The sequence below is a fragment of the Scomber japonicus genome, chromosome 2, assembly GCF_027409825.1.
Source record: "Scomber japonicus isolate fScoJap1 chromosome 2, fScoJap1.pri, whole genome shotgun sequence".
Lineage (NCBI taxonomy): Eukaryota > Metazoa > Chordata > Actinopteri > Scombriformes > Scombridae > Scomber > Scomber japonicus.
In genome coordinates this window covers 24,198,924-24,343,102 of record NC_070579.1, presented here as the reverse complement: position 1 = coordinate 24,343,102, position 144,179 = coordinate 24,198,924, and the positions used below count along the sequence as shown (strand labels likewise).

At 41.1% G+C, this 144,179-nt stretch overlaps 1 protein-coding gene and 2 long non-coding RNA genes across 5 annotated transcripts; 2 read left to right on the top strand and 1 right to left on the bottom strand.

The window, feature by feature from the left end:
- Positions 1–38,561: 38,561 nt before the first annotated feature.
- LOC128374168 (uncharacterized) lies at positions 38,562–39,639 on the bottom strand. Its single transcript, XR_008322967.1, has 3 exons — positions 39,574–39,639; positions 39,285–39,349; positions 38,562–39,124 (listed from the first exon to the last, which is right to left on the bottom strand). It is a non-coding gene; the product is annotated as an uncharacterized LOC128374168 (long non-coding RNA).
- A 9,603-nt stretch (positions 39,640–49,242) lies between these two features.
- On the top strand, positions 49,243–51,226 carry LOC128370226 (uncharacterized). The gene is made up of 2 exons (XR_008322342.1): positions 49,243–49,385; positions 50,308–51,226. It is a non-coding gene; the product is annotated as an uncharacterized LOC128370226 (long non-coding RNA).
- Positions 51,227–69,133: 17,907 nt separating this feature from the next.
- Positions 69,134–129,723, top strand: septin9b (septin 9b). Of its 3 annotated transcripts, XM_053330949.1 has the most exons (11): positions 69,134–69,240; positions 86,134–86,817; positions 111,789–111,974; positions 116,268–116,396; positions 116,516–116,597; positions 117,035–117,172; positions 120,784–120,901; positions 124,045–124,140; positions 124,445–124,541; positions 126,947–126,998; positions 127,400–129,723. In XM_053330949.1, the coding sequence occupies exons 1-11, from the start codon at positions 69,219–69,221 to the stop codon at positions 127,614–127,616; spliced, it is 1,821 nt and encodes a 606-aa protein (XP_053186924.1). In that variant the 5' UTR covers positions 69,134–69,218; the 3' UTR covers positions 127,617–129,723. The 3 variants fall into 3 exon arrangements, with proteins under 3 accessions (XP_053186924.1, XP_053186926.1, XP_053186925.1); XM_053330951.1 differs by lacking the exons at positions 69,134–69,240; positions 86,134–86,817 and adding an exon at positions 99,907–99,927; XM_053330950.1 differs by lacking the exons at positions 69,134–69,240; positions 86,134–86,817 and adding an exon at positions 111,055–111,125.
- Positions 129,724–144,179: the final 14,456 nt, after the last annotated feature.

Below are 144,179 nucleotides of genomic sequence, written 5' to 3'. Positions count from 1 at the left end.
CGAAAAAGTCAAAAATGGGAAGGGTGGGGGATTGTCCCAAAACTTGCTACAAGGGGCCAGAGGGGCGGCCTGAATGAAAAATGTGTAAAATCAAGCACCGTGAGGGCATTGTGTGAAAATTGTGAAGGATTTTCCAAAGCGGGCAAAAATTGAAAAAAATGACAGGGTCGGTAGTGTCGAAAAAGTCAAAAATGGGAAGGGTGGGGGATTGTCCCAAAACTTGCTACAAGGGGCCAGAGGGGCGGCCTGAATGAAAAATGTGTAAAATCAAGCACCGTGAAGGCATTGTGTGAAAATTGTCAAGGATTTTCCTAAGCGGGCAAAAATTGAAAAAAATGACAGGGCCGGTAGTGTCGAAAAAGTCAAAAATGGGAAGGGTGGGGGATTGTCCCAAAACTTGCTACAAGGGGCCAGAGGGGCGGCCTGAATGAAAAATGTGTAAAATCAAGCACCGTGAAGGCATTGTGTGAAAATTGTCAAGGATTTTCCAAAGCGGGCAAAAATTGAAAAAAATGACAGGGTCGGTAGTGTCGAAAAAGTCAAAAATGGGAAGGGTGGGGGATTGTCCCAAAACTTGCTACAAGGGGCCAGAGGGGCGGCCTGAATGAAAAATGTGTAAAATCAAGCACCGTGAAGGCATTGTGTGAAAATTGTCAAGGATTTTCCTAAGCGGGCAAAAATTGAAAAAAATGACAGGGCCGGTAGTGTCGAAAAAGTCAAAAATAGGAAGGGTGGGGGATTGGCCCAAAACTTGCTACAAGGGGCCAGAGGGGCGGCCTGAATGAAAAATGTGTAAAATCAAGCACCGTGAGGGCATTCTGTGAAAATTGTGAAGGATTTTCCTAAGCGGCCAAAAATTGAAAAAAATGACAGGGCCGGTAGTGTCGAAAAAGTCAAAAATGGGAAGGGTGGGGGATTGTCCCAAAACTTGCTACAAGGGGCCAGAGGGGCGGCCTGAATGAAAAATGTGTAAAATCAAGCTCCGTGAGGGCATTGTGTGAAAATTGTGAAGGATTTTCCTAAGCGGGCAAAAATGGAAAAAAATGACAGGGCCGGTAGTGTCGAAAAAGTCAAAAATGGGAAGGGTGGGGGATTGTCCCAAAACTTGCTACAAGGGGCCAGAGGGGCGGCCTGAATGAAAAATGTGTAAAATCAAGCACCGAGAAGACATTGTGTGAAAATTGTGAAGGATTTTCCATAGGGGGCAAAAATTGAAAAAAATGACAGGGCCGGTAGTGTCGAAAAAGTCAAAAATGGGAAGGGTGGGGGATTGTCCCAAAACTTGCTACAAGGGGCCAGAGGGGCGGCCTGAATGAAAAATGTGTAAAATCAAGCTCCGTGAGGGCATTGTGTGAAAATTGTGAAGGATTTTCCTAAGCGGGCAAAAATTGAAAAAAATGACAGGGCCGGTAGTGTCGAAAAAGTCAAAAATGGGAAGGGTGGGGGATTGTCCCAAAACTTGCTACAAGGGGCCAGAGGGGCGGCCTGAATGAAAAATGTGTAAAATCAAGCACCGAGAAGACATTGTGTGAAAATTGTGAAGGATTTTCCATAGGGGGCAAAAATTGAAAAAAATGACAGGGCCGGTAGTGTCGAAAAAGTCAAAAATGGGAAGGGTGGGGGATTGTCCCAAAACTTGCTACAAGGGGCCAGAGGGCCGACCTGAATGAAAAATGTGTAAAATCAAGCACTGTGAAGGCATTGTGTGAAAATTGTCAAGGATTTTCCAAAGCGGCCAAAAATTGAAAAAAATGACAGGGCCGGTAGTGTCGAAAAAGTAAAAAATGGGAAGGGTGGGGGATTGTCCCAAAACTTGCTACAAGGGGCCAGAGGGGCGGCCTGAATGAAAAATGTGTAAAATCACGCACCGTGAGAGCATTCTGTGAAAATTGTGAAGGATTTTCCAAAGCGGCCAAAAATTGAAAAAAATGACAGGGCCGGTAGTGTCGAAAAAGTCAAAAATGGGAAGGGTGGGGGATTGTCCCAAAACTTGCTACAAGGGGCCAGAGGGGCGGCCTGAATGAAAAATGTGTAAAATCAAGCACCGAGAAGACATTGTGTGAAAATTGTGAAGGATTTTCCATAGGGGGCAAAAATTGAAAAAAATGACAGGGCCGGTAGTGTCGAAAAAGTCAAAAATGGGAAGGGTGGGGGATTGTCCCAAAACTTGCTACAAGGGGCCAGAGGGGCGGCCTGAATGAAAAATGTGTAAAATCAAGCTCCGTGAGGGCATTGTGTGAAAATTGTGAAGGATTTTCCTAAGCGGGCAAAAATTGAAAAAAATGACAGGGCCGGTAGTGTCGAAAAAGTCAAAAATGGGAAGGGTGGGGGATTGTCCCAAAACTTGCTACAAGGGGCCAGAGGGGCGGCCTGAATGAAAAATGTGTAAAATCAAGCACCGAGAAGACATTGTGTGAAAATTGTGAAGGATTTTCCATAGGGGGCAAAAATTGAAAAAAATGACAGGGCCGGTAGTGTCGAAAAAGTCAAAAATGGGAAGGGTGGGGGATTGTCCCAAAACTTGCTACAAGGGGCCAGAGGGGCGGCCTGAATGAAAAATGTGTAAAATCACGCACCGTGAGAGCATTCTGTGAAAATTGTGAAGGATTTTCCAAAGCGGCCAAAAATTGAAAAAAATGACAGGGCCGGTAGTGTCGAAAAAGTCAAAAATGGGAAGGGTGGGGGATTGTCCCAAAACTTGCTACAAGGGGCCAGAGGGGCGGCCTGAATGAAAAATGTGTAAAATCAAGCACCGAGAAGACATTGTGTGAAAATTGTGAAGGATTTTCCATAGGGGGCAAAAATTGAAAAAAATGACAGGGCCGGTAGTGTCGAAAAAGTCAAAAATGGGAAGGGTGGGGGATTGTCCCAAAACTTGCTACAAGGGGCCAGAGGGGCGGCCTGAATGAAAAATGTGTAAAATCAAGCACCGTGAGGGCATTGTGTGAAAATTGTGAAGGATTTTCCAAAGCGGGCAAAAATTGAAAAAAATGACAGGGTCGGTAGTGTCGAAAAAGTCAAAAATGGGAAGGGTGGGGGATTGTCCCAAAACTTGCTACAAGGGGCCAGAGGGGCGGCCTGAATGAAAAATGTGTAAAATCAAGCACCGTGAAGGCATTGTGTGAAAATTGTCAAGGATTTTCCTAAGCGGGCAAAAATTGAAAAAAATGACAGGGCCGGTAGTGTCGAAAAAGTCAAAAATGGGAAAGGTGGGGGATTGTCCCAAAACTTGCTACAAGGGGCCAGAGGGCCGACCTGAATGAAAAATGTGTAAAATCAAGCACTGTGAAGGCATTGTGTGAAAATTGTCAAGGATTTTCCAAAGCGGCCAAAAATTGAAAAAAATGACAGGGCCGGTAGTGTCGAAAAAGTCAAAAATGGGAAGGGTGGGGGATTGTCCCAAAACTTGCTACAAGGGGCCAGAGGGGCGGCCTGAATGAAAAATGTGTAAAATCAAGCACCGTGAGGGCATTGTGTGAAAATTGTGAAGGATTTTCCAAAGCGGGCAAAAATTGAAAAAAATGACAGGGTCGGTAGTGTCGAAAAAGTCAAAAATGGGAAGGGTGGGGGATTGTCCCAAAACTTGCTACAAGGGGCCACAGGGGCGGCCTGAATGAAAAATGTGTAAAATCAAGCACCGTGAGGGCATTGTGTGAAAATTGTGAAGGATTTTCCAAAGCGGCCAAAAATGGAAAAAAATGACAGGGCCGGTAGTGTCGAAAAAGTCAAAAATGGGAAGGGTGGGGGATTGTCCCAAAACTTGCTACAAGGGGCCAGAGGGGCGGCCTGAATGAAAAATGTGTAAAATCAAGCTCCGTGAGGGCATTGTGTGAAAATTGTGAAGGATTTTCCTAAGCGGGCAAAAATTGAAAAAAATGACAGGGCCGGTAGTGTCGAAAAAGTCAAAAATGGGAAGGGTGGGGGATTGTCCCAAAACTTGCTACAAGGGGCCAGAGGGGCGGCCTGAATGAAAAATGTGTAAAATCAAGCACCGTGAAGGCATTGTGTGAAAATTGTCAAGGATTTTCCAAAGCGGCCAAAAATTGAAAAAAATGACAGGACCGGTAGTGTCGAAAAAGTCAAAAATGGGAAGGGTGGGGGATTGTCCCAAAACTTGCTACAAGGGGCCAGAGGGGCGGCCTGAATTAAAGATGTGTAAAATCAAGCACTGTGAAGGCATTGTGTGAAAATTGTCAAGGATTTTCCAAAGCGGCCAAAAATTGAAAAAAATGACAGGGCCGGTAGTGTCGAAAAAGTCAAAAATGGGAAGGGTGGGGGATTGTCCCAAAACTTGCTACAAGGGGCCAGAGGGGCGGCCTGAATGAAAAATGTGTAAAATCAAGCACCGTGAAGGCATTGTGTGAAAATTGTCAAGGATTTTCCAAAGCGGGCAAAAATTGAAAAAAATGACAGGGTCGGTAGTGTCGAAAAAGTCAAAAATGGGAAGGGTGGGGGATTGTCCCAAAACTTGCTACAAGGGGCCAGAGGGGCGGCCTGAATGAAAAATGTCTAAAATCAAGCACCGTGAAGGCATTGTGTGAAAATTGTCAAGGATTTTCCAAAGCGGGCAAAAATTGAAAAAAATGACAGGGTCGGTAGTGTCGAAAAAGTCAAAAATGGGAAGGGTGGGGGATTGTCCCAAAACTTGCTACAAGGGGCCAGAGGGGCGGCCTGAATGAAAAATGTGTAAAATCAAGCACCGTGAAGGCATTGTGTGAAAATTGTCAAGGATTTTCCTAAGCGGGCAAAAATTGAAAAAAATGACAGGGCCGGTAGTGTCGAAAAAGTCAAAAATAGGAAGGGTGGGGGATTGGCCCAAAACTTGCTACAAGGGGCCAGAGGGGCGGCCTGAATGAAAAATGTGTAAAATCAAGCACCGTGAAGGCATTGTATGAAAATTGTCAAGGATTTTCCAAAGCGGCCAAAAATGGAAAAAAATGACAGGGCCGGTAGTGTCGAAAAAGTCAAAAATGGGAAGGGTGGGGGATTGTCCCAAAACTTGCTACAAGGGGCCAGAGGGGCGGCCTGAATGAAAAATGTGTAAAATCAAGCACCGTGAGGGCATTCTGTGAAAATTGTGAAGGATTTTCCTAAGCGGCCAAAAATTGAAAAAAATGACAGGGCCGGTAGTGTCGAAAAAGTCAAAAATGGGAAGGGTGGGGGATTGTCCCAAAACTTGCTACAAGGGGCCAGAGGGGCGGCCTGAATGAAAAATGTGTAAAATCAAGCTCCGTGAGGGCATTGTGTGAAAATTGTGAAGGATTTTCCTAAGCGGGCAAAAATGGAAAAAAATGACAGGGCCGGTAGTGTCGAAAAAGTCAAAAATGGGAAGGGTGGGGGATTGTCCCAAAACTTGCTACAAGGGGCCAGAGGGGCGGCCTGAATGAAAAATGTGTAAAATCAAGCACCGAGAAGACATTGTGTGAAAATTGTGAAGGATTTTCCATAGGGGGCAAAAATTGAAAAAAATGACAGGGCCGGTAGTGTCGAAAAAGTCAAAAATGGGAAGGGTGGGGGATTGTCCCAAAACTTGCTACAAGGGGCCAGAGGGGCGGCCTGAATGAAAAATGTGTAAAATCAAGCTCCGTGAGGGCATTGTGTGAAAATTGTGAAGGATTTTCCTAAGCGGGCAAAAATTGAAAAAAATGACAGGGCCGGTAGTGTCGAAAAAGTCAAAAATGGGAAGGGTGGGGGATTGTCCCAAAACTTGCTACAAGGGGCCAGAGGGGCGGCCTGAATGAAAAATGTGTAAAATCAAGCACCGAGAAGACATTGTGTGAAAATTGTGAAGGATTTTCCATAGGGGGCAAAAATTGAAAAAAATGACAGGGCCGGTAGTGTCGAAAAAGTCAAAAATGGGAAGGGTGGGGGATTGTCCCAAAACTTGCTACAAGGGGCCAGAGGGCCGACCTGAATGAAAAATGTGTAAAATCAAGCACTGTGAAGGCATTGTGTGAAAATTGTCAAGGATTTTCCAAAGCGGCCAAAAATTGAAAAAAATGACAGGGCCGGTAGTGTCGAAAAAGTCAAAAATGGGAAGGGTGGGGGATTGTCCCAAAACTTGCTACAAGGGGCCAGAGGGGCGGCCTGAATGAAAAATGTGTAAAATCACGCACCGTGAGAGCATTCTGTGAAAATTGTGAAGGATTTTCCAAAGCGGCCAAAAATTGAAAAAAATGACAGGGCCGGTAGTGTCGAAAAAGTCAAAAATGGGAAGGGTGGGGGATTGTCCCAAAACTTGCTACAAGGGGCCAGAGGGGCGGCCTGAATGAAAAATGTGTAAAATCAAGCACCGAGAAGACATTGTGTGAAAATTGTGAAGGATTTTCCATAGGGGGCAAAAATTGAAAAAAATGACAGGGCCGGTAGTGTCGAAAAAGTCAAAAATGGGAAGGGTGGGGGATTGTCCCAAAACTTGCTACAAGGGGCCAGAGGGGCGGCCTGAATGAAAAATGTGTAAAATCAAGCACCGAGAAGACATTGTGTGAAAATTGTGAAGGATTTTCCATAGGGGGCAAAAATTGAAAAAAATGACAGGGCCGGTAGTGTCGAAAAAGTCAAAAATGGGAAGGGTGGGGGATTGTCCCAAAACTTGCTACAAGGGGCCAGAGGGGCGGCCTGAATGAAAAATGTGTAAAATCAAGCTCCGTGAGGGCATTGTGTGAAAATTGTGAAGGATTTTCCTAAGCGGGCAAAAATTGAAAAAAATGACAGGGCCGGTAGTGTCGAAAAAGTCAAAAATGGGAAGGGTGGGGGATTGTCCCAAAACTTGCTACAAGGGGCCAGAGGGGCGGCCTGAATGAAAAATGTGTAAAATCAAGCACCGAGAAGACATTGTGTGAAAATTGTGAAGGATTTTCCATAGGGGGCAAAAATTGAAAAAAATGACAGGGCCGGTAGTGTCGAAAAAGTCAAAAATGGGAAGGGTGGGGGATTGTCCCAAAACTTGCTACAAGGGGCCAGAGGGCCGACCTGAATGAAAAATGTGTAAAATCAAGCACTGTGAAGGCATTGTGTGAAAATTGTCAAGGATTTTCCAAAGCGGCCAAAAATTGAAAAAAATGACAGGGCCGGTAGTGTCGAAAAAGTCAAAAATGGGAAGGGTGGGGGATTGTCCCAAAACTTGCTACAAGGGGCCAGAGGGGCGGCCTGAATGAAAAATGTGTAAAATCAAGCACCGTGAAGGCATTGTGTGAAAATTGTCAAGGATTTTCCAAAGCGGGCAAAAATTGAAAAAAATGACAGGGCCGGTAGTGTCGAAAAAGTCAAAAATGGGAAGGGTGGGGGATTGTCCCAAAACTTGCTACAAGGGGCCAGAGGGGCGGCCTGAATGAAAAATGTGTAAAATCAAGCTCCGTGAGGGCATTGTGTGAAAATTGTGAAGGATTTTCCTAAGCGGGCAAAAATTGAAAAAAATGACAGGGCCGGTAGTGTCGAAAAAGTCAAAAATGGGAAGGGTGGGGGATTGTCCCAAAACTTGCTACAAGGGGCCAGAGGGGCGGCCTGAATGAAAAATGTGTAAAATCAAGCACCGTGAAGACATTGTGTGAAAATTGTGAAGGATTTTCCATAGGGGGCAAAAATTTAAAAAAATGACAGGGCCGGTAGTGTCGAAAAAGGCAAAAATGGGAAGGGTGGGGGATTGTCCCAAAACTTGCTACAAGGGGCCAGAGGGGCGGCCTGAATTAAAGATGTGTAAAATCAAGCACTGTGAAGGCATTGTGTGAAAATTGTCAAGGATTTTCCAAAGTGGCCAAAAATTGAAAAAAATGACAGGGCCGGTAGTGTCGAAAAAGTCAAAAATGGGAAGGGTGGGGGATTGTCCCAAAACTTGCTACAAGGGGCCAGAGGGGCGGCCTGAATGAAAAATGTGTAAAATCAAGCACCGTGAAGGCATTGTGTGAAAATTGTCAAGGATTTTCCAAAGCGGGCAAAAATTGAAAAAAATGACAGGGTCGGTAGTGTCGAAAAAGTCAAAAATGGGAAGGGTGGGGGATTGTCCCAAAACTTGCTACAAGGGGCCAGAGGGGCGGCCTGAATGAAAAATGTGTAAAATCAAGCACCGTGAAGGCATTGTGTGAAAATTGTCAAGGATTTTCCAAAGCGGGCAAAAATTGAAAAAAATGACAGGGTCGGTAGTGTCGAAAAAGTCAAAAATGGGAAGGGTGGGGGATTGTCCCAAAACTTGCTACAAGGGGCCAGAGGGGCGGCCTGAATGAAAAATGTGTAAAATCAAGCACCGTGAAGGCATTGTGTGAAAATTGTCAAGGATTTTCCTAAGCGGGCAAAAATTGAAAAAAATGACAGGGCCGGTAGTGTCGAAAAAGTCAAAAATGGGAAGGGTGGGGGATTGTCCCAAAACTTGCTACAAGGGGCCAGAGGGGCGGCCTGAATGAAAAACGTGTAAAATCAAGCACTGTGAAGGCATTGTGTGAAAATTGTCAAGGATTTTCCAAAGCGGCCAAAAATTGAAAAAAATGACAGGACCGGTAGTGTCGAAAAAGTCAAAAATGGGAAGGGTGGGGGATTGTCCCAAAACTTGCTACAAGGGGCCAGAGGGGCGGCCTGAATTAAAGATGTGTAAAATCAAGCACTGTGAAGGCATTGTGTGAAAATTGTCAAGGATTTTCCAAAGCGGCCAAAAATTGAAAAAAATGACAGGGCCGGTAGTGTTGAAAAAATCAAAAATGGGAAGGGTGGGGGATTGTCCCAAAACTTGCTACAAGGGGCCAGAGGGGCGGCCTGAATGAAAAATGTGTAAAATCAAGCACCGTGAAGGCATTGTGTGAAAATTGACAAGGATTTTCCAAAGCGGGCAAAAATTGAAAAAAATGACAGGGTCGGTAGTGTCGAAAAAGTCAAAAATGGGAAGGGTGGGGGATTGTCCCAAAACTTGCTACAAGGGGCCAGAGGGGCGGCCTGAATGAAAAATGTGTAAAATCAAGCACCGTGAGGGCATTGTGTGAAAATTGTGAAGGATTTTCCAAAGCGGGCAAAAATTGAAAAAAATGACAGGGTCGGTAGTGTCGAAAAAGTCAAAAATGGGAAGGGTGGGGGATTGTCCCAAAACTTGCTACAAGGGGCCAGAGGGGCGGCCTGAATGAAAAATGTGTAAAATCAAGCACCGTGAAGGCATTGTGTGAAAATTGTCAAGGATTTTCCTAAGCGGGCAAAAATTGAAAAAAATGACAGGGCCAGTAGTGTCGAAAAAGTCAAAAATGGGAAAGGTGGGGGATTGTCCCAAAACTTGCTACAAGGGGCCAGAGGGCCGACCTGAATGAAAAATGTGTAAAATCAAGCACTGTGAAGGCATTGTGTGAAAATTGTCAAGGATTTTCCAAAGCGGCCAAAAATTGAAAAAAATGACAGGGCCGGTAGTGTCGAAAAAGTCAAAAATGGGAAGGGTGGGGGATTGTCCCAAAACTTGCTACAAGGGGCCAGAGGGGCGGCCTGAATGAAAAATGTGTAAAATCAAGCACCGTGAGGGCATTGTGTGAAAATTGTGAAGGATTTTCCTAAGCGGGCAAAAATTGAAAAAAATGACAGGGCCGGTAGTGTCGAAAAAGTCAAAAATGGGAAGGGTGGGGGATTGTCCCAAAACTTGCTACAAGGGGCCAGAGGGGCGGCCTGAATGAAAAATGTGTAAAATCAAGCACCGTGAAGACATTGTGTGAAAATTGTGAAGGATTTTCCATAGGGGGCAAAAATTTAAAAAAATGACAGGGCCGGTAGTGTCGAAAAAGGCAAAAATGGGAAGGGTGGGGGATTGTCCCAAAACTTGCTACAAGGGGCCAGAGGGGCGGCCTGAATTAAAGATGTGTAAAATCAAGCACTGTGAAGGCATTGTGTGAAAATTGTCAAGGATTTTCCAAAGTGGCCAAAAATTGAAAAAAATGACAGGGCCGGTAGTGTCGAAAAAGTCAAAAATGGGAAGGGTGGGGGATTGTCCCAAAACTTGCTACAAGGGGCCAGAGGGGCGGCCTGAATGAAAAATGTGTAAAATCAAGCACCGTGAAGGCATTGTGTGAAAATTGTCAAGGATTTTCCAAAGCGGGCAAAAATTGAAAAAAATGACAGGGTCGGTAGTGTCGAAAAAGTCAAAAATGGGAAGGGTGGGGGATTGTCCCAAAACTTGCTACAAGGGGCCAGAGGGGCGGCCTGAATGAAAAATGTGTAAAATCAAGCACCGTGAAGGCATTGTGTGAAAATTGTCAAGGATTTTCCAAAGCGGGCAAAAATTGAAAAAAATGACAGGGTCGGTAGTGTCGAAAAAGTCAAAAATGGGAAGGGTGGGGGATTGTCCCAAAACTTGCTACAAGGGGCCAGAGGGGCGGCCTGAATGAAAAATGTGTAAAATCAAGCACCGTGAAGGCATTGTGTGAAAATTGTCAAGGATTTTCCTAAGCGGCCAAAAATTGAAAAAAATGACAGGGCCGGTAGTGTCGAAAAAGTCAAAAATGGGAAGGGTGGGGGATTGTCCCAAAACTTGCTACAAGGGGCCAGAGGGGCGGCCTGAATTAAAGATGTGTAAAATCAAGCACTGTGAAGGCATTGTGTGAAAATTGTCAAGGATTTTCCAAAGCGGCCAAAAATTGAAAAAAATGACAGGGCCGGTAGTGTTGAAAAAATCAAAAATGGGAAGGGTGGGGGATTGTCCCAAAACTTGCTACAAGGGGCCAGAGGGGCGGCCTGAATGAAAAATGTGTAAAATCAAGCACCGTGAAGGCATTGTGTGAAAATTGACAAGGATTTTCCAAAGCGGGCAAAAATTGAAAAAAATGACAGGGTCGGTAGTGTCGAAAAAGTCAAAAATGGGAAGGGTGGGGGATTGTCCCAAAACTTGCTACAAGGGGCCAGAGGGGCGGCCTGAATGAAAAATGTGTAAAATCAAGCACCGTGAGGGCATTGTGTGAAAATTGTGAAGGATTTTCCAAAGCGGGCAAAAATTGAAAAAAATGACAGGGTCGGTAGTGTCGAAAAAGTCAAAAATGGGAAGGGTGGGGGATTGTCCCAAAACTTGCTACAAGGGGCCAGAGGGGCGGCCTGAATGAAAAATGTGTAAAATCAAGCACCGTGAAGGCATTGTGTGAAAATTGTCAAGGATTTTCCTAAGCGGGCAAAAATTGAAAAAAATGACAGGGCCAGTAGTGTCGAAAAAGTCAAAAATGGGAAAGGTGGGGGATTGTCCCAAAACTTGCTACAAGGGGCCAGAGGGCCGACCTGAATGAAAAATGTGTAAAATCAAGCACTGTGAAGGCATTGTGTGAAAATTGTCAAGGATTTTCCAAAGCGGCCAAAAATTGAAAAAAATGACAGGGCCGGTAGTGTCGAAAAAGTCAAAAATGGGAAGGGTGGGGGATTGTCCCAAAACTTGCTACAAGGGGCCAGAGGGGCGGCCTGAATGAAAAATGTGTAAAATCAAGCACCGTGAGGGCATTGTGTGAAAATTGTGAAGGATTTTCCAAAGCGGGCAAAAATTGAAAAAAATGACAGGGTCGGTAGTGTCGAAAAAGTCAAAAATGGGAAGGGTGGGGGATTGTCCCAAAACTTGCTACAAGGGGCCACAGGGGCGGCCTGAATGAAAAATGTGTAAAATCAAGCACCGTGAGGGCATTGTGTGAAAATTGTGAAGGATTTTCCAAAGCGGCCAAAAATGGAAAAAAATGACAGGACCGGTAGTGTCGAAAAAGTCAAAAATGGGAAGGGTGGGGGATTGTCCCAAAACTTGCTACAAGGGGCCAGAGGGGCGGCCTGAATTAAAGATGTGTAAAATCAAGCACTGTGAAGGCATTGTGTGAAAATTGTCAAGGATTTTCCAAAGCGGCCAAAAATTGAAAAAAATGACAGGGCCGGTAGTGTCGAAAAAGTCAAAAATGGGAAGGGTGGGGGATTGTCCCAAAACTTGCTACAAGGGGCCAGAGGGGCGGCCTGAATGAAAAATGTGTAAAATCAAGCACCGTGAAGGCATTGTGTGAAAATTGTCAAGGATTTTCCAAAGCGGGCAAAAATTGAAAAAAATGACAGGGTCGGTAGTGTCGAAAAAGTCAAAAATGGGAAGGGTGGGGGATTGTCCCAAAACTTGCTACAAGGGGCCAGAGGGGCGGCCTGAATGAAAAATGTGTAAAATCAAGCACCGTGAAGGCATTGTGTGAAAATTGTCAAGGATTTTCCAAAGCGGGCAAAAATTGAAAAAAATGACAGGGTCGGTAGTGTCGAAAAAGTCAAAAATGGGAAGGGTGGGGGATTGTCCCAAAACTTGCTACAAGGGGCCAGAGGGGCGGCCTGAATGAAAAATGTGTAAAATCAAGCACCGTGAAGGCATTGTGTGAAAATTGTCAAGGATTTTCCTAAGCGGGCAAAAATTGAAAAAAATGACAGGGCCGGTAGTGTCGAAAAAGTCAAAAATGGGAAGGGTGGGGGATTGTCCCAAAACTTGCTACAAGGGGCCAGAGGGGCGGCCTGAATGAAAAACGTGTAAAATCAAGCACTGTGAAGGCATTGTGTGAAAATTGTCAAGGATTTTCCAAAGCGGCCAAAAATTTAAAAAAATGACAGGACCGGTAGTGTCGAAAAAGTCAAAAATGGGAAGGGTGGGGGATTGTCCCAAAACTTGCTACAAGGGGCCAGAGGGGCGGCCTGAATGAAAAATGTGTAAAATCAAGCACTGTGAAGGCATTGTGTGAAAATTGTCAAGGATTTTCCAAAGCGGCCAAAAATTGAAAAAAATGACAGGGCCGGTAGTGTCGAAAAAGTCAAAAATGGGAAGGGTGGGGGATTGTCCCAAAACTTGCTACAAGGGGCCAGAGGGGCGGCCTGAATGAAAAATGTGTAAAATCAAGCACTGTGAAGGCATTGTGTGAAAATTGTCAAGGATTTTCCAAAGCGGGCAAAAATTGAAAAAAAATGACAGGGCCGGTAGTGTTGAAAAAGTCAAAAATGGGAAGGGTGGGGGATTGTCCCAAAACTTGCTACAAGGGGCCAGAGGGGCGGCCTGAATGAAAAATGTGTAAAATCAAGCACCGTGAAGGCATTGTGTGAAAATTGACAAGGATTTTCCAAAGCGGGCAAAAATTGAAAAAAATGACAGGGTCGGTAGTGTCGAAAAAGTCAAAAATGGGAAGGGTGGGGGATTGTCCCAAAACTTGCTACAAGGGGCCAGAGGGGCGGCCTGAATGAAAAATGTGTAAAATCAAGCACCGTGAAGGCATTGTGTGAAAATTGTCAAGGATTTTCCAAAGCGGCCAAAAATTGAAAAAAATGACAGGACCGGTAGTGTCGAAAAAGTCAAAAATGGGAAGGGTGGGGGATTGTCCCAAAACTTGCTACAAGGGGCCAGAGGGGCGGCCTGAATTAAAGATGTGTAAAATCAAGCACTGTGAAGGCATTGTGTGAAAATTGTCAAGGATTTTCCAAAGCGGGCAAAAATTGAAAAAAATGACAGGGCCGGTAGTGTTGAAAAAGTCAAAAATGGGAAGGGTGGGGGATTGTCCCAAAACTTGCTACAAGGGGCCAGAGGGGCGGCCTGAATGAAAAATGTGTAAAATCAAGCACCGTGAAGGCATTGTGTGAAAATTGTCAAGGATTTTCCAAAGCGGGCAAAAATTGAAAAAAATGACAGGGTCGGTAGTGTCGAAAAAGTCAAAAATGGGAAGGGTGGGGGATTGTCCCAAAACTTGCTACAAGGGGCCAGAGGGGCGGCCTGAATGAAAAATGTGTAAAATCAAGCACCGTGAAGGCATTGTGTGAAAATTGTCAAGGATTTTCCTAAGCGGGCAAAAATTGAAAAAAATGACAGGGCCGGTAGTGTCGAAAAAGTCAAAAATGGGAAGGGTGGGGGATTGTCCCAAAACTTGCTACAAGGGGCCAGAGGGCCGACCTGAATGCAAAATGTGTTAAATCAAGCACTGTGAAGGCATTGTGTGAAAATTGTCAAGGATTTTCCAAAGCGGCCAAAAATTGAAAAAAATGACAGGGCCGGTAGTGTCGAAAAAGTCAAAAATGGGAAGGGTGGGGGATTGTCCCAAAACTTGCTACAAGGGGCCAGAGGGGCGGCCTGAATGAAAAATGTGTAAAATCAAGCACCGTGAGGGCATTGTGTGAAAATTGTGAAGGATTTTCCAAAGCGGGCAAAAATTGAAAAAAATGACAGGGTCGGTAGTGTCGAAAAAGTCAAAAATGGGAAGGGTGGGGGATTGTCCCAAAACTTGCTACAAGGGGCCACAGGGGCGGCCTGAATGAAAAATGTGTAAAATCAAGCACCGTGAGGGCATTGTGTGAAAATTGTGAAGGATTTTCCAAAGCGGCCAAAAATGGAAAAAAATGACAGGGCCGGTAGTGTCGAAAAAGTCAAAAATGGGAAGGGTGGGGGATTGTCCCAAAACTTGCTACAAGGGGCCAGAGGGGCGGCCTGAATGAAAAATGTGTAAAATCAAGCTCCGTGAGGGCATTGTGTGAAAATTGTGAAGGATTTTCCTAAGCGGGCAAAAATTGAAAAAAATGACAGGGCCGGTAGTGTCGAAAAAGTCAAAAATGGGAAGGGTGGGGGATTGTCCCAAAACTTGCTACAAGGGGCCAGAGGGGCGGCCTGAATTAAAGATGTGTAAAATCAAGCACTGTGAAGGCATTGTGTGAAAATTGTCAAGGATTTTCCAAAGCGGCCAAAAATTGAAAAAAATGACAGGGCCGGTGGTGTCGAAAAAGTCAAAAATGGGAAGGGTGGGGGATTGTCCCAAAACTTGCTACAAGGGGCCAGAGGGGCGGCCTGAATGAAAAATGTGTAAAATCAAGCACTGTGAAGGCATTGTGTGAAAATTGTCAAGGATTTTCCAAAGCGGGCAAAAATTGAAAAAAATGACAGGGTCGGTAGTGTCGAAAAAGTCAAAAATGGGAAGGGTGGGGGATTGTCCCAAAACTTGCTACAAGGGGCCAGAGGGGCGGCCTAAATGAAAAATGTGTAAAATCAAGCACTGTGAAGGCATTGTGTGAAAATTGTCAAGGTTTTTCCATAGGGGGCAAAAATTGAAAAAAATGACAGGGCCGGTAGTGTCGAAAAAGTCAAAAATAGGAAGGGTGGGGGATTGTCCCAAAACTTGCTACAAGGGGCCAGAGGGGCGGCCTGAATGAAAAATGTGTAAAATCAAGCACCGTGAGGGCATTGTGTGAAAATTGTCAAGGATTTTCCAAAGCGGGCAAAAATTGAAAAAAATGACAGGGCCAGTAGTGTCGAAAAAGTCAAAAATGGGAAGGGTGGGGGATTGTCCCAAAACTTGCTACAAGGGGCCAGAGGGGCGGCCTGAATGAAAAATGTGTAAAATCAAGCACCGTGAAGGCATTGTGTGAAAATTGTCAAGGATTTTCCAAAGCGGCCAAAAATTGAAAAAAATGACAGGACCGGTAGTGTCGAAAAAGTCAAACATGGGAAGGGTGGGGGATTGTCCCAAAACTTGCTACAAGGGGCCAGAGGGGCGGCCTGAATTAAAGATGTGTAAAATCAAGCACTGTGAAGGCATTGTGTGAAAATTGTCCAGGATTTTCCAAAGCGGGCAAAAATTGAAAAAAATTACAGGGCCGGTAGTGTTGAAAAAGTCAAAAATGGGAAGGGTGGGGGATTGTCCCAAAACTTGCTACAAGGGGCCAGAGGGGCGGCCTGAATGAAAAATGTGTAAAATCAAGCACCGTGAAGGCATTGTGTGAAAATTGTCAAGGATTTTCCAAAGCGGGCAAAAATTGAAAAAAATGACAGGGTCGGTAGTGTCGAAAAAGTCAAAAATGGGAAGGGTGGGGGATTGTCCCAAAACTTGCTACAAGGGGCCAGAGGGGCGGCCTGAATTAAAGATGTGTAAAATCAAGCACTGTGAAGGCATTGTGTGAAAATTGTCAAGGATTTTCCAAAGCGGCCAAAAATTGAAAAAAATGACAGGGCCGGTAGTGTCGAAAAAGTCAAAAATGGGAAGGGTGGGGGATTGTCCCAAAACTTGCTACAAGGGGCCAGAGGGCCGACCTGAATGAAAAATGTGTAAAATCAAGCACTGTGAAGGCATTGTGTGAAAATTGTCAAGGATTTTCCAAAGCGGCCAAAAATTGAAAAAAATGACAGGGCCGGTAGTGTCGAAAAAGTCAAAAATGGGAAGGGTGGGGGATTGTCCCAAAACTTGCTACAAGGGGCCAGAGGGGCGGCCTGAATGAAAAATGTGTAAAATCAAGCACCGTGAGGGCATTGTGTGAAAATTGTGAAGGATTTTCCAAAGCGGGCAAAAATTGAAAAAAACGACAGGGCCGGTAGTGTCGAAAAAGTCAAAAATGGGAAGGGTGGGGGATTGTCCCAAAACTTGCTACAAGGGGCCAGAGGGGCGGCCTGAATGAAAAATGTGTAAAATCAAGCACCGTGAAGGCATTGTGTGAAAATTTGTGAAGGATTTTCCAAAGCGGGCAAAAATTGAAAAAAATGACAGGGCCGGTAGTGTTGAAAAAGTCAAAAATGGGAAGGGTGGGGGATTGTCCCAAAACTTGCTACAAGGGGCCAGAGGGGCGGCCTGAATGAAAAACGTGTAAAATCAAGCACTGTGAAGGCATTGTGTGAAAATTGTCAAGGATTTTCCAAAGCGGCCAAAAATTTAAAAAAATGACAGGACCGGTAGTGTCGAAAAAGTCAAAAATGGGAAGGGTGGGGGATTGTCCCAAAACTTGCTACAAGGGGCCAGAGGGGCGGCCTGAATGAAAAATGTGTAAAATCAAGCACTGTGAAGGCATTGTGTGAAAATTGTCAAGGATTTTCCAAAGCGGCCAAAAATTGAAAAAAATGACAGGGCCGGTAGTGTCGAAAAAGTCAAAAATGGGAAGGGTGGGGGATTGTCCCAAAACTTGCTACAAGGGGCCAGAGGGGCGGCCTGAATGAAAAATGTGTAAAATCAAGCACTGTGAAGGCATTGTGTGAAAATTGTCAAGGATTTTCCAAAGCGGGCAAAAATTGAAAAAAAATGACAGGGCCGGTAGTGTTGAAAAAGTCAAAAATGGGAAGGGTGGGGGATTGTCCCAAAACTTGCTACAAGGGGCCAGAGGGGCGGCCTGAATGAAAAATGTGTAAAATCAAGCACCGTGAAGGCATTGTGTGAAAATTGACAAGGATTTTCCAAAGCGGGCAAAAATTGAAAAAAATGACAGGGTCGGTAGTGTCGAAAAAGTCAAAAATGGGAAGGGTGGGGGATTGTCCCAAAACTTGCTACAAGGGGCCAGAGGGGCGGCCTGAATGAAAAATGTGTAAAATCAAGCACCGTGAAGGCATTGTGTGAAAATTGTCAAGGATTTTCCAAAGCGGCCAAAAATTGAAAAAAATGACAGGACCGGTAGTGTCGAAAAAGTCAAAAATGGGAAGGGTGGGGGATTGTCCCAAAACTTGCTACAAGGGGCCAGAGGGGCGGCCTGAATTAAAGATGTGTAAAATCAAGCACTGTGAAGGCATTGTGTGAAAATTGTCAAGGATTTTCCAAAGCGGGCAAAAATTGAAAAAAATGACAGGGCCGGTAGTGTTGAAAAAGTCAAAAATGGGAAGGGTGGGGGATTGTCCCAAAACTTGCTACAAGGGGCCAGAGGGGCGGCCTGAATGAAAAATGTGTAAAATCAAGCACCGTGAAGGCATTGTGTGAAAATTGTCAAGGATTTTCCAAAGCGGGCAAAAATTGAAAAAAATGACAGGGTCGGTAGTGTCGAAAAAGTCAAAAATGGGAAGGGTGGGGGATTGTCCCAAAACTTGCTACAAGGGGCCAGAGGGGCGGCCTGAATGAAAAATGTGTAAAATCAAGCACCGTGAAGGCATTGTGTGAAAATTGTCAAGGATTTTCCTAAGCGGGCAAAAATTGAAAAAAATGACAGGGCCGGTAGTGTCGAAAAAGTCAAAAATGGGAAGGGTGGGGGATTGTCCCAAAACTTGCTACAAGGGGCCAGAGGGCCGACCTGAATGCAAAATGTGTTAAATCAAGCACTGTGAAGGCATTGTGTGAAAATTGTCAAGGATTTTCCAAAGCGGCCAAAAATTGAAAAAAATGACAGGGCCGGTAGTGTCGAAAAAGTCAAAAATGGGAAGGGTGGGGGATTGTCCCAAAACTTGCTACAAGGGGCCAGAGGGGCGGCCTGAATGAAAAATGTGTAAAATCAAGCACCGTGAGGGCATTGTGTGAAAATTGTGAAGGATTTTCCAAAGCGGGCAAAAATTGAAAAAAATGACAGGGTCGGTAGTGTCGAAAAAGTCAAAAATGGGAAGGGTGGGGGATTGTCCCAAAACTTGCTACAAGGGGCCACAGGGGCGGCCTGAATGAAAAATGTGTAAAATCAAGCACCGTGAGGGCATTGTGTGAAAATTGTGAAGGATTTTCCAAAGCGGCCAAAAATGGAAAAAAATGACAGGGCCGGTAGTGTCGAAAAAGTCAAAAATGGGAAGGGTGGGGGATTGTCCCAAAACTTGCTACAAGGGGCCAGAGGGGCGGCCTGAATGAAAAATGTGTAAAATCAAGCTCCGTGAGGGCATTGTGTGAAAATTGTGAAGGATTTTCCTAAGCGGGCAAAAATTGAAAAAAATGACAGGGCCGGTAGTGTCGAAAAAGTCAAAAATGGGAAGGGTGGGGGATTGTCCCAAAACTTGCTACAAGGGGCCAGAGGGGCGGCCTGAATTAAAGATGTGTAAAATCAAGCACTGTGAAGGCATTGTGTGAAAATTGTCAAGGATTTTCCAAAGCGGCCAAAAATTGAAAAAAATGACAGGGCCGGTGGTGTCGAAAAAGTCAAAAATGGGAAGGGTGGGGGATTGTCCCAAAACTTGCTACAAGGGGCCAGAGGGGCGGCCTGAATGAAAAATGTGTAAAATCAAGCACTGTGAAGGCATTGTGTGAAAATTGTCAAGGATTTTCCAAAGCGGGCAAAAATTGAAAAAAATGACAGGGTCGGTAGTGTCGAAAAAGTCAAAAATGGGAAGGGTGGGGGATTGTCCCAAAACTTGCTACAAGGGGCCAGAGGGGCGGCCTAAATGAAAAATGTGTAAAATCAAGCACTGTGAAGGCATTGTGTGAAAATTGTCAAGGTTTTTCCATAGGGGGCAAAAATTGAAAAAAATGACAGGGCCGGTAGTGTCGAAAAAGTCAAAAATAGGAAGGGTGGGGGATTGTCCCAAAACTTGCTACAAGGGGCCAGAGGGGCGGCCTGAATGAAAAATGTGTAAAATCAAGCACCGTGAGGGCATTGTGTGAAAATTGTCAAGGATTTTCCAAAGCGGGCAAAAATTGAAAAAAATGACAGGGCCAGTAGTGTCGAAAAAGTCAAAAATGGGAAGGGTGGGGGATTGTCCCAAAACTTGCTACAAGGGGCCAGAGGGGCGGCCTGAATGAAAAATGTGTAAAATCAAGCACCGTGAAGGCATTGTGTGAAAATTGTCAAGGATTTTCCAAAGCGGCCAAAAATTGAAAAAAATGACAGGACCGGTAGTGTCGAAAAAGTCAAACATGGGAAGGGTGGGGGATTGTCCCAAAACTTGCTACAAGGGGCCAGAGGGGCGGCCTGAATTAAAGATGTGTAAAATCAAGCACTGTGAAGGCATTGTGTGAAAATTGTCCAGGATTTTCCAAAGCGGGCAAAAATTGAAAAAAATTACAGGGCCGGTAGTGTTGAAAAAGTCAAAAATGGGAAGGGTGGGGGATTGTCCCAAAACTTGCTACAAGGGGCCAGAGGGGCGGCCTGAATGAAAAATGTGTAAAATCAAGCACCGTGAAGGCATTGTGTGAAAATTGTCAAGGATTTTCCAAAGCGGGCAAAAATTGAAAAAAATGACAGGGTCGGTAGTGTCGAAAAAGTCAAAAATGGGAAGGGTGGGGGATTGTCCCAAAACTTGCTACAAGGGGCCAGAGGGGCGGCCTGAATTAAAGATGTGTAAAATCAAGCACTGTGAAGGCATTGTGTGAAAATTGTCAAGGATTTTCCAAAGCGGCCAAAAATTGAAAAAAATGACAGGGCCGGTAGTGTCGAAAAAGTCAAAAATGGGAAGGGTGGGGGATTGTCCCAAAACTTGCTACAAGGGGCCAGAGGGCCGACCTGAATGAAAAATGTGTAAAATCAAGCACTGTGAAGGCATTGTGTGAAAATTGTCAAGGATTTTCCAAAGCGGCCAAAAATTGAAAAAAATGACAGGGCCGGTAGTGTCGAAAAAGTCAAAAATGGGAAGGGTGGGGGATTGTCCCAAAACTTGCTACAAGGGGCCAGAGGGGCGGCCTGAATGAAAAATGTGTAAAATCAAGCACCGTGAGGGCATTGTGTGAAAATTGTGAAGGATTTTCCAAAGCGGGCAAAAATTGAAAAAAACGACAGGGCCGGTAGTGTCGAAAAAGTCAAAAATGGGAAGGGTGGGGGATTGTCCCAAAACTTGCTACAAGGGGCCAGAGGGGCGGCCTGAATGAAAAATGTGTAAAATCAAGCACCGTGAAGGCATTGTGTGAAAATTTGTGAAGGATTTTCCAAAGCGGGCAAAAATTGAAAAAAATGACAGGGCCGGTAGTGTTGAAAAAGTCAAAAATGGGAAGGGTGGGGGATTGTCCCAAAACTTGCTACAAGGGGCCACAGGGGCGGCCTGAATGAAAAATGTGTAAAATCAAGCACCGTGAGGGCATTGTGTGAAAATTGTGAAGGATTTTCCAAAGCGGCCAAAAATGGAAAAAAATGACAGGGCCGGTAGTGTCGAAAAAGTCAAAAATGGGAAGGGTGGGGGATTGTCCCAAAACTTGCTACAAGGGGCCAGAGGGGCGGCCTGAATGAAAAATGTGTAAAATCAAGCACCGTGAAGGCATTGTGTGAAAATTGTCAAGGATTTTCCAAAGCGGCCAAAAATTGAAAAAAATGACAGGACCGGTAGTGTCGAAAAAGTCAAAAATGGGAGGGGTGGGGGATTGTCCCAAAACTTGCTACAAGGGGCCAGAGGGGCGGCCTGAATTAAAGATGTGTAAAATCAAGCACTGTGAAGGCATTGTGTGAAAATTGTCAAGGATTTTCCAAAGCGGCCAAAAATTGAAAAAAATGACAGGGCCGGTAGTGTCGAAAAAGTCAAAAATGGGAAGGGTGGGGGATTGTCCCAAAAATTGCTACAAGGGGCCAGAGGGGCGGCCTGAATGAAAAATGTGTAAAATCAAGCACCGTGAAGGCATTGTGTGAAAATTGTCAAGGATTTTCCAAAGCGGGCAAAAATTGAAAAAAATGACAGGGTCGGTAGTGTCGAAAAAGTCAAACATGGGAAGGGTGGGGGATTGTCCCAAAACTTGCTACAAGGGGCCAGAGGGGCGGCCTGAATGAAAAATGTGTAAAATCAAGCACCGTGAAGGCATTGTGTGAAAATTGTCCAGGATTTTCCAAAGCGGGCAAAAATTGAAAAAAATTACAGGGCCGGTAGTGTTGAAAAAGTCAAAAATGGGAAGGGTGGGGGATTGTCCCAAAACTTGCTACAAGGGGCCAGAGGGGCGGCCTGAATGAAAAATGTGTAAAATCAAGCACTGTGAAGGCATTGTGTGAAAATTGTCAAGGATTTTCCAAAGCGGCCAAAAATTGAAAAAAATGACAGGGCCGGTAGTGTCGAAAAAGTCAAAAATGGGAAGGGTGGGGGATTGTCCCAAAACTTGCTACAAGGGGCCAGAGGGGCGGCCTGAATGAAAAATGTGTAAAATCAAGCACCGTGAAGGCATTGTGTGAAAATTGTCAAGGATTTTCCAAAGCGGGCAAAAATTGAAAAAAATGACAGGGTCGGTAGTGTCGAAAAAGTCAAAAATGGGAAGGGTGGGGGATTGTCCCAAAACTTGCTACAAGGGGCCAGAGGGGCGGCCTGAATGAAAAATGTGTAAAATCAAGCACCGTGAAGGCATTGTGTGAAAATTGTCAAGGATTTTCCAAAGCGGGCAAAAATTGAAAAAAATGACAGGGTCGGTAGTGTCGAAAAAGTCAAAAATGGGAAGGGTGGGGGATTGTCCCAAAACTTGCTACAAGGGGCCAGAGGGGCGGCCTGAATGAAAAATGTGTAAAATCAAGCACCGTGAAGGCATTGTGTGAAAATTGTCAAGGATTTTCCTAAGCGGGCAAAAATTGAAAAAAATGACAGGGCCGGTAGTGTCGAAAAAGTCAAAAATGGGAAGGGTGGGGGATTGTCCCAAAACTTGCTACAAGGGGCCAGAGGGGCGGCCTGAATGAAAAACGTGTAAAATCAAGCACTGTGAAGGCATTGTGTGAAAATTGTCAAGGATTTTCCAAAGCGGCCAAAAATTGAAAAAAATGACAGGACCGGTAGTGTCGAAAAAGTCAAAAATCGGAAGGGTGGGGGATTGTCCCAAAACTTGCTACAAGGGGCCAGAGGGGCGGCCTGAATTAAAGATGTGTAAAATCAAGCACTGTGAAGGCATTGTGTGAAAATTGTCAAGGATTTTCCAAAGCGGCCAAAAATTGAAAAAAATGACAGGGTCGGTAGTGTCGAAAAAGTCAAAAATGGGAAGGGTGGGGGATTGTCCCAAAACTTGCTACAAGGGGCCAGAGGGGCGGCCTGAATTAAAGATGTGTAAAATCAAGCACTGTGAAGGCATTGTGTGAAAATTGTCAAGGATTTTCCAAAGCGGGCAAAAATTGAAAAAAATGACAGGGCCGGTAGTGTTGAAAAAGTCAAAAATGGGAAGGGTGGGGGATTGTCCCAAAACTTGCTACAAGGGGCCAGAGGGGCGGCCTGAATGAAAAATGTGTAAAATCAAGCACCGTGAAGGCATTGTGTGAAAATTGTCAAGGATTTTCCAAAGCGGGCAAAAATTGAAAAAAATGACAGGGTCGGTAGTGTCGAAAAAGTCAAAAATGGGAAGGGTGGGGGATTGTCCCAAAACTTGCTACAAGGGGCCAGAGGGGCGGCCTGAATGAAAAATGTGTAAAATCAAGCACCGTGAAGGCATTGTGTGAAAATTGTCAAGGATTTTCCTAAGCGGGCAAAAATTGAAAAAAATGACAGGGCCGGTAGTGTCGAAAAAGTCAAACATGGGAAGGGTGGGGGATTGTCCCAAAACTTGCTACAAGGGGCCAGAGGGCCGACCTGAATGAAAAATGTGTAAAATCAAGCACTGTGAAGGCATTGTGTGAAAATTGTCAAGGATTTTCCAAAGCGGCCAAAAATTGAAAAAAATGACAGGGCCGGTAGTGTCGAAAAAGTCAAAAATGGGAAGGGTGGGGGATTGTCCCAAAACTTGCTACAAGGGGCCAGAGGGGCAGCCTGAATGAAAAATGTGTAAAATCAAGCACCGTGAAGGCATTGTGTGAAAATTGTCAAGGATTTTCCAAAGCGGGCAAAAATTGAAAAAAATGACAGGGCCGGTAGTGTCGAAAAAGTCAAAAATGGGAAGGGTGGGGGATTGTCCCAAAACTTGCTACAAGGGGCCAGAGGGGCAGCCTGAATGAAAAATGTGTAAAATCAAGCTCCGTGAGGGCATTGTGTGAAAATTGTGAAGGATTTTCCTAAGCGGGTGTGGCATACAGACCAATATCCCTACATTATTATTATTATTTACATGGTTAATATAATTTACATACAGGACAGCTCATGTTCAGAGTGTGTTAATAATTGTCTGTGTGTTTATGGTGAGAAAAGAGTGGTTTATTGTCTGAAAAATGTAGTTCCCTAGGAATGTGCAGTACTAACTCCGACCAGCAGAGGGCGCGTTCGCTACACGATGTGTTCAGGAATAAAGAAGTCACGCGGGAATCTGTTCAGTGAATGAGAACACACACTTCAGTCGGAAGTTAAGATGTGTGTGTGTGGCGAACTGTGATATAAAATACATATTTTTGCTCTTTGCAGGTAAGAAGGGAGCGTTAGAGATGTGTAACGAGTGGGTGAATGTGTTATGTGCTGGTTTGTTATCCCGTTCGGACGTCATGTATTGTGTTTATAGACGTTACTCAGCCAATGTACCGTACCGAAAACGGCTAGCCTGTAGTTAGCACTGGTTGCCTAGTTACCGCGAGCAACCGGGAAAACTATGAGCCGGTCAGCCCGGACTGCTCGTGTAGTTCAGAGATAAATACATAAATAGGTTAAAATAGATACATGATTAATTTGACAATGTTTAGACGTGATTGATACTGTGTGTTTGCTAAATAAGTTGATATATTGAATGTACATGATGAAACTGGCCGAGACTAGAGATACAACAGTCACATGATTTATTGTTTTGATGTTGGTACAGATGTTCATGATGTTTCTGTTAAAACAGTGAATCTGTTCAGTGAATGAGAACACACACTTCAGTCGGAAGTTAAGATGTGTGTGTGTGGCGAACTGTGATATAAAATACATATTTTTGCTCTTTGCAGAACAAAAATAAAGACATTCAAATTAAATGTGTAGTGGAAGGTAGCTTCACTCTGCACCACGCTACATATTTTGGTAGCAGAGGATGGTTGATTCAGCCCACGGCCCAGTCGCATAGGAGCATAGACGGACGTAGCAGAGGAGGACCATGGAGAAAGAAAGGGACGAAGTAAGCAGGATACTGCTGACGCTGGAGGAGAAGGAGCTCATTACCCTGTGTGAGCATCTGAAGTGTAACACACCTGTTGGGGGGTTTGCCAGCAAAACAAGACGCTCCCTCATCAGGTTGGTGGAGACGACGTTAGATGAAATCGAGGAGGGTGAAGAATCCGAGTCGTATCAGCAGTGTCTGCAGAATATACTGTCCTACCTGGTCCCTCTGAAGCCGGCACCGGAGGAAACTGAGGCTGAGATTGTAGTTCCAGAGACAAGTGAGTTAGAGAAGTTGAAAATACAGTACCAGAAGTTACGGCAGCAGATGGCAGAGGAAATCGGGGCATTGGAGGAAAAGATCCATCGGAAGACACAAGCAGCAGGAGGAGACACTGCGCCTGCCATCGCGACTGCAAAGGACGAGGACACAAGGACTGCCACCACAGCACCAACCAGACTGCCCGAGGTGACGCTGAGGCGGGAGTTCCGGATCATTGGACAGATTGGTGAAGTTGGGCAAAAAGAAAAATTGTCCTACACAAGCCTCATCAACCAGATCGAGTCTGGACAGCGGAAAGGACATGGAGAAGTGGAGATCATTGAAGCAGTCACACGTGCAGTGAGTCCAGGTCTTCATCTGCGGGAGATGTTGGAAATAAAGCGAGAGCTGACGCTGCACACCCTCAAGACCATACTCAAGGGTCACTACAAAGTGGACTCCTCCTCTGACTTACTGCATCGCCTGATGAACATGACACAAGATCCAAAAGAGTCAGCACAGAATTTCTTATTCAGAGCAATAGAACTGAAAGAGAAGTTAATGAGAAAATCTAGTGATGAGGATGCAGGTGAGGAAGGTGAGCAGTTTAGTTCAGAGCTAATTCAGAGAAAATTCCTCCGCTCCATAGAAACTGGTCTTTACAGTGATGCGGTTAAGTTTCAGCTCAAGCCGTATCTCAGTAACCGTACTGTCACAGATGAGGTGTTAATTGAGCGAATCAGTGAGGCTGCAAACTTAGAACAGGAGAGACAGCAAAAACTGAGAAAGACAGTCATAAACAAGCCCCCGAAAGTCAGTGAAGTGCAGGCGGAGGTGTATCCACCTGACGCCTCAGCGACAGCAGTTGACACTGTTACTTACCGTGAAGCAGGGGGAAAGAGTAAGAAAAGTCAGGGACCCAAAACAGAGACAGACCCTATAGAAGCGCTCAAAGCTGAGGTTCTAGAAATTAAAAAGTTGATGTTACAGACAGTGGAGGCCACACAAGCTAGAGCGACAGAGAAAACGTTCACACCCAGCCGTAGTCGGCCCAGGGGTTGTAGGGCGTGCCAGGAAGCTCAGATAGGTGACTCCTGTAGACATTGCTTTAAGTGTGGGCAAGAGGGGCATCTCTCCAGAGGATGTCGACGGACCAGAGAGCAGCAGGGAAACGGGACCGGGCTGCCGAGCCGGGACCCTCGGTAGCCCGTGAATCATCCAGTCTCAACATGCAGCAACCTGTCCCCCCTCCAGCACCGCCTCACATCTCATCAGTCAACTACCTCCCACCACGACGCAAGGAAAGACTCATCAAGTTGATCGCAAAGAGACACACTGTCCATTGCACACTGGACACGGTTCCAGTAGTAGCATTATGGGACTCAGGCGCTCAGGCGACCATCATTAATGAAGAGTGGAGAAAGCTGCACTTACCACACAGCACAGTGCGACCTCTCAGTGAACTGTTAGGCTCAGACATTTTATTGGGAGTGGCAGCCAACCAGACTGAGATCCCCTTCATGGGCTGGGTGGAGGTAGAGTTTAGACTAGGGAAAGAATCTGCTCTGACAAAGCCACTTCTCGTCCCTATTTTAGTGTCAAGTGACCCACACGTAGCAGCAGAGCCCATAATTGGCTACAATGTGATAGAAGAAATAACGGGAGAGGGTAGTCAGACAACAAAGACAGAGACCATCCATACTGTGTGTCAAGCCTTCCAGATAACAGTCAAGACAGCACAAGCAGTACTTCAGCTTATCCATGCCCCTGTTAGTGAGGAAGATGTAGGAATTATACACACAGGAAAAAGAACACTTACCCTAGGCGCTGAACAGGTCACCACAGTGTATGTTAACGTCAACACTGGGGCTCAGTATCAGGGCCAAGACCTGCTTCTAGTCCCAAGTGAAGAGCCGACATTGCCAGAGGGGGTAGTGATAGAGGAGGGTCTAGTCAGAGTCCCCAGTAACAGGTCAGGTTATGTGCCAGTCCCCATCGCCAACACAAACAAACACAGTGTAACCCTGGCCCAGCGCACTGTTTTTGGTCACCTGCAAACAGTCAAAACTGCCTATGCAGCCAGTGTGGAGCAGATGAACAGAGGAGAGGGATTAAAGCCACCAACTAATACAGCATCATCCCCAGGCGGTGACAACTCAAAGAAACAGAAACCTGCCTGGTGGGACCCTCCGGTCGACCTCAGTCATCTGAACGAGGAGCAAAGGAGGATCACAAAGCAGCTGCTGAGAGAGGAGTGTCACGCGTTCGCGTACGATGATGATGACATCGGCTCAATCCCCTCACTGAAACTCCACATCACCCTGCATGACACTACTCCAGTAAGAAAAACATACATGGCAGTCCCAAAACCATTACACCAGGAGGTGAAAGAGTATATCCAGGACCTGTTGAATCGGGGCTGGATTACTCCTTCACGCTCTCCGTACGCCTCACCGGTCGTGTGCGTGCGAAAGAAGGACGGGACTTTAAGACTGTGTTGTGACTACAGAGAGCTGAACAAAAAGTCAGTCCCTGATCGTCACCCCATACCCAGAATCCAGGACATGCTGGACTCCCTCACTGGCAGCTCCTGGTTCTCCGTCCTGGACCAGGGAAAGGCTTATCACCAGGGGTTCCTGGACAAGGAAAGCCAGCCCCTGACCGCTTTCATAACCCCCTGGGGCCTGTACCAGTGGCTCCGAATCCCGTTCGGGTTGAGTGCAGCGCCCGCAGAATTTCAGAGGAATATGGAAGACTGTTTACGTGGTTTGAGAGATGTCATGTGTCAACCGTATCTGGACGACAATCTGGTCCATAGCCCAAGCTTTGAGGACCACATTGAGCACCTGAGAACTGTGTTGCAGAGATATCAGGAGCACGGGGTTAAGCTCAGCCCCCGTAAGTGTGAGGTGTTGAAGAGGAAGGTGAGATTTCTGGGACGGCTGGTGTCGGGACAAGGCTACACTATGGACCCATCTGAGGTGGCCCCAGTCCAGGCCTTAAAGGAGAAAGCGCCTACAACAGTGGGAGAGCTGAGAAGAGTAATGGGATTCCTCTCATACTACCGAACATACATCCCAAACTTCTCCAGAATAGCCCAGCCTCTCTACCAGCTGCTCTCAACACCACCTGATCAAATGAAAAGAGAGAAGGTCAGGACCACAACCAGGAAGAAAGGTAACCTCCCACCTAACACTCCTATACAGTGGACAGATAACCACCAAAAGACATTGAACTCTCTCATAGACAAGCTGATAGAGCCCCCCCTGCTGGGATACCCAGAGATGACCCAACCGTTCGTCCTCCACACAGACGCATCCCAGGAGGGATTGGGAGCCGTGCTCTATCAGAGACAGGATGGCAAGATGGTAGTTATAGGCTATGGGTCCAGGACTCTAACACCACCTGAGAAGAACTATCACATGCACTCGGGAAAATTAGAGTTTTTAGCACTAAAATGGGCGATATGTGAACGTTTTCGGGATTATCTTTATCATGCCCCACACTTTGTGGTATATACAGATAACAATCCCTTAACCTATATCCTCTCAACAGCTAAGCTTAACGCTACGGGTCATAGGTGGGTGGGTGAGCTATCCGAGTTTGACTTTTCCATTAAGTATAGGCCGGGAAAAAACAACGCAGATGCGGATGGCCTATCCCGCATGCCATTAGACATAAATGCGTTCATGACACAGTGTACAGAGGAGGTGGGTCAGGAAGTGTTCAGTGCAGCAGTGCAGGGAGTCGGTGTGCAGGGAGACACTCCCCCAGTCTGGGTAGCAACAGTCCCCATAGAAACACTAGACTTAGTGAGAGATGCGAGTGCACACCCACGAACCAAGTCCCTGACACCAGAACAGATACGAGACAGTCAGAAAAGAGATCCGGTCATAGGCCAAGTTCTGCATTATAAGAGGAACAATCAGCACCCATCCAGGAGAGCTCTTAAAGCAGAACCGGCGGACGTCAGAGTATTAATGAGACAATGGGCAAAGTTGTATGTCAATGAGGATGGAATTCTCTTTAGGAAAGCAGGAGATAAACAACAGCTTGTCCTCCCAAAAGAGCATCACCAAACAGTCTTCCACGAGCTTCACAGAGAAATGGGACATCTCGGGGTCGAGAGAACTTTGAACCTGATTCAAGATCGATTCTATTGGGCCCGTATGTACTCTGACATAGAACACTTTGTCACACAAGAGTGTGAGTGTCTCAAGGCAAAGCGACCTCACAAAGCAACCAGGGCTCCCATGACAACCATTGTCACAACACGCCCAGGTGAGCTCGTATGCATTGACTTTTTACACTTAGAGACATGCAAACAGGGGTTTGAGTACATTCTTATTGTGATCGATCATTTCACTGGTTTCGCCCAAGCCTACGCCACGAAAAATAAGTCTGCCAAAACTGTTGTTGACAAACTATTCAATGACTTTGCACTCCGCGTCGGATTCCCAGAGAGAATTCACCACGACATGGGGCGAGAGTTTGACAACCAGCTGATGGACCAACTACAGAGGAGCTGTGACGTACGGGGATCCCACACAACATGTTACCACCCCCAAGGCAACGGGAAGTGTGAGCGATTCAATAGAACTATTTTATCAATGCTCCGCACCCTCACAAGTGAACAGAAGGCTGATTGGAAGAGCTCATTGACAAAACTGGTGCACGCGTACAACTGCACCCGCAGTGGGGTCACAGGGTTCTCTCCCTACTATTTGCTCTACGGAAGATCACCTCGCTTGCCTGTAGATCTGCTTTTCAACCTACAGCCCAGAGAGGCAAAAGAGACTTACACTGAGTATGTACAGAACTGGCAAAACCGAATGCGACAAGCCTATGAGATCGCCTCCAAAACAGCGGCCCGAGAAGCTCTACGAGGAAAGAAAGGCTACGACAAAAGAGCACATGGAGCCGAGCTACAGCCTGGTGGACGGGTGCTTGTGCGTAACCTGTCAGAGAGGGGCGGCCCTGGCAAGCTGCGGTCCTATTGGGAAACTAAAGTGCATGTGGTGGTGAAGAGAAGAAGCAGTGACAGCCCGGTGTATGAAGTAGCACCAGAGGGAGGAGGTAAGAGCCGCGTGTTGCACAGAAACCTTCTCCTCCCATGTGACAGTCTGCCCTTAGGGAAACCGGAACCTGCCCCTGCCACACAAGAGAGGAAAATACGGACACGGACAAGAACAAGACAACGACAAATCAACGAATCAGAGGAGAACTCAGACAGTGAAAGCAGTGATGAAGTGGAGCTGGTGTGCCGTTTCCCAGACGACCAAGAACTAAGCCAGAGAGCTGCAGACTTGAATCCAGAGGCAGAGCCATTTGCACCAGCTCTGATGATGCAAGACGGAGCACCAGATCTGGAAGATGCGACGGTTGCTCAAGAGGAGACAGAGACTGACGACAGAGGTATCACAGCTGATGGAGACGGTGAGAACGACGCAGAGCCTGGGGAAGGTCTACAAGAGTCATCAGAGGAAGATGATCCTGATCCTCCTCCAGTGACCAGCTACCCGCAGCGACACAGGCACCGTCCCCGAATGCTGACCTACAATACCTTGGGTGAGCCGACGTGGGTGGAAGCAGATGCCGAGAGCCTGCATGTCGGGAGTATATCCCCAGCCTGCAACCCACCGGTCATGTGGCGACCGTGGGCATCACTAGACATTGAGGTAACGGGTTGAACTCACATTACACAAACATGACTCTAACTCAGAGAAAATGGACTCTGAAAAGTAGAATGGTGAAATTCCATGGACTGTGAAGAAGAGACAATTCCGGGAGAACATATTGAACTGATACTGTACAAACGAAGAGACTGGTGACAGACTAAAAGAATTGAGGCCGATATGAGTTCTGTTACATTTGAGAGTTGATCTGATTTTGGGGTCCAGAGTACAGTAACTGATGTTTAGTGGTATAGATCTAAATGGGTCAGATACTTTTGATAAATGGGTACTAATTGAATTGAATGTCAAGTGCCACTTTAAAATAAGTAATACCATGTTTCAGTGAGAAAATTCAATGTGTGGTGAAAAGGTACACTTTGGGTATCTGAAATGTCTGGAGACATTTATTATTGGGGGGGAGAGTGTGGCATACAGACCAATATCCCTACATTATTATTATTATTTACATGGTTAATATAATTTACATACAGGACAGCTCATGTTCAGAGTGTGTTAATAATTGTCTGTGTGTTTATGGTGAGAAAAGAGTGGTTTATTGTCTGAAAAATGTAGTTCCCTAGGAATGTGCAGTACTAACTCCGACCAGCAGAGGGCGCGTTCGCTACACGATGTGTTCAGGAATAAAGAAGTCACGCGGGAATCTGTTCAGTGAATGAGAACACACACTTCAGTCGGAAGTTAAGATGTGTGTGTGTGGCGAACTGTGATATAAAATACATATTTTTGCTCTTTGCAGGTAAGAAGGGAGCGTTAGAGATGTGTAACGAGTGGGTGAATGTGTTATGTGCTGGTTTGTTATCCCGTTCGGACGTCATGTATTGTGTTTATAGACGTTACTCAGCCAATGTACCGTACCGAAAACGGCTAGCCTGTAGTTAGCACTGGTTGCCTAGTTACCGCGAGCAACCGGGAAAACTATGAGCCGGTCAGCCCGGACTGCTCGTGTAGTTCAGAGATAAATACATAAATAGGTTAAAATAGATACATGATTAATTTGACAATGTTTAGACGTGATTGATACTGTGTGTTTGCTAAATAAGTTGATATATTGAATGTACATGATGAAACTGGCCGAGACTAGAGATACAACAGTCACATGATTTATTGTTTTGATGTTGGTACAGATGTTCATGATGTTTCTGTTAAAACAGTGAATCTGTTCAGTGAATGAGAACACACACTTCAGTCGGAAGTTAAGATGTGTGTGTGTGGCGAACTGTGATATAAAATACATATTTTTGCTCTTTGCAGAACAAAAATAAAGACATTCAAATTAAATGTGTAGTGGAAGGTAGCTTCACTCTGCACCACGCTACACGGGCAAAAATTGAAAAAAATGACAGGGCCGGTAGTGTCGAAAAAGTCAAAAATGGGAAGGGTGGGGGATTGTCCCAAAACTTGCTACAAGGGGCCAGAGGGGCAGCCTGAATGAAAAATGTGTAAAATCAAGCTCCGTGAGGGCATTGTGTGAAAATTGTGAAGGATTTTCCTAAGCGGGCAAAAATTGAAAAAAATGACAGGGCCGGTAGTGTCGAAAAAGTCAAAAATGGGAAGGGTGGGGGATTGTCCCAAAACTTGCTACAAGGGGCCAGAGGGGCGGCCTGAATGAAAAATGTGTAAAATCAAGCACCGTGAAGGCATTGTGTGAAAATTGTCAAGGATTTTCCAAAGCGGCCAAAAATTGAAAAAAATGACAGGACCGGTAGTGTCGAAAAAGTCAAAAATGGGAAGGGTGGGGGATTGTCCCAAAACTTGCTACAAGGGGCCAGAGGGGCGGCCTGAATTAAAGATGTGTAAAATCAAGCACTGTGAAGGCATTGTGTGAAAATTGTCAAGGATTTTCCAAAGCGGCCAAAAATTGAAAAAAATGACAGGGCCGGTAGTGTCGAAAAAGTCAAAAATGGGAAGGGTGGGGGATTGTCCCAAAACTTGCTACAAGGGGCCAGAGGGGCGGCCTGAATGAAAAATGTGTAAAATCAAGCACTGTGAAGGCATTGTGTGAAAATTGTCAAGGATTTTCCAAAGCGGGCAAAAATTGAAAAAAATGACAGGGTCGGTAGTGTCGAAAAAGTCAAAAATGGGAAGGGTGGGGGATTGTCCCAAAACTTGCTACAAGGGGCCAGAGGGGCGGCCTGAATGAAAAATGTGTAAAATCAAGCACCGTGAAGGCATTGTGTGAAAATTGTCAAGGATTTTCCAAAGCGGGCAAAAATTGAAAAAAATGACAGGGCCGGTAGTGTTGCAAAAGTAAAAAATGGGAAGGGTGGGGGATTGTCCCAAAACTTGCTACAAGGGGCCAGAGGGGCGGCCTAAATGAAAAATGTGTAAAATCAAGCACTGTGAAGGCATTGTGTGAAAATTGTCAAGGTTTTTCCATAGGGTGCAAAAATTGAAAAAAATGACAGGGCCGGTAGTGTCGAAAAAGTCAAAAATAGGAAGGGTGGGGGATTGTCCCAAAACTTGCTACAAGGGGCCAGAGGGGCGGCCTGAATGAAAAATGTGTAAAATCAAGCACCGTGAGGGCATTGTGTGAAAATTGTCAAGGATTTTCCAAAGCGGGCAAAAATTGAAAAAAATGACAGGGCCAGTAGTGTCGAAAAAGTCAAAAATGGGAAGGGTGGGGGATTGTCCCAAAACTTGCTACAAGGGGCCAGAGGGGCGGCCTGAATGAAAAATGTGTAAAATCAAGCACCGTGAAGGCATTGTGTGAAAATTGTCAAGGATTTTCCAAAGCGGCCAAAAATAGAAAAAAATGACAGGGCCGGTAGTGTTGAAAAAGTCAAAAATGGGAAGGGTGGGGGATTGTCCCAAAACTTGCTACAAGGGGCCAGAGGGGCGGCCTGAATGAAAAATGTGTAAAATCAAGCACCGTGAAGGCATTGTGTGAAAATTGTCAAGGATTTTCCAAAGCGGGCAAAAATTGAAAAAAATGACAGGGTCGGTAGTGTCGAAAAAGTCAAAAATGGGAAGGGTGGGGGATTGTCCCAAAACTTGCTACAAGGGGCCAGAGGGGCGGCCTGAATGAAAAATGTGTAAAATCAAGCACCGTGAAGGCATTGTGTGAAAATTGTCAAGGATTTTCCAAAGCGGGCAAAAATTGAAAAAAATGACAGGGCCGGTAGTGTCGAAAAAGTCAAAAATGGGAAGGGTGGGGGATTGTCCCAAAACTTGCTACAAGGGGCCAGAGGGCCGACCTGAATGAAAAATGTGTAAAATCAAGCACTGTGAAGGCATTGTGTGAAAATTGTCAAGGATTTTCCAAAGCGGCCAAAAATTGAAAAAAATGACAGGGCCGGTAGTGTCGAAAAAGTCAAAAATGGGAAGGGTGGGGGATTGTCCCAAAACTTGCTACAAGGGGCCAGAGGGGCGGCCTGAATGAAAAATGTGTAAAATCAAGCACCGTGAGGGCATTGTGTGAAAATTGTGAAGGATTTTCCAAAGCGGGCAAAAATTGAAAAAAATGACAGGGTCGGTAGTGTCGAAAAAGTCAAAAATGGGAAGGGTGGGGGATTGTCCCAAAACTTGCTACAAGGGGCCACAGGGGCGGCCTGAATGAAAAATGTGTAAAATCAAGCACCGTGAGGGCATTGTGTGAAAATTGTGAAGGATTTTCCAAAGCGGCCAAAAATGGAAAAAAATGACAGGGCCGGTAGTGTCGAAAAAGTCAAAAATGGGAAGGGTGGGGGATTGTCCCAAAACTTGCTACAAGGGGCCAGAGGGGCGGCCTGAATGAAAAATGTGTAAAATCAAGCACCGTGAAGGCATTGTGTGAAAATTGTCAAGGATTTTCCAAAGCGGCCAAAAATTGAAAAAAATGACAGGACCGGTAGTGTCGAAAAAGTCAAAAATGGGAAGGGTGGGGGATTGTCCCAAAACTTGCTACAAGGGGCCAGAGGGGCGGCCTGAATTAAAGATGTGTAAAATCAAGCACTGTGAAGGCATTGTGTGAAAATTGTCAAGGATTTTCCAAAGCGGCCAAAAATTGAAAAAAATGACAGGGCCGGTAGTGTCGAAAAAGTCAAAAATGGGAAGGGTGGGGGATTGTCCCAAAAATTGCTACAAGGGGCCAGAGGGGCGGCCTGAATGAAAAATGTGTAAAATCAAGCACCGTGAAGGCATTGTGTGAAAATTGTCAAGGATTTTCCAAAGCGGGCAAAAATTGAAAAAAATGACAGGGTCGGTAGTGTCGAAAAAGTCAAACATGGGAAGGGTGGGGGATTGTCCCAAAACTTGCTACAAGGGGCCAGAGGGGCGGCCTGAATGAAAAATGTGTAAAATCAAGCACCGTGAAGGCATTGTGTGAAAATTGTCCAGGATTTTCCAAAGCGGGCAAAAATTGAAAAAAATTACAGGGCCGGTAGTGTTGAAAAAGTCAAAAATGGGAAGGGTGGGGGATTGTCCCAAAACTTGCTACAAGGGGCCAGAGGGGCGGCCTGAATTAAAGATGTGTAAAATCAAGCACTGTGAAGGCATTGTGTGAAAATTGTCAAGGATTTTCCAAAGCGGCCAAAAATTTAAAAAAATGACAGGGCCGGTAGTGTCGAAAAAGTCAAAAATGGGAAGGGTGGGGGATTGTCCCAAAAATTGCTACAAGGGGCCAGAGGGGCGGCCTGAATGAAAAATGTGTAAAATCAAGCACCGTGAAGGCATTGTGTGAAAATTGTCAAGGATTTTCCAAAGCGGGCAAAAATTGAAAATAATGACAGGGTCGGTAGTGTCGAAAAAGTCAAACATGGGAAGGGTGGGGGATTGTCCCAAAACTTGCTACAAGGGGCCAGAGGGGCGGCCTGAATGAAAAATGTGTAAAATCAAGCACCGTGAAGGCATTGTGTGAAAATTGTCCAGGATTTTCCAAAGCGGGCAAAAATTGAAAAAAATTACAGGGCCGGTAGTGTTGAAAAAGTCAAAAATGGGAAGGGTGGGGGATTGTCCCAAAACTTGCTACAAGGGGCCAGAGGGCCGACCTGAATGAAAAATGTGTAAAATCAAGCACTGTGAAGGCATTGTGTGAAAATTGTCAAGGATTTTCCAAAGCGGCCAAAAATTGAAAAAAATGACAGGGTCAGTAGTGTCGAAAAAGTCAAAAATGGGAAGGGTGGGGGATTGTCCCAAAACTTGCTACAAGGGGCCAGAGGGGCGGCCTGAATGAAAAATGTGTAAAATCAAGTACCGTGAGGGCATTGTGTGAAAATTGTCAAGGATTTTCCAAAGCGGCCAAAAATTGAAAAAAATGACAGGACCGGTAGTGTCGAAAAAGTAAAAAATGGGAAGGGTGGGGGATTGTCCCAAAACTTGCTACAAGGGGCCAGAGGGGCGGCCTGAATGAAAAATGTGTAAAATCAAGCACCGTGAGGGCATTGTGTGAAAATTGTGAAGGATTTTCCAAAGCGGGCAAAAATTGAAAAATATGACAGGGTCGGTAGTGTCGAAAAAGTCAAAAATGGGAAGGGTGGGGGATTGTCCCAAAACTTGCTACAAGGGGCCAGAGGGGCGGCCTGAATTAAAGATGTGTAAAATCAAGCACTGTGAAGGCATTGTGTGAAAATTGTCAAGGATTTTCCAAAGCGGGCAAAAATTGAAAAAAATGACAGGGCCAGTAGTGTCGAAAAAGTCAAAAATGGGAAGGGTGGGGGATTGTCCCAAAACTTGCTACAAGGGGCCAGAGGGGCGGCCTGAATTAAAGATGTGTAAAATCAAGCACTGTGAAGGCATTGTGTGAAAATTGTCAAGGATTTTCCAAAGCGGGCAAAAATTGAAAAAAATGACAGGGCCGGTAGTGTCGAAAAAGTCAAAAATGGGAAGGGTGGGGGATTGTCCCAAAACTTGCTACAAGGGGCCAGAGGGGCGGCCTGAATGAAAAATGTGTAAAATCAAGCACCGTGAAGGCATTGTGTGAAAATTGTCAAGGATTTTCCAAAGCGGGCAAAAATTGAAAAAAATGACAGGGTCGGTAGTGTCGAAAAAGTCAAAAATGGGGAGGGTGGGGGATTGTCCCAAAACTTGCTACAAGGGGCCAGAGGGGCGGCCTGAATGAAAAATGTGTAAAATCAAGCACCGTGAAGGCATTGTGTGAAAATTGTCAAGGATTTTCCAAAGCGGGCAAAAATTGAAAAAAATGACAGGGCCGGTAGTGTTGAAAAAGTAAAAAATGGGAAGGGTGGGGGATTGTCCCAAAACTTGCTACAAGGGGCCAGAGGGGCGGCCTGAATGAAAAATGTGTAAAATCAAGCACCGTGAAGGCATTGTGTGAAAATTGTCAAGGATTTTCCATAGGGGGCAAAAATTGAAAAAAACGACAGGGCCGGTAGTGTTGAAAAAGTAAAAAATGGGAAGGGTGGGGGATTGTCCCAAAACTTGCTACAAGGGGCCAGAGGGGCGGCCTGAATTAAAAATGTGTAAAATCAAGCACCGTGAAGGCATTGTGTTCCGCCTACGGGACGGGTCGGAGGTTGGGAGGTAGCGACAAGTTCTTCTGAATTGTTTAAACACCAACCCTTAAACATATATATTGTTGTATACATTGTTAGAAAGCTTAGATTGCCCTGATTCATTCAAGACCACTCACGACTTATATGGTTGCTCACAGCCGTAATAGTATTAGCGATTAGCTCGGCTAGCCACTCAGCTAAAGTAAGAAAAGCTATAATGCTACATACCTTCAATGTCTTCCCTTTATCCACAACGATCATCTTATGACTCAGGACTTTCTGTACAGCTCGCCAAGTATCCATTCTGGTGAAATATGAAATCCGTTTCCGTTTCCGTTTCTTTTTCTTTTTCTCCTTGTCACTACCCGATGTGAGTCGCCTACCCGATGTGAGTCTGACATGCGCAGTAGCGTTTTCGATCGTCCGCCATCTTGGACGGTCATGTACGGCAACTCCGCTTGGAAAAAATGCCCCCAGACTCAAAACGCGATACGCGAAATAAATCAGTTGTATAAACATATAAATATAAATAAAATAAATCAATCGTATGAATGTATAAATATGAATAAATATAAATAGTTTGGTTGTAAATAGTTGTCAGAGGTTAAGAGTAAGTATACATATCATGGAAATATCTGGAAATCAGACATGTATAAATATAAATAAAATAAATCAATAGTATAAATACATAAATATGAATGAATATAAATAGTTTGTTTATAAATAGTTGTCAGAGGTTAAGAGTAAGTATACATATCATGGAACTATCTGGAAATCAGACATGGAAATAAAATAATACAAAGTAATAGTAATAATAATTATATCTATCTATCCACTATCTTATCTATCTATCTATATTTTTATTGATATATTTATATTGTATTATTATTTTATTGTATACATATATAAAATAGATAGATAAGATAGTATATATATACAATATATAATTATATATAGATATATACACACTATCTTATGTATCTATCTTTTTATTTATATATTATTTTATTATATATATGTACATATAGATGTATTGTACTATAAACATATTATATATTTTATATTTTTTCAATTGAGAATGGTATAAACTAACTGAAGTTTTTAACATTACATTACATCCATTTTACATTCATAGAGCTTTGATTTTGGAACAGTTTTGTTAACAAAAAAGAGGCCAAGATTTATCTGATGTGTGATGTGCACTCTTTTATACTTTGTTATAGACACAGGTACCACCCTCTCTAGTTCTGTCACAGCTCCTCCACTCACCTGATGGACTTCCTCAGCTGTTGTTTTGATGCAGACAGATATTTAAACTGTGGTATGCATGCCTCTGTTTGACACACTATTACAAGACCATTTCAAATGAATGAATGCTCAAGCCAATACTGAAAGTTTGTTAACTTTTAGTTTATAACTTTGAAGGACCAAAGGATTCCATTTTGAACATGAACCAAACATTTTAATCTAAAGATACAAAAATGTGTTTCCATCAAATTGATGTCAGAGATGGAAAAACAAAAGACAGAGCTTAAACAGTATTGTCAAAGAATTTAAATCTTGAATTTTAACCACATGCTTTAAAAATTTAATATAAACAATGGAAGAAACAAAAGACACATGTATGTACATAGCTATATGAAAGATTGTGCATATATTCAAGTAAAGACAATTTTATGTAATCACATAAGAAGTTCCAGATGAGGTGGTTCGGGCATCTAATCAGGATGCCTCCCGGACGCCTCCCTGGTGAGGCGTTCAGGGCATGTCCCACCGGTAGGAGACCCCGGGGAAGACCCAGGACACGCTGGAGAGACTATGTCTCTCGGCTGGCGTGGGAACACCTCGGGATCCCCCGGGAAGAGCTGGACGAAGTGGCTGGGGAGAGGGAAGTCTGGGCTTCCCTGCTTAGGCTGCTGCCCCCGCGACCCGACCCCGGATAAGCGGAAGAAGATGGATGGATGGACATAAGTTATGACTGTACTCTTTAATTTAAAGAGACCCAACATTCCCCCCATGAGCAAGCACTTGGCGACTCCGTAACGGGAAGAAACCTCAGGCAGAACCAGGCTCTAGGTGGGCGGCCATCTGCCTTGACCGGTTGGGGTTGATAGAGAAAGAGAGAGAGAAAGACTGAAGCAATCTGAATCTGGAGCATACAGGTATGTAGGTGCTTAAGGCAGAAGGATGATTGTCAACAGTGCAGTCTCCCGATCATCTTCATCTTTTCCTGAAATTGCACAAAAATAAAGATATTAGTACAACAGATATTATAGTAAACTTGAAACTATATGGCACTGTCTTTTAAACATGTGTCAACACACTCAGTAGATATTACAGTTAATAAAACAAATTAAGCAGCAGTTCTACCTCATACTAGTTAACTTTACCTCAGTGTCTTGTGTTGGGATGCTGCACTCTCCTCTCAAGAGCTTCCTTCCCTGGAACTGCACCTCTTGTCATTGATGCCGTCAGTGTTGAAAGAAAAGAAATGTTAGAAAAATGGTTGTTGAATACAAGGTGAAATGTTACTTCAAGCTTTGTGTTCAAATGTTAATTCTTGTATCATTCTCACTTGGGTAGTTGTTATTTGTTGGAAGTAGTAGAAGTTTTTTGAAGAAATTGAAGTTAGGCATTGATCCCACAGACAAAGTACAAACTACCAAATCAGCTTCTTACCGAGAGTGGAGACTGGAACGATGTCATTTAAACACAATTGACGTAGATGTCCAGCTCAGATTTGATCACTCTCTCCTAGACAGTCCTTTAGACTGTTAATCTGAAATAAGACAACAAGAAATTGAAAATAAGATAAGTTAGGCATTGATCCCACAGAGAAAGTACAAACTACCTAATCAGCTTCTTACCGAGAACAGGTGTCATTTAAACACAATTGGCTTTATTGTGTTTGCCATAGATGTCCAGCTCAGACTTGATCACTCTCTCCTAGTCTTTTAGACTGTCAATCTGAATTAAGACAACAAGAAGATGGAAATAAGTGAAGTATTGTGTTGATCCTACAGACAAAGTACAAACTACTGACATCAGGCTCTTACCGAGAGTGGAGACTGAAAGGGTGTCGTAGATGGGGAGGCAGGTACTTGAGGAGGATGATGAGGATGACTTTACTGTATTTGGCGTAGATGTCCAGCTCAGATTTGATCACTCTCTCCTAGACAGTCCTCTAGACTGTCAATCTGAAGTAAGACAAGAAATTGAAGTTGGGCATTGATCCCATAGACAAAGTACAAACTACCAAATCAGGTTGTTACCAAGAGTGGAGAATGGAACAATGGCCACACCAACAGTTTAGCAGTATACTGAAAACACTTACGTTTCTGTCTGTAGTACGGCCTCAGGCGATTGATATTCACCTTCTGCAAGGACCCAGTGTTCTTTTGGATGGTGGCCACGCCATTTTCTGACATATCAAGGACTTTGTAGGGGCCTTGATGCATATGTTTCAGGCCATGCCTGAAAAGGAGAATGTCATCACCTGTGTTAATTTCTACTGTTTTGCAGCGCTTCCTTTTGCGTGCTACGTAACAGCTCTTTTGCTTCTCCTGGGCCTTTTCTATGTTGGCAAGAAGCTATTGGCCAAAGCCACAAATAAAGTAAATAACATGAAACACAAAAATACAACAACTTCAATACATGAGCTTTGTGCCTCACTACCTTTTCATTGAGGTCTGTGATTGTCCTCATCCTCGCTTCCAGGTCGTTCCAGCCGAGAGACATAGTCTCTCCAGCGTGTCCGGGGTCTTCCTCGGGGTCTCCTTCCGGTGGACGTCCGGGAGGCATCCTGATTAGATGCCCGAGCCTCCTCATCTGGCTCCTCTCAACACAGAGGAGCAGCGGGTCTACTCCGAGCTCCCTCCGGATAACTGAGCTTCTCACCCTATCTCTAAGGGAGAGCCCAGCCAGCCTACGGAGGAAGCTCATTTCAGCCGCTTGTACCTGCGATCTTGTTCTTTCAGTCACTACCCAAAGCTCATGACCAGAGGTGAGGGTAGGAACCAAGACCGACTGGTAAATCCAGAGCTTTGCCTTTCGGCTCAGCTCTCTCTTCACCACGACGGATCTGTGCAGAGTCCACATTACTGCAGACGCCGCACCGATCCGCCTGTCGATCTCACGCTCCATCCTTCCCTCACTGTGAACAAGACCCCGAGGTACTTGAACTCCTCCACTTGGGGCAGGATCTCATCCCCGACCCGGAGAGTGCACTCCACCCTTTTCTGGTTGAGGACCATGGACTCAGATTTGGAGGTGCTGATTCCCATCCCGGCCGCTTCACACTTGGCTGCGAACCGAGGAGGTCACGGTCTGATGAAGCCAACAGGACCACATCATCATGTTTAGCAGTGTGTAGATCTCTTTGTTGAGCTGTAAATATGTATACAAGAGCAATACAACAAAGTCTGTAAGCATCGACTGAATAGAAAAACAATACATGAATGATCTGCAGCTATGAAGATGATCACGGTTTATCTAATATTGTATTTATCATACCTCATTCACAAACTCCCTCCCCTGGTCAGTTATGATTTTGCTGACCATGCCAAACATGTAAAACTTGGCAGTTACTGCAGCGGAAATCTCCACAGCTGACTTTGACTGTAGCGGTTCAGCAACAACAAACTTGCTGAATAAATCAGTCATTGTCAGAATGTATTTGTTCTTGCGTGCAGTCTCCTTTAATGGGCCAATTAGATCCATTCCAAGCACACTCCAATTTTCTTTCACCTGCAAATATAAATGTCGATAGTTTATCACAGAGTCATCTGACACATGTTGAAAAGAACATTATATATTGGTGTTCAACACTACCTTGATGGAGTGTAGCACTGGTGCCACTGTTTTTATTGGATCATTTAACTGGCATTGGTGACAGCGCGTGACCTGAAACAGAGGTCAATGTACTTGAATAGATATCTCATGTTAGTTAGTTTTTCTTGAAATAAAAATATAGTTGGAAGTTCTATCGTCCAGATAACAAACTTTGCCTTACCCAGTCAGTAACATCCTCCGTGATGGTGGGCCAGTAGTATCCTGCCACCAAACGGTTTCTGGTGCCTCTGACACCATTGTGGTTGCCTGTGCCTTGCTGGTTGTGGCACTCTTTGAGAGCAGCGCTCTTTTCCTCCTCAGACATAACCACCAGCCGCATGTACAGTTTGTTTGGGCCAGTGTAGAACAGTCTGCCATCTGTGTAGAAAACAATTCTTTAATTACAATTGTGTGTGTGTCTGTCTCTGTGTGTGTCTGTCTGTCTCTCTCTGTGTGTGTCTGTCTGTCTCTCTGTCTGTCTGTCTCTCTCTGCGTGTGCCTGTCTGTGTGTGTGTCTCTCTCTCTCTGTGTGTCTCTGTGTGTGTCTGTGTCTATCTGTGTGTGTCTGTCTGTATGTCTCTCTGTGTGTCTGTCTGTCTCTCTCTCTGTGTGTCTGTCTGTCTCTCTGTGTGTGTGTCTGTCTCTGTGTGTGTGTGTGTGTGTCTGTCTGTCTCTCTCTCTGTGTCTGTCTCTGTGTGTGTGTGTGTCTGTCTCTCTCTGTGTGTGTCTGTCTGTGTCTTCTATCTGTCTTGCAATATATACTCATGTTTTTCATTAAAATAATGTTGATTACAAAATGTATTGATTTATGACAACCTCTTGAAACAGACATATTTTGTCACTAATGAGCCATGTGTAACACTTTTTAAAACATTTTTTCGTGAAGAGATTAAAAATAAAATTTATGATTAATATGAAAAAAAAATATTGGAAAATAGGAAATGTTGTGCTAAAATATTTTCATTATTTTATTATTATAATTCAAATGATTACCATGATTATCATTATCAAATTACCATGCTAGCTAGCCAAATTACCTTTCAAGATGTAATTACTCTGAGAACGAGTAATCTTCCACTTCACAGCTTTTCCACAACTGGGATTAAACTGTCCCGATTGCAGGTAAGCATGGAGTTGACTGAAATATTCAAAATCGCTCATTTTAATCAATCCGCTGAAATTGACGGTGCAAGATTGAAAAGTGGCGCATGCGCGACTCACATCGGGTAGTGACAGAAACCACCGAGGTACATTACATTGTAACGCCAGTGGGAGTATTTTAACATGGGGCTCAATGGGAAATTGCTCACTTCTGGTACCAGCCCCCAGAGGCCGCGGGGGGAACTGCAGCTTTTTGAACGCGGAAGTGGTCCTCACTCGGAGAACCCACAACTCCCCCCTTGGTACTGCCTAATCCTAAGCATCGATTGGCTTGTGTGTGGTGTCGTCAGAAGCAGAAGAGGCTTGTCACTACATCTAGTCACGTGTACTCTGAGATGGACGCGCAGGTCAGGAAATGACGTAAACGGACCGTATATGGTTTGTTATTTGTGTTATTACGTTACGTGTTGGACTAAATACATGGACATATTGAGGAAAGTATTCCGGTTTTATGGAAAACGGATTTCATATTTCACAAGAATGGATACTTGGCGAGCTGTACAGAAAGTGCTGAGTCATAAGATGATCGTTGTGGATAAAGGGAAGACTTTGAAGGTATGTAGCATTATAGCTTTTCTCACTTAGCTGAGTGGCTAGCCAAGCTAATCGCTAATACTATTACGGCTGTGAGCAACCATATAAGTCGTGAGTGGTCTTGAATGAATCAGAACAATCTAAGCTTTCCAACAATGTACGGCATGAGTATATATGTTTAAGGGTTGGTGTTTAAAACATTCAGAAGACCGTGTGGCTACCTCCTAACATCCGTCCTGTCCCGTGAACGGAACAGCGTGCGTTAAGAGGTTAATGATCAAATATCAAAATCCGAATAGCGTCAGAAAGTCAACCCACTCTCCACATTTCCATTGCTACCGTTTTGATACTTCATGGTACACAAACAAATAGCATCTCATATGAAAGCTAAGACCCTGGCGAGTTCAACAGTACCACTATTATTGCGCTTAAAACTCAGTGAACCAGCAGCCAAAGAATACAAAGTTAAACAACCACTTATTTACAGCGACTAACAGATATTCTGTCTTACCTTCGAAGTTTTGTGATGAAAAGTTGTACTTGAGAGCAAAAAACGCTGGTTTTAGTAAGTCCAACACGGCTCTACTTGTTTACAACTCCATTTCACCCAGTGCCTGCCTACAGTAGCTGCACCGGAACAACAGACAACCCTGGCAACCCGCAATTCCGGCCGCTAATTTTATGGAAAAGCAATACTTTCATTCTGTACCCCTCAAAACGCCCCGTGGCTGTATTATTTAAAAAAAAATATAGCTTTTAATAAATATTCTACATATTCAACCTTTAAATGTTCAATAAATTAAAACCTCCAGACCCTGACTCTTTAATGGGAGTCTCCTGTCCATATTGCCGCTTCAACCAGTATACAGTATAAAGTGCAGAAGAGCTGCTACAGATGTTGTATGTTAGATTATGCAAAATAAAAATACCTTTCAAGCAGAAACTCTGCGATCATTTCATCCCTTTTTAGCTCTGGATGAAGCTTCATCAGACTCCTCCATCGCTCGAAAGCAGAGCGAATGTTGATTGTTGTTTTAGCTCTTGTTGCATCAAGCTTTTTTCTCCAGTGTTTCCAGACAATCAGAGACTCAGGTGACTTTGATCCAACCACTGTGAGAGAGGCAGGGGGCTTTGTGAGAATGCTAGAGGAAGAAGATTTCTGCTTTCTCCTGGCATTGTTTCACAAGATCATGCCACATGTGGACATGCTGTTCAACCAGCTGCAGAAGAGGAACATTGACTCTGTTTGCATCACAAAAGTCATCCAGAGCTTGCAAAAGATCAGGTAAATAATTGTTTATCATTATTGTGATGAAATTCTCCAGTGTGTTAGTTTCTGAAACAGTGATTGTTGATGGTAACTTATGTCTGATTAGGGACTCCATTCCTTCTCTGAGTGAGGAATACAGCGCATCTGTGCAGCAGCAGCCCACAAAGAAACGGAGGACATTTGGACAGGGAGAACAGCAGCTGGGTACAGAGGTAAGCTGTAACATTACATTTCTGTGTACAAGACACTCAGTAAGATGCATTTACCTTTTATCTTGTAAGAGGATACTGACTACATTATTTACTATGAAAATGTTTACTATGTGTACTTACTTGTTGTTATTTTTTTAAATTCATCATATCATAGGTAGTATATGATACCATCCTGAGCCATTCAAAAGAGCGGTTCTCTTTTACCAAGCACCTCATCAGTGCCACTCTGCTACCAGGCGACTTATTTGTGCAACACGCTGCACAGTTCCCAGATGCCTTGTTGTCTCAGAGCAATTGCCCCTGCAGTGGAGTTATTGATTAATATTGAAGTTATTAATGATTAGTAGTAGTATGACCATGAGGAGACTGCTGATGTGTGTAGTGATTGTGGAGTCTCTATAATGTATAACAGTGGAGTTATTGATCATTAATTGCAATAAAAATGAACCAAAATTATGAAAAAGTATATTTTTCCAAAACTGCTGTTATAGTATGACCATGAGAAGACCGTTGATGCATGTAGTGATTTTGGAGTCATTATATTGTATACTAGAGCAGTTATTGATTTTTGTTTGCAGCATCGTCCTCTGGTATTGCAACTTGCGCACGGTCCCTGCGCACAGTATTGCTGCCAGCTGCGCATAGAGATCAATGTTATCCGTCCAGATCGAAGGACGGCTTGTTTTTGTAAAAACCGAGTTTTTGGTCCCTTCGTCGTAGTCTAGGCTATTAGGGTGTGGAAATGCATCGTTTATGTTTAAAGAGCGCTTCGCCTGTGACTTGTTGATCCCGAAAGTTCGAATGTGTGAATATCTTTCCAACTTTACCGAACTCGGATAGACTATGGCTCTGGATGTTGCAGAAGGAGCTCTACCACCATCCTCCGGTGATGAAGTACAGAGTCGAGGGCGTTTGTCAGAAGGAGAGCTCTAGAGCTGGAGTTGCTGCACGGAGATCTGCGCCTTTTGGAAATAACGCTTGGTGTAACTTTTCCGTCAGCGTTTTCCATCAGCACAGTCCACATTCAGCAGCAGTGAAGACGACTGTAGAAGAAGTCACACAGCTCCAAATCTGTGGAATCATCCTGGGAGTCAGAGAGGAAGGGACAGTCTTTTCTTGCCCTTAACTACTGAGGCCCAGGTGGAACAGCCAGGAGATGAGTCAACTGTGTCAAGGCGATTTACCTTCACCGGTAAACTGCTGGACTCGGGAAGCTCCAGCTTGGCTAGCCGGGAGCCGAGGTCAGTCTGTCGCTAGAGAAGGACAGAGATGAGCTGCTCGATGCAGGCCAGTTCACCCTTGATCTCGGAGATAAACAAGGAGATGACCATGCTTTTGTCAACGTCCTCTTTGATGGCCTGGCACGGCACCGGTACAGTTTTGTTAGAGTCTGGCATTTTGACAAAGCAGTGCAGACATTTCCTACCACAAGACCTCATGCATTAAATGTACATTGCATGCCATCAGATATGAAATTTGTGGTGGCAGATACAGTACACTTACAAGAATGTTACCACGTATAGCTACTGTAGTAATGGGGTGAGCAGAACAACAGCTACTCAGTCCCAGAGTCAAACAAAGCATATATTCTCTGTTCTATCCAGTGGAAAAACAACTAAGTTAGTTTTTTTATCTTCAGATCTGTGCTCATATTGTATGTCTCGGCCACGTCTGTGCGCTTTTGCACCTCGCGCTTCAACATCTGCTGCTGTCAGTCGGGTCAGTTTGGTCTGTAAATACTGAAACACATTGAATCATAACCCCCCGGTGAACCCTCCTGCTTTTATTTTTTATGTTTCTGTACAACATACAGCAGTAACGGGTCATCAACCATAGACTAGGCTATCTATTTTAATAAGCTGCAGACACAGCTGTTTATAGGACGTTATACTTCATACGTGTGGACGCTCACATCGTTATCATTCTTAGCGTGGACGGCCTATGATCATATCCAGATCCAACCTCTGTATTTTACTGGTGAATATAGGATACACCGGTGTTCAATGGTGTGTCTTTTACAACGGGTTTACGGTAAATAGGAAATACATTCATTTTGGATCAAGAAAGTTTTGTCCCGATGTCTATTGCTATTTTATTATTATGTTACTATTACCATATATTCCAAATAACAATTGCAATTATAATAATATAAATGTGTAAGTATTGTGTTATACATTTCACTAAATATAAGTTGGATTCGTAGTCTTGCTTTCAATAAAAGGATGCTTTTAGAGAACATTTTGATTTTATGGTAATTTCCTCATGCATTGTAGCAATATGCCAAGAATTGAATAACTATCCCCCTTTGATAATAATAATTAGTAATAATTCATGCAATTAACTTTCAGCAGCCATTGTGTACGAAAGGTGCTGTGCAAATAAAACTGACTTGACTTAAGCATCATACCAGCAAAAGACAAACAATCAAGCAAAATACAAGCTAAAGATCATATTGCTATCTAGGTCACGTGAGTAAATGACTTCTGCCTCACACTTTGCACATCACTGCCCACATCAAACTGTACAGGAAGCACTGTTGCCTTGCTGTCTCAAAGTTAGAAACTTCAACATAGTCAGTGCTACTCGAGTCGAGGACAATGCTACTCTATTGGTCCATGTTGTTGCTCTGTTTCTCTGCCAATGCAGGTATGTCCATTTACTACTTCTTATACATTTTTAAGAACATTTTGTTGTAGTTATATCTGTCTGCAACAATATTCACTGCTGAGAGATTTACCTTTGAATGGTGCCATATTAGTTAAGTTCTTAGAAGTTTCATCCACTGATGTGTTTACAGATTCCTTACTTATCTGTAATTAATGTGTAATGAGTGACAATTGAGCTCCTGCTACTCTCCGAAATAATGTTATCCAGTCAATTTTGAAATAATGTAGATGTCTGTGTCCTGTGGCATGTTTTTAGGCCGTCTAATCACACAGCTTATCTCTTCTACAACAGAGAACATTATATACCGAGAGCCTGGTCAGAACGTCACCTTGAAGTGTTCTTCTGCAGGATGTCTCAACAACGGCATTGAAAAATATGTAGGGATGTATCTCTATAAAGGGTTTGAGAAGGAAAAAGTGATTTACTATCACCCTAATCCCAATTCAGAGGACAAAATCACCCCAGGCAAAAGATACAAAAATAGGATTCAGACGAAAGGGTCTCTGGGGAACCACACCATCACCATCAGCAGTCTGAATTTGAATGACTCTGGTTCATACATCTGTGAGTACAGAATGTTTCCCAAAGGTGAAGACCAGTGTAATAAATACACAGTTGATGTAAAAGGTACGTTTTGAATGTATAAATACATCAGTTTTGTTAATTCCACACTGCACTTCAGTACATTTAATAGGGAAAATTGTACATCGCATATGTATGGTGATCTTAAAGATACACAATAGTATATAAAACTGTGGAAAAACTCCACTTCAACCAGATATAATATTAAAATTCTGCTTATATGATAATGCAGCATGATCAAATCATACTTGTATTATCACTAAAGTAGAATCACGTTTATTAATGATACTTAACCTTTCTGTTTTATTGACACGGACATTACTTCTTCAGTGTTTGGGGTACAACACACCCCACTACAGTGTAAAAGTAATATTTCTAAATTTTCTTTTTTTTCTTCTTCCTCTGATTTTATTAAAACCTAATGCATAGGGAAGCCCCTCTCTTTTTCCAGAAACATATGGATTTTATAAAAGTGACATTACTTACTGTATGTTTGGGGTCAGTTAAACTCCGAAGAGGTGTTACTAGCTTTTATGCGTCTTATGAGCAATTATGTTGGAAAATTTCAAAAGACTTAGAAATCCTTATAGACTTACGTGGGACTTGAGAGCGGTAGTGCTGTATAAAATTCTCTGCTACCACCAATCACAGATGCTATCATTTTAGAGTCATGTTTAAAAGTATGAGGTATCAATTGGATAGAACAATGGTGACTTGTTAAATATTGAACTGTGAAAATATTGAACTGTTAAAGAGGGCCCAGGGACTCCAAGACCCCAAACAGAACATTAGCGTCAAGTTCCTACATTTTGCTGATAAAATTCATAGTTTCACCTCAGTAAAAATGAATGCAGTATTTTTTTTAATTGTCTAAATACTACTTTTAATTAAAGGATCTGAATAATTCATTCACTCCTGGTGGCCCATGCCCTCTACTTATTGTGGACTGTTTTCTATGTGGTTTATGTGTTGTTATGTTTGCAGTATGTATTAAGTTGGAAAAAATGCTGTTGCAATGAAAAGAGTGCATTTTTTTGGTGTAGCCCATTTTTGCCTTTTCCTCAGTTCCACAGTACTCCACAGTGTCACCAAGTCACATTCCTCATAAAGCTGACTCTATAAACTATAACACAACATGTGAGAACCCAGATTGTCCATTCCTGTGGATCATCATCCCTACGGCCGCCATCAGCATGCTGGTAACAACAATCTTCACCCTGCTGATCATCCCGAGGGTGAGTTCAGACCTATCTACATACTATTTTGTGTTAACTGAAGTAGCATTAGTTACCACCAGTTACTGCAGAGTTTATTTGCTGTTCGTGTGTTATCAGTCAACTATACTGCATCCCACCAAAACCACATCATTTCTGTAAACAGGTGGTCAAAACTCTTAACAACGTCAGTTTTTCTCATAACAAAAAACCACTGAATGCTATGCCTGCATCTGTGCGGATGTGGACACAGCTACTTTCACAAGGTTTTTTCCATTCTGTCTTAATATAAATAGCCTTTACCTATGGTAGGAAACTTTAATGTTTTAAAACACTTGAAATAGATTTTTTTGTATTATATGGTAGCACACGTGTTAGTATTTCTTTACCTATGTTAGGAAACTTCAACGTTTTAAAACACTTGAAATAGTTTTTTTTGTATTATACGGTAGCACACGTGTTAGTATCAAAACATGCTCTGCATATACGTCTCAAAGTGACATTACAAATGTCAAGCCCCAAAAGTAAAACATTTTAATGTACAAGACCTTAAAGGATGGGCTCACAATTTTTCAAGTCTGTCTTAGAACAATAATCAAGTGCCCATATGAACACTGAAAGTTTTGTCACACTGTAATCATTCCTCCTGTTTACACTGACCATTAGAGGATCAACTTTAAATCTACTTACATTGTAAGAGATAGGAGAAAAAACAGTCAGCAATGTATTTAAAAGGTTATCTGATGGTAATATGAGGCTAGGCCTGTCTGAGTTTATCAAATGAACCTGATCTGTGTATCCTTATATTGACATGCTACAATAGATGACTTTACCTATTTTACATGCCTACAGAGAGAACTCCAAAGTAATCCAGCACTTACTGTACCTCTACAGATAAATCTTGATCCTGTCAATCTCTACAGTGATATTTCATTGCCAACAGGTGAAACACTGGATTTGCAGCAGAATGACAGGAAGCAGAATGACAGGAAGCACCCTGCAGGCGTCCGGTGAATATGTGTATGAAACTATGACCAAGAACGGAGTACAACGTCCAGCAGTTGCAGAGCAGTCATTGGATAGCCCATATGGTATAGTTGCTTAGAAAAGCAGATCAGACATGTTTCCTTGGTAACCATTTTCGTCTTTTTTATTGAGTGTTTTCTGCTTTAACTTTTCAAAGTAATTCAATCCACATTTTGCATAAGACAAAAACGTTAAAACTGTTGTGAAAGTAATATTAGTTTCAGTGATTAACATTTGAACGCATTTGTTTGTAATGGTCTTGTTTTGACTGTGTTTGACTGCTTAATTAATTTGTGCTTTCACAAAGTGCTTGGTGGTCTCAACTCATATCCAAAGTAGTTAATTATCATTAACACATTGAAAGGATTTAGGTGTTACTGGAAATTATTTGCTTGGCTCTTTAACAATTTATGCTGTACAATCACAATAAGCAAGACACACAGCAGAGAAAATCAAAACTGTGCTCTAAAACTATACAAATGTAAATAAGCATCATTATAAAGAAGATGGATGGATTAGATGGATAATTTGCGTATGTCCTCATATAGTTCTAAATAAAATCTAATATAACTCATACATTAATAATAGTGTTATTAGGCTGAGCACAAATATGGAAAATGGTAAACATAAAAATGAAAAGGTATGATGATGATGATGATGATGATGATGGTTATTGTTGTAGTAGTAGTAGTCATTTGTTCATTGGGACTATGTACTGTGTGAAACATAAATGTTACCATTTGATGTAGGTCACCTTATAGCTAATTTTCATTTGCAGTCCCTTCAGTAGGTTCATATTAAAACATATAACAACACAATAACTAACAGTACAAAGCTGAATTGCATATGCTCATGTCATCAAGTAGGGCGTTCCACTGAGTTGTGGCTTTCACAGTGAATGCCACAAGAATTTGGAGTGGAGTTTTTAGCTTTGTTTTGGTTTGTGTATGTGTACACACAAACAGTGTCATATACATACATTTGCAGATAAATATGAAGACCCATGTCAGTGCTCTGGATGAGAAATTAAATTCAGTTTTGATATTAAAACAATTATTTTAATGTTAATAATTGTATCATTTTAAAAGAAAGGTAATCACAAATAATATGTTTTTTTTCTGTGGTTATTCTTATGTTTCGCTTTTGCCTGCTAAACAAAGCTGCCGACATTGATGCATTTAATGCAACTTTTGTGCTGTTGAATCAAACTTAATATTGATATTTGTAAAGTGGTTACAGATCTGTTTCTTAAAAAAGAGCTTTGAAATTGTTTCTCTGCAATAACTAAACTTTTATCTCCATCACTGGTGTCCTAACGTATGCAGCTTTACTATACAAACAAATTGATTTAAAAAATGTATATTCAATAAATGCAACACAGATGAAAAGACAACTCAGTTTTATAATGTTTTATAATAATCTCACTTTAACCCTACCAGCAACACTATAATTGTGTATCATCATTCGTAGCTGTGTTTTTCATTATGTGTTTTATTCACAGAAGAGACACCTGTTTAGACAGGAAGTATATACTAAACTAAACCACAGCAGTGGTTTAAATGTGGGTTTATGCTCTAAACTATTTTTCTTAAAACTTATACTTATAATACTTATAATACTTGCTCTAAATTAGAGAGCACATCCCCTGTACATATGCATGCACATGACATTTGTGTCCATACTGTGGCCTTTGCATCTTCTCAACCAGTCAACCAATGTTACTGTTAGTATGTGGGGGGAATTTGTGTGTGACTGAGTGTGGGTCCTGAGAGGATGCATGCTAAATGTCACAGTCACAGCTGAATAACACTTCTGAACTTAACTTACCACAGTGTAAAACCACCATGTTTTCAATCTTCCTGTAGGGTGTTTTTCTCAAGCAGCTAGAAGCTGAACCAGTCTGGTCTGACTAGACTGGAACATCATGTGTATTTTTATTCATGTGTGAAGGCTCCAAATACACTGAAGCTGAATGTACCAGTGTAAGATATACTTTGGTATTCTACCAGTAAATGCATGCGCCAGTTTCTCCTTAACCCCAGTAAGAAGACATTTAACGCCATTCCCTACCAGACTGTTGGCTTGACTTTTCAGTCTTGTCCTTGTTATACTTGCTTGTGTTCTCACTGCACTAGTTGGATAAAACAGACACAGAAATATACAAAAGCAGGCTTATTTCCACGGGTATCCACATATGTACAACAGAAAATAATAACCCCAGATAAATATCCATAACAAGGCTGACATGTTTCAACGGCTCTTAAAAAAAATATAAATAAATACATATAAGACAAATATCCAGGAAACCATTACTACAAGTAGAGTTGCAGTGGTTAGTATCGACAGAAGGTTAACCACTAACCATTTTGGTAATCAACTAATTGTTTTGATTCATTTTTTAAAGAAGACGATTCTCCAGTTCCGGCTTTTTAAATGTAAATACTTTCTTGTTTTTTTCAGTCTTCTATGATAGGTAAACTGATTTTTTTGTGGACTGTTGGTTGGGATAAAACAAACATTTAGGTTGTATCTTTAGAAAACAATGATAGATATTTTTCACAATTTTCAGACATTTTAAAGACCAAACAACTGATTGATTAATCAAGAAAAAAATAAAAAGCAGTTTACTCTTGCTACTCTCTGACGTGGTCAGCTTTATATTTCTTAGAAATATTATTTCATTGTAGTACAACCGAATAAAGATTTTTTTTACAACAATGAATGCTTAAAATGAAAAAGTATGTGGTAAAGCTTTGAGTGTCTACAATTAATAAAATAAAAATGCATGTGTGAAAAATCTCCTCCCATTTTAACCTTTACTACCTAGTCATTGAAATAGTAATATTCCTGAAACCAGATTATCCTAAGGAGGTATCAGTATTTCTCAAAGTCAATATTCTGCAGCACATTAACAAAAACAACTTAACATCACTGACCTTCTTTGGGGCTGCTCTGAAGTTAAACATTCTAAAATGGTCATTTGTGACATGGTTTCAAAATGAGTCATCAATTTGCTTTAAGCCTTCTGTAGCATACATTTAAAGAGCTAAGATACTCCTTCACAGTCGGGGGAGGTGGCGTGGTGGGTCTGTTCTGAAGATCAGACACAAAAAAAATACAGAGATGACCTATCTACAAATATAACATCCATACAAAAATATATACACAGCTCATAGAGCATCATTATAAACGCATCTGATGTTCACACCTGTAACCAGCAGAGGGCAGCACCGGGCAGTGATTTCGCTGCAGCCTGCTTCAACGTGTCAGCTGTGGTCACTAATCACGAAGAACAACAAACGCTTCCAGAAGTAAAAACAAGCAGATTTATATATATTTATAACAAGCCAATATACGACATCAGTTGAGGTGTCTGTGAGAAGAAAGCTGTTAATTCGTGTGGTATGTGTTGGCCAATATCTACAGCACAAGTTAACATGTGATCGTCTGATAGAGAATCAGCACCAAAGTAAAGTTTAACTCAGCTGTGTAATAACAATGAAGTGGTGTTGTTTTACTGAAAGCCCACGAGTGAGAGAGATATTTTTTCCCCTTCTGACAAGAATCCAAGACTGGATATACGGTCTCCAATGGTAATCCGTGCGTAAAAGGCGCGTAACAGGGATCCCCACCCGCCCCCTTCGTGCGTTTACGTTCCCTTTACTACGGTCGTGTGGTTACGAGACTCAGCATCCCACTAAAAGTCAACATCATCGAGCTCTGTGGATCACACGACACATCTACATCTGCGCTGCCTGGAGACACACGCTGTCATCACGCACCGAGAGCGAGCTCCACAAGAACAAGTGCAAGGAAACTGAGACAACGTCGACTCCAGCGAGAGAGCCACATAGTCCCGGGTTTCCATTTGAGGAGTGAAGCGCAGGTTTTACTGACGACTGAAGTGGCCCATCAGCAAACAGAGTATGAGGAAGACTCCCAATTCAGGTACAGAGTGCAATTCATTGTCCAAACTATTGCAAAGAATAATTATCATTTTAGACAATGTAAAATTGTGATCTACTTTTGGCGCAGATCACATGTGAAATAATTGTTATATTTTTGCATAATATGGTTATACGTAAATATAGTATTCATGAATCAGTGTACAGTTCAAACACATTTCTGTAGGGTTTTGTGCTTAAGTTGTGTCACATGATATATTCTCTATTATCGAAGGTTCTTTATAATTCTGTGGAAAAACAACACAACTCCACTGTTTGTTTGTTTTATTTCGTTATAAGTTCATTTCCAGTTGTCTTTTTTCTGTCCCAACCTGTCTAACTCTTTCATTTAGTCTATACTCCCTCAGTTTGTTTTGCAGTTGAGTGTACAGCACCAAGGGGAGCACCTCAGGGTCCCATGGTTATTAAAGTCTAATGTGCATCATCATCTGTCCTTTCTCAGCCTGACCTTCTGTATGGATGCACTGAACCCTTTAGGCTGTGCTCTCTTGTAGACTCATAGTGCTCCAGATGTGTGTGTGTGTGTGCTAGTGTGTTTAGTTGTAACACACACTTTAGATGTTTTCTTGCTTATTTTGTTAGTGTACATGCTTTTGTCTGCATGCTTGCGTCATTGTTATACAACTCCTCTCTGGCTTTGCTCAGGCCCCATCTGCGTGTTCCCCGTCTCCCATCATTTAGGAACACAGGGTGGACTCTGGGGAGAAAAATAAAGCGTTCTAGATTAAAGGGAATCAGAAATGTGTCACAAGCTGATAATGCTGAGGCTTGTGTTGAAAACAGAAAAATATTTAACACTGGGCTTGAAGAAAAAACTTGTCATGTTCAGTCATACCATAAAAGACACAGCTATTAAATGCCTATGTCTGTTTCTATGCCTGTGTGTGTTTGAGCTGTCATTACACATTATTTAAATCTTTCTCACAGAATGATTTTCCTCATGAATATATCGGAAAACCCAGATTATAAAAGTACTGACCATGCGCATAGCAACTTTATCACAAACACAGCAGTAGTCCGGAGCCTAAAGGAATGAGTGCTTGAGCTTTCATGGAATAGAAATGTGGGAAAGGTTGTGCTTGGAGGTGATGGACTGGTCTGTTTAAAGAGACTTATCACTGACTGTCAGCTTCGGTATCTGGAGATCCTCACCACTACACCTGCATTGACGCAGCACAGCTCTATACAAACACCCTCAAACTTTCTGTGTTGCCTTTAGTCTGTGGTGGATTGATTGCTTAGTAGGTGGTCAGACTTCTGAGGAGGCTGTCTGTGGATACAGTTTACAGGTTTGGTGTCATTTTCTTCTATACTAAATATTTACATTTTCTCTCACTGATTACTGAGTAAAGATGAGTTTTTATCTCTGAGCTTTTTCTGCACTTAATGCATAATTAGGTTGACTGGTAGTCTCATCTCTCTCTAGGCAAAAACAAACCATGAGACCCAGGCAGCCCCACCAGGGCCAGAGTGGGACTCATTTTCAACCCTGGAGTTTCATGCCTCAGACCGGCCCACTTTATATGGATGTGGATTATGTATGTATATCCTGTGACTGAGGGCGAGCAAAGTAGTCAGAACTATCAACAGACTCATCTTCATCTGTCTTATTCCTAACTTGTGGTTCAGGGTTCTGCTGCTGAGCTGCTGCCTCTGTAATCAGTCCCTGAGTAGACTCTGCTCTCCTTTTCACACTTCCTCCAGTTTCCCTAGTTTCCCTGCACATGTATCACAATAAAAAACAATAATCTGCAAGTCTATTTGACATGGTAAACACATTTTGGCTGAACCAATTAAGATTTTTTCAGTGGCAAAATAAGCAGGCTTATTCCATTCCATATTACTTCCATCCTATTCACTTTCAATTGTGTGCTTTGTTTACTATCTTACTTTTAATGATACAAAGTATATCGGGCCACTACTATCATTTGGGCATAGAAAGTGGTTATATTGGAACTGATGCTTGCTTGTTCACACACTAGCTCACCTGTTCCTTCCATGACAGCAGCTATCCCCTCCTCACCACAGACTCCTGGCTCTGCCTGACAAATGGTCACAATTCTCAACACAAATCTCCCCTTTTACAAAGCCGTCTGATCAATTCAAGTCAGTTTCATTATTGTAGTGCTGAATCATCTATCATCATTAATTATCTCAGGGCATTTTTCATATAGAGCAGGTCTACAACATACTCTTCCATATAATAATTCTAATAATTTTCACTCAATGAGCAATCCTACCTGCCCACTCTGGACCTGTGGTGGGCTCATGGCTGGTGCTTAGTGCTGCATCTTGCTTCTGAGGGACTACAAGACAAAGTTTCCCAGTTATGTGGCATCCCATCATAATATTATTTAAATTATGTAACGTTAGATTAGGCAGGCTACGTATATGTTACAACGCCACGCAATTCATTGACTTGATAGTCTAATTAATTAACTTGAACGGTGCAGGTTACATTTTGTTCAACATCATGTCTTACCCGTTTCATCATCATCATTTGCTGTTTCAGACCGCAAGCTTGTTTTACTGAAAAATTAGTTCTTGCCTTTTCTGCGCCACCCTTGCACTTTTTATTTTCCATATTACAAACACTATAGCGTGGCTTGCACTTCTGTGGCTGGAGCCAGGCGACAAACACCACTGACAGTGTGCGGTGTGCATGGACATGTTACATCAGGCTGCGTCTGCAAAAAAAAAGAAGAGCTGCCCAGGGACAGCGGTAACAACATACACGTACCACTCAGTGCCATGACTGAACACCGGCCCAAAATAAAATAATAAATAAAAAACATTTGGCCCAAACATCAGACCTGACCTGACCCCCACTCTCTCCTCCTCAGCTTAAAGGTTATTAAGGTTCCAACTTTTTTTTCTATTGAGCATTTTGACCTTAAGGTGTAAAATTATCCGTCAGGCAAATTATATGTGAGGCATTAAATGGATGAACTGAAAAATAACCCAATTAGCAGTACATTTTTCTTAATGGAGATGCATATAATAGGAAGGCTTTTTAATATTTTCCATTTTCCTATTCCTTTTTTTATTTTTTTAACATTCTTTTTGGGAAGAGTGCATCAGATCTCTGTTTTCATCAACCATTCATATGTAATTTTGTTATCCAAATGGGAGCATTTTGTTGTCTCTTAGGTCACCAACAAAAATATGTTGACTCCCATTAAGGAAAAAACAGCGAGAGCCGGAGCCTGTTGAGGTGTAATGAGCTGGATGTTGTTTTGTAGTTTCAAAGAACGTGACCCTGAATAAACAGGAAGACCCAGTGGAGTAGATGCACTGTTTTTTTCCCTCCCTTTTTTTTCTCTCCATCTTCCTACGCTTGAGAGATCCCAGTCAGCTGTGCTTTATATTCTCTTGGTTGGGTCATTTTTGAAAACAGACCTGTGCTCAGTATGAATAGACTCACTTGTGATGGACATTTGCTGGGGGCTGACTATGTGGATGTGTGAGACTTTTTATCTTTGATAGAAGAGTTGATTTAAAAAAAAAAAAAAAAAATCCTCTGCAATTCTTTCTTGATGTTGACATGTACTGTAGATGGAAACTCAGGACACTGACAGATATGGTGCCAGTGAAAATTACTTTTATATTTTCTTATGAGTGTTTTTTAAATCAATAAACATCCATAAACTAAATCATATCTCTGTGTGACTATTACTACGGTTATACTTTTGGGTCACCACTTTAGAATTACAGACTCTAATACTGACTACCACAACTCTGGATATTTGGGGAGACTTTCATTTCCGCCAACATTACAAGAAGATGACTAATTATTACAGTTACTCAACATCTTAAGGCTGTTCAACACACAGGACAGGAAGCCTGCTGGATTCGATGACGTGCAGACTTTGGCCCCACACTGCAATACTTGACTTTGCTGAATTTTGTCAGGCTGTGCTGGATGGTGAATGTGCTCAGTTCCAATCTGCATAAAAAGAACACAACACAAATTATTTCTGTTTCCAGTGAGGCAGCCCGATGAATCAATATTTGAGTTTATTGACTTTCCTTGGATTTGTATCATGATAATATGACCATGTTATAGCATTGTTAAACACAATTATGTTGATTAATTACATTAAAGATAAATTAGATAGATTTAATCAATTTTGCACACATTTGCCATATGATGATATATACCAATATCTGATTCATTTTCTCCCTATTATTATTGATTACAACTGTATTGCACAGCGCTAATATGTAAATATCCCAAGCAGTCACTTGTTTCCCAAATCATCACTATGTTTTATGTTCCATCTTTGTCACCATTAAGTTAGCACTTCTAGTAGAGCTCCAATTGATTATTTGTTTTTAGTGATTATTCTATTGATTACTTTTAGAACAATTCTTCAGTAGTTTCATCTTAGAATAAGGGAACACAAGAAGTTTCCAGAAGCCAAGTGATGTCCTAAAATTGCTTTATAAGCAACCAGTTGACACTGATAAAAAACAGAGAAAGGCAGAAAATTCATTAGAGAAGTTCTGCTTAAATTAAATATTTAAATAATATATGATCAATTCTCAAAACTTTGGTTAATTAGTATTTAGTCCATTAACTAATTAATTTCACAATTTCAGCACTGAACTCATGCATGTAATAAGAATAACATTACTTATCTGTGGCCTTCGAGTCCCATTATTTTAAAGTTTATGACAACTAAAGACTGAAATCCAAACAGATCAGTACACTTAAGTGTGAAATCAAGCCCAGATGATTTGGGGTGACTGGCCACAGCACCGTTGGGTCTAACTGGCGTATTGAAAATGCCATGGCACACATTAACATCTATCATGTCCTCCATCCTCCCACTAAACTACTCCAGCAGGTCCCATAGAGAACCAGCAGATGAGGAGTGTCAATACAGCCATTTATTGCTCTTTAACAATGGTTCTTCAGTGACAGCTGAGCTAGATTCCCTTCAGTCTGAGTCATGTATTGGCCTATAAAGCCACCACATTCACTATTACTCCCTGTGATAATAAAGCTGTCTTTAGAGACTTCGATATTCATCAGTGAGCGTCTTTTTCACTAAGCGTCAAGCTGCCAAGCTCTCCGCTTCATATAAACCTTATCACATTAAAACCTCCTGCTTGAAAGCCTCCATGAGTATTAGACTACCATTATCAGTCCTCTTTCATAGGTACCAAGTACAAAAGCCCACCATCTCAGACCCTAAGGGCTGCCTTAGATACGGGTTATTCAACAAAAGTTTCTCTCATTGAAACTTTTCCCCCCTTAGATAAACTTCCCCTCAGCTATTAGCCTAATCCTTTCCCTCCCACTACAGGAAGTGCTTTTTTTTCTTGCTCTGTCTCATGCTTTTATCTCCATCTTTCTACACAGCTGTAATTCCTATCTGATTAAAATTAGCTCCGTAATGCTGACCCATGATTTAACAATGCAGACGTACAAGAAGGAGACCTCTCTCCCTGATGAATAGTTCCATATAGTCTCAGATCTGAGTGCACATGTACACACAGATGCAAGTATGACATCATTTGCCTCTGTGTCAGTGTTTGGCTATAAATAGAGATGGTCGATGATGACGTTTCAGCTCAACAAACCCCCCCCCTGTGAATAGCATAAGGATGAAAATGGGCCATGTCAGTGCTGCTTATCATGATGAGCAGCCAGCCAGTCATGAATGATTTGGCTGCATGTTCATTAAAGAAACACCTGATGTTACAAGCAGATGCCATTTAGTAGATCATCGGCTGATCGTAATGAGAGCTTCACTGTTTGCATTTGTGCTTCTGAACATTTACATTTTACTTGTATGAGATACACCTTCTTGTCAGTGTGTGTCCATGTATAGGAATGTAAAGGTTTCAAAATAAAAAGGTGATTCTTTGTCTTATTTTATAATATTTTATTATATGTGCATAATGTGAGTACTTTCTCTATTCTACTAATACCACTAAAACCCCTTATACTTTAACAGAGATTTAAATTCTTGAAATTTATTTAGTACTTTATGTATATAAACTCACTAAACTACACAACAATAAACACCACTAAGAAAAAGAGCTAGATCACAAATATATTGTATTGGCAACAATGACATTGCCAGTAGTAACACAGTTTGTCCACTAGAAAGGGTAATTTTTCAACTGTAAAATGCCCCATTAAGTTCATATGTTGGTCACAGTTCTTAAAAAAGTAATTTAAGGGATATGTTTAAGTTAAGCATTTACATAAAAAACTACAGTATGAGCCTAATGTGTCAGCTGTTTGTCAAATGTCTCAATCTGATGGGCACCATCTTATAATTTAACATTTTAGTCATCTAATCACAAAATCAGAAATCTTAGATGCTAATGACTATGAATGAATTATGTGTGGCTCCATACTAGTCTACATAGATATTGTCTCCGTGCATTTATTTGGGGTGTGCTCCGTAGCCAACCTCAACATGAATGGAGCTCATGTGTCAGGAGCTCGCGGTGTGTGTGCTTGTGTTTGCATCCACATGTGTGTGTAAGTGCGTGTGTATACATGTGTATGTGTGTAGAGTAAGTGTAGACTGTCTGGGTCCGAGTTGTGGATTTAGACATCAGGAGCTTGGCATGCTGATTACAGAGGTCTGAAGCCACAGGGAACCACAGGAACTCTCTTTTCGTTCTTTCTTCTTTTCCTCTTTCCAACATCATCCCTCCATCAGTTCAGGCTAATTTGCAGAGATGGAGGTGAAACCAGCAGGCCTCGGGCTGATGTTTCTGGGTCCTTTGCCTTATGATAATCAGCCAAATCACATAGCTATGCTCCACTCATCCATGCTCTGTCTAACCTTACCTTTACTCGATTACTTAATGCGTAGTTAAGCAGTACGAAGCACAATGAGGTATATTACATACTGTAGCAAACACTAAGCACTGCTGACAGGCTGTTATTGTTCCAGCTTAACAAATTTCACATGGATTTGTGAAGGCAATATTTCAGGCTGTTTTAATTGTAGCGTCAGTGCCACTTAAAACCCCAAAATGAGTTCTTATAAAAATCCCACAGAATGGATGAAAGCCACCAGGACTTCTGCAGTAGCTTCTACTGTATCTATAATATACATGGATATTACTGTCTGTAATATCCATATATTTATTGTCAACAGACTCCGTCTTTCTTACAAGTTATTTGGAAGTTTGAGGATATCCTATTTTACGTAGTCTGTTGCCAGCTTCCTCTCACATCTAATGATTACCTTATGGTGAGGAGGAAATAGTCAGCAGTGTTACCACAGCCATGCTGGGATGGACAGACTCACAGACTGCTCTACTAGCACTTTTACAGCCTCCGACAGTCCAAATGACCTGAAAGTGGGATTTAAATTGTCAGCGAACTGGAAAAGAGGAGCCCATGTGAGTTATAGCTTAAAGGAATGAGGTTTCCTGTGAACTTGGTTAGACTACACTGACTGTGTGAGAGTACGTCTCTGTGTATCTGTGTGTCAAGAGTAACAAGGTCATGTATATTGGTTATTGTTACTTATAATTTTTTTTTCTGGTTTTCACAATATGCTCATTGCATTTTAGTGCTGACTTGAAAATCGAGCCAGTTGCTGACTGAACATCAGTAATTATTTGGCCATTAGTTCTGCACTTTGTTTTGACTACCGATTTCATGAGCTGTGAAACATCTTCAGTGGTTGAGCGATTGTGATGGACTGTTAGAAATTATAGTGGTTAGTGTTTCCTTGTGGACTTTGTTGTATTTTTAGCTATGATAGTGGCATGGCCCTAGGGATGGTGATGTCACTCTGTCAGTCGACCACTATGGTCCAATTTGAAATATCTCAGACGTTGTACAGGCATTCATTGTCCCCAAAGGACGAATCTTATAGACTTTGTTGATTCCCCTGACTTTTCCTCTAGCGCCACCAGCATATCAAATTTTTGGTTGGCTTATGACCAAATAACTACAAAACTAATCACATTCCCATCAGCCTCAGCTATACTGTGTGTTTAGTAGTGATTAGTGAATGTTTGTATGCTGACGTGCTAAACTAAAACGGTGAAGATAGTAAACATTATACTTACTAAACATTGGCATGTTAACATTGTCATTGTCCGCATTTTGCCATTTTTGGCATGTTAACATTGTCATTGTTCACATTTTGGCATCATAGACTGTAATATAAAAATGGATGTAGGTGTGATGTATGGTTTGCATTGGATCTTCGAAATAAGGAGCTGACACTACCTTGAGCTAATGTTAGCTACTTGAGTTAATTTATGCTAAGGGTTCAGGTATTGTTATCAAGTAACTTCAAACTTACTGAAATATTGCCACAATAGTCCGACTCCGGAGAGAACAGGTGATAAGGGTTGCCAACTTTGGGTACCTGGCTGATGCCATGAACTTAATCACGTGTGTGCACTAAATCACGGGCACATATCAATTAAAACAACTCAATTCACCATCATGATTTTAAAAAGTTTATAGCTGCTAACACGATTTTGGGTCTAAGATTTAAGGATGTAGCCTGACTACGCCACCCTGGGACTTCCACCTAGGGAATTGCTCACAATTTCACAATATTAGACATACACTAACCCAATAAAGGGCACAAAGTTTAATTCACTAATGAAAGTCAAAGATGTAGCAAAAACAAAATGACACAAGAACCTATCCGACTTCAGATGCATAGCCAATACATAAAAAACACACAAACAAATCTACACATGCCTGCACTTACTCTGTCAAATATATACATGAACACACATTCTTTCACTCATACACTCTTTCACTCACACACAGCCACACACACACACACACACAAAATTAACTTTTTTTGCCTACTTAAGATTCATTCCTGAAGTGCCTCAGTGGCTATTTGATTTTGAGTTTATTTATTTATTTTTCTTCATTTTAAAATTTTTATTTTCAAGTTAAGTACAAATCGTCACTACACTCCTGCTACATTGTTTTCAATGTAGTCAGTCAGACTGAAAAAATATATTAAATTAAAATTACTAGAGAACAGTTGATGCTAGTTAAATGGGAGTCAATTGGAGCCAGCATCTAGTGGCCATCTGTGGAATTGCACTTTAGATCCCTCCACGTTGGTTTCAGCCTCAAGCAGTGGGAGTTGTTGCTTGGTTGCTAGCCTTTAGCGCAAAACATCGCTACATTTATGCATGTCCTCACAGACCTGCTAGCATAGCTGTAGTATTCTTTTTAGTCCTGTTTATTATTCATAGCTCATTTTTATATGGCTTTATATGTAAGACATCAGAAGTGTTCTCCTTGTTTTTACTCTGTTATTCGGCTATAAAGTATTGCATTTTTTATTGCTATCTGTCTTCTGTGTGGAACCAAGGAAATACTGTACTAATTTCTAATGAGAATTACAACATAAACATGAACACAAAATTGTTGTAATGGGTAATTATTTTTCATAATTTTGATAACATTAGGTAAAATATTCCAGTGGGGAACCATCAAAGTCAAACAAGATTTTCCATGGGTTTTCCCAATTTCCCAACAAAAATATGTGTTTATAATACTCAGACAGTCACTCATACCTTTTTATTAATTCCAGACTCTCTTTCTTCACTTAACCCAAGATGTCAGCCATACTCAATCTGCACGGAAATTCCACACTAGTGAATAGAAAGCAGACTAAGTGATAGGCCACAGCTTGCATTCATACCTTAAAAGCATCATTCTAAAACATATTTGATGCAATGTAAAAGGGAAAAAACATGTCAAGTGACTGAGTTTATATTAGAGGACCCAGTTCTCTCTCTGACGCTTAATCAGATTCAGTGGGAATCTTTTGTCAGGCCATTTTGCTGCCATCAAGTCAGGCTGGGGAATCTGATTGGAAAATAGAGATACAAACAGACCTTATTCCCAGATTGCTGTAATGATGTGTATTTACTGTCTAACAGTTACTGAATAACTCCTGAGCATATTCTGGATGGTACATTGTGTTTAAGAAGATTGCTTGTCAAGAACAAATCCCAGATTCCATATCTAACCTCACAGCTGTAGAACATTTCTGGGAGACATCATCTGGGTGATCTGGTGCAAGAGCCACAGTGATTTAGAAAATGGGTTGCTGACTTTTTGGCATTTCCTTAATTTTCTAGAATAGCTACTTACAATTGAAATGTGAAATCTGTCTGGAGCAAAGATGGGAACTTTTTGTGTTTAAAAATGTTTCTCATGGTGAGAACATTGGGTCCAGTTCTAAATTTGGCTTGTGTAGATGAGTGATGTGAAGAGTTGTGTCGTCCCTGTACATGCCCCAGGTTGGATGTATAGGCTTGAGCAGCAGCAGGGGACGCAACGCAAATGAGGAGGACAGTCTCCCTCTCTCTCTCTCTCTCTCTTCTCTCTCTCTCTCTCTCTCTCTCTCTCTCTCTCTCTCTCTCTCTCTCTCTCTCTCTCTCTCTCTCTCTCTCTCTCTCTCTGTGTCTCTCTCTCTCTGCATGTGTGTGGGTATGATGTGGGAGGAGGCAGGGGGAAGATGAGTGCTGCGTAGCGCTCTGGTGAGGTCATCAGAGTGCGGCTAGCAGCACCACATCACACTGCTTTCTGTTTTTCGCTCTCCACCATCCCACATTTTAGGATCCTTGAACTTCTGCTGTTATGTTAATAAGAAAGTTTTTTGCGGCCTTTAAGGAATAAAGAAAGTGTGGTGTTTGTATGTGTGTGTAGTTGAGCATGTCTTTGTGTCTGTTATGTGTGGCTATACAGTATGTGTCTACATCATGAGGGTTAGTGGTGTGATGTTTTTGGGTGTGTTTTCATAGGTGCATGCCTATATACTTTAAGCTAGATTTATACTCTTGTATTACCACATGGCAATGGAGTTTATGCATCTAGACTTCGGCTGTGTGGTGGTCGGCAACTCAGTAGCTGACATGCACCTTCTCAACATACAACTACACATCTGGGCTAAGGCAGCTATACATGCCATGTGGAAAATGCTGTTTTCTCTTAAAGGTTTCTGATGCTGGTAGAGATTGTTGATAGTGAAGGCAACATTAAGCAAGTTGAAGAAGGTAACATAAATCTTGCAATTTCATGTCCACAGCAAATTTTCTGCTTTCTGTGATATTCACTATATCACAGCGAATGAAAGAACGTAAGCATGATTAAAATCACATATATAACTAAAGAATGATAACGATAGTGTACAATTCAGCTGGTGTTGCAGTAGTGTTATCACTGGTGGAAATTCAATTCTGAAATCCAAGTCAGGTATGCAGAAGGGGCATCATGATGAGCAAGTATAATTCCACCTTAAGAGAGTATGTGTTTGAGACTGCTTTTACATGTGTTTTTCACCCCTAAGGATACAAGAAAGTTACAGCCCCCCCCCCCCCCCCGTCACCTTATCTTCTTTTCCCCTCCATTTACCTCTGTCACTACTTCCTCCTGCTTGTTCCTCCTCTTCCCCTTTTATCTTTTATCTTCTTCTTCCCACTGTTCTTTCTTCTTCATCGTGCATCGCTGCCCTGGAGGCATCCCTTTAGTGTTGGCTGGCATGCTGGTTAGTTTTTGCTCGACCGTTATATAACTAAATTTAGTATGTTTGAGTCACGCGTTTGGCCATAGGTCGTGCTCTGAAGTGACAGCTTACATTAATGTGCACCCTGAGGCCCACTATCCACTCTTAGTCAATGTGTGATACACAGTTGTTTTTTTTTGTCTCGCATGAGTGCACAAGCACACGTGCCTGTGCCTTATGACCATCTGCCTCCTCGGATGCAAGTATAGTCTATATCTTTGTTGAATGTGTATGTAAGTCAAAGAAAAATAGACTGTGTGTGTGTGTTTACAGGATATTATGTCATGCAAGAGGAATATGCTTTGATAACCCTTTTCATTTGTGTATGTCTATCTCTGTTTTTAAGTGGATGTTCGAGTGTGCAATTCTCAGAGTTTTAGTGGTTACATATATGTGTGTGTATGCGTGTGTGTTGTGTGTAGTGGGAGGGTCTGGCTGTATCTTGCCAGCAGGTTGGGATGATGTAGAGTGGAGGTGGTGAAAGGTATGAGTGAGGGAGGCCCATTCAGTCTGTTGTCTCTCTGTCAGGTTTTTCTGAATTATGTCTTCTTAAACATGCTTGAGCAACCTCATTTACTGTAAAACCATACTGAATGATGTCTTCTTGAACCAGGAAATTCTGAAAGAAAATGGGTAAAACAGTACAGTTAGTAATGAGCATTATTAAGTAAAGTAAAGCTGAATCCTACTGTACATATCAGAAGTGGATTAATACGTGGTTGCAAAACCAAAATAGGGCAAAAAGTAAACATGTCTGCATCAGCTGTAGTGAGTAAATGGTGTAGTTTTTTGTTCTGTTTTTGGCTGTTAAATAATACAGTATTTGATAAATTAAATAGAAACGTCAGTGTCACTCAGATTATTCGAAAAAATGATAATAATTAAATGAAGGAAGGAAATACAATGTTATGAAGCTCTATGCTCAAAGAGCAGAGTAGCACACTACTTGGTGAACCTGGGGTGTTGGGTTGAGTGTGTGGCAGTGACAGGGCAGTATCCAAAAGGGCAAACAAATAATAACTGACTTAAATAAACCATGCAGTAGTAGTAGTAGTGCTTCATATGTACACAAACACATTGGAAGCTCCTTTTGTATCCATGTGTGTATGTGTACGTTGGAACATGTTTTTGTATGTTATGAATATGAAAGTGAGTCAACAAACACATAAACATATGTTGTGTTTCATGTGTTTTTTTTTACCTTTACCCTGTTATTAGCTGCAGCTTTTTAAGTCTGGAGAATGATCACACAGCATGCACAGCTTTTGGCCAAAAAGACACATGTCTCTATTTTTTTTGTCACAGCACCAGTCTCTTAATGTCCACATCTTTTCTGCACTGAAAAGCTCCTATTTTAGAATTTCTGGGATTGGGAACAGGGATTTTAATGTTGGTCTATTTGTACATCTGTTTGTGTGCTATAGCTGCAGGCTTGCACAAAATATACAGTGCTCACAAAATAAATATGGATCTAACAACTAACACTGACACTACAATGGCACTTAACTTGCACAACTGAATATTTTATGGGATATAATATCCATACAGCTACTGAATGCTTAAGTTGCCATTCAAAAAAAAGTCAAAGGATGAATCACATCACAATCACAAGTTGATATAAACAATGTTTTCACTCTGATCTTTAGAACTAATCAGAGGGCCTTACTGTGGTTATTTCTACTCAAATTCTCACAGCGCAGATACACTTGAATATCCCTAATCTGCCTCCCCTGTTCTGTTTCTCCTCACTTCTCTATTGCGGATGTCAAAAAAAGGCCCCGGGACTGCAGGGGAGTACGAGCTAACTGTGGCTTGGTGTATGTGTGCATTGTATCTTTCTATCTCTGTGCTCTGTGCCCCTTGTTGCCTTATTTTTTATCTGCCTTGTTTGGTTTTATTTGTTCTGTAAAGTACTTTGTAACATTGCTAAGAAAATGGTAAAGGTAATAATAATAAAGTTTATTATTGTTCTTATTTTATTATTATTATTATTATTATTTAATATTATTATTACTATTTCAGGATGCTGCACCCATCAGCCATTTATGTCCCTATTATGCATACATATAAACTCATATCTACTGTACAGAGTGATATTCAGTTTTAAAGACACAAACCCTAACACTGAGGAACAGACACAAGCATTTACTTGCAGCTTAGTGTAAACTCCCTGTATCAGTGCAGGCCAGATAGATAAAGCCCTTGTCATCACTGCATGCCTGGAGAAACACCGCCAGGTCATATCACTGTGTTATCCTAGCACTGGCCTCAGCCTCACCCAAGATTGGATCCCATTGGCTCAAATTATATGTGTGTGTTTCTGTCCTCTGTGGGTCATACTCATGATTCTTGCTTAGTTTAGTGTTGTTGCCATGACATGGGCTGAGGCGGGATGTTCCCTGTAAGAAAGAGGAAGAGGAAGCGAGCTGTCATTTGCTGGGCTGTGTCTCTTTCTTCTCTCCCTGAACACAAAAACAAAGATGTGTGTGTATGTGAGTGTGTGAATGTTGTATTTCTTTTGGGAGTTTCTCACCACGATGATGGCTGGCTAAGTGGCCCTTGACCTTTAACAAGCTCCAAGTTTAGGGTCAGAGAACAGAGTCTAAGCATGACTTGTGCTGCTTTAGTAACAGCTATAACGGTCGCCACAGACATTAATCCTCTCAGACTATCAATGCAACAACAAAGACAAAGACTCTAGATGTCCTCGTATTATTCTTATTATTTCTTATTCTTATTCTGGACTGAGTTTATTTTGAGATGACGACCTTTGGTCAAATGAGCAGAGGCTCCATTTCAAAGACACAATATAGTGTCATGGGAGCACGTGTTTGTGCGTGTGTGTGTATGTGTGTGTGTGTGTGTGTGTATGTAAGTGAGAGGTCAGAGGGAGGCCGCCTCAGTATCAAGGGAATAATAGAAAATATTGGACAAAGAGAATGGAGAAAATGCCATGAAAAAAGTGTCATTTTGTGTGTCTCTGGGATTAAAGCCTGCATCTTATGGGTCTGTAAGGAGAGAGAGTTATGAGAGAAAACAAAAAAAAGCAAAATGAGGGACTCCATATGACTAGCACATGGCTTCGGACGACTGCTCTGCTCACTTGTTATACTGACAGACTGAAGACATTAAAACTGGGAGGAAATAAGAGCAAGGGAGACAGAGGGAGGAAAGGGAGGGAGGAGAGAGGGAGGGTTGAAAGAGGGGCACAGGGTGACTAAGTCAGGAGAAAGGGGAAGTCTTCATGAAGAAAAAGGGAGGGAGGGAAAAAGAGGAGAGAAAAAGGAGAGGTTGATGTGGCTATTTGAGGTAGCCGTTTAGTTATGGAGCGAGACAGAATAGCCGGTAAGTTGTGGCTCTTTTCTAACTTATTTCAGTTAACACTGAGACATTTTCCCTCCAGAGGGGAGTTTATTTTCTTTTCTCTTTGTTAGTGTTGATAGGAAGCAGCTTCTTAGTTGTGGCAGCAGTCAGTATATAGAAGCCACCCTGGTTGTGTTTGCTTTACTTGGTCAGTTGGGGTGGGAGCTGCCACTTAAAGACCTCTGTGATCTGCCTGTCTGTGTGTCAATTTGTGTCTCTGATTTGTTTTTCTCACTTATGTTGTCTGAATGACAAAATAACCCCTAACTTTTCTTCTTACTCTTTCTAATTGAATAGACAGCCACAGCAAAACTCACTGTGAATGTGAAGTATACATACTATTTCTGAATAGCTACCATATGCAGAGCAGCAGAGAGTAAACCTCATGAATGAGGAAATCTTCCAGTGCAAAGTGGCTCCTGTACTGTAATTGGCAGCCTTTGGTCGGGTACTTGACTTACCGCTGACCCACATACACAGCTACAATCCGTCAGTAGATGGACAGTGTTAAATGTTTATGCCATCATCACATGATTGGACTTTGGATTAATTCTCACTGACACAGATGGTTTATTTTAAGGTACGGGAAGCGAGAGCAGAGCTCATACGTCAGCTAATATGATTTGCTTTTAGAAAGACTGCAGACTCTTTTGAGGAATGTTAGCATGCATCAGATTTTGTCGCAGTGAGTCTGTATACTGTCCTGCATCTGGCATGTCTTTTCTTATCATTGGTCCTCCTTGATTTCTTTTATCTGTAATTCTTTAAACATTTTAATGTGTAGTGTTCTTTAGTGCTCATGGAGATTCAATGGATCTTCTGTTCAGGCCCATATGTTTTCAGTCTGCGCTGAGAGGATAAGAGTAATCTGACATCTTACAGTGATTAAGACTGGACATCAAGCTGCGTGGCACTCTGCAAATGAGCCTTTAATTCAGCTGCTAATAACGTGGCTGAGCTCATTGAGCCACATGATGCCTACAGACACACTGCACACCTTTTCTAAACTGCCACTTGATGGCAGTGTTGCTGTGTCATTTTGTCCTCTTAAGCTCAGCCACCATTTCCCTAAATTCTTTGAAATGTTCCATGTGGATGATTCATATTTTGTAGAAAGAATGTATTTTTTTAATGGGAGGTGGGGGAATTTAGCAAATTATGACTGTGAGGGGGCAAGGACATTAAAGAGGAGTTGTGAGTGGTGGAGCATTATTTTTCCACCATGAAAACACTACTGCATCACTTCCTCACACATGCTTCTCAATTGAGGAAGTCCTGCATGGGCCGAGTTACTTCCTGGTTTTCAACCTGTGCTGTGTGGCTCCGTTTGGACCTGTTGTCTTGGTTACAGCCGCCACCTCTACCCCACTCACCCCTGATCCCCTAAGACTTTGTTTTAATAGATATTTAGATATTTAGATATTTATTCATTGTCATTACTTTACATATAAAAACACAACGAAATTTTGTTTGCAGCACAAAAAAATCAATATAAAAGGGGGCATAAATAAAGGCTAAAGTAATAAATAATGCACAGATAAGTATCACAATAATAAAAATAATAGTAACAGGGATAATAATAATTTTCAGGTAATTTGCATTTGTCCATCTAACTCTAGTACTTGTACTGTTCATCAGGTGAGTGTATGTGTGTTTTTTATGAGAGTAGTGCGTGAGTGATCCTTAAGGATGTTTGAGGCCCGCTTGTGGAGGTGGCTTGAGTAAATGTTGCTCAGGTAGAGAGCCGACAATCCACTGAGCTGTTTTAACCACTCGCTGAAGGTCTTTTTTCTCTGCTGCGGTACAGCTGGAGTACCAGACTGTGCATCCATAAGTTAGTACACTTTCAATGGTACAGTTGTAAAAGTTAATGAGCAGCTTCTTCGGAAGTCTGCTGCATTTCAGCGTCCTCAGGTGGAAGAGACGCTTCTGGGCCTTCTTGATCAGGTTTGAGGTGTTAAGGCTCCAGGTGAGGTCTTCAGAAATATGGACTCTGTCAACATTCTCCCCGTCAATGCACAGTTCAGTATGAAGTGCGTTCTTGTTTTTCCTAAAGTCTATGATTATTTCTTTGGTTTTCTTTGTATTGAGGTTGAGGTCATTTTCTTTACACCAGGCAGACAGTGTCCGGACCTGCTCCCTGTAGGCTGCCTCGTTGTTGTCGCTAATAACACCCACAATGTCATGTCATCTGCAAACTTGACCATTATGTTGGAGTTGTGGGTGGAGGTGCAAACACTAGTGAAGAGGGAGTAGAGAATTGGTTTGAGAACACAGGCCTGGGGGACACCGGTGCTGAGGGTGACAGTGGAGGAGATGTGATGGCCCAATCTGACATGCTGGGGCCTGTTGGTCAAAAAGTCTAGGATCCACATACAAAGAGAGGGTTGAATGCCGAGTGTTTGCAGTTTTTTGAACAGTTTGTGAGGGCTGATGGAATTAAAGGCTGAGCTCAAGTCAGTGCTGTGTGAAGTGTTAGTGCAATGGCATCGTCTGTGGATCTGTTGGCTTTGTAGGCAAATTGATGTTGGTCGTGGGTGGGGGAGATGCATGCTTTGATACGTGCCAACACCAGTTTCTCAAAGCATTGTGTGACCACTGGGGTGAGAGCGATAGGCCGGTAATCTTTTAGGCTTGAGATTGTCGGGGTTTTAGGCATGGGGATGATGGTGGTGATTTTAAAACAGGTTGGGACTGTGGCCAGTTGGAGTGACAGGTTAAAAATGTCTGTGAAAACTAAGGCAAGCTGGGCTGAAACTGTGCAGCATATAGTTGACTGTGTTTAATTGTGCCTGCATCTGCGACACCTCCATGTTCCATTTCTCCTCTCCCTAGTCTGTTCAGGATTAATACAATATGTTTAATATGACATGTCATCTGTCATGATGTCCCGTATGGTCACCACATTGACTTGTTGTAATTGCTAATTGGTCACATACTGCCATAAGAATACTGCAAAGAGAAAGAGTTCAGTCTGGAAATGAGAAAAAAAAGTTGTGTCATGCTGCTTTATGTTCTGCCAGTTAAATGGGAAGAAAATCAGTTTTTTGAGTGTAGAGATGACACTAATTGCTTCATATGTGTGGCCTGTTTAGCAACAAAATGACAACAACAAAAGCTGCAATTCAGTAGTTGAAGTAGAAGATTACAAAAAGGACAAAAGGCCGTGTTGATACACTTCCTGGGAGGAATAAGTCGATTAATTTACATTTGCATTTATTAGCATGAAGGGGTCAAAGCCAGGATCCATAATGTTCCTTTTTTCACCAACAGTATGTTCTGATGTACTTAATGTTATGATCATAATATTGTGAAAAAGTTTCATTCATAAAGGGCAGCACATAATTTAGTTCAGTGTTGTACTAAAAAGATCTGAGAGTTCACAGTCTATAATTTCCACCTTTTTTTTCTTTTTGCACATTAATCTACAGTTTTAGGAGTGCTGATGCATCCACTCACAGCATTAAATGCTCTCAGCCTAAAACACATGTGCACACAGCCCCACCCACTCCCACAAACACACATCAATTCAGAGTGAAGGAACTCAAGGAAATCACCCAGCTCACCATGTTCCATAAAAGAAGTGTACAGGATATCCTCTATGAGTGAACGCCCCACGGTTCTCCTCCCACTGCCCTCCAAGTATCTCACCTCATATTGTTTCTGAGATTATTATTTAGTAATGATAAGTAAGGGAGCCGTGAAAACAGCCAGCATTGGGAGTACAGGAAACCAACTGGGAAGCCACACCTTCAGTCATCCTGACGGAGGATTTCTGATAGGTGACATTCAACGTGATGGAAATCAGGCAGACCATATAAGAGACATAGATGGATTTCTCAGTGGAAGTTTAAAAGTAGCTATGCCTGTGGTCAGCAAAGTGCAAAGAGAAAATTGGCTGGTGTGAAAAGCAAGCCAAATGTGGAGCAGCAGGTGTTACATACTGGTGATGTTTCATTGCATGAAATGTATAATGCGAACATTGATACATTTCAGTCCACTACATCAACTAAATGAATTTGAAATATTTGGAATATGATTATAGTACAGTACCTTTGATAAAATACAGTTTAAAAATGAATGACCAGAATTTCATGCCATAAAAAACACTTTTTTGGACAGATAGCATTTTGCACATAAAATGCACTTTTATGCACAAAAATTAATAATGATAAAAACACTTTTAAACAGCATTTAGAGTATCTAACATCTATACCATAATGTATTTCCAAATGAAACAGGATAGATGACCATGCATCTTTGGGAGGAATTTGTTTTAAACCGCTACATGATGAAGACTGAGTGATGGGTATGGATATGATATTACTGGTTGAAACTGGTTAAACTGGTTTGCTCAAGCCTGCGTAAGCATGCGTCAAATTTATTTTACAGGGAGAAAACATGATTGGATTTTGTTTGTTTATATGGCATATATTATTAAATAGGTGCACAATATGACCAAAGACGTGATCCAAAAGGGTTATTTTTATTATTATTATTGTTAAAGGGGTCATTTCATCTCAACTTTTACATAGACAATTCAGTAGGAATACTTTAGCATTACATGACATATACTTACATACCCTGTATGTTTCAAGCAAAGGCTTTGTGTATAATAATGTATTCTTTTCATTTGCATTTTGTGCCATAAGGCATACACATCAATGAACAAACTTTGAACACAAATTGCAGCATGTGATTCTTTCAGGTAAACTGAGAAATATTTGAGAAGCTTCATTTTTACCCTTTACCTTCTCTTGCATTGCATGCAGGAACTTACAGGAAATGTTAAGCTGTGAAAGCTATCTTCACAGTTAGACCCACATCTGTTCTGTATTAATAGATTAACTTTCAAGAGGTGTTTAGGTGGGCAGAGATCACACAGACTCGATCTGTGTTACAAATGCCATTTGGGCACAGTGGAACAATGCATAGTGAGAAACATCCAAGTCTTAAAATCACTGCAGCAGAGTTGCTGCCAGCATAAAATTGTCCACACAGTTTTTAGGCCAATTAAAACACTTACTATTGAAGAAAACAAGGATAATTGTTCTTCTAAAGTGTTGTCATCATGTTAATAAAATAGAGCCTGGGTTGTAAATCATAATCTTAATGGTAGTCTCATTGTTCTTTCTTGAAACTGTCAGTTGTTTGTATATTCCCTTTATTCTAGCAGTTTCATAACCATGTCTAAGTGCACGATATTTCTGTAGTGACAGCATGTTATTTAGGCTCTGCTTCAAAAAAAGAGTTTATTCCACTAACAATCAGTAATTTTGTCATGCTTCCTGGATATGTAGGTCAAACCAATCAACTTTAAAAGGTGTCATCTAGATAAATGTTGAAACCACACACATTAGCCTACATGGGCAAATAGAAGAAGAGAGGTTGGTTTTGTGCAGCTTCCTGCCAATAAATGTTTGTGGCTGCAGTGAATTACTGTTTGTATTCAATTGACCAAGCAACAAAGGCCAAAATCTAAGGTACTTTATGTCTTCTGTATAAACGTCATATTTATATGTGGTGTAGAGGAGAACAGGGTTGGTAGTCACACTTTTTACTTTCCTTTGAATTCCTCATTAGGCAAGGCAAGGTAACTTTGTTTATATAGCGCATTTCATACACAATGGACATACAGTGCAAATGAAAGATTAAAATGTGTGCTTTGAGAGAGCTCAATCATAAGCACAAGAGAAGAGAAGTGTTTTTATCCTGGATTTAAAAATGTTCACAGTTTCACTTCTGCTGGTAGCTTATTCCAGTTGTGTGCAGCATAACAGCTAAAAGCTGCTTCACCATGTTATTTTGAACTCTGGGCTCCACTATCTGACCTGAGTCAGTAGATATATTCTACTAACATGTCATTCATGTATTCTGGACCTAAACCATTCAGTGATTTGTATACCATTAACCATATAGTGAATATATTCCCTTTTAATTTATAATGAAAGCCTAATGTGTCAGGTATGGATAGAGTGATCATACTCTCCTTCAGCTGATTCTGTTCAAAAGATATGGGCCATTAAATATATCTTATGCACTTCTGACAACCATTCCCATCGTGCGGTTGGTAGTCACACACTATGGGGTTGGTTGTCCCTGTGTTGTTTTAATGGCGGGAAATCAAACATGTGGACAGTCTTAACAAATCATTTAAAATGTTTAGTTTAATTGAAATACAACAACCTAACACATCTCCTCCACCAAGAGAACATAAACAGGAAAAATCATTTCTATAAGTGCATTGTTTGTCTTTGTATAACAATATTATGCATTTTCACCTCTCTGACTGCTCTGAGCATCACATCTGGTGGAGTCTGACCCTTGTTTGTCTTCCTGACAAAGTCCCTGCTCATTTTGCTTTCTTAAAAGAAAGACACTGTTTGTATATACCAATATATACCATGTGACAACCAACCCCGAAGAGAATGTGACAAGCATCCCCAACTGGGATTTTTTGCTACCAGCAAAGCTAACAACCACATGTTTTGGCGTAGCTCAGAAAAAAACTTACCTAACTATGGCTCTCTCTTCATACTTTTTAATGGTAATGATTGTTTTATTATAAACTCATTGTGTAAAAGCCCAGAAGAGAAACATGGAAGAGTTTGATATTTACATTTTGACATGAAAAACACTAAATGTCCTCTCATCTCAATGTCAAGTGATTTACTACAGAAATTACCTCTGAAGTAACATCTCACCTAAATTCAGAAACTTTCAGTACCAACACTTTTTAACAGCCCATCTAGGAACTGAGATTTGATGAATGTGACAACCAACCCATATGACAACTCCGTTCTCCCCTACATGAATTTGTCCTGAAGTTTGATGACCTCGCTTATGAAAACTTTATTCAGTTACTTGTAGAACAATGCATTTCTAAAGGGATTATACATTTTCACAGCTATAATTGTTGATATTAACAAGGTATATACAAGCACAACTCTGGTATCTGCAAGCTCTGCAGAGATATGGGGCTGAATGGTTTTGGTTAAGAAGATTTATCCCTCTGGACCTCTGTGTTTACAGTGCTATTTCAGGGGCACAGAGACACACAGGCACACATAAACACACACGTTTGCAGTCGCAGTCAAGTAACCACACAAGCACATGTATGCACAGGCACATATTCACATAACATGGCTTGCAGTGCAAATGCATTCACAGACAGACACACTGCTCCAGATGTTGTTTTGGAGCTTTCCTTCATTCTGTCGCTAAGCTCGCCCTCACAGCCAACCAAGTGTGTATCCATGTTTAGATAAATACACACTGGCTTGGGAGGTGTGCATTTCACACACTGTATGTTTTGGTTTAATTGAGTACTACAGGGTTTTGTGGCATATGGTTTATAGTGCAGCCTGCTTTGGCCTGTATAGGTGCTGAGGGGCCACACACTTTGTTACATATAAGTACAGTGCATATGTACTGTATATGTATGTATATATATATTCTTTAAGATATGACAGAATTTGGGTCAGCGTGAAAACATATATTCTATTCGGTAAAGTTGGTGGATTTTGGGTACATGCGAATACTATGTGTATATTCTGTTCCTTATCCTGGAACACCTTGCCAGCAGTTTTATGAAATAACCAGACTGCACCATAAACACAGTGTTACTCTGTGTTGCCATCGACCTCTCAGGTGTTAGGGTCAGGGGCCACTGGGTGAGCTTGGCATCCAAATAGTGTCCCTTAGAATGGAGCTTTTCATTCAAATGAGATTTGAACCTTTATAAACACACTTGCAGGCACTGCTGGTGTGCCTTTCTGCCTTTGCGAAGGGTGAAACACTTTATGTGATTTGTGATATCTCATAGGTGACAGTGTCCCATTGCTAATTGGTTGTGGTCCTTATTCCTGCAGTCCTTGCTGTAAGTTTAGGCTTCCTTTGAGTGCTGATTGGGGACCAGCTTCTACATTCACTGTTATGACTTTTGAAATGCTTAAAATGACCCAGGATCATGGACAATTTATCAAAAATCTGATATGCAGTCTAGTCTGGCTCCAAACAGGATAGAATACGTGTATGTGTACGATTCAATAATAAGAAATACTGTAGCACATCCCACAGGGAAACAGTGGAAGCAGCTAAATAAATGCAGGCCTAACTTTGATATTTCATCACTTTAGAATAGAATAGAATCGTTATTGTCATTGCACAAGTACAGCGAAATTGGATGCAATCCTTTGGTGCAAAAAAAACAAAAATGCAAAAGATTAAACTCCATAAAAGTGCATAAAACATCTTTAGGTTATTATATCAACACCTTTTCAACGTTTCTCTGTCGCCCCAAAGAACAAGCTCTAAAATGGCCACAGTAGCTTCAAGGACAAGAAGTGTAACCATACCCACCACATCAAAAGACTGGCTTGTCATCAGTGTCCCTCCCAGAAGAAGTGCAGCAGTGCTGGATTACCTGGTCAGATGTATCCACCACAGCTCAAATTCCCAAGTCCTTCCTGATAATGTGGTGTCACAGAGGGCAGGTTGGTGCAGGAATCTCCCTCTGAATGCCCAGAGGCACCATCGTATTTCCCTAATGTCAACTTTCTCCAGGAAGTCTCTCAGGTTTTTCTGTCACAAGAGAGCAGCTACTATAGAAGTGACTGCACTTTAAATAACATACCAGCCAGTTTGTGGAGGTTGTGACATCACTCCTGCTGTAACTGTAGTCCCTCTGTTGCTGTGACAGAGTAAAAGTGGCCTCCCTGAAAGCCATTTAAAGAGCTGTACTTGTAACAGGGGATCTTTTCTGATTGCAGATTTAACTTTGTTAAAGTACTGTGTGACATGTTGTCCAGCTTCACTGTCAGAGGCACTTAAAGGCTCGATCAGGAAATCAGACTTGAGAGCCACTTTCATCAAAAAGGGTTGTATGACAGGGCTGTTGTCTGGGTGAATGCTTGTGTGTGCATATAGGAGTGTGTGGGGGGCAGGGGAAACACACACACACAGGACATGGAGGGGAGCAGGAGGAGTGTGGTTCAAGCTAAAAGGAGTGGAAGAGAAGGGAGGAGGCTCGCCTTTGCACTCTCTCTGAAGTCTGAATGCAGTGTTACAGAGAACCTAGTGGGAAGTCAGAGGAAACACGTTGCTCCTATAAGAAAGTTATAGGCTTGTAGGACTTGTTTCTTATTGACTCTATTTGGGGAATTTGCTCAGAATCTACAGTGAACTATTTTAATACTAAAAGGCAGAGGTTTTTGGAGATTTCATGACTGAAAAGATGTCTGATTCTGGAGTCAATCCTCATTTGGAGGGAATTATTTCAGATTTTGAAGGTCAGTGTTTTGCCTTTCTTTCACTTTAAATGTGCATGCTGACAGGTTATAATCAGAAGAGAATAAAAGTGCCAACATCTTGTCAGAAGTATGATGTTTGTGAATAGTGTTGATAATGTGTGTGTGTATGTGCTCTGTCTACATGTCTGAAAGTAGGGTGTGGGTACTGTGCGTGTGTGTGGTGTGGTGTGGTGTGTGTGTGTGTGTGTGTGTGTGTGTGTGTGTGTGTGTGTGTGTGTGTGTGTGTGTGTGTGTGTGTGTGTGTGTGTGTGTGTGTGTGTGTGTGCGTGCGCGCGCGCCTGTGTGTGTGTGTGCGTGTGTGTGTGTGTGTGTGCGCGCGTGCGCGCGCATGCTTGTTATTGTGGGCTAAGAACAGAGCGGAGGGTATATGCTAGCCAAGTCCCTGTATCCTATAGTCTGTTATTGATTATACCCAAGTTACGTCAATAATAGAAACAAACAAACACAGCAGTGACACCACACTATCCCACTACCGGTAAGCCTTCAGCTTAAAGCACTAAGAGAGAGACAGTGGAAACCTCAGTGCTAAGAGCTAACATCTGTTTAACCCCCCAGACAACATCCAAAACTGTGTCTCTCCTTTGTTTTCTAGGCCAGTGTGGAGCTGGCATTAATTCCCTTTTGTCCTCCTCATCCTCTGCCATTCTTCCTTTCTTCCTTCCCTACCTTTTTCCTGTTCCTCCTCCGGTCGCACCAGCTGGTCTTTGCTCACTGTCAGATGTCATGGACTGATGCTGAAAGGAGAAGTCAGAAAAAGTTCTATTCCCCAACAATATTTAGGCAATATTTTTAGCTTATTGGAGTTTTTGGAGAATTCAGATGAAGCAATGTCTAAAACATACATTGATTCATTCAATAGCTGTTAAATAGCTGTAATCTGTTTAGTCATATTTGTTGACCCCCAAGAGCATTCTATTTTTATCTGGTTACTCAGATAATTTGGTTTTACTTAGTTTACATCAATGGAGTTGAATTATGTGAGCTTATTAAGATGCCTAACTGACTCCTGACTGACTGATTTTTACTATTACATTTACTTTACATTTGAGAATGTGAAGACAGTAAAGCTACTATTACTATGGAACACTGCCTCTTCTATTGTTCTGTTAGAGCAGGTTTAAGGGGTTAGCGGTCTTCAAAACTCCCGTACATGTCCAACTTTCAGAAGTTGGATATTACAGGTGTAGAGGATGGTTGTGTTAATTGGTTTATTTGAGTTGTCCAGAATGGGCAGTAAATGTAAAAAGGTTATCTTGAACTGAATGAAGTTACAGTAAGGCCAAGACATATTTATTCACTGTATTCAAGCATGTAACATAAAGCCTCTGTTAACATTTAGAAGAAACTACTGCAGCTCCATGGGCTGATGTATAATAATGGCCAATGTGAACAATTCCAGTCTTTCCATCCAGAATTGAAACAGCTGTAGAGAAAGGTGCAATGGAAAGTTAATCCTAATTTTATCCCATTTCATTATGTTTTCCAGAACATTGCACTGCACTGTATCTCACACTCAGGAGGAAATAGGAACAGAGAGGGAAAGGCAATTTAATTGGTGAGCACATTAAAGATGTAATAGTGGATGGCCAACTTCTGTGTGTTACTATTACAGGAGATGGATGATAGAAACTACACAATGAAATAATATTATGGTTATCTTAAAGGTAGAAAATGTCCCTGGCTGAATCTAAACTGAGTCACCAGAGAATAACCCCAGAATAAGCCCATATTTTTATATTCAGAGAGGCTTTGCAGAGTCAAACATGGACCCCCTCTATGTTTGCCAACCTAAACTGAGTTTCTTGTACAGTCCAAGTTATTTGGAATAATTATCTGCCTAAAGGTGCCATGTTGTTGCTGCAGTGTGGCATGTAGACAAAGAGCGGAAATTAACATTGAAATGAAGGAACTGCATGTGTGTGGTACATTTTCCAAACCTGGCAAAGAGGCCAGCATTGGATCTATTGGAATATGTGTTTGAATACAACACTTTCTTAACAGTTCTCTGCGGTCCTGTTTACTTTACGCTGGGGCAAGTTATATTGGACCACGGGTGGCAGAAAATACATGGTTGGCATTGCTAGTAGGCACACACACACACACACACACACACACACACACACACACACTTTGTTTTTCTTGCTGAAACATGTATTTTTTCAGTGTGTGTGATTCATACACTACAAAGTGTCTGGTCTGAATATTTAATTTCTGCTTTGAGGTCAGTGAGTCCCAATTAATCACACATTTCATGCATCAGTTCTTGTTCCCAACCACATTCTCTCCTCTACACCCCCATTCCAATCAGGACTTTATTGAAACTCCAAAACGTGTGTGTTAACAGGTGTTAAGTGGAATGCAGCCACTTCTCCTCATACCTTCTCTGTTCACTGATGTAAATCAATCTGTTCATGAGGCAGACAGTTAAACTGTGAATGATCAAAGGGACAGAACAAGGCTTTACCTGTCAAAGGTTGAGGCCTGAAGCCAAACACCAGGTCAACTATGTAACAGTTGCCTGAATGGCTTTGTGGTTGTGTGTGTGTGTGTGTGTGTACATGTGTGACAATCACAGTCAGATCCAATTTTAGTTTTATACCTGGGACATTTTAGGAAGTTGAGGACATTTTGGCCAGTTCTCACTTTCTGACACACCGTTAAAGGGCTGTTTGAGGCTTCAGACTTGATTTTAATTTTAAGGTTAGAATTGGGTTTAGGTTGGCGTTAAGGGTTAGGGTTAAGCATTTCGTTGTGATGATGAAGGTTAGGGTTAAGGTCTATGCATTATCTCAATGAATGTCCTCAGATAGCTATACAAACATCTATGTGTATGCATGCGCACTATAAAATCTTCAATCAGGGATGACATTGCTCCTTATTTGTGCTCATCAGGGTTCACATCCTCTTTTTAAACATCTGGTGCTTCCACATCATCACAAAAAATGGATAATTCTGACTTACCTCTTCTATCATGTCTTCCCTCCTCTCCAAACATCTCTAACACTCCCAGAATTCCGTTGTGCTGGATGCACTGCGTCAGCCAGACCAGGAGGGAATAAAAAGGGCAGTAAATCTGACATAGTGAATTGCGCTGCTGCTGGTCAGCATTAGTAAACCCAGCACCATTAGTGGGCAATTGGAGGAAGTGTGTGTTTGACAGTGTAGCCTTAAGGTTTTGTCTGACCAAGCAAAATAGTGTGAAATTCTATCGCTCATTGCTTGGCCTTGTCTTGTCAAATGGGAGCTTTAGTAATGTTTTTCCTGGTTTGACCACATCGACTTGTATTCTGCAGAAACTAACATCAGATAAACTTCACCGTGCGTAAAATGGTTTTATATAACCAGTGTTTGACAGTGAGTAACTGTCTTGATCGCTTGACCTATTGGCTGATGCTAGAATTACGACAGCAATTATAGGCTCAAGGTTGTGTACCATACACCCCTTATTAATTAACTGCTGGTATAGTGTAGAGTGTTTTTACAAGCAATTTTCTTCTTTAGTTACAAGATTAATGAGGATATCGAATCAGTTAAATTATTTGAGTGTTTACAGATGCAAAGTAGGCTGGACAAATTCACAAATTATGGTCTGAAGAACAGCCTTTATTTCAAACTCTCCCTGTTTTATCATGTTCTTGTGAAAAAAACCCTTGTTTTCTGATCTGCATGTCTTGTTTGCTGTGTTAATATGGCATACCCACTGTTTGCTGTTTTTGCAAATGCAGCCCTTTTTCCCATGTGTTTCACATTAAAAGTCTGTTTGGCAGTTCAGGAGGCATTATTACTTTGCTTTCTCAGAAGGCTTTAATTGTGATACATATGTAGGAAGTGTAGATATTCAATAAACAGCAGCTTCATGACAATTATCAGAATCCATATACAATGTTTCTTTAATACTTCTTTTAAAGCCACTCAGAACAGCAGATACAGTAGTATGACGTGACTACAGTGTGTTGAAATAGTGATTGTATACATAAAACAATATAGATTGTGCTGACTTAACATTGTTTAATTGTCTTTATATAACATTGTTCATGTGTGATACCACAGTGATCTCATTCTAGAAATCATTTGGGGTTGTGATATCATAAAATAGTAATATCATGGTATTGTTTAAATTTGTGTTTTCTGAGCTTATCTGACTATTGTAGATGTTTGAAAAGAAATGTGTCTGTCTGTTTGGTTCATATTATAAATGTTTTTCCCTCTCAAAAACTAACTAACTAACAGCCCTTCCTCAAATGTGTTTCATATTAGACACATAAATAGTCTATTTCATATGGATATATATAGTGATATTTGGTTAAAAAAAATTGTCCAACCTAATACAAAGCAACAGAATGTACACAGGATGTCAATTATGATACTGCAACAGCATCTCATAACTTCATGTCTCACAAGAATATAATAGGATGTTTGCACGCTTCATCCTTGTTGACTAGTGTCAGTCCCAACCACATATCAGTGATAGAAAACACAATGAGTGGCAGCTTTGTCTTGACCTGTTTTAACCTCTTCATCTCTCACCCTGAAACCTCTTTGCCTCTCTATCTACAATCTCTGTTTGTTTCCCTCCCTCTAACTCCTGACTATTTCCTATTGGTGCATCTGGGCTGAGATGATACAGAATGTTGGGTTTGGGGTGTCCTTGAGAGAAAGTGATGACACTGATGATAAACAGGCCGCCTATCCTAACACCTGGGCTGTATTAGGACAAATGACCATGAACGCAAAGTAACGATACAGCTGCCTCCATCTTTGTTTTTGTTGCGCCAATAATCCTGAGCTTTTTGTCTGTGCTGCATTATCTTCCCACATGAGACACTGTGAGATACTGGACGCTGGGTGGTGATAGGTAGTGGAGAGATGCGTGGAGACGAGACTCTTGGCTGCTGTTAATGAGGTTCCTCTGAGGTAGACTGGACCTCTCATTTCCAGCTCATAGTCTGGGAATGCTGTTTCACTGGGAAAGATACTCCTTCATCCATCTGTCAGTCCCACACTTGTGCGCATGATCCTGTACTTGATATTCATGCAAAGGAATAAAAGATACATTTCCAAATTTGCTTTAGTTGAAATATAAAGAGAGACATCTGACCATATGGAAAACCCAGGAGGCTTTTTGGAAGAAGTATGATCCTTGAAAATGTACTGTAGGAGTTGATCATCTCAGCGAGAGATGCCCCGAATGCCTTTTTCCATTCTCTATTTTCCCAAACAACATTAAAGTGCAGCAAGATTCAAATTCACTTCTGCTCTTAAATCATACACACTTGACTGCACAGTCTCTAAATACAAACAAACAGCTTGAGAGCAAAGCACTCAAGTCCCCTGCTTTAGTCTCGTGCCTGAGGGTATATAATCACAAAGCAGCCAAGAACAGAAATACTAATCTAGGATCACTAAACAGGTCACTGAAAATAATTACTGTGACCAAACTTAGAGTGAGTAAAGATCATGATATCCCTCCCACGTTCAACTTGAGGTCTTCCAAAATGAAACAAAAAGTTTGTAACAAGTGTCAAGAGGTATTAGAGTATACACGGTGTCCTGAAGTGTTGGGGCTCTCAGAGGAGGTCAAAACGAATGCCCTGCTTGCTACAAAATACAGTTTTAAATCTACAGTCTTAAAGTGTCCATCACAGGCTTTCAGCTCCTTATGAAATCTGCAGAACAATTTTGGCAGGCCATCTAATTCTCTGGCCAGAGTTTAAAGTAGCCACAGCCTTGGACTCCCTCTCAGCAATCATAAAACTCAAGGAAAGCAGGGGTAAGAAGGACACAGTCCAGTAGCATTGTGGGTATGGACACTACTTACAAATTGCAAGTTTATTATTGTGTATAATTTCTTTATATGTATATCTATATAAAGGACGGATTTTATGGTGCCTCACTGGATAATGAACTCTGTTCTCATCAGAACTTCACACAAAAAATGAGCAATGGGAGTGTGAGAAAATTACTGTTAAAGTGTGTGTGAGAGGTCTTTTGCTGTGTTTTCCAACACAAAGACTTTTTGTGTGCTTATTAAGGGACATTTTATGGATTCCAAACATAATATTCGTAATGTACATCTATTTGGAGTGGCTAAACCTAGCCTTACAGCGTTAGAAAAACCTGCATTTTACTGTGCAAGATGACTGAAGGTAAAAGGAAACTTTGCTTTAAGTTCTAGATAAAGGGTATACATGGAGTGGTGGTGGGCTAAGGAGATTTGTAACACAAATCACCATAAACTCCAAGACGTGAGCAGAGATTCATTTATTCCCATGGTGAATAAGGCATGGTGTGTCCGACTAACACAAGAAGAAAAGATGTTGGCTCTGGACTGATTTTTTGTTCAGGGGTAAACTGTATCAAATGTCTACCCTGTTGGAGTGAAGCAGCTTATAGCAGTAAATTAGATTAGTGGTGCTGGCTGATGTGTGTGTGTGTGTGTGTGTGTGTGTGTGTAGGGAGAAGGGGTTTTAACATTTGGCAGTGGGGCTGGGGCACAGTCCCCCTCCCTGTGGGTTCAGTCACATAAAAATAAACATGTATACATGCCCTGTAACACTCACTCACAGAATAAGACTTGTTTTTTTACAAGCACTTTAAACAGAATTACATGTAGTTATGTAGAAAGACACACATGCACACACATAGTTATGCCACAAGCCACAAACAGAGCAAATAATCAGCACTGAGTTTTGGATCGTAGGAAACAGGAGATGTTCTTAAGGGTGTGCGTGAGTGGTCTAACTAGTGTGTCATTATGATACCAACTCTTGGCCACTGGCTTGGCACAGCAACTCCATGATGGGAGTCAAATTCATGTTGATTTTCAGCCACTGTGTGTGAGCGCACTCTTCCCAGGGGGTGATTCCATCCCTCAGTATCCTCATCTTGGACAGTGCATCTATTTTCTCACGTCACAACTAACCGAAGGATATGCCTCTGTCACTATACGCTAATGTATCTCATAAATAGGTTTTTTGCCTAAATGCTTGGCAGTAAAGGATTCTTGGCTGATTGTGTGCATTTTATCATGTCATGAAATGCTTCAAATGGCTGTGTGTAAAACCCTAGAATTTTATATTGTATGGTACCACACACGTAGCATCCATCATGACAAAACAACGCAACAGCATGTTATATAGTCAATGTAGTGAAAAATCTTCTGCTTGTGATGGGGGATGTAATGAAATTAGATAGGCATGGCTTAATTATTTGTGCATGCTGTTTCTTTTGTTTTGCCACCAAAATTGCCTCTACAGATACCCCACCCTCAAACCTCAGGCGCTTTACTACTTGGATACTGTTCATAGTGTTTTATGTTCTTTTTGTTGTTGTTTTTTAAGAAAAAATAATTCACTTTGTTTACTGCTCAGTTAATGGCTATGACCTTTTTGATGAATACTTTATGACATTGTTCCTACTTGCTATAAACAGCAGTCTTGACCCATAAATGGTTTATAAGGGAAGGTGAGCTTGTTTCAGTTACAAAATGTGCTTTCAATATATGGAACTCCCAAATCAGACCGGACCATAGAACTAACATGTTGTCTTTGTACCTTACATGCAGCCCTGAAGAGGTCCTTTGAGGTGGAGGATGTCGACACTTCATCTCATTCCTCCCCCGGCTCCCGCCGGACGACCAACTCAGCTCACCGTAATGCCATGTCTCCCACCAGTATTTACTACCGTGACCTGGGCACTGCCAACTCGGCCACCAACAACAACAACCTCAACTACACCCAACCCCGCTCCATCATGGGTGGAGGAGGCTCCAAGACCCCTGAGCCTGTGTCACGCCGCTCTGAACTTTCCATTGACATCTCCTCTTCTTCCAACAAGCAAGTGGATAACATCACCAGCCCAGCCTCCACACGATTCGGAAGCAACAGCGCCTTGAAACGCCCCGAAGTCCTTGGCCACTCCAAGACCCCTGAGATGGGCCACAAGAGGGAGGTCACTTTTGCCAAGACGCCTACTGAGTCCCCAGTGATACGCCGTAATGAAGGCAACAATAACAACAACGGGACCAGCCGGACCCCTGAGCAGAACCACATTCGCAAGTTTGAGCCCCCCAGTCCCGGGGATGTCCGTAAACCTGATATCAGCATTACTCGAGCTCCACCGGAGAACAACGGCCACCACGCAGCTGTACACCACCCACACCATCCAAACCCTCATCACAACACCATTGTCACCACCATCCGCTGCTCCTCGCCCAACCATGCTGGACGCAAATCCCCCAACCCTGACAGTAAGTCGGCTTTAACCATAGTTTATATAAAAAGTCAAGGCATATGCTGAAACTACTACGTCCTCTACTCACACTTGTTTTACTGAGACAGTGTTGTGTGTTTTATGAGATAGTGGTAATCTGATGGCAAATCCACATGCTGACTAATAAAAGACTAACATGCATTTTAAATAATTAACAAATACATAATGTACAATATTATATTTTTGATGTGGGAACCTGTAAGTAAGTTGTGAGAACTAGAACTGGTGGAGACAGAGTCAGAAGTGCTAATGTCTGGTGGGAGAGTTCCATAGGCGTGGGGCAAATCGGCTGAAGGCTCTTGACCCCATGGTGGTTAAGTTGGGAGAGGAGGATCGGAGAGTTCGAGAAGGTGTGCAGATGTGAATAAGTTCAGAGAGATATGATGGTGCCAGGTTGTGAAGGATCTTGAACGTAAGGAGTATAATCTTAAAGTCAATGCAGGATTTGATGGGGAGCCAATGAAGTTGCTTCAGGGCAGGAGTGATGTGTTCAATAGAGGGAGTTCTGGTTATGATACGAGCGGCTGCGTTCTGGACCAGTTGGAGTTTATGATGAGATTTCCGCGGAAGACCAAAGAGGAGAGAGTTACAGTAGTCCAGACGGGATGTGATCAGGGTTTACCAGGATAGCAGTGCAGGTTGGTGAAAGTGAGGGACGGAGACGATTGATGTTACGTAGATGGAAGTATGCAGACCGAGTAACATTATTGATGTGGGCTTCAAAAGATAATGTGCTGTCCAGGATGACACCCAGGCTCTTTACCTGAGGGGATGGAGGAACAGTGGAATTGTTGATGGACATGGAGAAAGTGTTGAGTGTTGCTAAGGTTGATCTGGTACTGATGAGGAGGACCTCTGTTTTTTCGCCGTTGAATTTAAGAAAATTGAGTGAGAACCATGAAGTAGGAATTGTATTGCTGTGTCATTTGGGCAACGTGTTGAAACCCAGAAGTTTAATCCAAACTTTTGTTGTGCAAAATGCATGGTTTTTGATCAAAAAAATACAAATGTTCTTTAACACTTACAGAATTAGCTCACCAGCAAGTGTGATTGCTTTAGCATAGATTTAACAGTTTTTTTTTACCATTTTGGTGCAACTGAGAGTTGAGGGAGAGAGAGAGAGAAAGGAAAAGATATTAACATGAGCGTAATAAACTCTATTTAAACTCAAATAAAACCAAATTACATTTTCTCATGTGATGAGAGGCTAGCTTTTCACAAACCCCGCTGGGTAAAAACAGTTTGTCACATTTTCCAGATTACATTTCATTTGGACCATGATTCGTTTGGGCTTTTTCTTCATATCTCCCCGCCTCTTTTCCACTCACACTGAGGGCGCAGACTACCCTGAGTATCAGATCTCTCAGCAGAGAAAGCTAGTAACAGGAGTGGGTTGCTTGATTAATCTGATGTCGGCATGTCTGTCAGTAAAAACAAGTTACCATATCCATGTCCTTGAAGGCCCGTCTGTCAGTAGAAACAGCAGACTGACTGTCTGTATTTGTGGTAATCCACGTATTATTTGGATGTCTGTTATTAAAGTAGTATTGGAACCAGAGGCATTTTTGTTATTTTATGAAAGTTTAAGCTTGGCAGCACTAGAGGAATAGTCTGTTAAATAGTAATTACTATTACAGTAAAGGAGGATAGATTTTGGCCCAAATTGTAGGTCTACATTAGCTTCAATGAGGCAGTTAATGACAAGATGCAACAGCATAACATGAAATATGTAGTACAACTGTGCCTTTTTGTGTGTTTGCCCAGAGCCACTGATTATAATTGTTTTCCTGTTGTGAGTTGAAGTTGTGTACGTTAATGTTGGGGACAAACCTGTGTTTGTGAAATAGATTCAAAACATGCACATGCTGTACACAAAATGCACCAGTGTTTAGAAGGTATTTTATGTATACCTGTAATAATATTTAAATCTCAAGGCAGTATTTTGAGGCATGGTCTGAGAGCCAAATATATTTATGTTTGCATTCACTAACACAAATGAAATGGCTTCTAGCTTGCACTGTTACAGTTGAAGATCAACACTGTGTTTTCAAGATTTGATAAGTTTGTATGTTGCCATATCACTATTAGCCACGCTAGCCAAGTATTTTATAATTAGCTCTTATAATATGATGATGATGATGATGATGATAATGATGATGATGTGAATTATGTTCTCCTGTTATTTTAGGTCATTTGATGTTGTATGTTTATGATTTGTAAATACTGCACTCTGTCATCTGGCAGTTGTGTTTTGGATTCACATTTACCACAGAACATTCAAACACTGGCTGTATGTTTCTGTGCTTTTAGTTTATAGTCTGTGTCCTTGCAGAAAGTTCTACATGCTTCTCTGCTAGAATATGGGGGTTGTCGCTACTTATTTGCCCAAAGGGAGAGAGGCCCTATTAGGGGTCTTAATGAAGGGTGGCCTGCCTGGTGGGTCCAGAGGCTCAGAGCCAGCCCACCTTGCTCTGCTTTAACACATGATCAGGAGTGCTGAAACAAAGAAAAGAAAAATCACAACAGAGGTGACAATAGCACCCTCAGACAACAGATTTGAAATTACTGTGTGGTACCTGTCACTAAGGTCCATGTCAGATTATTCCTGCATATGTACACATTCATTTATTTTCTGTGATAACATAATATGACAGTTTCTGTTTCAGTTTATATGAGAGCTGATGCAACATTACAAGCATAGATTTTTTTTCTTTTAAATATATTTGTCATCTGCGTTTTCAGGAGTTTATTAGATAAGCTGTTTCCTGCACCAGTCAGTTTTTCCAGGAGGAAATGACATCATGTGTGGTTACACACACACACACTGGCACATAGAGTATCCCGTGCTTCCTTCCATGTTCTGTCAGCATGATTGTTTCCCCTGCTGTGTGACCTCACTGAGGTGGACTTCCTCTCTCATAGCTCATGTGATCTAAGTCTGCCAGCTTCCTAGCATATAGTGCTCTGTACTTTGATCTAAGCATCACAGAGAGCAGAGATACACCAGGATGTTTATGTAAAAAGGTCAGCATGAAGAAGAATCACGTACACATATAACCACACTGTAGAGTGAACCGCAAATGTTCACTGATTTGCAAATATGTCACGTTTTGGGCCTTGAAGTCAGTAGATCCATCGTCATAAACTGATGTTGTATAAGGTTTCCAAAGATATATGTCAAGCTAAATTGCAGAGACATGCATAAAATGATTCACAAGACATCCTTAAATTTTCACTGGGTATGATATGGAGCCAAAAAAATAGATTTGATTGTTTCAGTCTGTTTTCAGTCTGAAGAAGAAGATATAGAATTTATGTACAATGGCAAATTGATGTGATGATGTTTAATTGTTGTAGCGCGTTCTAGGAAAATGGCAGAAAAGAAAAACCTGACCATCAGGTTCACTTTAGGTTACAGACACTACACTCATTGTTATCTGATCTGCTCCTGTGTGTTCAGCCAGACAGGGAACCTTATCTTGACAGACAGGCCTGCTGTTTATCACTCCATCAAACACTGCTGAAAGAGCTCTATCTAACATCTCGAGACAGAAAAGCTTATACCGCCTGTGGTCTAAAATGGCACATTTCTTATCACTTTTCAAACCAGCTTTCAAATTTTAAAAACTTTGTTTCACATGGAGACCCTGTCTGAGGTAAATATGCCCCATTGTCATACAGGAGGAGGATACAGAATAATACAAACCATAAATATAATAATAATTGGGTTTGTGTCCTTTTTGACATTGTTATATATAGAATGTCTTTTTTGTCACTGTACAATGCACAACAAAATTGAGATGATTTATATGAGATCATGAAGACAAAGGGTTGCTTTTATTTTAACACCAAAAGTAGACTTTGTTCTTTTTACAGTAACTAGACTCTGGAGAGGTCAATAGACAGAGAAGATGACTGTAAATAGTGTAGTTATCACTGGGATGTTGCCAGCTGGTAGGTTATCACTGAGGTCACATCCAGCAACCTAATTTAGCAACTCCTTTTGTGCTTTATTGTGATAAAGAAGCAGAAACAGCAGCGATTGATTTATCTTTCTATTTCCACTGGATTTCTGTTATAGCATTAAATGAAAGTGGAACGGAAATTCAAGTTATAGATGATGCTGCTTTCAATTAAAATGAAGAAATGCTTCATTTAGTGTCATTTTGTCCTTCTTATGTGAAGGTTTAGAACAAAACAACTATCATCACTTGTATGCAAAACTGGAAAGATAATTTGTCCTTATATTGCCTAAATAAGCAAATTATCTCTTGTACATTTGTTTTCCTAATTGAGATGTAGTCATTATGGAAGAAGGAGCACGTGAAGCCATTTGTCTTTCTTTTGGATTAACCTTCTGAAAGTGGGGAGGAGGGGCTCGCAGAGGGTGGTAGGTGATTTGTCTCTGCTTGTCCATAGGTCAGGAAAGGGCACACATACAAACACACACTTTCACACACATTTTCCTCATCTCCAATCTTGTGTTTTACTTTTGTTGTCTCTCATCGACTCACCTACACAAGCATACATACACACATGACACACACTCACACACATGCACACACACACACACACACACACATTTACATGCACCTTCAGGCGAAGGAATATCTGAGGTCAATCCTCTCCCACTGTAATTACTCTGGACTGATCCCAGACCATTACTCAGTGTGACCCGTCAGCTAATTATCCAAAATAAAGAGAGAGGCAAAGGAAAGGCCTTTACGTGCATGTGATAGGGAGCTGTTGCTGATTGAGAATAACATTGTTGCTAAGTTAAATGTGTTTCACTCTGAAGCTAAGCTGAAATAGTCATACGAGTTAAGAAGTAATGTGAGGTACCCTGGACATAAATGCAGTCCAGAACCATTTATCTTACAGTACCTTAATATTTTTAACCTATATCTGAACCAAATGCAAGCAATAAAGTAGGATTTCCTTGTTCACTGACAGGGATTTTTTAATTGACACAATAGCAAAAAATGAAATTGTGACACATTAGATACAGAATTATAAACATTTTACCAAATACAGAAAGGTACTTCAGTGGCTTTGTATGAGTAATTCAATTAGTGGATATGTGAAAATGTCACATTCATCCTGAAAAGGGCACACTATATAAAAGTTAGTAACTCATAGCAGACAACTTATATTATTCAGCTAGTGCTTTATTATAAATTAATTTTTCATCATACTATTAAGGGAAATCATTCAAAGATTGGATAATTTAAGGGGAAATATGACAGCTGTTTTCCTACACTTTTATCTATATTTGCCTTAAGATGATATGATGTGCCTGCACTGAGGCAAAGATTGTCCCTTACTGTGTCTTCAGCTTTGCTGACAAATAATGTGCAGATTTGCCCACTTGAAGTCAGTGAGCCTGTGGCCTTTTGGGTCTGTCTTTTCAGTTCAAAAATGCCCTACAGTCAAAACAGTGACCAAGTGTCACTTCTCATTATTGGAGTGCCTTTCACTTTGAGTGTACTTCCTAAATAAGCCACCAGGAGGCAGTGTATGACAGGTGAAATCTGGTTAGAAGTGGACCTGGTCAAATTGTATTTCTAAAATTATATTTTGTCTTTTTCTACTTAGTTTCACTTACAAGTGAACATGTAAATGAAACAATTCCATCTGTCACTACTTTCTATCAGTGTTTTCACTATGTGGATGGAGCTTGATCAGAGGCTTGGACTACACTGGTGTATCGCTGCAGAAATGATTCACACATAGATGTCAGACCCTTTCCATTTATGGATGATACAAGTTTTTAACACTTCAAGGATATATACTCACTCAAAACAATGCTCTTTGATGTGTGCTGACACTAATAAGGCTGGACTTGAAAGGTTTTCCTTTTTTTTATGAAAGTCCTAGGAGCAGAGGAAGGAGGGTGGAGCTGAGACTTCTACACCAGATAAATAGACACACACACATACACACACACAAAAACACACACACACACACAAACACACACACACACACACACACACACACACACACACACACACACACAGAGAGAGAGAGAGAGAGAGAGAGAGAGAGAGAGAGAGAGAGAGAGAGAGAGAGAGAGAGAGTTCCCCTCTCACCCAGATAAGGCTTTCGGAAGTTGGAGTTTACGTTGAGCATCTGGGGGAAGTCAAGGGTTAAAGAAGTTTCCCACCAGTGCAGAAAGACCTTCATCCTTTTTAGTCATCATGCCAAATCCCAGAACTGAAATGAAATGTCCCCTCCTCTTTCACTTTCTCCTGTGAAGCAGACGCTTTCATGTCTTTCACCTTTACATACATGTAAAAGCACACACACACATAAACCCACCCTACTTCCTCTTGCCAAACTGGGAACATGACAGAATGATCACATTCTGTCTTTCACAGGGAGTTTAACAAAACAGCCTACACACACACACACACACACACACACACACACACACACACACACACACATAAAAGACAAATAGTAGGATATGGGCCATCAGAGTTTGATGAGGCAAATTGTGACGTTGAGTCTCAGCTGACGTTATCTTCATTTATCTGGTTCGTCTCCAGGTCAATCCTCCCTTTTTGTTTAGATATGAGCCTCTGTTGTGGTTTCATTGTCCAAGAAACTGATGTCTGATGAAAATCATGTCTCTTATCTTGGCCGTGAAAATGAAGAAATTAAGCCAGAGATATCGGGGCCATAAACCATACTTTTTTGGTGGACTGATCCACAGCCAGTGACCACAGCCACCTGCTGTAAGCACTTTATTCCCATATAAAGAAATTTGATATGGGAAATTGTGATACTAAAAAAAAATGACTGTGCATTATTTTCAAGCTTGATGGCCATGTGGTTTCATATATTTGTACAGTGAAATAAGGCTCTGTCTTTCTCTGTGGGAGCATCTGCAAAGCGAGGAGTTTATAATTACACTGGGAATGGTTTTCATGAAGAGGAACAGTTCATGTGAGGTCAGCTTTTCTCCACATTCTCTGCTAATGATGTTTGGCCCACTTGTTGGCTGATGGAGGACATATTGGAGAAACAGTAATTATTCCTTGTGTGTGTAAGCAGATGGCCATTTGCACCACAGTCCTGCCATCTGCTGAAATTTGAAGTTGAGGGGGAGAGGGATTCACATGTGTGAGGGTGTGTACAGTATCTATCTGAAGTGAGCATGTGTTGGATATGAAAAATGTGAGGGTGCAGTCTTGTCCCTCATGTTTATGTATTTATACCAATACAGCTGATCATGCATCTCTGTATCAGTAAGTGTGTATTGTACTCTAGGATGCAGCTGCTTTCAGCCTCTGTACATCAGGTTAAGGCATCATTCCCAATACCATTTGTTTGATTACGCACAGTAGACCAGTACATCATATCTAAAATAGAGTAAAGCCAACACAACTCTTTGCTTTGGTTGCGATCCTTTTCCATCTGATGTGTAAACCATCCCCAGAGCCTGGTAGACTGGTCTGTGCATATTTTTTCTAATCAAAAGCAACTGAAGAAAGTAAGAAGTTTAGTTTTAGATCTTGCAAAAGAGAAATGTAAAGTCAAGTCAAGTCAATTTTATTTGTACAGTCCAATATCATCACAACTTGGCCCCAGGGGCCATTACAATCTTTATAGGAATACAACATCCTCTGTCCTTAGACCCTTGAGTTAGATAAAGGAAAACATTCCTTTGAAGGGGAATATATGTTAGAAACCTCAAGAAGAGCAACAGAGGAGGGGTCCCTCTTTCTGGACAGACAAAAATGCAATAGATTTTGTGTGCACAGAAAGAACCAGATAGCAACATTACAGAAATACAGCATGGAAAAATTTGATGACAAAAACATATTGTATGTCAAGAACGTTTGTGATTTTAAGATGTATATAAAAATCCAATGTATTTTTCTTCCATAATCAAAATCTCCATCATGAGACCACCAATGCACAAGTCTTAAAAGTGCATTTTGAAATACATATATAAAATCTGGGTCACGATTTCAATTCAAGATTCTGCAAAAACATCAGGGGCCACTGAGCTGTGAATAAGTCTCTATTTTCAGTCCAAACAACAAACATTCATTAGTTTTTTGTACAGCATAGACCTTTTTCACATCACTTAACAGTTCAATACAGGGGAAGGGGAAGGAATACATATTTTACACCTTCTGGCATTAATCCTTGTCGCCTCTTTTGCATTTAAATACTTGCACCCTCCTCAACCCACAGATTAAAGGTTTAGCCACGGGAGCCTTGTGCAGACGTACTGTTTAGCTGACTGATTGGTCCCTCAGTTCAGCTTTTATTGAATCATTAATTGCACTAAGTTTGCAACAATTGGCACAAGCTTTAAAAATACTTGAAATACAGCACTGATCTATGACTGGATCTTTTGCCATGACTAAGGCTTGCAGTGATGACTTAGGGATTTAGAGAATATGGCAGCAGCTTTGTGGTTTATGGGCAATTAGCTTCTTCAAAGAACACCATCATCTCTTGAGAAAAGCGTTGGCAAGCTTGGAGGAGCTTCGGGTTTGCTTTCACTCACCGTCTCAATGGGGTTAACTACATGGTGATGCAACAAAGCAGACTGAAAAGATGAACATCACTTGGGTAAGAGAGAGCAGAGGAAGGAAGCATACACACAACTGAAGATTTAGAGGAAAGAACAAGTTGCCTCACATTAAGTTGCTCGGATGACTTTATTCAGAGAGTAAAGTGCTTCTTGTAAAAAGATGGTTTGTGGTCTCTAAAAGCAGAATTTCTCTCACTGTCTCCATCCGCTTTGCTGTGTCTAGACATGGAAGGTTTCTATTATAGATAATTAGCATCACAACTGGCTTAATGTTTCTTGAAGATGTGCAGCGACCGCACAAAGTCTAATCACAGAGCTCCCTTCGTCCTCTCCACGTTTTTGGAGTTGAGTCAGCCGTGTCCCTCGCCCCCACACATCCAGTGAGAGGCCAGGGATTCCCCAGAAAGCTGATCCCCTAGGAGTCACTGTGTTTATTGTTCATTGGGGGAAGGCTTTAACCCCAGAACATCAGAAATAGAGAGCACACAGTGGTGTGCATCCAGGAAGCGTAGCTAGTTAGATCAGCAGCTGCAACATAGACAAAACTAAAAGGTTGTGAAATATTTACAGCTCTTCTTGCCTTATTAGAGTTTTGTTTCTTGAATTTGAAGAGGAAGCAAAAGAAAGAAGACACAAAGAGGAACACAGGAGAGATGGCTTCTACTTGCAATGATAACAACAACCATGAGATGGAAATCCTGTCTTTTGTGTCTGTGGGAGAGCTTAGATGTTGTAGACTATCACTCTGAAGAGGGTTAGGGATAACTGGTTTCCATTAAAGGCATATTTGCAGGATTTTCCTAACAGCAATGTATAGACTCATAGTAATGAGTAGTAATCCCTCTCAGTCATCACTTATGACTCACTTGAAGTATATTTATCTGCAGAGACTCTGCCCTCTGCCTGTATTTTATTATTATTTTGCTGTGTTCAGGACACTTCTAGGAGTCAACCTTTGGGAAATGGGTGTGTTGCCTCCAGCCAATGAACGGGGTGTAGGGTGTGAGGTTGGGACTTGTACTATACTACTATACTATAACAACCAGGTTACATTGCTGTCTCCCTCTACCTACTCTTCTTCGCTCTGCTCTCTGTGTCATGGATGTTTAAAGAACTGTAGTTCTGTGTGTCTGCTTGAACAAAGGCAGGCCTGAGCTATACACACACAAAGCAGAGAAGCCACAGTGGACAGGATGAAATTCACCCACAAAGTCCGACAACACAGCACTTGTATGCAGGGTTGTGCAGAAGTGTGGTCATGTCCACTTGTGCTTTAAAACATAACCACTATGACAATCGGAAAATAACGTTTTATTTATGTGATTCACAGCCAGAAAGACACAATGAACAAACAGTTAGCTCACCAAAATCTGACCAGTTTATCTTCTTTGTGGTCAGCGTTCTAAAAACAGCATGGTGTTTTTACAGTAAAAAGGTGATAACAAAGCAAACACATGCCTGAGTTATTGTAACCTTGATGTAAAATGTGCAAGCTGCGGTCTGGGGAACAAACCTGGAGCAGTAATGTATTTTAATGTCAACATGTGAAGTAGCTGAAGATATATACACAGATTTATCCATCTGCACTGTTAATGTATGTTCAGTGATTCCAACCAGAGGGGGGTTTGGGAGGCCATGTTAGGGTGTTGAGATAAACCATCCTCACTCATCACACACATGCTTTCTCCATTTATACCACAGGGGAGCAGAACAACCACAGAAAAAAACACAACAGGAAGTCTCCAACAGACCCAGCTATCTTCCCTCTCCAGGCCAAGCCAGATGTTCTTCCTCTTTCCTCTTTTCCCTACTGCTCTTCACTCTTGCAACCACTCCCACCACGCTAGCTCACCCCCCACCCCCCACCCCCTTACTCTGCCTCCAACCTCCATCTCTTTTTTCCCCCTTTACCCCCTTCTTTCTCCTTGCTTTCTATGCTTCCTCCAGCTCTCTCCCTCTCTCAGGGAGGATGTGTCACTGAGTCACTCGGTCCACTAAGTCATGGCAATGACTCTTTTAATCTGCTCCATATGTGCTCGACCCTGATTGGGTGGCCCTCAGCAATCAGCCCTGACCTCCAGGCCAATCACAGAGCTCCCCAATGGGGTTCACAGCATGCCAGTCATCACCGTTTATTAGTCTAAAGTTACCTCTTCAGCCCACATGATTTGGTGCAACTGAATGTTTGTTCACTATGTATCAAAGAAGAAAATACTGACACAGTCAGGATTCCTTAATTTTAGATTTGCAGAGAAGGAATAAGCACATGATTTCACTTTTGAAAAATGAGACTCCTTGTTGAGTTTTCTAAATAGAATATTTCAGCACTCTTCAGCTGGTTTCTCAAATCTGTTGACTGGCATTGCTCGTAGCACAAACAGGGGCCTATATTGTGCAGTATATATTTATGAGTTTACATGAAAATTGTCCATTACTGTACGTGCATACACAAACACACATATGCCTAAGACAGTTAACCGTCAATCATGGAATTTAATCTAATTGAATTTATTTACAATAAATCTTTTGCTCAAAGCTGCTTCTTAGGCTCTCAACAGGACCAATAAAATAACATCAATGCTATTCAGCAGACCTCTCCTCCAATCTTTTGGTTCCCACGAGAGGAAATAGCAACTTCAGACCCTGGTAGGTCATGAGTTTCACACTGACAGCATTGTTTATTGTTTAGTAAGAATGATATGGAAAATATTCTCTTTGATAGAAAAGAGATGGTACAGTGGGAATGTGTCATAATTTCTTTCCAGAGCCCTTCAGAGCTATTCTTCAGTTTTTTTTCAGGACAGTGAAAACATTTACTTTTTGTTCTGCTTCCATGTGAGATAAACTTGTGACAGATTTAGGGTCTTGATCACAGAACAAACCCCCAAAAATTGCTGAGAGACAGTGTGTTGCTAGACGTTATTGCGTTTTAATTGCAGTGAATCAATCAATAATCCTGCTAGCAGACTAAATATTAACCAGAAAGATCTGTGCTGAAACTGAGCCCAAGCCCATCTCAGTGCTCACATTGTGAAACCAAGTCTACAGTTATACAATGTGTCTCAAAGAGCAGGAAATATTACGTTGCAAGATATTGACATGAAATGTTTTTTTCAATCTAGACTAATCTCAAGTGCATCTGGTTGCATCGGATCTGTCTTAATGTGAAATCACGCATTAAATCAATTCTACTGCGTGTTTTTTCAGTAGCACACCTGGATGAGTTTTGTTCATTAGACTTGATAAAATGATAACAATAATGAATGTGTGCCAATAGTGTGCAGGAAAGATCACCTTCATTTATGCTTCTGTACATGCATATTCACAGTGAAACCGCAGCCAAGTGTGAAGTTCAGCTCCAGCTCAGACAGGAAGGAAGCATTTGTGCTGAATGTTATGAAAACTTCTCTCAGGCTTTTAGTCTGTATGCTGGTGGAAAAAAAGTACAGTCGCATCAACAAAGGAACAAATTAATCATTCTCCCCCTTCCAGTTGGTCAAGATCAAATCCATTTTATGACCAGAATCTTTCTTTAATCATAGACTCTATTCTTGGAGAATGTATTTTCACATGTCGACTACATTAATGCATTACAGTCGGTGGATCGGTTGTTATAAATGTGAATCTCTGTTGTGGGTGAACCAGGACACAGGAAGTGTACCAGAGTGATATAGATTTCCAGGGAGCATTTGGGTTTTGGAACCACTTTTGTCTGTTTTTCAGCCAGTATTTACTTCAGGGCAGCTTGATTCGCTCAAGTTGTTGTTTTATGAGCATTTTAATATTTCTGCAAGCTTATTTTTTAAGAATGATCACCATTAAATTGCAGAGAAAAAAGAGCTTTTTGTTGTGTGTCTTTAGTCAAGGACTCTTCTTGCTTAAACAGATTTCCTAACATTGCAAATGTTCTTTTTTTAGTCATGGCTTTAATCATAAGTCAGCCACAGTTTTGTGGGATAGAGATGAGTGTGTTTGTTTGTCAGAGAGGAAATAAGAAAGAGAGCCCATGAGGAGCTGGATTGAAGGAGAGAGATGACCAAATGTTTTCAGCCTCCACACACAGACACAATCCAATACCCTCCCATGTGAAACAAAGCAGTGGGAGGGAGAGAGCAGATGGACACACACAAGGACGAAGAAATAAAAAAGGATATTGCCTCTTGACTTATGCTTTCAGGCGTGCACATACATACAGAAGGAAAAAGTTCCTGTATTTGTCCATAAACACACTCCCTCACTGTCCTTCATTTTGATTAAACTGAAACACACACACACACAACTTTTCCTCAAGTGGGTTTACTTAGTCGCACGTGGTTTGAGATAGCCTGCTATGTCCACAATGTTCTCCATTCACTTTCTCTTGAATGAGGGGTGTGGCATGCCAAATGCCTTCCTAGCCACTTGGGGTGGTGGTCACATGACAGTGCTGTGGGCGTGGCAAATGCAGCAGAGTGGGCCTCACCAGCTGGAGCTGTGATTGAGAGGGGAAGAGAGAGGAAAGAGAGAAGAGGAAAGAGAAGAGCAGGGAAGGGTTGGGTGAGTTGATGTCTATGTTTGCTGCGTGCTTTTTGTCTCGAAATGAGAGCTGTGAAATATTTTGGAAAGAGGAGAAAGAGAGGTTAAAGGGGGGAGGGAGAAAGAAACAGAAGGGGGGAGAAATTGATTGGTGCTCTGAGGCTTTTGGTGTCAAAGTTAGTTTGCCAGGTGTCTCGTGTGTGCTGTGTTGAAAAACTTTTTTGAGGCTGAGAGGTAGAGAGTGAGTGTGCTTTTGGCAGGAGATCTGTAGAAAACCTCTAATTTAGCGTTGTACTATCTCATTTCTTTTATTTATTTTTTCTCTATCTCTATCTCTCTCAACTCTATCATTCCCTTTCCCATTGTGCAGGAGTTTGGGGGGTCAGCACGATCACTACTCCCCCTCCTCCTCTCCACACACTCTCCTCCTCCTCTTCCCCTCTCCTATTTCTTTCTCGCTTCCCCTCCCATTGTGTCTTCAGCTCTGGAGCATGCATGGATAATCAATCTGCCATAATGGAACAAACAGAGTATTGACCAATCAGGACAGACCTTATTACTCTTTTTTTAGGTCTCTCTGGTCATGTTTGCTCCTTTAGCCTCAGCTCTCATCACATCAGAAAGAGTTTCGAGGCTGACTTTGATCTAGCGCAGTGAATTAGCTAGGCACTGATGGAGCCAAGCTGTTTTGACATTATTTAATTTTGACAATCCCTTGTGTCTGCTCTTCTTAAGAGGGTTTGTTGCCAAGTTCAAGGAGAGTTGAGGAGTCAAACAGGTCGTTATTCTCTGTGACAGTTTTGCTCTCCCACAGGGACTCCTCTCTTCTCCTAATGCTTGTCAGTTGCTTCTGGTGGGAATCAACCACCTGGTTAGTCACTTAGTTTTAATCTTTTGCCCTGGAAGCATAGTAAAACTTAATATATTTAAAAAGTTGTCTTCTTTGTTTTCAGCGCATCACAAGGTCTACTTATATCCATTGTGCAGTGCATTTGTTGAATAGTCACTTTGTTGGATGCTGCACCCAGAAATCTTAGTCAACTTTTTGACCTCAAAGTAACATTTATTTAACAGTGTGTCATGTTTTTCTAGTCATAAATAAACATTGTGTTTTGTTTTGGCACCTATTCATATTTTGCAAGGTTATGATGGAAGTATATGATGGCCATTTCCATGCTCAATTAAGTTTTATAAGTTGTTGTAACAATTTGTGGGTTGAAATTTAACCTATAAAATCTCCCCAAATTATCATACACTACACCACATTAACACAACAAGACCTTGAGGAACAACATAGAAAATCCTAGCTGTAATTTGGAATCAAAAACTTTCTGATTTCTGCTAGAATTGCATATTTTGTCAATTTGATAGGGATCACTTCTGTTCTGGAAACTGCTCAAAACCCCCTTTTTGTCAGTACACGTAGAAAAGCCTTGCATGCTGTGAATGCCCTGGGCTTCCAGTTAGTGATCGTAAAGTTTTATGAGACTGTGATTATCCCAGAGGTCACACTAGGTCAAAATTGTATACAGTGAGGTCAAAATTCAAAATATGGTCTCACTACAATAAAATGGCTAATGTGGAGACTATGAATACAATCGGTCTCATTGAAGACTCTCAGATTTCAAGTAATACTAAATGACTATATATTTATTAAGACTGTTTAGGGACCCCAGTATGTAGAAATGTTCAAATGCACAGTCTTCTAGAGTAGGCAAAAATAACACATTTGCTATATTCAAAAAATGGCAAGATTTTGCACAAAACTCCATGGGATTAGCATGATGTGGGCATGTCTATAAAGGGGAGACTTGGGGTACCCATAAACCCCATTTTCATTCAGATATCTTGAGGTGAAAAGTCAAGGCACCCCTTTGAAAATGACCATGTCAGTTTTTCCCTCACCGAAATGTAGCCTAAATTTGGAGTGCCAATTACCCCACTTACCAACAAGCTATCATGACAAGGTTGGTACCAGTGGATTCCTGTACGCCTTCCCTTTAGCTTTAAAAGTGAGCCCACTACAGCCTCTGAAAGTAATGTCTGCAGAGGATGCCGACACCCTTAGGGTTAGGAGATTAATGCTCAATTCAAATTTTTTAGTCAGGTCCGATCTTTTTGTAAGTGACATGTATTCAGCTACATAGTGAATACTGTCACAATGTGAAACCTCTTTTTCTCTCATTGAATGAACTGAATCCATTTTCTGGAGCTTACAGAATAGCAAACAATACAACTGATACTACAAATTCCTAATGCTCCATCATATCTGATTTACATAAAGAATTAATATAATAAGCTATGACAATGGATGCCAGTTAAATCCACTCAGCCATTGTTTGCATGTTGCTAATCACATTTACTCACTGATAATATGTAATATGTAATTCAATCAGTGCAGATGGAGAGGTATTTTTTTTCTTGCTCTGATAAAATTAGCCCTAATGATAGTGAGTTATTTTGGGTTGCAGGTGCACTCAAAGATTTTGAACCTGATTTACCCACCGCTGTACAGATTTGCTGTATCCTGTTGTTTCCATCATGTCACACAGTTCAGTGTACGTTTGACCCATATATTTGACCACAGAATGTACGCTGGAGGCAACAGAGCTGAGAGGAGAGGCGTGAATGTGTTTTACAGTAAACAACCACACTGTTCGTCTTTTCCACATTACAGTATGTCTTCATAGACTTTCAGATAATTGTATCCATGTGGAGTCTCATATGCTATCTTCTTTCTGTTCAGTCAGCAAGTTAATAATGTAGTTCTTGTGTTATTGTTTCTGGTTTTCCTCCATCAGCAGTTTTACAGCAGCATATTCTTTCTAAAACCTACTTGACACATAAATAAATACATTTCTGCAGAGAAAAAACCTATAATCTCACTCAAAAAGCTGTCCTGTAGAGTGAGAGGAGACTACTGTAGTGGAAGGATGTTTTTTGTTCTACATTTATGTGGCAGAAGGGAGGAAATCCAACATGTGATGTCTTGTCAGAGAGTCTGAGGTGGTCTCATCTACAGTGCTGTGGCAGTATTATGCCTCAAGCCACTGTGGGTCGTCTGTAAGAGTGTTTTTGAATCTGGGATGATAATTGGAATTTACAGAAACGGGTCTCTGAGTCTTGTCACATTTATTTGTTGTGTGTTATTTTGCAGAAGAATTCCCTTAAAAGAGACATACCAGGTCTAAATTTTTACTATACTATAATACTATATATATATATATATTATCATATTTTAACCCTTACCCCTACTGGAATAACTGCATGGTTTAAAGTTCAAAACACTCAATATTTAACTTAAACTGACCCTTTATGCAGTCCCTGAGTTCATCCTCTGTCTGAAACAGGCCCCCGTCTCTTTAAGGCTTCCTTTCCATCAAGCCAACTCTGTTTATATTTGCCAGTTCTTGAAACGTGCCCATTGGGAGACATCTTGCTGCTCAGGGTGCAACATCAACAAATCATAAAACAAACTATTGTTGTCCTTTCTTGTTTCTTGTTTCTTTCTTGTCCGTACATGCTTAAGTGGAATCAGATCCGAAATATGAGAGTAGACAATATCAACAACCCATATAAGAACCTTAGCAAGAAAGCTACAGAACAGATGGCCATTTAGGGGCAGATCTTAAACTGCAACATACATACTGTTTGAGTTTCATCCTCTGCTATTAACACTTGGATTCATAGATGTAGTTGTAGCTTTTGGAATCCATTGAATAAGACATTATTTTTTCTATATGGGCAGCAGTTTCATTCATTTCCAAGGCTGCAGGCCGTTTCCCTCTCACTGAGGCCCCTAAACAGAATCATTTGACTTTCGATACTGCTTCTGTCCACCCTCATATATCTCCAAACATTAAAATGGTGAACTTATAAAGAGTCCAATGATAAAGCTGTGGTACATTTCATTTGAAACTCACTAGTAAAATTGAGAAATGTCGAAGTCCGCCCAGAACAATGTGATGCTTCTCATTTCCTCTCATTAAGCGCTACACAGCCTTCAGCGATGAAATATTTGAACCAGCCAGCCCCTTTCCCACTTCATATTTGGTGGTTGTGTGATTTACTGCACCATGGGCTCTGTTTGTCCTTTACCCTGTACCAGTTCCCCTACTGCAGCTGTTGATGGGTCTGCGGCTGGACCCTCCTAGTTCCCCTTCCATGTTTCTCAGAAATGTTTGGGCTTTGAGTTACGGCTGTGGTCAGTTAGCCTTAAAGCACTGAAAGCTGCCCAGATCAGCAGGCTCTCACAATGCTACTCGGCACCAACGACTCCCCTGCTGTGTTAGGCTTTGCTTTCTCATTTTCTCAGTTTCTGCTTACAGATATCAATCCAAACTGTGCTCACTCTTGTTGTGTTTTTCAGCATGTTGCTGTTATTGTAGCATTTATCTCACATCTCATCTCTCTCTGGTCATAACCGCACTGACCCCTCCATCTACAGCTCCTTTTCTCGCCCAGTCTTCCTCTCTTCTCACTCTTTCAATCTTTTTGAGGTGTTTTGGGACACGTCATTATCTACGCTACCAGAAGTTTCCATGGGGAGAGCTGTATTTTAAACACAGAGCAAGACCATCTGCTTTGTTCCATGTTAGGCCAAGGGTCGCATTCTCAGTGGGCCAACACAAGGGAGACAAGACTGAAAGATGAAGTGGGCTGGTAGCATTCTTCAGTTCCTTTTCTTAAGTGCCGATGTCTGTTTGTGTCAGCTGTGCCCGTCATCGAGCTCACTGAACCTCATCATCTTACATGGCAGGGAGTTGTTATGATGGAGAAACGCATCTTATTTTTTAATCGTCTTGTTCCGCCTGTTTCAAAGTACAGATGGGGGATTGAGTTAGAGGGATTTCCTCTTGGATGTACATTACAGCCTGCAGTGAGAACCTCCTCCATCCTCCCAGCTCCCCCTCTCTCAACGTCACTCTGTCACTACCTACTGTAAACACACCATCATGTTATCTCCCTCACACAGAGCACAGTGTAGCATTAAGCTACTGACCTTTGCTCCTTTTTAAAAACATTCATACAGTTGACATTGAAGCCAGCTGCAACAGGCAAAACCTGGCATATGCTTTAATAGAGATTTAAGAAATACTCTGTGTATTTAAAACAGATTTCTAAATTGTGGTTGGCTCAGTATCAGGCCATTACAGGGTGTAGACAAAATAATATTAACACCTCCTAGAAAGGGGCTTTGTAGGGAAAGAAAATGTTTGAAGCTGGTACCATTGTAATCATTGCCACAATATTAGCTGGGATGCCAATTAGCCTGTTATATCCTTCTTTTTTCAGTTTAAACTTGTGACTGCCCCAGTGATTTTGGCACAGGCGATTCAAAGTTATGCGATTCTTTGAAAAATATAAATACCAATAGGCTGATTGCAAATTGTGCTACTTGGCATCCAACCCAATATGGCCCACTCTTGTAGTGTTTAGTTCTGATTCTATTAAATGTTTACTTTCTTTTACTGCTTCCCTAAGTGTAGTTCAAGTTTTGATCCAGCATTACAACTTTTTTTTTTCAGTGTCTAAGCTTTTATATCAAATGATGTTAACCTAAAAAAAAAAAAAAAGACCATCTGTTGTAATGACTTGCTGACATGACATGGACACGTTTTTAGTTTTGAAGTTCTGCCTGTGAAATATACCTATAGCTTTAATGATCTGAACTCAAATGTGGATGTTAGCCATATGCTCTGCATAACAGATTGTGTACCTCATTATCACTGTTGGGGGTAAGCCACTACTATTGTGTCATACTGCTTCCCACTAAATTTATTAGTGCCATTGCTCACTACCAGGAAAATAACCAATTAAAATAGAAAATAGTGGTTTATGTTTAAAATAGGATTGAAAATGGTACATTAGTCATGTCTTGCCTGACTGTCTTCATAAATCTAGGCTATAAAATTTATAGACAACATTAAATTACACATATGTTAATCCTGTGTACATGTGACGCATTAATGTCTGTCAGTCAACTCTTGTGCTCATTGTGGATGCTCCATTTATCTCCGCCAGAAGGCAACAGGCATAAAACTTACTGATCTCCTCTAAAGCAACCAAGGGGACATTGGAAATGTCATCTCCGGTTTAAAAAAAAAAACAAGAGAGAGGGGAAAAAATTGTGGACAGAAGATACACACACACACACACACACACACACACACACACACACACACACACACACACACACACACAGGAAAGGGAAAACTGCAACCGAAGAGAAGCAGAGATTCAGCAGTTTTGTAGGAGCCATGTTTTTTAAGAAGTAACAGAGCTTTCAAATAGGGGACAGTATTTAAGAGCTGTCAGTAACAGTGTGAGTTGAAGAACAGACATGATACCTTCTTTTCCCATAGCTCAACTCCCCAAGGAGTGACTGGACAGCTTTTGAGCATTATGCTTAGACAGAGTGAAGGCAAGGAGGAGAAGAAAACCCAAGTACATTGTATAACTACAGGCACCACTACTGGAAAAAAAACCAACAGAATGTGTGGATTTGATACAGAATGGTTTTATCAGTACTTAAGAAAACGAATCATCAAGATTTAGGCATCCCACAAATTTTCTAATCAAAGCCAGCATTGTTTGCTACATGGATGTTATTTGTAGTAAACAACCTCACTCACGACCCACATGACTGAAAATACAATTTAGGCGAGTCCAGTGTGGATCAAAGACCTTTCTTGTCCTTACTGCAGACTTACTGTATGATTAAGGCTGAATCTCTCCATCTGATTATTGATTCTGGTATTCAGATGCGGTGACGCTCATATTATATGCTTGCAACAGAGAACAAGAGAAAGTAATTTATTATTGTTGAGGTCTCATTTCCTTGCAACTGTACCCTACATAACAGCAGCAGGATTTTCCAAACATCTTAAAGGTGGAACAGAAGAGTAACATAAATGCAGGATGTATTAAAACTTTAGGATTTTGTGATGCCAAAAATTGTGTGATGAACTGTTTGAATCCAGAAAACTAATTATGGTCAGCTATATAATCCCCCAACACAGACCAGTTCCTTATGTACAGCGTCAGTCATCAACCACACCATTTAAACAGTTCACTTGCATCAGGGCTAATTACATGCTGGGCATGCCATGAATCATTTCACTGATTTGTTTCTGTCTCTCTCTTTTTTATCCCTTGTTTCTTTCTCTTTCTACAGCACATTTGCCATTCTGATATTGTCATACTAAAACCTTCCTTATTGTATCATTTAAAGCAAGGCTGAAAAGTGGTGAAGGAAACTGAATTTTTTGGTTTTTAGGGGGCTTCTCGAGAAGACAATGAAGGCTTTGTTTCTGGTTGTGGTGTGATTGAGTTTCACTCCATAAACATTAAATGTAGGGTTGGATGTGATGTGCCTGATGGGATTTTAATGAAGGGCTTGTGAATAGAGTGTTGAGTTATGCGTAGATGGAATGGGAAGGGGATTCTCTGTTATAGTGAAACTGAAAATTGTACATTATCTGTTTGAAGGGAAACACTGTGTTAGTTTTCCAGGAGAGTTAGATTACCAGTCAGTTTGAGGAAGGAACAAAGTGGTTTTGATGCTTCAGGATAGTGGTCGTTGAATTCTGTCAGCTGAATGTTTATATGTTACATACTTTTTTCAGTGATGTATTACTTTTCTATGAAGGTCGAGACGAAGCAAGACTGCTGCCTGACAGCAGTTTTGTATGTTTTGGTCTCCGCTGAGCTATATGGACAATTAAGATTAACAAAAATGTATTCTGCTTTTTGTGTTATCAGGGCAACTATATGAATACAGTCTCAAAAACTGCACACAATCGTATGACAACTTTAATCCTGTCTACAATAATGTAATGTAACTGAGAGGCTATATGTGCAGACTTTCAGAAGCTTATCTACCTTTGCAAGAAATACATAAAATTTGTATACTATTGTAGTAATAATCCCTAATTTTGTATTTCACCTGTGTATGGGTTCAATACATACTGTATGTCCTTTAACCCTCTACTACAGCAAGAAAAAGATGTATTAAAACAGTTCCCCTGTGATTTAGTATAGCTCTTCCATAAAGTTTGGGTACTGTTGATAAATTGATTTTTAGAGAGAATGGTGTAACCAAAAAATCTGTGCGGCAGAAGCCAAGATATCCTAGCTTTTAGTTGCTAATTTAAAGAGCCGTTGTCATTTAGACTCTGTTCAACTAGATTGTGTAACTCACTGCATTTCTTTTTATTTGCCTTTCTGAAACATTGACGCGTGTTCCTGGGTTTTACTTTCCATAGTGTAAGACAACTTGGCTTCTACATTGCTATCAGAAGTTGAAACCAGAGTTTCTAGTCGTAAACTCTGCTTACTGTACATCCTTACAGCGTTTGCTCCTCCCTGCACTGTTATTACAGATGTGTGTTTGGGCTGTGAGCCTGTGAACAACTAGGGCTTAGTGTTTCTTAAACGCTGTTAAAAACCATAAATAAATCATCAGGGTTACTGTCAGACTTTTCACAGACTGTGTAGTACTTGTTGCAATGAATAAACTAATCTTCACAAAAAAATAAAAATTTGATGGAGTGCCCCTTTAAGCAACAATCATTTCTAGTGCGGAAGTAAATGCTGTGGTTTTGTCTGCTGCACGCTCATGGGCAAACAGGAAACCATAAGACACATGACAGAACATAATTTTTACTGCATGGGTGGAATACAAGCACTTTGAAACACAGGACAACAGCAATTATTTAGCGTTGCAGAGAATATAGCTTTAACTGTTTTACAGATTACTTAATGCAGACTTTGAACACACAGGGAGATGTTACCTTTAGAAACTATTAATATTTATGTAAATGTTAATGCTGAAACTTGAAATAACCCCCATTCAACTATAAGTGCCCTCATTTGGAGATAAAGGACTCAAGTCATCACTTTGATGGGATCTATCCATTCATGCAAGGGAAAGGCCTGAACTCATCTCCATTCATTAAACATAGCTCTAAAATCAGCTAATCCTCAAGTGCTGCTTTTTCATGTCACGAGGTTTAAAGAAATTAAGCCGATACGTGTATTTATTGGAAGAAATCTTTACTCTTCACATCTGTTTGCAATTGAAGCAGGTTTCATTTGGAGCATTTCTATTGATGAAGCAAGATTAGAAGCAGGCCAAATATATATTTCAATGTGTTTTCTCACTGAGAGGTCAGTTGAGGTTCACTGATCCTTTGCATGGGCTGTTGTGGTTGCAAATGGCAGCCCTTTCACTCGGGTACATGAGGTACAAAAACAAATATACAAAAAAGTAGTGTCTCATCTGAAGCCCTAAGAATGAAAGAGGTTTCATTTGTAAGCAGTGCTGAAATAAAAGTGCTCAGTTGGACCAAATAAGAAGAAGTAAATATCAAAGCAACAGGGTAGTTGTCGGGCTGGGTTACTGCATGTGTTAATGTGTGTTCACTAGGCCTGTGCATTTGCCTCTGCCAGAGTGTGACTGTCTATTCTTAGAGTGCTACACTGTAAACCTGCAGATGGCCTGAGGCTGGAAATGTCATGGTGCACAGGAGGCAGTTAGGCCGTAGACCTGGAAATATTTCATTAGAGCTAATATGCATTCTGTCCTTCAAATGGCTACTAATGTAACTTGGCTCAATGCAAAAGAGTTCAGTAGAGGGTTAGCCAAATGACTCTTTCTAACACTATGCAAACACATCTCACAGGCTAAAGATAAATCGATCCAAATAACTCAGGAACACTGTATCAATTCCAAGGAGCTACATTTCTGTGCCGGGTTTCTTGAGGACAACAGCGCAGCACTAAATCAATTCTAGCCCTCATTCACAGAAGGCTCATATTACAGCGTGGATTAAACTGTATCATTGAATGTTAGGATTGCCCCTTTAACTGATTAAAATCAATGTCCTAGCACAAAGGAAAATCGCCTCTATTTTTAATGAAATCTATTGCGCAAAAATAAGTAATGTTCGGAACATTTACTGACTGATGATGGGCACAGAGGGGATGGATTTTTCTTTTCCCAAGATTAAGCAATGGATTTATTGAGTTTTAGTTAAGCCACATATGGTATCACAGCACGGTTCATCAGTAAATCATAAGCCTGCCTGGGAATTGAAAGTTGAAAAGGCTAAAGTATACGTTGGAGACGGCTAAAGGTGTGGTACACTCTTCCTCGGACTCCAACATTGTAGCTCTTTTGTCTTGTTTGGAAGAGAAGAAAAGGGTATTGAGTTAGAAGATATTTCACATGACCCAGTGATGCACAAAATGGTTTGGCTACTTAAGCTGTAAAGTATGTAGGGTGATGAGGTTGTGATGTTCACATATTGTGTTCCTAAGAAGCGTAAAAATGTAGTAGTGAATGTGATGATCAGATGGTTCATGCTGAGTCCTTATATTATTTAATTAAGAGATGGTTGTACTGGACCTTTTGAAATATACTGTTAACTCACTTTCTAAATGACTGTTTCTGTATTTGTGTGTGTAAGTCCCAGTTGTTGCCATTAAATTAAAAGACCCCACAGTGCTGGAGGGGTTCCATTAAGTGGTTATTAGTTACACTTTTCCTAGGATAAAGTCACAGACAGACAAAGACGGAGGTTTATTTCTTGTGGAAAACTTGCAGTTGTAGTAAAAACTGGAAAATTGATACTAAAATTGATAGCAAGATCTCTTACAACCTCCCACTCTCCCATTTCCCTCCATCACACACTTTCCATCTTATTTGAGCAGAAGAATTGCATTATTTATATTCATATCACCAACAAGCATAAAGGTGCAAAACCATGTTGTATGCAGGCTGTTTGCTGTGTCATGTCAGACTGACAAGTCATGGCTTCTATATTCAGCAACAAAAGCTTATAGATGCTGGTATTATTACTCTCACTTTTCTGTTATTTGAGAAAAATAATAAACCCAGAACAGAGCCTAAACTAATATAGGGTTACTATATCTGTCTGCAGGCTGCTCACCCAGAAATACAGAAGGATATAGGCTGTCCACATTCAGGTTCAGGTATATTTGTCTGTGGTTAGTAATGTCTGTGACTGCAAACCTCACACATCGATACCACAACTCGTTGTCATAGCACAGGAAATGGTTCCTCCTCCTACACTAAGAGCAGTACGAGTCTGTGCTAGCATATTTTGGCGGTTGTCTTGTGTTGTAGTCTTGCTCATTGCAACAGTGCCTTGGCACACGGCCATTGTCTTCTAGCAACTGATCCTCAAATTGAGGTAAGCTGTGATTTGTAGTTGGCAACTCTCTTACAACTGGGTGTGGCCATTTTGTCTTCCTAATTCTTTGATGATTGTTAAATTCGCTTCTTATCTACAGCTGTACTGTTTCACCTTGGTTGCAACTTATATTGACAAGTAACCCACTATTTATTTCTGAAAAGTCTGACAAGAGGCTAACAAGAGGTTGTTACTAGATAAAATTCATATATTTTTAGGATTTAATATAAAGGAGCAGATGTGTTCCTGCTCCCATATGATTTATTATTTAGTTAGTTTACAGTGCACTGGAGTAAAGATTGTTTTTTCTAGTGTGCAAACACATCTATTTGCCTCCCTTGTGGTACAAGTTAAATTTTTACAGATGAGAGATTTTCATCTTTCAAAGTGGTGGTGTAAAAGATGGGTGCTCATAAATGTGGATGTTTCACACAGGAAATGAACAGCTCTTATCAGTACCTTCTATGGTTTACACTGAATGTGGTGTTCTCTTCAGTTAATGTGATTGCACTTTCATATGTGTATCGGGTAATGCAGTTGCTTTTTGAAGTCAGTCCCCACATTTTTATTACCAGTTGAATTAATTGCTTGTAACTTGTTTTTATAACATATACATTGGCATAAATGTGTTTTTCTTTATTTCTTGTTCTGTGCATCCCTCAGGGTCAGAGGTCAATCTGAGCCACGGCAACATGTCTGAATCCGCCAAGCCCCACCAACCCAACCCACAAGGTAAGGGAGAGAAGACCCACAGCAGCGACTTCAGCTATGTTGGCATCGATGCCATACTGGAGCAGATGAGGAGGAAGGCCATGAAACAGGGCTTTGAGCTCAACATCATGGTTGTGGGTGAGTCTGACATGCACATCAGCACCATCATTTAATGAAACAGTGAGTTAGTTTGATTGTTCATCTGCAACTTGGGTCAATGCACAAAACATAGACACGTGCCCAAAAGCAGGAGCATGAGCTACTACAACTGCCACATTAATGAGGGTGTTGCTCGCACCTTTGCTGTCAGAAAGTGTTCAATACCCTTGACATTTCCTGCTTTTGTGGTATTATTTTGTCTCATTAACCCTTGATCTCCCATGAATTACATTCATATGCACCTATTTTGCAATAGCAATGTACCGTCATTAGTAACATTTAGTACCATTACAGGAAGTGGTGTGACAATAGCAGGGTGCAAAGTAGGTGCAAAAGTCAAGCTGAACATTTTCCCTAACCTTAAAGTCAAACTGAAATTAAACTGCTTTTTTTCTTTACTGCAGCATGCAGTAATGTCTGCTCTGTAAATGCTTGTTCCTGTGCTCTCTATCTATCAATCAGATGCCCAAAAGAAGAAATGTACATTGTATTTGTGTTGTACCCCCTACTTTTCCATTATTTTTTCCACTTACATGGCTGGGGTCCTTATTTCAATACAGATGATCATGTGTTCTATCATAGTCGGAGCAGATGGTCACACTGAGCCTGACTGCATCCCACTACAAAACACAGGAGCCTCTGAACAACAACCTCAGGTTCTTATCCAACTTACAAACATGAAAAACATCTAGATAGCTTATTAGCTGCTCAGCTGCAGCACATTGAACAGCATGTAAATTTAGCTGCAAATTTGGACCTTTTAATGTCTGAACTGAACCACGTCATGCTTTAGTTGCCATGAGTAGATTCGTTATAGTGAAAAGGGTTACAAAATGTTTTACCTATTTTTTGGCCAACAAATATGTGGTTAATTCTAAATCATTACATTCTATATAAACATATTATGTCTATGGCAAAAGGTAGCCACCATACTGTGGAATACTGTCAGTGGTATACTGTATGATTGGCTTAGTTGCCTATGAATTCAGCCTGACCTAGAACTTGACAATGATCAAGATTATGACTTCATGTTAGGTTTGGATCAAACTCTAATCACATCTAAATTGACACAGATGTCTCTAACAAGACCTGAGGCTGTAATTGCTTCCAAATGGGTTAGGTTTACAATAGTTTTCAACACTGGAATCAGCAAAAAAGATCAGATGGTATCAACTATGGACATTTCCAATTTAGGCTGCAACATCACAAAAAGCAGAGCAAGGCAAGTCTTTAAGGGTCTGTTGTTCAGACCACAGTCTACAGTTTGACACTTAACTCACACCCTCAATGATGGAGTGACATTAAACAGGAAGTCATACAATATACAACATGCTTAATTTGCACATTCTGTGACATGGAAAATGTATTTTTATTATGTTTATCATGAAACCTCTCCAAATCTTTTATATTGTCTGCAGTTCTTTGATGCAAAAAATCAAAGACATGAAAAGGTGTGTGTGTGTGTCTGTCTGTGTGTGTCTCTGTGTGTGTGTGTGTGTCAAACAAACAAGCACACTTACCCACACTAGAGTGAATAAAAAGAAGCTGTCAGGCAAAGAAAGTGGCATAATGACAGCGATTACTCTGACAAGCTGAAGCACACACTCCTGAGGGCGCACTCACACTTCCTTAGAGAGTTGCAACACAACACACTGCCAATTAGGTGCCACCATCAAGTCTGTCTACACACACACATTCGCACACACACTTATCCATGCATGCAGGCACACATAAAATAGAAAGTTATGCATGTTATTCTCAAAGAAAGGAATATCAAAATGAGTTTTACCTCTCACTGAGCTATAGTGTGCGCAACAAGAGTGTGCTGAAAAACAAGCAATGTCCCGACTGTTTAAGCCTTCACATTTGTTTGGTTCATGTTGTCAGGCCTGGCAGGGAAGTGCTTTGCTCACACAGATCGATGGCATGTCAGCACAACTCCAAGTAGACATCTAAGCAACATCACAAACAATGATTCGTTGCATATGGGCTGATGGAGTTCTTCAAAAGAGGCATAATAGCTTAATATATGTTTGGGAATGAAGTGAAAGAGTAAGACAATTTTTGTGAGAAAGTGATGGCAGTGCAATGTGCGTCAGTGAATATTTATTTGTGGGAACAAACAAAGTAAAGCAAAAGTCAAACAACATTGTCTTTAATCTTTCTCAGATGTGCATCTCAGACGTGCATTCTTGTTGCAGGCAACCTGCATTTCTACATAACGGTGACATGTATCCACTTGTAGTGCTCTAACACCTCAAAGATAAATTAAACTTATGTCATAAAAAATATATAACTCTGGGTTGTGAAATAACACCAGGGTACGATGAAATAGAAGTTTACAATAGAAAAGATGACTAAGATGAAGTTATGGTTGATTGTTAGCAGGAAATTTGACATACAGTACCATAGCAACGTATCTAGTTCCTTTGGGTAATGTGTGAGCAAATGCTTGCCTAACACCTCACTGGAGTCATATTTCTCACTACAAGGCCAGTATTGACCTGTCTTTTACGTTTGGCCTATCAAATCCCAAGAAGAAAATAATCTAAATCCCTTTGTTTAACAGATGTTTGACTGTCTTTTCTCACTCTTCAGACACTGGGTTGCATGAGATTGTATAGAATACAGTTAGATCTCTTCTCTTTGTTTTCTCCAGTAACCAAAGATGAACTTTTTTTATTTGGTGGCTACACAGGGTAGAAATAAGAAATGTCAAAAACAGAGCATCTTTGTGACTCAAAGATTCTGTCTGGTAAATGAGTTGTCTCTTGGATGGCTAGTGAGGACGTGAAAGGTTAGAGCAGCTGTGGCCTTGGCTCTGTCCCTTGTGGTCTCCTCTGAGATGCATTTACCTAATCCCTGCCCTCAGCTAGCTGACCTTTTGATTCCCACCATGAAGTGAGGGCAGTCAGGGCGTCTCATTGTGAGTGTGAATGAGCAAATGTCTGCGTGTGTGCTTGTGAATTCATGTGACTGAGTTGACTGCATGTAAAGTGTCTATAAAAGAGCGTGTGTGACAAAGAGGGTGTTGGTATAAGCTGGCCTGGGAGTCACACTGTGCCTGGCAGCTTGGCAATGCTCTACACGCCACAGTGGATGTCCATAAGGGCTGTGAACAAAGGGCGGGAGGGAAATACAGAGAAATTAAGTGACAACTTTTTGTTTGGTTTCTGAATATTTCAAAACAACACAAAGCCACATTTTTTTCATTGATATGTTTTTTGTTTTTTTAACAAGCTAACATGTGTCCACTCCAGTGGATGCTATCTTTCTGTTGTTCTGATGGAACTTATTTTCTGTGTTTCTAAGAACTAAACAAACACAGTTCTACAAATGCACGAACACCATGAAACCAAAGTTCCCTGTAGGCATCTGTAGCCTGTAGATATCCTCTGATTGGTTTGATCTTTTCCTGGAAAATTCAAACGAGATGGATGAAGTGTGTGACTCTTGTGTTAATTAATACGAATGTAATGAAACTACAAAAATGTTGCACATCCTGATAATGATGCATTATGCAAAGGAATATTACAACATTATTATAATTTAAAGTATTGTTTGGCTACATTTGGTTATTGGCTACATGAAAACAAAGATGAGTATAGGGTAAGGTTTTCACCATATACACCTTGATGCGTGGTATCCACTTTGGTATACAGATTTACATTCAGCCCCAAAAGCGCAGCCAAATCATCTTAAACAAATGTAATCCTCTCTTCACATTTAATCAGAAAATGATTATTCTGGTTTAGTCAGTTCTTCTTGTTTGGGACAAATTTTCTGATTACTGTACAATATATCAAAAATACAATGACTTTGAAAGGTAGAAACTGTGTATTAATCTTGAGGAAATTCATCCCCTGGTGGTTTTGATTCAACGACGTATCTTTAAAAGTGGCTTTGAAATGGCTTTTGAATATTTGTCTCCAGTTGGTATGTGTGTGGTCGAAAGAATCTGTCCTCTTGGCTTCCACAGCTGGCTCGTCTGACCCTGCAGTTGTCCTGCTATTGTCACGGTCCATTAACACACACACGCACACGCACACGCACACACACACGATACAATCCATACATTAGGGCTGATGTCAAGCGTAAATTCATTCTCATTGTTTTAAAATCCTAGAAGAAACTTTTGTATTTGGGTTGAATGAGACCTTTGTTGTCAACAAGTTTGCCCCTGTGACTCTTAAGAGTTAAAACCAGTAGTGAATGAGTTCTCAGTTTCTGTAACCATTGTGTCTGTTTGTGTTTGTGTCTTTTCCTGAGCAGGACAAAGTGGCCTTGGGAAGTCCACTTTGATGAACACACTGTTCAAGTCCAAGGTGAGCCGTAAGTCAGTTCAGCCCAATTCGGAGGAGAGGATCCCTAAAACTGTCGAGATCAAGTCCATCAGTCACGGTAGGCCAACGGTAGCCTGTTATTCTTAATATGTGTGTCTCTTGTTGCTCTATTATACTGATAATTGTATTTGTGTGTGTCCAAAGGAAATACTAACAAAATAACTTTTCTCTGTGCAGATATTGAGGAGAAAGGAGTGAGGATGAAGCTGACAGTAATTGACACTCCTGGCTTTGGGGATCAGATCAACAATGAAAACTGGTGAGCTGAGGTTACTTCATCTAAAGGCCTTAGTAGCTGTTGGAAAAGTCACTACCTTCATTACAGTTATAGGGTTACTTACCAGTATCCAATCTACATGATTATCAAAGTTAATTCAGTTTTATCAAAATGCTATTAGAATATTTTTCTTGTATTATTTAATTTATACATTGCATGTATACTCAAAAGAGGAGAAAATGCTGGGGTGGGTCATATGTGCTTCTCTTCTGTTAACTTTACCTTTTGAACATTTCATTCTAAAATGTGCAAAACCAAGTATAATTTACTGCTTTACAAATATAGACTCTGCAGTAGAAAAACATGACTGATGATTTGTTGCAAAAGACAAAATGACAAAACACGTGTTTGTCTTGTAGAAACTGTGACTTGACAAATAAAGTTAGATTCTCATTCTTAAACTCTGTTTCCTTCGTCAGCTGGCTGCCCATTATGAAGTTCATCAATGACCAGTATGAAGCGTACCTGCAGGAGGAAATCAACATTAACAGGAAGAAGAGGATCCCAGATTCCAGGGTGCACTGCTGCATATACTTCATACCTCCCACTGGCCACTGGTAAGATCACACATTAAAGAGCTGCACTCTCTTGTGAGTAAGTGCCAAACTTGTTGTTCCACATCCCACTAGTTTCTCCCACAGCAGCAGAGATGAATCAGGCCTTCTGGGAATCTCCCCTTACACATTGTCTATCCACAACTTTTTCAGCTTTTCTAGCTCTTTATGTCTCCCTCTCTAGTGACCATATGTGGAACTCATTCTCTCCTCAGAGACACTGAAGTATCACTCAGAGTCAGATTTCACAAAGAAACTGGACTCTATTGTTCTCACAGTTGACTAAGGCAGAAAGAAATTGATACTATTATCAGAATGCGGTGGTAAAGTCAACATTATTCATACACATACATATACACATGCTAACTATCTAGCTAAGCATGTTGATTATAGGCTTACTGATCATTGCATTTACCACTAAAATGTGTTAGATTTTGTGGTCTCACCATTTCCAACTTGCCTGAATCTGACGACCTCCTAAAGTAGTGCATCACTGCCTAAATTAGTTTTTCTGCTGAATTTAATTTAAAAAACTGTAGCATCAGAAGTCTGGATCTGATTATTGATTCATCTTGCAAACAGTGCCTTTATTATTCATCTGGGACATGTTTACTGTTGTTGAACAGAGAGATGGGACTCAAAGTGGTTCACTGATCGATTTCTGATAGAATCCAACTCAAGAGTGGGGGACTAGCACATTTTAATGAGCCTGTGTGCCAGCAAAAAAGGGAATTTGGTGGAAAAACAGAAAAAAGATTGTCTTTGGTGGGAATGCTAGTAGACTAAAGTCATTAAAAAAAAAAATTATGCTGTAATTTGGACATGACCGGTTTTATTTCTGCAAAGCTTGGACACATCTTGTGCCAAAGTGTCCTCACAGTGTCCTTGCAGAGCACATGTCTTTGTTGAACACCCAGGTGGTATACTGCTTTGCTTACATGACGTTTGCTGCAGAAATAATGCAAACCACATTAGACCTGCTGCTTTGTAAGTGGTTATTTTCTTCAAATCTACTCTGTAATTTGTTCGATTTAACAGCAACAAGTTGTGTGTCCTTGTGTGCAAGGAGGGTCAAGAAGGACATACACACACAGTAAACGCTATTTATACAGTAGTTAATAATGCATCTTGATAGAATATTGTATGTAGACATTTCGATAAAGGCACACAAAACACCCATGTGCATAGACTGTAAACACACATTCAATAACCATCTGACCCTATATCTCAGTGACTGCTCCATTCACTGCTGGTTCATGTTTCTGTGCACCAGTAACTCAGCAGTTGCCCACTTAAGCGTTTTCTCTATGAGAGGGGGATGACAAGTGTGTGTCTGTGTGCCCCACTGTTTGACATCCCCCCTCATCATCTGCTCATGTCACCACAGCTGCTACTTCAGAGAATGTGTGTGTGTGCTCTTGTTCATGTAAAGCAGTGTGCACGTGTTGTGGACTGAAGTGGGGAGGGGACATGCTAACACTTGTATACCTACACTATGTGGATGCCCTCAATGTGTTTGTGTGTCATCTTGCTTACAGCTGCACAGTGCAGCCAGTACATTTTTGTCAGCATGGACTGTCTTCCACACAACACCGAAACCCCTCTCTTATCTCTTTCATTAAAACACTGTCTCTAAGCTATATTTAGTGTCACTACCCCGACACCCCCACACAAACACCAGACAAACACACTTTACCGAAACAAGAGAAAATACAAAAAGATGCAGACATCTGTCAGGAAGTGGTGTCTTCCTCACAGCCAACCAGAGAGTTGTACAATAGGCAGGAGAACAAAAGAGACATCTGTTGGGGCTACTGTTATGACCTGACTATGGAGACTCACAGAAAGGGCTCCAAACATGCTTGTAATTATATTTCTTTGCACAGAATGAGTTGTAATCTTTAAGAAGCAAAATAACACTTGAAATTAGGGCCTTTCCAATTACACAGACACACTGCCAAAAGCCTCTGGACTGCCTTTTGACCACAGTCTAAGAATGACAGGCAGGGAAATGATTACAGAACCTCCCCAATACCTATTATAGGCTACTATCATTGAATGTATGTGGGGTTTTTTTTAGATTGTAATTTTTTTGAAGCATCTCAAACAGAAACTTGTATTTATTGCAGCTCTAATGTAATATCAGCCATTTGCTTTTAAGTTGCATCTGTGGTTTTGGATAGATGAACAGTGGTCACTAAAGCAGAACACAGTCTTGGCATCAGCAGCCATTTCTGATAATGGCAAAGTCAGCCACACTACTTTCCCTACAGGCAGTCTTGTTATTACCTCGTTTGACATGTCTTGAAAAAAGAAGGGTGCTCTTTGACTCTCCATCGACACAGGTTTCTGATATATTAAAAAAAAGAGAAAGTGAATGGAGGGCAATCTGCACTGTGGCTGGCTGTGTTCTTTTCCAATCTCATTTTTGTAAAAAATAAATAAATAAAAATAATATATATAGAAACTGTTGTTCTTTATTCAACCACATAAATAGGACAGCGTGTGTGTGCATGCATATGTGCACATCTGTGCATATGCACATGCATATAAATTGACCGCACAGCATACGTTCATGTGTAAGAATACATGTGCCCCATCATGCATATGGCATAGCTCACTTGCCTATTTGTACTTGCAACTGTACATACACAGTTTATGCATGCAGTTATGCAATTGCCAATTTATATTTGATATTCACATTGACAGATTATGAACCATCAACTTTACCTTTTATTTTTTCTCCTGCTATTCTATTCTTCTGTTCTCTGCATCCATATGACACGTCAGCTGTCCCCTGAGTATAAAAATGCATAAAGTGTAAGGGTCTTTATCTCTGGTTAAATACACGCCTTACTCTGTCATCTCCTCTACCTTTTTGCTGCTTAGTTTTTTCTTTACTCTCTGTTGCTCACATGCGCCCAGTGTTTCGTCCTATGTTGATGGTGACATGCCTGTCAGTCTCTGTGAAGAGACCGCTAGGCCTCCCCTCTAGTTGTAGGCTGGCCTGGCTTGGCTGGGACTAATTGGAGGGCAAAGCAGACAGCATGAGGGGAGTCTGTCTGGAGGAGAAACTGGAGGCACTGCTGAGACAGAAAAAGAAAAAAAAAACACGGAGGGGAGAGAGAAATAGGAAACATGAGGGACCAGAGCTACAGTGTAAAATAGTGTAGACTGACACAAGCACTAATTATTGCTTTACTTTACCAGGAGGGGAAAAGTAAGAACCTTACTTGGAAATGGTTTCTTCTACAGTCTACCGAAATCATTCAAGAACAGGCAGGGAAATAGTGCTACAGTCTTGGAAAGAAGTTGCATCTTAAACACAATATACAGGGTGTCATTGTCAGAAACCTGGTTAGACTAAAAGTAATGGAATAGACCGTGATTGCCCTCCAGTGGTTGCTCTTTGTCATTACATTCAAACTCCTTTCTTGTAGTGTCTTAGTGACACATCCTGGTAGCTCTGTGTGGAAACATGCATGTATGTATGCAATGTTGTAACTAGGAATGTTTTTCATTATTTTCTTTTAGATTTATTCAAACTGCTCAACGACAGTATACATTCATGCATGAAATGAAATTGTAGTCTGTTGTCTCTGTTCTTCTGTCAGTCTGAGGCCTCTGGATGTGGAGTTCATGAGGCGTCTCAGTAAGGTGGTCAACATCGTCCCCGTCATTGCCAAGGCTGACACACTCACCCTGGAGGAGAGAAACTACTTTAAGCAGACGGTGAGTGAAGTGTGTTTGGATTACAGAGGTGTCTTAAAATCTTAAAATATATTTTTTGTGTCTACGCCATTTTTCCATGTGACTTTGATTAATCTCTTACATTTCATTACTTCATTTTGCTATCTATCACACCTGCAATAACCCGTAGCATGTCCTTAACACAAGCTTAAAATAAATACATCAGTGGGTCAAACAGTTGGCAAATTTACTTCACAAGCACACATGTATGTTTCTACACAACCACAGGTGGGTAACATAAAGTTTGAAGAGATGCCAGGTACCACAAACAAAAGCCATCCGAGAAAACCCACTCTATACCTATTCTGGGAAATACTGTACCATCAACATAAAAGTAACACTTTAAAAGTCATGCTCAGTCCAGACGGAAGCATTTAAGCTATTTATTTGAAGTGAAATGCTTTCCACAACTCTTAAGTCTGGCTCTGTTTTTGGAAGAGGGGAATCTCTGCCCAGTTGCCAACCGAACAGGCAGGCCCCTCATTACCAGTAACTTACAGGGTGACCATACAAGTTGGCCAATGTCAGAGAGGTCTCTATTCTGTGGTACATTAAAGATAAAACCTTGCTGACACAAGTATTTAAATGCAGTAAATCATGACTATTTTAATGAAATACTCCAAGTTGTTTATGCTGCTTTCATATTCCGTGTTAGTCAAACCTCTTTTAAGTTTATAGTTTGCTCATCTTTAAGTGCTGTTTATGGGTTCTTTTAGCTACTCCAGCAGCATTGCTCTATGGGGATAGTAAAATTGGTCTGTGGGTCCACCACTTTGGTCTAGACTGAAACATCTCAATAACTGTTTGATGGATTACCATGAAATTTTGATATGGTATGATATATATTTTGATATGACATGATATGTGTGATCCCCAAAATATGAATCATACTGACTGGTGATGCCTCATTTTTTGTGAAATATCTCGACAACTAGAGAGTGGATTGCCAGGAAATTTGGTATAGACATTAATCCCAATGACTTTAGTGATTCTCACAAGGTTAGAAGATGACCTTGTCTAATACTTTTTTTTACAACCAAATACCTGCAAAACTAAAGACATTCCCATCAGCCTCAGCTGTACTTTGTGTTTGGAGTTTGGAAAACAGTGAAGAATATCTGTTTCCCAAAGCCCAAAGTCATCCTCAAATGTCATCTTTTGTGCCTCAACAGTCCATAACCTAAACATGTTCAGTTCATGTTCAGTTTATTATCACAGAAGACTAAAAAGAACAGAAAATATTCACATTTGAGACGCTGGTTTCATATAATTTGTACACTGTCTTCTTAAAAATGACTCCAAACAATTAATCAAAATAGTTGGTGACTAATTTAAATGTACATTATGTAGGATTTTCTGGTTGCTGTTTGATAACGCAGAGCAATCAACGTTGGCTCCTCCTCCCCAGCTCACAGAAAGAGAGGGAAAGAGAGAGAGTAGTATACCTTTTAATAGTTGTCAATTAATCGTTGCAGCTCTAATGGTTATATTTTACTATATTATCTGATAAACATCAGCATGTTTACAGTAGACTCTTTGTCTGGTTTCAATGTCCCTTACTGTTTAGTTTTAAATCACAAGAGCACAAGTGATGCAATAAACAAAAGCTACAAGGCCAAAGTCAACAAATGCATAGCAGTAGGCTAGTCTCGTGACTTGTGTTCTTCTAGGAGCACATTCAACTTTTAGTTGGTATGTTAGAGTATTCATAGCAAACATACAATACTTCTCAGGCTGATAATCTTTACCTCACATTTTTCACCTCTTCACCATGGCTCTCCACGCCTTAACAATTTCTGGCTTCAACTGGCTTGAGTCTGTAACAGTTGCTGCTGTATCCCTTCCTCAGTGTATTTCTCTTGGATGATTCTCCATCTACAGGACTCAGGAGGCACATGGCCACCTGCCTTCCTCCATCACTTGCTTTATCTCTCGATCCCTCCATCCAAGAATACAGACTTCTCTAACGGATTTATACATTTCAGAGAAGCACAATGGGTGTCTTGGCTACTGGTTTCCCCTTGATGCTTGTAACATGGGCCAATAAGAACAAAGCAGGGATTGGACCAGGCCCTGGCACAGAGTGGAAGCCGCAGGGCTTGTATCTGGGTTGTTTTGGTTGGCCGCACATGCTCTGTATGACCCTGAAGATTATTGACTAAAAGCTTCTTGTGCCAAGTGTCCCCCCCCACCACCCCCATTTCCCCTGTAGCAACTTGACATGCAAACAGAATAAGAGGGTTTTTTTATTAAATGTTCAGCCTTGGTGTCTAGCTGTGAATGTCTGTTCACATTCCTTTAACCAACAGTTGATGTGGCTTTTTTGTAGAATTTGACTTGGTTTGCATCCTATAATGTAACCCTGAGAAAGCTTCCAAGGATAAACAATGAAAATGTTTGATCAAGGACCAAGTGGAAATTGTCAGAGTAGTAATTGTGGGAGTGAACAGTCATTCATTAAAAGGACATTTCTTCCAGAAGCTTGTCTGTCTGTTTTTCTGCATCCGTGCCTTAGATTCAGTCATTATAAAGACATACAGAGAATTGGGGTGGCCATTTTATAAGCTATACCTCTGTCTGGATGTATTTTTTTCTAAGAGCGGTTAACCTCCACGTTAACTCCTCTGTCTCAAGTATATTGGGAACCCTTTAATGTCAACACCAACCAGTATAACATAACCAAGGGTTTATTTAAGCACTCTAGTGTTATAGAACACCAATCTATCCAACTACCCAGCCCAAACTTAAACACTTGTATGTAAACAGATTTAGTTCCAGTTATGTATGTGTGCAAATGATTGACTTGGGTGTAGGCTGCAAGGTGATTGCTGGGATTGTGAGATGATGGATGAGGGGTTTTGACCTGATTGATTGTGTTTGGCTATTGGACTTACCTTTTCTCAGTCTCTGATTCAGCATTCATTATGTAAGCATTTGTGTTTGTGTAATCATCATTCAGAAAAACAAATATCTCTATAGACATTTGGACTATAAGCAACTTTAGACTGGTAAAATATCACATTATGTACTGTATAAGAAAACTTTGGTTGCAGTTACCCTGTTTGTTTAAGCCCATTTGATTTATTTATTTTTTCCTGTTTGTCACTGTGTTTGGCTTTGTGCAGATTAGGGAAGAGCTGCGAGCCAACGGGATTGATGTTTATCCTCAGAAAGAGTTTGACGAGGACGCGGAGGACAGGATGATCAATGACAAAATCAGGGTAAGTCCACATTATTAAGTTCAGTCAGTTCAGGCTTTAACAGCCACAATAAACAATGTCCTCCTGTGGCTTTAGGACTTTACACACTGTGGCTATCACAAATGGGTATTTTGCAGATGTATATTTAAGCTTTTGTTGGATGTAATATCTTCTTTTGTCCAATTTTTTTTGGGGAAATCATAAAAGCCATGATTGTCATGAAGGCAGAATTTTGTTTCAGCAAAGGTAGGAGCCAAAGCCTGAAAACAAATAGCTGGTAACACTTGAATGACTGTTCGTGTGTTTGCATGTGTGTGCTCAACAGGAGATGATCCCTTTTGCTGTGGTCGGCAGTGACCAGGAGTACCAGGTGAACGGGAAGAAGATTCTGGGGAGGAAAACAAAGTGGGGCACCATAGAGGGTAATACATATAAATCTTCACACAAGCACACACATATTGCATACACACAATCAAGGACACAGCTGGTTATTTGTCCTGCCAAACAGGGAATGGCCAGTGAGTCACCAAGCAGGATAATGTATGTTTCTTGACAGTCTAACCACTAATCAACCATATGTACTGTCACTGCAACTGCCAGTATCAATTAAAGCTTAGAAATCATAATGTAAGTCAGTTGATATATCTTTACAATGTCCATCTGTCTGGTGGAGTGTCAAACACTGAATTGGCAAATTTACCACACTTACACCTGTGTCACATCTGTGCAACTGAAAGTACCAAGGCTGTCTAATTTCATCACTCTGGTAAATGATAGTATGTAGATAGTAAATCACGCTCACAGTACCTGCTTGGTGTTTGACATATTTACAACATACAAAACCAAAAAAGAAAGAAAGAAAGAGGACAAACATTTCCCAAAGAAGACATAGGACTCTGTCAGGTGGAAAATTACGGACTGCAGCTTTAAAACTAGCCAGCTCGTTTAACCGTCTGTCGCTTCACTACCAGGCATTGTTTACATACATCTCACTAAAGCATGTTCCTAGAGAGACATAAGAGACAGAGGGAAGAGATTGACAGAGATTTTCTCTTTCAGTTGGGAAAACACCAACCCACAGACACACATTCTTTCACAGTAACTTTGATACAGTTTTTTTGGCCAGTGCTGCACACACACACTGCCAAAGTGTTGTTAGGAAGTGAGTGTCCTAGTTTCACCTACGGGGTTGTTTGATCAAGAGGGACAGTGAGAGAGGACATCTGTCTGGATTGGCAGACAGTATGATTGGAGGACAAAAAGACAGCTGAAGGAGGCCTTCTCAGGATGTACTTCGGCACAGTCTTCTTGTGGTGCATACTGAGTGATGGTGTATTGGCTTCATTATGTATTGTATTTTAGAATATAAATACTTTAATCATTCTTATATCTTGTAAATTATTATTCCAGACTGTATGATCTCAAAAGCTACTTGTCTATTTGATCTGTAATTCAGAAGGAACCACAATTAGTAGGAACATGGCCTTCACAGACATTGTGAGACATGTGTTGTGCATCTTAATGTGAATCTAAGATGTAAAGTGAAAGTGTAGTTCTGTGGTTGTTCAACTCTTCCAAATCATTAAAACATGATATTGGATTGCAAGTCTGAGCCAGACAGCATGAAGTAGAGGGGTACCAATTCATTTGTGATTGCAAAGATTATAAACATGATAAAAAAAAAACATCTTGGTATTTTTATGATTTTGGTTAAACAGGGAGATCACATGGTCTTATTTGAATCACAGTAAAGCCTTTAGTTTTTAACTACAACAAGGTTGCTTTCTTCCCCAAAAGATGACATTTTAGAGGTAGTACATTGAAACCGTTTAATGTTACAATTTGAAGGTGGCTACTGCTCTCTCAGCAAGCGTTATGAAATTAACTCCACAGAGCTGCAGGGTGAGAGAGGTGAAGTACACAGACTGTGAGACAAATGCCGTCTTGTCTGACTGAAAGAACAATGGCTCCATTCTAGTGAAGCTAAGAGGTGGGAGAGAGGGAACAAGGAAAAGGAGGAGAGAGGAAGCCGCTGGGCTGCTGGACTTGTCGGCACCAACATCACACATTAGGTCTCAGAGGAGAAGCCAAAAGTCAAGTCTCTATATATCAGAGGTAGAGAAGAAACTGCTTAGGAGAATAAATATTAGAGTCTGAATGCATTTAAATGCATATATTGTATTATATGAACTCCAAGAGTAAAAAGAAGATACCAGCACAGTTCTTCTTTACAAGTTAGTGTGCTCCCTTGACGCCACTAATCAGCGCTCACAGACCCAGCAGTTATTCCACTCTCCTTCTTTCAAAGGGAATTTAATTTCCTGCCCCTGGATTTCAAAGCTTTACATAAATAGCACCCTCCTTTTTTTCATTTACACTCTTGACATAATCTATAATTCAAACATGTGTTAGACCTACTGGAGGCACTAGCTAGCAGCTTGTCATGGGGAGTTTGTTAAAACGTCTCACTTAAAGTTCTCCAATATAGAGGGGAGCTGAGATATATTAAATTACTCAAAAGTGGAGGAGTGTGTTATCTTGGCTTAAGAAAATTGCTGCAGATGACATGCGAGAGGACACCCTTCGGCTGATTTATGAGCGGCACCGCCATCTTGTGGCGAATCAAGTAATTGCAAGCATGTTACAGCTGAAGGGGATATGAGAGATCATATAGAGTTCTCTCATTATCTCATCATAAGATTTGGATTTCTTTTCCTGTGCATATATTATAGATATATTATTCATCTTAGCACATCAGATGAAACTATACTGGTAGGATTTCTGTGAATCTCTCTTACTGATGGTCCTCTTTTCTCTCTTTTTGCAGTTGAGAATATTGCACACTGTGAGTTTGCTTACCTGCGAGACCTCCTCATTAGGTAAGACTCCATTACACTACAAAGTGTACATAATTTTTTATAAAATCACATATATATAGCAACATAACGGAGCCTGGAATTTAGTCATGCCTAAAAGGACAGAGATCTCCGCTCTCTTTATCTTGTGGAGTCATTGAAATAAACTGTAAATATATCCTATAAAGCCCGAATACCCAACTGAAATCAATTCAAAATAAGTAATTTTAGATGGTTGAGTGCCTCCCTTAATATTGCATTTAAGGCATTTTTGAAAATGTTTTACAGTGAATCTTATATCACTGGTTTAGTCCATGCCTAACTATAGTATAAAAATGATTTAAAAAAATAACACAACAGTTGTTTTACTCATAATTAAGTTACATGCAAAACTTGTTATCATAAAACTGTCTTTTTTCTTTCAGGACACACATGCAAAACATCAAAGACATCACAGGCAGCATCCACTATGAGACATATCGTGTCCGCCGGTTAAATGAATCCAACGCCCATTTCAGCTCTCATCCATCTGACCATCCTACTGTTCAGCCAAAGACCAACGGTCAGCCTGAGGAGCAGCCCAAAGCCACACAGGCCAACGGAGTGGCTGCTCAGCATGAAGCCATGTCCCATGAGATGTAGAGAGTCATGTGCGGTGCAGAATTGCCAATTTATAACATCAGGACACAGCCAGGAACAAAACGTATACTCACACACTTACTCTGTTTACATGAACAAGCCCACACATGTACAGATACACACTCATCGTCTGAAGACCATTACAATTCCTAGAAGGGCTTTGGCCAAAAAGAAAAACTACCTAAACTACAGCTTTTAATTTATCATTAAGTTACAAGAAACAATACTCAGAGTAACAATAACAATTTTTTATCCTGCAGCAAGTTTTTTCATCGTTTAGATTCTGAGCAAAATTAGGTCTTGATGCACATACAAGTACTTCTCCTGTTTGCTCTTCTTTTCCCAACTGACAAATACAATCTACAGACAGGAACGTTTAAAATAAACCATTAAAGTTCTCAAGTCATGGATATTATTATTATTTCTCTTGTTACTGAGCTTTAGCTGCTGGGTTTATTTTTAGATCATCTTATTGGCTGTCAGGCCTGCAGCAGCTGCAAGGTAGATTAAGTAATTCAGCAGTGAAACAATAGACAAGATATTTTGTAACCTTTATTTATTCAGTGGAGTTCCTCTGAGAGAAATGCTATTTTTTTTCAGAAATGCCCTGATCACATTCACACAAGCGCTGCTTCTTTACCAGGGGACTGAACCCATGGCCCTCCAGTCATGAGTTTGCTTCTTCTACCTTTAGGTCATCATTGCCCTGTATAGATCAGTATAATGGAAAAAGAGCATGCAGAAGAAAAAATCCAAAAACTTCTTTTACAGGATCGTTGGTTGACAGGAGCTTTAGTCTTAAGTGGCGTCCAGATGAGGAGATAACAGTATAATTGAAAATACAGTCTGTCATATCAGATGATACTAGATTAATTCTACACTAGAAATAACTGTTAGTGCCACTAGCCTGGTTTGCTTTGTGTTGTGGTGTATAGTTTTATATAGATACTAGGGTTAAGTAGGGATATTTAGATTAGTATTATGGAGGAAGATATTGTTGACACCTCCGCACTGCAAATTAAAAAAGAAAGCAATAGTGTGGAGCAGCTTTCAGGAAAAACAAGTCCTCTTGTCATTTTTCCGTTGTTATGTTTTTAAAACCTGTTTTCCCCAAACCATCCCGTCTCTTTCTATATAAAGCCAATGTTGTGTAATACAGTCATACCTTACATTTTACATTGCTCATTTACTATTGTATTTTTATTGCTGTTGTTCATGTTTTAATAGGCTATTATATAAGATGGGAGATGTGGAGGAGTCTGTGCAACTGGTGTACGTTGCTGCCATTGTGTCCTTTTCTCTGACTGTAAACATAATTAGTCATTTTTTTCTGTTAAAGAGAAGCACACGCAGTACATAGAATTGATTTATGAATAGCTATTTATGTGTATGTTTAGTGAAATCAGTTCGATTCAACTTTCATTCCAGCTGTTGGCTTCCAGAGATTTATTGCAGGTCTTAAACAATGATGACCTTTTGGGTTTAGAAAGTGATTGTGAAGTGAGTGTTTGTTGGCTACTTTCCAGTACAGTAGGTTGCACCCCTGTTGGCAAGACTACATTGTAACTAGCACCACCTGCCTGTGAAGTACAGAAGAAGTCTAATATTTGTACTCTGAATATTAATTATTACAACTTCCAATAGATAATGATTAGAACAGTGACATTATATTGCAAGCTTACAGCATTTTTGTCAGAGGAGAATGTTTTAATACCATAAAAAGAAGGAATTTGTGCCAAAAACCTTTAAAAAAAACAAAAAAACCCTAATATATATTTGTGAAATTACAAGCTCAAATGACATTTTAGAGGTTGCATCTCAATTTATAACATTCTCATGATTTCCTAACAAAAATAGTCAGCTTATGCACTGTCTCTTCAAGTCACTATGAATAAAATAATTGCATACTTGCCTACAGGACAGATAATAATTTCATAAAACAAGAGAACAGTCTTTTATCCAGAGAAAGATATTGGGTTACACTTTGTTTACTGTTGTATAGTTCTTGTGTACTTTGTTATGGTATTATAGCTTAAGGTTTTAAATTGATATGCTATCTCAAAGAATAAAGATTGATATTTTTATTGTTTAATGTTGATTGTCTTGATTTGCCAAAAAAAAGCAAATAAAGAAGTGTTCAGCGACTACATACTTTATTCAGTTTCAGTGTAGAGCTACAACAAAGAGCCACTTGATGCTCCTCTGTGCTGATTATTTTCAAGGTTAAGCTAATTAGAGCATGACAATATGTCAACATTTCATTGGTTAGCTACTAAGGTTCACAATGACAGGGTTTTTTTTAAGTAGTTCAGAACCATTTTAGTGTATCTTGTTACACTGTCATACATTTAATCATTTCAGACACATTTATATACTTTTTTTTACTGAGATATCATCCATTGAATTAAAGGATACACCTCTTAAAACCTTCCTTACTGCAATAATTTTAGAACACATCAGAGACGTGTGGCTTTTTCAAGCTGCTGAGGCCTTTCTGAAATTAAAGAGCTATATTGATTACTTCTTATTTTCACTTTAACAATGTGGTTGCTGTGCATGAAATAAAAGCGGTGTTTATCTGGTTAGTGTGAATGGTTCACTCAAATTGTTGCAATATTTGACACATAGTGAAGTACCAGACAGTATCCTTATCTGTGAACTAATTGGAGCACATTCCTTATAGTCATGACAACTACAACTACAGTCCAGGATGAGAGCAGTAATATGCATTCATACAAACAAACAAAAATACAAAAATATACAGCATACCACATTTCACCATACAAACTCAACCTAGAGGAAATGTGAATTTGCAGCTTTGTAGAAGCATGACACCATGTTCACACAACACTGATTTAATAGGGCTTCTCATTTACACATCCAGTCACACTCTTTCTCAACCACCCTGCTGGTCGTAACGTGTTGACAGTGTTGCTTGTCGAAGGTCATTGTCCCCCTTTCACACGTTGTAGTTCCTGCTGTAGCTTTTCCTGCCATTTCTGTGTTGTATTTATTGGTTTGAAACTCCTCTCCCTACTGGGAACGACAATGTATAGTGATAAATGACAAATGTGAAGGTGAGAGACAATGAAAAATCCAAAAAAATCACTATCTATTGAATAGTCATCTAAGGTTGACACTTCTATCTAAACATTTTCTCAGTCAGCCATCCTGAAGCATGAAGGTGAGTGATAATGACAACTGTGACACTGCTATAACAGCACCTGGTCCGTTGACTGGCACAAGTACTACACCAATTTGGTGGTGCATATGAACTGACATCTGTACTTACTTTCATCTCTTTCAGTGACTATTTCCAAGAGGAATTCACATAATGGTGCCGTAAATTGGACAGTAAAAGGTACTGCAATGATTTAAACCTAAAAATAGTAGTAGGCTAGTAGGCTATTAGTAGGTGTTATGGAAAACTTGAGCTTGTCAATTCAGAAATATCAAGAGCCTTGAATGTCTTATGCATGAAAATGTATTTGACATTTAATTGATTTAGGAGACATCTGGGTACAATCAAATGCAGTCCTGATACTATGAATGCTACTTCAAAGGTCTTCAGGAAAACTGTCCTTATGTCATAGACTTTCAGATTTGCTTGAGAAGTACAAACTCCCCCCCACCACCACGACCACCACCACATTCAATTGTTTCAATCAATAACAATTGCCTTCTATAATATCCCTTAGAGTTGTGGTAACATACACCTGCCTTTCTCTCATGTACATACACGACGCAAACATACAACTTTGTTTGCCTGAATTCATCTTTTTTTCCCCCTTACTTACAATTTATCTTGTAGTCTCTACAGAAAAGCATGCTTTTAAACCAATTTAACGGTTCTTTTTAGTGTTATTTTAACAAAAAAAGGAGAAAATAAACCTTCTCTGCACTCTGTCTCCTTTTTTCCCCATCATGCTGCTGCCCTCTCAGACATCCTCTGCACTGTAACTTTTATTCTTTTTGGAGTTTTAGCAGCTTTTGGTAAATAATTCATTCAGTGTTTTCCTTTGCTGGGGATTGATTGTTACCCATAGTTACATTCACAGTGAAGCATTAGACACAACATGCAGACCAAACATGCTTGTGACGCGCACATTTCTCTAAGTAGATTTCTCCACTAGAGATTTCAATTACACCAAAATAAACCTACCGCCTACTCAGAATGTCTTCCCAAGGGTGTAGTCTCACATATTCTCTGACTTTTATCTATGTGAAATCACAACCCTGCAAGTTTGCCTCAATCTCCATGGGCGGAGTCCCTCAAATCCTCAACTGACCACTGACACCTGGTCTTAGCCCAACCTATTTCAGACAGCACATTGGGTTAAACCATTTCTCAGCTCACTTGATTTCTGTCTCTATCCTGCATTTTACAGTTTTGACGTCCATGCACATATATAATGCACAGTTGGCAATCACCAGACACTGAAATAGGATCTTATTCAGATATCAGATGTTCACAGCTAAATTGTGAAACAAAATTACAGATTCTTTGTAATCTTGTCAAAATCAGACCTATCAAAGCAAAGATTTAAATAACATCTAAGTGCTGTTGAGATCCTGGCAACAACATCAATTTGTTATGGAAATGTTGAGCTCATCAATTCAGAAATATTAAGAACCTTGGATGCCTTATTTAAGATTAAATGATACTTAATTGATTAAGGTGACTTCTGAAGTGATATTCACAGAGTTAAGACTGCACATTAATTGTACCCAGATGTCTCCTTAATTGATTGAAGTAATATTATAACAATCAATATATTTTCTAGCAGAAGACCAGATCCAAGACTCCTGATATTTCTGAATTGAAACATTTCCATAATAGTAAACTGTAATTCCTGTGAGTGTTTCCAAGAATGTGCCATCTTCTGCCAGAGTCTACTGTGCATTTTACACTGTATAACACCAGGGCATATTTTTTCAGAAACCAGACGGATTACCTGATGGCACAGAGAGACACTGTCTGAGCCAAAATGAGCTTTCAGAGCTTCCTCTTGAAATGTCTGTGGAAGGACTGAAATAACTTGGGGGGAAATATTTTCTAACATGGGTATCCTCTTCAAAAAAGAGAAGTAGAAACATATCACAGATGCATCAATCTTCTTTATGTACTCATTGAAAGAGTCTACACTTTATTTAGTCAGTATATTCAAGCAAATGACCTGTCTCAGGGTTTTCTAGACTATGTAAAGCTACTCTTACCTTTCTTGCATTTCACACAGCACATTGAAAAAACTTGAACAGCAACAACCCCTCCTCCCGCCTATGTCCCACCCCCGCACTCCCTTCCCCTCCACCATCAATGGTTTCCTCCCTTCCCGGTTATTGTGTTACACGCTATGAAGTCGACTAACTTTATTTTCCCTAATGTGCGTCCTTAAATGATAAGTAAGTTATGTCAATTGATGTTTCACTGATTGTTTGTTTGACTATAAGCTGTTTATTGATTTATATAAATCTGACGGCATTTATAGAATTTAAACGGCAGTTATATCACTTGTTAGCATTCATTAGCATTATGCTAGCGCATTTGCGGTTTTCTGTTATTAGTGCCATAAATAGCAACAACTTATTTTATCGCCATTAACACATTAACCCTCTATGGTACGCATTATGATCCCAGTTGGTAAAAAAATGTTTTGGGTGTTTTTTTGTCTTAAAAAATATTTTTTTAGTAGTTTTTAGGGTTCGTTGCCGTACGGCAATACCGTACGATAGTGGAAAGTAATGAAAACAAGACGGTTTTGTTTAAAATTGCAATAACATTTATTTAAAAACTCATGAACTCATGTTATAGCCTAAACAGCCTAAACAGTTAAGAATGCAAACTATGAAATTAATGAAAACTATTTAAAAAGACATTTTTCATCGTTTAATTCAAATGTTTGTGCTATATCATTTGAGTAATTGTTTTGATTTGATCTGAGTGTCTTGTTGATGGCCGTCTTTGCCTTACTGCTTGTGGAAATTGATGAAGCAGGTAGACATCACACTTCATGCACTGCACTCTGACAATACCAGTGCAGCCTGGGTATTTGCACTGGCCCGTTTTCGGCTTGATGACAGGCCAGTGATCAGTGTTGTCCTGACGCACAGCTGCTGGTGGCACTGGTGCAGTGGGACCCCTGTTTCTCTTCCTGGCCAGCTCTCTCTCAATATGCTGGGAGGGTCTTCCCCTCACTTTTGAACTGGAGTAGGCTTTGGACCTCTCTCTGTGGGATGCTGCAGTCCCTGTGGTACAAGAATGCTCCTGCTTTTCTTCCACACCAGCCCTTTAGCCTTTTTTCCTGCTTCCTGTGGAGGAGGTGGACCTAGAAAACAAGAAAATATCCTTAGTATGTTATAAAACTACCAGTGTAATGCATTAGATGCATAGAGGCTGGAAAATGAATAGCAATGCATTTTACACTCTCTTACTGGTAATACCTGTCACTGCACTTTCACCCTCACTGTCCTCACTGTCTCCACTGTCCTCATTGTACTCCTCATCACTCTCACTCTCGCCACTGTCCTCACTGTCCTCCTCATCATTCTCACTCTCTTGCTGTGTTAGCAGCTCCTCATTTTCTTCATCACTGAAGCCTATTTCATCCTCACTACTATCTACTGGGAGGGCCAGTTCTGCTTTATTGCGTGAGGGACCATAAAAAATTGTTGCATTCATTCTGTAAATGGAAGAAAGATCATCACATGCAATGCGGAAAGGACTCAAAGTGCATTATTATAGTAGACTATAGTAGATTAGTGTACACACCAATGCAATTGGTATTAACTTTACTACAACTAACAGTCAAATGTGTATCCGTCAAATTGATGGACCTGAAGCATTTGAACCTAAACAAAAAAGTGTAAAAATGTAACAAAGGTAAGGGTAGCTTTAATGTCAAAATCCTCATTTGTCCTGTAGTACTGATGTTTTATTTTGAGATGCCTGTTTTGAAGGTGCAGCATCCTGTAAGAAATTGCCTTGTCTGTCTAGCACTTTGGATAACTGATAAACACTCTCCACTTGTACTGTATAAGTTGTGCTTTGTCCTGTTAAAAAAACCCAGATGAAGGCCATGTGTGCTGAAATGTTTTCTTTCACTTAAGTGCAGATAGCACTTAATTGCTATGCTGCCTTTCACCTTTGCTTTTGTTGTCACTTGGCCACTATTTGACTGATGAAGTAGGAACTGCATAGTCTTTCTGCTAATTCTCACCCCTCCAATTTGTTGTTTTTATACTTTAAAAGCACCTTGTGTAATTAACTCTGCTTGCTGCTTTGTGACACCTTTCAGACACAGAATCTGAGGCTTCATGAAATGTGTGTAAATTAGCAAAAGTCAAACCTTGGGTTTGTGTCATTTCCAACTTTAATTTGCAATAGTCCAGTCACATATATTGCTTCTCTCATGCTGATTTACAGATTCATTAAAAAAAAAAAAAAGCAGTTACATTCCCTGCCATATTTATGGTGATATAACTTGTCCACCATCCATCTAATTTGCAGTTTCACAGACAGCACTGGAGTCACCAATTCTTTTTAATAACCAATTTAACATACATTTTCTCATTCCAAAATCTGGAATATGTGTCACTAAAATAAACAGAAATTTTAAACCAAAGCTAGCTAGTTATCAAGCTCCATAATGGCCACTAAAATTGTAGCTACCTTAAGCTACTATTTATCTAAGCTACCTATTGGCCAAACAGCTTACCAAGTGAACTCACATCTGACCCCAGATAATGGGATAATAATTACTTTGCCTCCTGCAATTTATCTCACTTTGTTGTCTTGGGCACTATTTGTCCATGAGTATTTTGTTTTCCTAAGCCTCAAAATGTGATAATTGTTTGCCAGCATATAGCTGGTGATGAAAGCTCTCTGCTGCTTTTCATGTGATTCAGCATTTTGTGTTGCCAAAAGTTGGAGCCTGACATGGTGTTCAGTGTAAGATATGCCATGTGTTTCACACTTTTGGCTGTCAGGTTTACAAGTAATACTGAATGGGAGGGCAGATCCAACCACAGCCACTTGACCAACGCACCAGGCCAGGGAAGAGCAAACAGGAGAATTATGGTAAAGTTACCCTGCTTCTGTCACCCGCTGCTGGTTGTGATTTGTTTTTAAAGGGGGGGGGGGGGGGGGGGGGGCAACAGATCAGATCAGAGGTATTGAAAGACTGTCACTGTTTTGTTATTTGTAATTTTCTGTGTAACTTTGTCATGTGATGAATATAATATTAAATATGCTATCCTAAATGCAAGTAAGTTTGTCACTACTATTGTGGTTTTTAAAGGAGACCATTCATGGATGTGTAACATTATCTGTCTTAATATGTTATTGCCTTGTGGGCAAAGTTTTAACAAATAAATGTATGTTAATTAGCATGCTAATCACTAATTGTGAGTTAAGATAATCATTAATTAGCTTAACTAATTAGTCACCATGCTAGACGGACTTAAGAAAGAAGTTTGTGTAAGTTTCAGTTTTACCTCTGTGTCCAATATGTAAACTCACCTGGTTTATGCTGTTAAAGCTAGATGTCAACAGAATATGTTGCTTTAGATGTCATAGCTTTACTCCTTATTTTAGGGAGTAATGTGTGTTTTACATTTAATATAAGTTACAGTGAGCTATAGTTTGTAGCTATTGTGTATTAAACTTAGAGCACAGTACAGTAGCCTACTCGTTATCATTAGTTTAAAAGGGGCTCAGATGGCAGTGGCAGTTAGCCTGTGAGAGCTAGTTGCTAAGTATCTGCACTCTCAAGCCTCATATCACCTGCTTTATGTGATATGTTATTGTTAGCTTTGAGAAACATTTTGGAAGAACAGGGACTGCTTGTGTCAGCTGTTGCACAATCTCCTGGACAACTGAGCATTGGAAGTTTATCCTTATAATGTACTGACTTTGAATCCTTAAATTGGCCCTGCTCACCACTTCAGTTTTCACTCAGCGTCAGCATTCATCAAAGGCTTCATTTCCAACAAATATGTAGACAGAAGTTACAAAAGCAGAGATAACCCCCCGGGAAGCTTTAAATATATTTTGCGGTATTCTCCAGAGATAGCAACTCGTGTTGAGCTACAGTTTGCTCTTACAGAGACCCAATGCTCAGCTCAAGTAAGTATCCAACATGTGCTAGCACACTGTGAAACACTGGGAGGTCTGCATTAGTTAGTCATTCAACAACACAAGCTGCATGGAATATTTTAAAGTTAAATCAGCTCAAGCAAGGTAAATCTGACAAGCTTTTAAATTTGTCAGCATGTTGAAATGTGTTTCATCACTTCTCCCTTAGATAGTGAGTGGTCTGTTTGCAGGTGACTGGCTTGGCTCGGGGTTCCGTGTTGATGTGCTGACTGGATTGACGGGCCAGTTGGAGATTGGCACGGTATGAGTGTGTGTTTTTCTCCACTAGTTTGAAAGCAATTCATAGGGTTTGCAGCTCTTTCAATGGGATGAAAAAAAGAATGCAACTCTGTACTGATTCGTCTTATTCTTAGGAAGGAAAGGGTGGCTCACCTCTTCCTTCTACCATAGTGCTGCTTTAGAAAGATAGGAATTCATGCCAAGTCTAACAGCAGGTACATTATGAGTCTCAGATGGATTATATAGATGAATATATCAATGTTCTTCACCCACAACCATATTGCTTCATGGTGGCACAGCGTCTACTGACTCTGGAAAGAGTGATTCATGTTGCATACATGTAAGAATAAAGACAGCCTTTTCCACTGTTCTGTAACATGTCATAGTTGTAGTCCTTCATGGGTGTTTATCAGATAAAAAAATACAGGCTACACCAAAAGGCAAACTGAAAGATCAGAGACAGGATTTAATAAAGGAAAAAGAGAGAAGAAATAGAACCCCAGAGTGTTGAAAAACACAGCTTTCCTTGTTCCCTTCACTGGCTCTGTCGTTACCAGGCAGAGTTCTTCAAGCCAGACAGCCAATGAGCCACCAGGCCAGCCAGACAGCCAGCAAGCCAACCAGATAGACTTCCAGTCAGCCAGTTAACCATCTGCCTGGTAAGCCTATCGTTGAGTGAGCCAACGCCTGTCTGTGCTGGTGTGAAACCAGTGGCCAGTTGTCTTGCTTCCTCTCGTTCCCAAACATAAACACACACACACAGACACACACACACACACACTCTTTCGTCAGCTTTTGTCTCCTTCAGAGCTATTAGACACAAACAGAATAGGAGAAGCTCTTATTCCCCGGCCCACATCTGCGAAAAGAACCCAAAACAAAAGATCGCTACACGGTGCCCACCTCACACACCCCCTGCCTCGCTGCGCAGCGCCTCCAAAGTAAGGTAATTTGTTGATAATTAATTGCCGTTCATCAGTGGCTTTGCATTTATTAAAACTGTGCATGCTAACGATGTCTCGTATTTTTTCTCATCGCTGTCGGCTAATCAGCACCTTTAAAATCTCCAACTTATTTACCCGTCTACAAATATATGTACACACACATACACACACACAGACCACTAGTATTCTCTAATCCTCTGCCCGATTTACCCTTGAGCCCTGCCAACTCGTGCTCCTGGACACGAAGCATGGTTTCCGTGTTTGTTGCTGATGTATGCTAATGTGCCACATCCATCTGCTCGTTTGCTTAATTTGGACTTTGCTTGTTTCGAGCCATGTTCCCGCCCCTCCTTGTCCACCATCCCCTCCCCTTGCCCTCATCCACACCCCCTTCATCTCCTGTTCCGCCGCCTCTGCCTCCTTTGCATCTCCTTCCTGCCGTTCCGACATCAGGGCGCTCGTCTGCCTGGATTGCAGCCAGCTAGTACACGGTCAGGATGGTTGGGAGAAGGGTCCACCGCCTCTTCCTGTCCATATGCAAATTGTCCTTGTTTTGATTAAAAGACAGCTGTATATTTCATTAAAGTCACCAGTGGAGGTGGGAGAGGAGAAGGCATATCCCTCCAGGGAGGCGATGGTTGTTCAGCTGGAGTGAATGTTGTGGGAGCTGCTGTTTAGAGCTGCTGCCTGCTGAGGGGAACAAATAGCGAAGACAAAAGGGCTGCCCAGGGACTGCTTTGGGGTTTAATGGGGCTGACTGACTGGCACATCAGTTAAGGCTCATGCTGATCCTGAGCATGTGTGAATGTGCATTGCATGATAACCGGAGCAATTGACAATGAAATATAGAACACCCCCTTTCAGCCTTCAAGGTGCTTTGGCATGCCAAGGCAGTTGTATTTCTACCCACCACTGCCAGACTGCCGGGACAAACTTCTTTTTCCCTTGTACTTCAGTGAGCAGTGGTTTCTCCTGCTGCCATCTTTTACTCATTGGCAGATTGGCTGTTCCCTTGAGGGTTGGGTGAAGGAGAAAAACATTGCTTCCATAGTGAATTTTCACCTTCTGAGAGAAATGAGTTGTTTCATTTAAAGCTGTCAACAAGATCAGCTGTGTTTTGTCTTTTCATTGTTTTAGGGCTAACTGGGCAATGGGACAGTAATAATGTATTCTTGCATGGATGAACAGATGAATCTGTTGTTTGCCCGAATGAATTTGTGCATGGCAAAAGGTCATCTTCTTCCCTTCTTCCCTTTTCTTTTTAATGGTTGTGGTTGACTGTTGCCCTAACAAAGGTGAACGGGAGTGATATATAGGCGGGTGGGCACCCTATGAGGTCAGAGGGTGGGAGTAGTAAGGATGGGGGAGGATCTGTTGGCATCGAGCCAGCTCCCGTGGAATTCAAAGACATGGGTGGAGGATGGAGTGATGGTTGCTCTGCATAATCAATCAGAAACAATAGAGGAAGTGAGCGAGTGGTTGTACCTCTCTTGACAGGCCTGATTGTATTTATGCTGGGATGGAAGTGAGGGGGGAGAGGCATTAAAGGGGATTGGGTAGTAAGATGTGGGCAGGTGCAGGAGTGCAGTAATGGGTGGCCCCCACTACAAACCCAAGGACATATACCCAAGAGGAACTGATTGAATGCCATGCCAATAAAAGGAGGCAGTTTCATGCACCATTGACCGAGTTGGCATCCTCACAGTCACACTATGATGAAACCCCCCTTCGAGGTCATGATAATGTGAATCACATTTTGCTCCTCAGTGAGTTGAACTGCTCCAAGGAAGAATTAAACCGCACCCTTGAATCCGATTTTTTTCTCCTCTATGTGTATGTGACGTGCATCTGATGTTTTTGTTGTTTGTCAAAACACGACAGAAAATCATATCAAGTGTTTGTTTGGACAGAAATGAAAAGATCAAATTCTGCGTCACAATAGGTGAGGGAAATAATCTGATTTGAGCCTGTAGTGCGCATACAGCCAGCGAGATCATCCTTTTATTTTCTCTGTAGGCAGAGCAATATGTCCCGGAGCGGGCTAATAGAATGCTTGTCTTGTATCTTCTCAGCCATGAACTTTTTCCGTCACAATTACATTCAGTCTGAAAGCCTGTGAGCCTTGCAGCAGTACAGTATATTTGCTAGAGTAAAGCAGTCAAATGTTTAAGTTGAACCTGACAAGGATGCTCATTCATATACTGTCCTTGGATGGAAAGTCCTCATCTCTGCAAAAAAAGAAGCTGGCTTCTATGTTGACATGCATGAGTTTCTCAAAAATTATATAAGCCAATTAATTCATTCATTAATTTTCTTAATGGCTTTAGTACAGTCCTCAAATGGAAATCTGGATTTTCGAAACTGTGTGCAATTTTCAAATCAGCAGCCAATTTAGTTTATGCTTTTATTGTAAGTTTCACATTGTAATTGAATGTATTGATCTTCAATGGTGATGTATTGAGATAGTCTGTTGATCTTTACATTAAGGTAGTAACATGCAACTAATCCCTTGTTGTCAGGTGTAATTTACAAGTGCAATTCCACAGCTATCATTTGTCAAACTCACTTACACTACAGGGGTGAAACTGAGATTTATGTTGGTGCCACAATTACTGGACGTGGATAAGACAGACATCAGAGGGAGAACTGTATGTTACTGTATGTGACTTGTTGATGTACAGTAGCAGAGTCTGCATGCTGCCAGTGAAGACATCACAGCAGGAACATGTAGCAGACAGTTGCACTATGCCAAAAGATGCGTTTTGGGTAAATATAAGGTTAAGTGCTGTACCAGTATACAAGTATGGTGAATATGGGACATATCGAAAGAGTGAAGTGTTTGTATGACACAAGTTGATGACTTTATTGTTGGGTTACTATGTGTGAGTATAAATGAGAAATTTATAAATCATTGTCATACAGACATAGTTATCTTTACATTTGACTGCCATGTCTTAATCAATGATGAAAAAGACTTTTCATTTTGTTGGCACTCAGTGAATTTATTTTGTTTAATTATGATGTTTTGAGTGAATGAAGTTTTTTGTTGCACAGTACCTATACAGGTGGAGTGATTACACTTAATGTTAGGAGAACTGTAACATAGTTTGAAGAAATGTTCTTAAACAGTTGAGGAAAACGCTTGAAAAAACATACTAAAATAAAGGTGGATAGTAGGTATGTATAGAAAGTGTGCAAAAAAAGCATGTGTTTGCATCTGTGCTGCTGATGCTGCACCACTGCCTCCTGCTGTTTGTCCACAGCATTAGCATTTCAAGGGGGAAAAAAGCAAATTCCCAGTCACTCCCTGACATGAATTCATATACTGCTCCACAAGCTCCTCTGAGCCCTCTCCACTCCATTCACCTCTCCTCCTCTGCCCGCTTCTCAATCATGTTATCAATTCACTGTTTTCTCAAGAAAAATATAAGTTAAGCCCACCTTATTTACATTTATATGATCAGATTTTCTTCCTTATGGAAGGTATGCAAATTTGCCCTTTTCTCGAGCCTTAGCCACTGAGTGCGTAGATCTATTGCAAGGAATGGAAGGAAAAAATAACAACATTGCCCTCCAGGAGGAAAGAGACCCAAGTTAGGATTTCTGGACCTCATGAATTTTGTAATGATCAATTTTGTTTACTGCCACCCCTCCACGTCTTATCAGGACATTTTGAGCTTGGGATATATAGGATGAGATTGATTTACATCTGAAATGTCTATCTTCATTTATTTTCTTTTTTTTCTTTCTTTTATTGTACAGTATCTTTTGTATGTTTCCCCTGCAGTTGCTCAGAATATCATTTTTCATTTTCTACACCTAGTGGAATTTAGAGGCCACTATCAGGTTGTGTGTTTGTGTGGGCAGGTGGTTTTGCAGGTTGTGCTTAGGCATCAGCCACATCTTAAATCCTCTGTGTGTTCGAGCAGAGGGGGAATAAAAAGCAAATCAGAGGGCTGGGTGGATGAATGCAGTCAGCTGGAGATTATTTAGGGGGAAAAGCCCTAGTTTATGTGTATATATGTGTGTGAGAGAGAAACAGACTGAAAATATGTATGTAGCTGGGTGCTTTACCCTAGTGTAACTCCTGAACCCATTGTGAAAGGAATGGCTGGGCATTTCACAGCTTTGGTTTGTGTGCATGCATGCAAGAGTGTGTGTGTGTGTGTGTGTGTGTGTGTGTGTGTGTGTGTGTGTGGAATAGCACTCGAGCAAATTGCTTTCTGACAGCATATTGCCAGCGCCAGTCTTTATTCCTTTAGATGGGGAGGCATGTCTCAGACGATTACAGCCCCCAATTCAGGCTCATACTGCTGGCCTGCCCTGCTCTACAATACACTCCTCTATACCATGCTATACCCTGCTTGATGAAATGCTGATGTGGAATATTTAACTGACACTCCAAGCGAAACCTAATAATATAATCAGGTAATAAGAAATTAATTTTCTCCCTGGCTGCACTTTGACTGGGGTGTTGATACAGGGAAGAGGAAGAGAAATCATGAGGCAAATGTTGGCGAGGGAATGTCGTTGGTAGGCTGGCCGGTCTCTCTCCCCCTCTATCTCACTCTCTCTGTGCATCAACATTTCTCATGACACACTCCGCTGATTCGATAGCCACCCCCACGCACCCATTCACACGCCCCATGCTCCTGCGTACATACAAATTTGCAGAGACCCACACAATAACAAGGATGCCTCCCTACACCACTGAACTGTAAATGACCAGCAAGAAGACGACTAGTGACACCCACACACAGCACTACACACACACACAGGCTGTCACTGTCAGCAAGGAAGTTGATGTCCCTCACAGGCTTACATCGTGAGTGACAGTGCTATCATCAGCCTGCAGCTAAGACAGATATATGTGTGGCTGGTCATGTTAAAAAGAGGGGAGCATCTTGCTGTGCTTCGGTGTCATCACTAAACCTGTGACCCACTAAATGTAATTCTATTTGTCCTCTCTTTTCTCATTCCTAGCTTCTTGTTTTATCCCTCTGCCTGCATCTGTATCTCTCTCAATCCCTTCACTTGTCCTTATATAGTTAATTAGGAGGCAGGAGTCCATCGGTGTCAGTGCTCTGGTGTTTTATTGTTCCCCCCTCTTGGCCCCCCGGCACCCAACAGGGAGACATCAATAACCCTTCTCCTCAACACACACATACACAAACACATATATGTGCCAGAGTTTCTGTGGCCCTGCCTGCTCCTGCCTGGCATAGCCATCCATCTCTCTGTGCCCCCGCATCCCCTCCATCACACCCCCTCCCTCCCCCCGTCCTCGCTCGCCACCCAACTACCCGACCGCTGCACACTCCGCCTCTTCCATCCTCCTCCCCTCCCCTCCCCTCCTTTTCCATTCCCTCCCCTCCCCTACATCCCCTGCCATCGCCTTGCTACCTGAGAGCATTTGTCATTCCGTCGCTCTGTGAGCCGCGGCCGGTGCGATTGAAAAAAAAAAAAAGAAAGACAGAAAAAAAAATACTCAGCCGCAATATGCAAAAATGCAAAAAGGTAGATGCGGGTTGCCCTGGCAACGGCTCCAAGGTTATTTCCTAGCGCTGATGGAAATCAATGTCATGTGCCAGGCAGGCACGCACCTCTGTCCTCAGGAAAATTGGAAAAAGAGAGGGGGGTGCATTGGGGGAGAGGAGGAGGCGAAGGGAGAGCTGAAAGGACAAAGAAAAATGCAGAGAAACAGAAATCAGGTTTTTCTCCTTCCTGAACCTTAAGGACTCCTGACTTTTCTTCAAAGGAGCTTGAGGCATGCTGCTGTGGATCATCACATTTTTTTGATTTTGTTTCCATGTTTGCATTCGCCATCAATTCTGCCCCTCCTCTGCCTATCGTTGCCACCGGCCTTTTCTCATTTGTTTATGTACAAAGAGGAAAAACAAACTCTGGCTATAAGGGCGCCAAATCAAAAAGATAAATAAGGGCAGAGAAAAGAGAGGAGGAGTGGGGATGGAGTGCAGAGGGTGTGTGTGTGTGTGTTTGTTTTTGTGTTTGAACTGGCTCAACAACCAGCTAATCTGTTCTGTGATACCAACCACAACAAGCAGTGTCACTCGGGAACAGGCGTTTGATATGCTAAGATTGTCTTTGCTTGGCGGGTCTACACCAGGGATAGCCTGATTCCCGACCTCTGTTTCACTGCCCACAGCTTTGATTTTGAAGTGAAAATGAAAATGGCTTTTCTGTCTGATTATCAGGCTAGACTAGGAATAGGAATTACACTTGTGTCTG

Excerpts from the sequence above, each read along its gene's own strand:
- septin9b (XM_053330949.1), top strand. The coding sequence starts at position 69,219 with ATGGAGCGAGACAGAATAGCCG. Across the intron at positions 116,397-116,515 it reads GATCAAGTCCATCAGTCACG|ATATTGAGGAGAAAGGAGTG; the intron begins GTAGGCCAACGG and ends TTCTCTGTGCAG. Across the intron at positions 120,902-124,044 it reads GAAACTACTTTAAGCAGACG|ATTAGGGAAGAGCTGCGAGC; the intron begins GTGAGTGAAGTG and ends GGCTTTGTGCAG.